This window comes from Rattus norvegicus, chromosome 10 (assembly GCF_021556685.1).
Source record: "Rattus norvegicus strain SHRSP/BbbUtx chromosome 10, alternate assembly SHRSP_T2T, whole genome shotgun sequence".
NCBI lineage: Eukaryota > Metazoa > Chordata > Mammalia > Rodentia > Muridae > Rattus > Rattus norvegicus.
Window position 1 is genome coordinate 53,724,626 of NC_141543.1, and position 144,179 is coordinate 53,868,804.

General features: G+C 44.7%; 1 protein-coding gene, 1 long non-coding RNA gene and 1 pseudogene across 10 annotated transcripts; 1 reads left to right on the top strand and 2 right to left on the bottom strand.

Moving 5' to 3' along the window:
• Nucleotides 1-18,978: 18,978 nt before the first annotated feature.
• Nucleotides 18,979-48,934, top strand: Pmp22 (peripheral myelin protein 22). 3 transcript variants are annotated; one of them, NM_017037.2, is made up of 5 exons: nucleotides 18,979-19,146; nucleotides 23,068-23,184; nucleotides 24,485-24,584; nucleotides 42,095-42,235; nucleotides 47,643-48,933. In NM_017037.2, exons 2-5 carry the CDS (start codon nucleotides 23,107-23,109, stop codon nucleotides 47,804-47,806), a joined length of 483 nt encoding a protein of 160 aa, NP_058733.2. In that variant the 5' UTR covers nucleotides 18,979-19,146; nucleotides 23,068-23,106; the 3' UTR covers nucleotides 47,807-48,933. The 3 variants fall into 3 exon arrangements, with proteins under 3 accessions (NP_058733.2, NP_001416879.1, NP_001416880.1); NM_001429950.1 differs by lacking the exon at nucleotides 18,979-19,146 and adding an exon at nucleotides 21,476-21,605 and having other exon boundaries at nucleotides 47,643-48,934; NM_001429951.1 differs by lacking the exon at nucleotides 18,979-19,146 and adding an exon at nucleotides 22,603-22,910 and having other exon boundaries at nucleotides 47,643-48,934.
• Nucleotides 48,693-110,132, bottom strand: LOC148002912 (uncharacterized). 7 transcript variants are annotated; one of them, XR_015631714.1, is made up of 5 exons: nucleotides 109,994-110,113; nucleotides 102,515-102,589; nucleotides 82,509-82,655; nucleotides 77,269-77,366; nucleotides 48,693-49,136 (listed from the first exon to the last, which is right to left on the bottom strand). It is a non-coding gene; the product is annotated as an uncharacterized LOC148002912 (long non-coding RNA). The 7 variants fall into 7 exon arrangements; XR_015631713.1 differs by having other exon boundaries at nucleotides 48,936-49,136; nucleotides 82,509-82,700; nucleotides 109,994-110,123; XR_015631710.1 differs by lacking the exon at nucleotides 48,693-49,136 and adding an exon at nucleotides 63,725-63,966 and having other exon boundaries at nucleotides 82,509-82,700; nucleotides 109,994-110,123.
• On the bottom strand, nucleotides 138,841-139,542 carry Ubbl2 (ubiquitin B like 2; annotated as a pseudogene).

Below are 144,179 nucleotides of genomic sequence, written 5' to 3' on the forward strand. Positions count from 1 at the left end.
CAAGTATTGAGAAGAGGTGTGGGGGAGCAAGTTGGTGGCACTATCTTCATCAGTGCCTACTTAGCTAGCTTCCATCATCCTAATGCAAGGCACATTATCCAATTATGGGCATGACTCACACAATGAATGAACACATCGTTTCCTACAGCACAGTTCCAGCAGAAAAAAATCATCTGCTTGAATATGTATAGCTCTTATCTCAAGAGTTATTTTAAAGGTTTCTTTATGAATAGGCAATTTATATTCCCTTCAGGGTTCATGTTTGGAAGCCAAGTCCCCAGTATGTCAGTGTTAAGCATTGGCAGCTTCAAGAGGCAAGATTAGATCATTAATCATGGATAGATTGATGTCATCATTGTAGGAGTGGGTTTGCTCTAAAGGCAAGCCCTACCCTTTCTCTTGGGCTCTACCTTTACCTGATGTGAGGCACCACGCTCTTGGACTTTCTAGTAAGAATCATAAGCCAGAACACTTTTTGATCACTATAAATTACCAGGTCTATGGTATTTTATTATAGCAACACAAATGGAGTGAGACAGTAATTTAGTCAACCATGAACCAAAACCAAACAGCTCTACCTCACGTGACAGTGCTCATTATATACTAGTCATAGACATGCACATCACATGCTATTAATATTCTTTAGTTTCCAACATGTGCCAAATGGCTAAAGAATTGTTAATATCACTCAGTATATGCTGTTATACTGTAATAGCAATCCCCAAATCTTTATATCTAAGGCTAGCCTTGAACTCACAATCCTCCTTCCTCCTATCTGCTTGAACCATGGATGGATGCAACCACAATCAGCTTTCTGTACCTTATTCAGCAAATTTCATGTACAAATCAATTCATTTATATATCTTTTCTATCTTGTGACCAAGGTGATGGAGCATCCCACACTAGAACAGTGCCACATTGTCCCAGAAGCAGAGAAAGAGAACACAACAATCCCATGTGGTATTTCCACTCTTGATACTTGAATAAAACAGATCATATGGAAAAATGTAACATCAAACCAACCCAAGCTTACAACACACATAGAAGGCCAAATCAGTGAACAGTACAATTGACCTGCACAGGCTTGTTCTACTTCTCTTTTGAACACATCGATGTACAACAATTTCCTAAAGTTCTAAGTTAAGAAGTCTCATGAGCCAGGAAGTAAACAACTCCCAAGTCTCAAGAAGTCCCTGAAACTTATAAGATATACAGAGGCTGTCTTCAAGAAGTAGCAAACAACTTTCTTAGAAGAGAGTAAGAGGAGGCAGAGCTGACTGTAGGAGACAGAACTGTGTGGAGAGAGACTCTCTGGACCAGCCAACCTGCCTAGAAGAGACATGCTGGGCTTCTAACACATTATTACAGAGAACTCCAGGGATGCAGTTTTTAAGTCATTATTCATGATAGGGTGGGCTTTTGGTGATATTGCACCCTTGAGTCATCTCTGCTCCTGTGAGTTAACCCCTCATCTACCCCCCATATAAGTCACTCTAATAAATTCATTGGTTTACCAAGTTGGACTTGGATGTAGTCATTGCTTTTCTGTCATTGATGCCCTTTCTGCGGTGAATAGGAGTGTTTGTCATGTCTCCAGGAAATCTCACATGAGAAACATGAAGATGGAAACCTATATACTTTGGGAGACAGAATTGACCCAAATCTGCTCATATCTTTGAGGAAGATTTGGGTATTGGATATGTATTTCATTTGATTCATTTAATAAACACAACTTGGGAAGTAATAGTGCTCTTGCTAGGATTAAAAGACCTTCAAGGTTCCAGGGTTCCAGGGTATGTGAACATGTGTGCTCCTGGTGTCTCATGTCTCTATGCATTTCTTATGCTTTTTCTTTGGCTCTTTTTCTTGTTTGGTTGATTTGTCCTGTTGCGATTTGTTTGACTTTATTTTAACAGTAACATGACTGTTACGGGTATAAGCAAGTACTTTCTGGTTGAATTTGAGGCCCGTCTACAGGAATGCATGAATGCCTGTAAACCCGGAGAAGAGCCCATGGCTGGGGACATCATATACCCCCAGGGGGACACTTTCTAATATCATTATGCTAAATGAACACATTGTCCAAGTGCCTTCCAAATACTCATTTATATACCCATAGATCAGTCTTCCTCAGCCTTCTCCGGAGAGGCTTGTTACTGTAGTGGGTGAGTGGTAGGTGACACAGAGACTCATAACTGGGCAAATGATGAGATTAAATGACACTGAGTGCTCATCCCTAAATAGGACATCTATAGTAACTCCTCTAAGGCCCAGGGCCACCACAGAAAAGGGGACAAAAATTGTATGAGCCAGAAGATGAGAAGATGGGTCATAGAAGACATCATCTATACATGACACAGCTGTGACGTTCACGAACTCATTAACTGTCTACATAAGATTGGACCCATCAATATTTCATCAGGGGTCAGGGATGGACATCAAATCCCACCCCTTATTGATGGCAGAGATGGTTTAGGGGTAAGGAGGTGGTGTAGACTCACTTGATATCCATCTACAGGAAATTCCTCTCACACATTCTCACGCAAGTCACTCTGTTGAAACCCAGTGTGGCATGTGTCCCCTACGACATGAAAGTAGGAGGGGCATCTGTTGAGAAAAAGGAAGTTTCCAATGGAAGAGGGAGGGGGAATGAGAGGGGGAAATGAGAGGTGAAAATGATTAAAATTCGTTATACACATACACAAAACTGCCAAATAACAAAAATAAACAAAACAAAATGGTACAAAACAAAACCCAGAACTTTGAAGGGACAACAATCTTAACTGAATTTAGCTTACATTTACTTAAGCTGATATAAATTTGTATTTAGCCTCGAAGTCCAGACACCATCCTAGGCAGTCGGCAGCGGGATGAAGAAGAAACAGGGCTGCCCTGTGCTCATGGGGTCATGTGAGCAAGAGCTTGGAAGGCCAAAATGGAAGTGGAAGTGTGTCACTCAGGAAAAGAGATGTCCCACTCAAGAAATGGTGCCAGGAGGGAGAACAAATGACTAAATCCAAGAGCGAGCTGTGTGAGGAGTGTACACTTGTGCCTTTTGAGTCAGACAAAGCTTAAATGAGAGGTGGCCTTCAAATGATACCAAGAAATTAGAAAAGGGAGACAGAATTGTGGGAATAGTATGAGGGACTAAAGGTCAAGACCGCACTTACAAACTGTGTGCAACACGATTCATCCCACAGCCCATCCCTCCCCAAAAGAGGAGGATGGAGCCTTGGTAATTAATGAGGGGCTGCTGAGGGAAGGAAAATTTGGGAGAATCAGATTCCTTGTCCCGAGAGCGATCCTGGAGAGAAAGACCTTTGGAGTTTCTGGTGGATTTCCTAGACGCCTGGAATGAAGGGTCTGGGGAAGGGAGGGACAGAGGACATGAGTAGCAGGATATGGGAATCATATGGTGGCGTCATCTAAACTTTATGAAGTTGTCTATGAGGAGACACTGCTGGAAGGAACCTTGGCTCTGGGAAGATGCTATGCTTCTGATGGGTCTGTGGGAAGAAGGGCTCAGCAGTGGGCAACAGAGCTAGAGTAGTGGGATGAGGTTTGTCAGAAAGGACATTTGACTATGAGATAGGCTACAAGGAAATAGAATCCTTATGAGCAAAAAGGAAACCAGAAGGTGGAACAAAATTGGAAGTGGAAGAAATCAGGCAGTCCATTGGGCTCCATTCTTCCCAGGTACCTTTGCTGCTGCCATCCCATGTGGACATCGGACTCCAGCTTATTCACCAGACTCCAGCCTCTTCACCAGACTCCCACCAGTGAATTTCTAGGGAGTCTCCAGGCCTTCAGCCTCACAGACTGGCTGCAGTACTGGTCCCTCCGCACTGAGAAGCAGAGCTCTTGGTCTAAGCAGCTACGAATTCTCTGCATCTCCACCATGCAGGCCCTCAGCTGATTACCATGCCTCCAATCCTCTAAGCCAGTCTAATAAAAACAAACAAACAAACAAACAAACAAAAAACCCGTAGGAAACCAGAGACTCCAGGGTTTCTTTGAATGGAGAGTGAATCATTTTGGAATGGGGGTTGGGGAGTGAAATTCCCCCTTTCCTTCCCAATTTTACCTCTCTATTTGGGGTCACTCATTAATTGCCAAGGCTGTACTGCTTTTCCTGTGAAGCGGGTAGAGGCTGAGTTGCGTCACCTCAGAATTCGTATGAAAAGGTTCTGGCTGTCAGTCCCTTGGAATGTGATTGAGTCTGGAGATAGGATATTTGAAGTGAAGATGACAAGTTTCCTGAGAAGGTACCCCACAAGAAAGCAACCTAGTGACACCTTAGGTCTGGAATACAGATTCCAGAATTATAAGAAAGCAAATTCTTGTTATTTGAGCCACCCCCACTCAGACCGTTGGACTTTACTTTATGACCCCCAAGAGACAGACACAGGTATATGGAAAATGATCCTTACTTTGCTATTTTTAGAACAGGACTGTGAGATGTTTAGAGCAGACTTTTGTAAAGGCTGTGAGGAAACAAAGAGGAATACAAATTGAAAGGCAAGCACTGAGCTTGGAAGTGGGACTTTTTATTTTCTGGAGCTGGGGACCGAACCCAGGGCCTTGTGCTTGCTAGGCAAGCGCTCTACCACTGAGCTAAATCCCCAACCCCTGTTAGTGGGATTTCTTAAGACAATAACTAGACACAAAAAGGTCTGCCTGAGGAATCACATGACTTTGAATTTCCCTGCTGTCTCTTGCCTCCAGAGGGGCAACCCTGTATTATATCCACTGCCATTTGTCACAGATCCTTGTGCTCCTGTGTACTAAGACCAAGGCTGGGACACAGAACCACAAGCAGCCTGTGGCTGGAGTTTGTGGCTAAGAAAGCAGCAGTAGAAGCCAGATGTCGCAACCCAGGCTTGTCCAGAAGTCAAGCTGGACATCCATGGAATTCATGTGGTCACAGCACCCCATGCATGTTTGGGGAGAGCTGTGCGATGAATGGAGTGTTTATAAGCATTTGGGAGAAAGCTGTGTGTTCCCACATTCCCATGGCCCTGACTGCAAGCTGTGAGCTGCACGCCCTCATTCCCACCAGCTGCACACATAGAGTCCAACCGGGCTCTTTTTCTGACTCGAGAGGAACATTCTCTGGCAGAGACTAACCCTCCAGGGTGCTCCAGGAAAGCCGCTTTGAGAGCAGAAATGGCCAGGTCTGGATAAACATAGTTCAGTCCCTCAGATGTTTTGAACATGACTAAATATCCAGCCACACGCGTTTCATCAGAGCCCTTCAAATAGTTCATCTGAAGTCCTGGCTGCGATCCAGGCAGTTGCTGGTCAAATGTTAAATCTACTGCTCCAGAAACCAAACACCATGGTGTTAAGCCTTACGGGATGAAAGCTAAGGCTGTGTGGAGATGTTCCTGGGCTTGGGGAGGGGAGTTCTCTATACTCTGAACTTCATTTTCTTGTTGTCTAAAATGGCATTATGATGAAGGTAATTCTTCAGTGACACAAACCCTGAGTTTTAAAATTGAGAGGCAAAGGAGGACTTTTGCTTGGGTACTGCAAAGTTCTCTAAGTCCACGTACCACAGACACATCCAGGAAACACTGGCGGTGACTGTGGGGATGACAGTGATGAAGCTAATGACCTCTTGACCTATCAATGGAGCATAGTTGAAATACCCCAATTATCTCTTGATCTATCATTGAGGCATAGTTGAAATACCCAACTGACCTCTTGACCTACCAATGAAACATAGTTGAAATACCCCCACAGTACTGGCTACATTCTTTTCTTTTTTCTTTCTTTCTTTTCCTTCCTACATTCTTCCTTCCTTTCTTATACCATGGTCTAGAAATCCAACTGCAAGACTGGACACTAGCTAGCTATCATGTTGGAAATTATGTTGAACTGCTGAAGTAAGGTCTCTTTCTTCACACAGTCTCACTGCAGAATACATGGAGGCGTGGAGATTCACTTCTCTGGTTGTGCATTCATTCATTCAATGAACGCCTATTTTATTTCACACATGATAACTTAGCATATCCCCCAAAACACTAAGAGGGGCCTCAGTCATTCGTGAGCTTATAACGTAGAAGGATGAACATAATGGATAAATAGAACATACCTGGGCCTATCATAAACTGCTTGACTGGGCACAGTGTATAAAATGTGGACTTGAGGGTAAGAAGCAGAATGAGGTAATAGAAAACTGAGTTCAACTGCCTTCCCATCATCAATGCCTCAGAGAGTCGTGTGACAGACTTTTCCTGGAGAGTCACAACAACATGTCTACTCACCCCAAGAAAGGAACCCATTAAAGACCAAAGTGTAGATACCACTGAAGTCCTATTAATGATTGAATGATTTTTCTAATTGGGGCTGCTTATTGGAGTGTGGGTGAGGGGTTATTTACCAGGTACAGAAATGACTCAAAGACAGCCACATCACCAAAGTTCACCTCAGCATGGTGACAGCTCACAAAGCAGGGAACCTGGAGCATACTGCACAGTCTGCCAGGAGTTCAACAGGCAGAAGCGTGTTCTTCTCAGGTTGTCCTTTCCAGTTGTTCTGAGCCTCAGCCAGGAAGCTTGGCTGATTTCTGCTTGTTCCAGACTGCTTGGCTCCTTTGAGAGTGGCCCTCCACAGTATTTATTATTTACTCTTAGGAGGGAGGGGCCTAATGAATCTGGTCAGTTTCAGGGACTTCCTGAAGCTATTTTGAGTTATCTAGTTTCTGTCTTAAGGAATATCCCTGAAGCTGAAATGTTTCAACCTGGGAAGAAACTGCTACACAATAGAGATGCTTGGTTTTCTGTGGCAGCCACTAACCCAGTTACCTTAAATGTTACAGCATCTCCGTGCTGTCATGGAGATCTACTGGAACACAAGGCTAGCAGGAATTTATATATTAATAGACGTGAAAAGAAATGAAGATCTCTGAGGCAGCAATTGTTGTTACCCAGAAATGAGAAGTATTTGAGAGAAAGAGCAGATAGCGTTCATGAGCACCAATGAGGAAGTCATGTCATGCTCAGACAATATCTGACGGGTATCTTCTATGTATCATTCCAGGTAGAAAAGGTCAGAAGGAGACTCAGAGGTGTCTCAGATCAGATGACTGGAAGGGAGCCATGTGTTGACTTGCAACCCCAAAGCCAAAGGAACTCTGGCCAAGTTAGTAATAGAGATAGTATTTAATTTCTTACTAGACACAACACACAAACACAGCAGACAAAATACATAGAACAACTAGAACACTGGACATTTATCAACAACAAATGGCTAACACTGAGAGTTAAGACACAGAGGAGGTGAATGAGTCTATGACAAGTTCATACCACTGGATTTCCAGTACTGCAGGAAGAAACCCATGAAAGCTGAGAAGAGTCAAGAGCCTGATATCATTGTGCTCATGTGGGGTCTTCAACTCCTTCACGCCAAATCTCTGTTGTCTTGAAGCATCTGAGGGGCATCCTTCTTGAAGCTCAGTCCGTGGTTGTTCTGCATTTCCTTGTCAGACCTCACCTAGCATCCTTAAAGCAGCTTTCAGGCAAAAACCAAGGCCTATGGGTAACTGTACAGCTAGGTCTCCTGCTCCAGCTTCTAGCCTGTGGAGAGCTAAGTGTTGAGACTTCTTGTTCTTATTGCAAAGCGCCTTTTCTAAGTAAGTTTTCTGTTCTTTATCAACCCTTTGTTGTTGGGTTTTCATAGGTCTTTTTCTGAAGATTGAAAAAAAAAGTCATTTGTTTCTGTGTCCAAAGAATAGTGTTACAGTTTAGTGTGTGAGATATGTGTAGTGTTGTGACTCTCGGCCCAAGATTACACACGTGTAGAGCCAGGTTTAGCTCATTTTCCAGCAAAACTACTCAAGGTGATGCTCACAAGATCTGTGCAAATTCATAGACTGTTTAAGGCCCTCCAGAGATAAGCAGAGATATGGAAGAAATATTAGGGGTTCCTCCTCTCCCTCCTCCTCCTTCTCCTTCTGCTCCTCCTCCTCCTTCTCCTTCTGCTCCTACTCTTCCTCTTTCCCCCTCTTCTTTTACCTCCTCTTCCTATTCTCTCCGGCTCTTTAGCACGCTGATGTCCCTTAACATTCAGTGGCCATGTCTGTCTCCCATGCCTTACAGGCTCAAGTAACTAATTAAGATGAACTAGAATAATGAGCAAGTACCCAGTAATGACAATAGTTCACGAGGAAGTCTTGCTCTCCACTGAGCCTCAGAGCAGACCACAAATACACCGGACTCTCTAGATTGACAAGTGGCTCCCCAGAATAACTAGACTCTCAGAAATGTCTGAGAGTCTCCATAAGCCCAGCAATTACCACAGGCATCTAGGTAGCTTCTAGATCTTTCTGCCATTTTCATTCTTTGGAGATGCAGCGGAGTCAACTCTTAAAGTAAATTTCTAAGCTTCAGAGGCTCAGGAGCAAGAAGAAATTAATTTGCTCCTTCAGGAGACACTGCCTCTCTCCCCATGTAAACTCCTGCTTCTAAATGTCACAGGGTTGGCACTTATATCCTATCCCCTAAACCAAGTGTTATTAATGTACCAGTTACTTTGGGCTGTGTAACAAGCCACGTCCAAACTTATTGGCCCAAAACAGCACGTGATTGGCTCTCACAATTCTCACGCCACATTCACTGGCATTCCCCTCCAGGCCAGACTCTGGTGTGCTTGGAGGATCTTAGCAGAGGGGTGGTGGTTGAGAATCTCGTATCCTGTTGCCTCTTCATTTCCTGAGGCGTGTTTGGGGTTCCTTCTCTGTGTTGCATGGTTACTATCACACTAGCATGGACAGATGTCAACTTAAAGAATGGAAAATTGAATCCATCTCTTGAGGGAGGTGTGCATTAGGGCTGAGAAGCATCTGTGGGCTGAACAATGTCGTTTGTTCCTAGCTACAGTAGCTGCTCAATAAATATCCATTGAACGAATATGATTTTAAGAGCTCTTCAGTCTTGCTTCTCCTCACGTAGTTGAACTGAAGGTGTTCAAAGCACATTGTCCCAAAGTCCAGGCTCTGTAGAGCGCCAGGGATGCCAAATACACTTAGTCACCACCTGGAAAAAGTCAGGTCTCCCTCACCAGGGAAGAAATCAGTAAAATCCAGCGACCTCAGTAAGGCTTTTGTTTCCACGATGGAAGATGGTGCTAGTGTGGGCAGGAAGCTGATACTACAGTGGGAAGTTTCTAGTAAATGGTCAGCCTGCTTCAGCTCCACCAAGGAATCCACACACTGTGTGTTCTCTCGTTGATGGTCATCTTCTTTGTTTTGCTTTTTTGAAACAGAATCTCTAAGCCAGGCTGTCTTTCAACCCCATATGAGGTCAAGAATAACAGTGAATTTCGGATTATCCTGATTCTACCCCCCTTGTTGGGATGACAGGCATATACCACCATGTGTGAAGGGATAAGGATTGAAGCCAAAGCTGCAGAGTAAAAATGGCTCCTCAGTTCTTGGGGCAAACGCATGCCTGCAGTGTCGTCTGCATATACAGACTTCCGCCAGCTTACATGCAAGTGTCTGCTCCTGGTTGCTCTTTATCTGGCCTCAAACTGAACAGCCCATGAGTTCATCCTCACCCTCAGCTTGCTGCAGTGAAGCTCTTTCTCTATAGCAAGCCATTAAGCTGCTCTATGGTCTCTGCTTCAGGTCCAGTCTCCAGACTCCTGTCTTGGCTCCCCTCAGTGATGGAGGGTGACCTGACACTTGTAAGGTGAACTAAACCCCTCCCTCCCACATCTGTTTTTGCTTCTATTATTATCACAGCAATAGAAAGCAAACTAGGATAGTTTTCATTATTTTTTCTAATGTGTCACTGAATTCAAAATTTAATCTGTTGGATTATTAGAAGAAGTTATGGTGTGATAGCAGCCTGACAGACACTCAGTTCCTCTGGACAATTCCCTCAATTGCCTCGGGACATTGCTGAGCTTTGTGATCTTGGGGTCCTTTGTGTATCGCTACCCCTATCCATGTGTGAGGCATCACTCAAAGGACTTTGGGGATGGGCTTTTGAAAAATCCATAACAATAAGAGACCATAGAACGTGACCAACTTTGATGGCAGTGTAGAGACAGAACTTTATAAAAAGGCGTCATAGTCTGTGGTTTACTGAGGGACATAGCACAAAGAGGTGAGCATAGGGAGCTCTTGTGAAAGGGGACATCAGAGAGGGGCCATACATGTCTAGTAATGTCAATATCACTCAACAGTCCTCTGAGTCACAGAACTCTTAAGGGCCATTGCAACTTGGGATCGTGTAATCATAAGGCTCTGTCTTGCCCATAGGTAGATGATTGGGCTGAGGTATGCCAAGAAGGTAGACACTATATGGTTAAAAATATGATTGTCAGAACTACTTTTAAAATAGTGCAATGTATGAAACATTGGATTTGAGCTGATGAGTCTCAGCTTACAGTGAGCTAAAGAACCCAGTACTCAAAGGCCATACTTGGCTCATTTGTGCTTCATTTTAGCTGTGAAAGACCACAGCAAGCCGCTCACTGAGATGAAACACTGTAAAATGGGGAGGAAATGACTGAGGGCAGATCCTGAAGACCTGGGAACAATGTGATTCTATCTTGATTGAGGGGCCTCCTGCAGGAAAGGAAGTGAACCACAAAGCTATGAGAATGAAAACTCAGTTCGGAATGACTTCATTCACCTGGCTCTGCCTTGGGGAGTCTGACGCCTGGTGGTTCATCGCCGGCATATTTAAAAGACAGTACAATGTAGAAAAAAGTGTCCTGATATAATAAATCTCCAGTTCACAAGAAAGCATATTACATCAAAACTCAAGGGATGCATGTCATTTCTCCTAGGATGTGTTCTAGAGATAGGCTACCTGTTGAGGGTCTAGGGGAAGAGTCTTGGTCATACTGTTTGTTTGTTTTGTTTTTTTTTTTTTGTTTTTTTTTCTTTTTTTTTCAGAGCTGGGGACCAAACCCAGGGCCTTGCGCTTGCTAGGCAAGCACTCTACCACTGAGCTAAATCCCCATACTGATGGCTTAGAAGTTATTTGGTATGCACTCACTGATAAGTGGATATTAGCCCGAAAGCTCAGATTACCCAAGATACAATCCACAGACCACACGAAGCTCAAGGACAACCAAAAGTGTGGATGCTTCAGTCCTTCTCAGAGGGGGAACAATAGTATTCATAGGAGGAGATATGGAGACAAAGTTTGGAGCAGAGACTGAAAGAATGGCCATTCAGAGCCTGCCTCACTTGGGGATCCAGCCCATATACATATAGCCAAACCCAGACATCATTGACATGCCAAGAAATGCATGCTGACAGGAGCCTGACATTGCTGTCTCCTGAGAGGATTTGCCAGAGCATGACAAATACAGAGGTGGATGCTCACAGCCAAGCATTGAACCAAGAACAGGGTCCCCGTTGGAGGAGTTAGAGAAAGGACTGAAAGAGCTGAAGGGACTTGCAACCCCAGAAGAACAACAATACCCACTAACCAGAGCTCCTAGGGACTAAACCACTACCTAAAGACTACACATGGACTGACCCATGGCTCCAGATGCATATGTAGTAGAGAAATAGCCTTGTTGGGCACCAGTGGGAGGAGAAGCCCTTGGTCCTGCCAAGGCTGCACCCCCAAGTGTAGGGGAATGTCAGGGTAAGGAGGTGGGAAGGGGGGTGATTGGGGTGGGGGAACACCCTCATAGAAGAAGCGTGGGGGATGGGAGAGGGGGCTTATGGACCAGAAACTGGGAAAGGGAATGACATTTGAAATGTAAATAAATTTTAAAAATAAAAAAATAAAATAAAAAAGAAGTTATTTTGGCTTTTAGCCATCACTGGTTCTTGTTGTGGGAGCTTGAGGAACCTCTGGCTATACAGAGGTATGTAGGGGTCACCTAGACTATTACTATCTCTGGTCCTGGTATTGGGAGCTTGGCTGTGAGGGTCCTTGAGATTACTAGCCACCTCCAGTCTTGGTGTAAGAGCTTGATGTGATCTGGTCTGACAGATAATGCAGATCACCAGGCCGCCAGTCACCTCCAATTCCCAGCATTCTGGATGGAAGAACAGGTATTCCCTTCTTTGAGGAGACACCCTGCATGACTGATGCTCTCGGCTTCCCTGGATGTCTGTGGGTACAAGTATCTTTGTGCTCCCAACATTTAATCACCACATGATCCCAGGCACATCTCCCCATTTCCTTATCCTGTGTTCAAGTGACAAAACTGTGTAGGACTTCTCAGTGTTGGGTACTAACTTCCTGTTTTCTGTCTTTAGAAAGTTATCTGGTTGAGACTTCTTAGCCAAGACTTCCTTCCTCGAAATCTACCTTTTGGTTTTCCAAGATGACTATAGTCCCTTTTCCCCACGGATAAAGCTCATGGCATTAGTGCCAGCGAAGGTCATGTAGGCCAATGTTTTCAACAGTGACGTTCAGTGATCCTGAATCCTGGAAATAACCTGGGAGCAGTTCTGTAGCCTATTAGCATTTAACATTTTAGAAAACGCATTGGAATCCAGTCTTCTCTTAGGAACTTGTGACACAGCTGCATATTAAGTAATCCAGGACTACATAAGACTAAGGTGGGGGGAGGATATCATGTGCCCCCCCCCCGGGAAGCCTCATGAAAACACTCTGCTGAGACACAAAACCCACAAAGGTCCCAGGTCTCCTAATAACTGAGGAGCTCGCATAGTAGAGGAATTCAGATGCGAATATCACCCATATTTTAGTATGAACACATACTCTGGGGCTGGGCATTTAGCAAGGAAGAGTAAGAAACACAATGTGGTAGTAGGTGGTGAACCATGTCAACCACACAGGGCTACCCCATTGAGCCAAACCAACCACCATTTTCAGTATTGTTTTAGTCATCTGAACCACAGGTCTTGCCATAGGCTGTGGCTTTTTTTTTTCTTCTTTTTTCTTTTCACATTCAAAGCCATGTACCTACACCAGTGAATTCTGGGCTCCATGAAGATCCCTCAAGATAAAAACAGATCTAGGCCTGCTTTCTTCAGAATCGTCTGATATTTATCTTATATATGTGAGCACACTGTTGCTGTCTTCAGACACACCAGAAGAGGGCATCGGATCCCATTGCAGATGGTTGTGAGCCACCATGGGGTTGCTGGGAATTGAACTCAGGACCTCCGGAAGAGCAGTCGGTGCTCTTAACCGCTGAGCCATCTCTCCAGCTCCCAGAATCGTCTGGTACATTGTTAAAAGTAAAACATAGGATTAGCAAACTCCTAGTGCGCCTAAATCTTAGCATTTTACCATCAGTCTTGTGAAACACACCAGTTGGCCCAACACTAACTGCCTGCTTCTCTGTCCAGCTGTGACTGGCAAGCCCTGGCTCCTGGTCCTCTCACTCCTTCCCGGGAGTGGACTATTTGTGTTCTTTCTACCTGAGCCAGGAAACCACAGATTCTCTGTGCTGGAGACCTGGGGCTGAAATGTCTGATTAGTCACTCCAATTAGCCCGTGATGTGCTCAGCTCCCTCCAGTTTGCTTACTCATTTTAAGTCCCAGCAGGGAAACTGTGTGTTTATTGCCCGTCCATTGTTGAATCAAAATATCGATACATTCAACTTACAGGGAGGATTCAGCCAGGTGGGGGTCGGCTGGCTCTAGGCAGCAGGGCTCACACTTAGACTAAGTTCCATGTGCATGGAGTGCAGAATGGGGAAAGATGCTCACCTCGTGGCAGCCAGGAAGCAGAGAGTGGGAGGGTGTGGACTGGGGTCCTGATAATTCTTGCTTCTGAGACCCTGCGGACTTAGCTTCCTTCTATTAGGTCCTACCATCTATAGGTTCCTGCGCTGACAAAGTCTTAGCATGTGTGTGGCGGGAGGAATGGTTATCCCAACCACAACACACATCACTCACAGAGGTCAGCTGCACCGGAGGCGCTGCTAAATCGCGGGTTTTACCCTCATTGCTGTTACCATGGAGCTGTGAGACCACAGACATGTTGAGCCCGGTGGCACAGCCCCATAATCCCCAGTTACTTCTTGGGGATTTCGAGTCTAAGTCTTGCTGGCTTACAGAGTGAGTTAAAGGCTAGCCTGGGCAAACTTAGTGAGACCCTGCCTCAAAATGAAAACAAACAAACAAACAAACAAACAAACAAACAAACAAAGGCCGTGAAAAGGAGCGAAGGGCTAGGAAGGTAACACAGTGGTAATAGAACACTTGCTTAGCAAAAGGACCAGGGTTCAGTCCTCAGTACCTTAAATAAGAAATAAAAACAAAACCAAACAAGCCCACCCATTTGATGGAGTTAAGAATATGGTCTGATGGCCACAGTTTATCTTCCGGCACCACTGCGTGTCTTCGGGGTCCCGGCCCCTCTGTCCTTAGAGGAATGCGTTCAATGAGATATTTAGCACTGACCCACAGAAAGTGTTCAACACACCACGAGTGTGATATTATTGCACATGTGTAAGGCATGCCTCTGCATTTCATTCTTCGCCACCCCTATCTTACTTTAAAGCTTTCTAGAATAGTTAAGCTTACAGCTGTACCAAAGTTTACTGAAGATTCATGACTTCTTTCATAATAGGAATCGTCATAATTGATACATTTGAGCAGCAACTTTTTCCCACATCCAGGACTATTTTCAAAGAATAAAGTTCATTTCTGCGCTCAGATTTTTAAATGATCTCCACAGGAGGCCCCAGCAAACCACTGAAGTTCCCTGGATTAGGTATTTCCTAGACCATAACAATGAAGAGGAAATGTGCTTGAAAGTTTGCCCACTTTTCCTTTGAACTTGGCAAAAGGTTTGACCTCTGCCTGGGACCATCCTGGTGTAGCTAAAGGTTTCACACTTGAAAAGTACATGGAAGTTCTCAGAGGGAGAATACACCTGCCCTCAGGGGCATTCTCAGACCTCAGGCTCAGAGGCACACACAGAGTGAGACATCTTGGGGTTACAACCGGGATGTTTCCCCCGGCCCCCATTGTTTTTCTCAATAGAGGTGAAAGCCCATTTCTCGGCATGTCAGACTCAAATGTCCCCGTGTGGTAAGTAGTCTTTTCTGTCCCCTCTCTCTGTATCTCATATCAAGTCCAGGCTGCCTTCGTGAGAAGGACCACAGCTGGCCTGCAGGAGCCCCGACAAAGCCTCATGGCCCCCATTTTCCTCCTTTATACGTTCCGCAGCGAGACTGCTCACTTCCCACCTCTGCTGGAGCAGAAGCTGCCTCTTAGGACTGGGAGCACTAGAAAAGTTTCAGCGTTGCAAATACACGTCTGTTTCTGACCTTCTCTCACTCAAATTGCTCTCTGTCAGCTCATGAGATGGCAGAGAAAGGCAGCTTTCTCCCTCCGCCTGGATCTCTGGAATCTGGCTTCCCTAAGCAACAACACACTCAGGGACAAAGAGTCGTTTGTGCTCTGTAGTTTTCTTTGTGTCTGCAACATAATTATTCTGAGCTTTCTCTCTCCCACAGGGGAAGGAGCCGAAGATGCACTTCATCCTGGGATAAAACTGTGTGCATGTGGTATGTATGTATGTCAATGTGTGTGTGTGTGTGTGTGTGTAGTATGTGTGTAGTGTGGGAGGTATGTATGTGGTATGTATGTGGTGTGGTGTGTGTGTGCATGTGCATGTGCATGTGAGTACACGTGTGTATGTGCCTATGGGTCACATAGTGTGTGGCATATATGTATGCAGCATGTAGTGTGATATGTGTGGTGGGTGTGTGATATGTGTGTGTGTGGTGTGTGTGGGTACATATGTGGAGTATTTATGTAGTGTGTATGTGCATGTATGTGTGAGCATATATGTGTGCATGTGTGTGGCATAGTGTATGGCATGCATGTATGTGGCATGTGGTGCGATGTATATCGTATGGTGCGTGTGTGCTCCTGTGTGTCTGTGTGTGGTGGTGGTGGTGGTGGTACAGTGTGTGTGTGTGTGTGTGTGTGTGTGTGTGTGTGTGTGTGTGTGTCTGATTTCTGCTTCCCTGTTTATATAGAGCATCTTCCCATCCTCCAGGACTTGGGCATGCCTTGGTTTCACACGTCTGTATTCACAGAGGGGAATGGAAGCCGATGGAAGTCAAACGTAGTCCCATTCCTTCCTTTTTCTCTCTTCTGCCTCCATCATCTCTTTTTCTCTGCTTCCTCTCCCCCGTTGTCTGATCTTCTAATAAACTGCTCTTGCACAAGGTCAGAACAGTATAGATGCATCTAGAGCCAGTGAGTTGACTTTTGAAGATCCTTCCAGACCAGCTGCATCCAGGTTGGGCCAAGAGCTCTCCCACCCAGGCTGCTGCGAGGCTGCACAGGCCCCCTTTGCTGTGTGAACACTGTCCAGAGAATGATGGAGGGAATATACTTCCATGGCCTCTTCACCATCCGGACACATGCCTAGTTCAGGCTCATCTCTCCTTTGCTCTTAGGGAGTGTGCAGAATGAAAACCTCAGCGTGGGGAAGCGAGCCTTATGTCCCAGCCTGGCCTTTGGGAGCTGATGCCGAGAGAAACACATGCATTTTTCTCATCCCAGCTCCTTCACATGGAAATGATTATAGTGTTTCCCTCCGGATAGGATGCTCTAGTCAACAGCGTGTTATCAGCTGCCAAGTGCGCAAAGGGTTTCTTCCTGCAGAGTCTGCTTGAGTCCTACTCCACAAAGACAACTGTGACAGTCTCATGGAGTTAACTGTTACTTCTGGGCATTGCCCCAGGGCAGGTGCTGGGCAGATGTGTGTGATATGAGCCTCCTAAAGCTGGGTACTGGAAAATCAGTCCCAAGGGATGGGTACAATTTCCCCATTTAATAGAAAGAGAAATGTGGCCTGACTAACTGTATATAAAGTGTATCTTTCATGAAAAAGAGAGAGAAAATTGAATTATAGAAAGTTGACCAAATCCGGATGTTAAAGGTATGCTAGGAATATTCTAGATGTGGTGAGGAGTAAGACAGAATGGGGCCTAAGTATCCCATGCTGTGCCCCTTCTTATAAAAGAAGATGCTACTGCCCCCCCTTTCATACGGCCATTGCAAAGATTAGCGATTTGATTCGTAAGAAGTGCTCAGGGCAGTCTTTGGTCTTAGTAGAATGGCTTGGTAAATGGCTAATGTTATTAGTTTAGTCCATGACTTCTGAGTGGAGTGATCACTCCTGAAAGACTCAAACTCGGTGCAGCAGAAACACTCAGCTGGTAGAGTTAGCCAATCTGGGGGTGACTTCACTGTTTCCTCGATGAAGTTACAGGAGTCCTATTAACTCTACGAGTAAAGGGGAGGCAAACGCCCACGGTGATAAATAGGATTGGGTGACTGTTCTGTGATGATCGTGGCGAGTGGCTCAATGGGACGCTCTTCATGACTGCAATGAAGTCCTATTGGGCTGAGGAAAGGGCTACTTACAGGATCATGAGAGAACCAGAAAGACATTTTCTTCAGGTGGCTCCAGGGGGAGGAGACAGATGACCTAATGGGTGAAGACTAGTGTAAGTGAGCTCTATAGTCAGCAGGTCTTCCAGGGCCGCCGAAATGGAGGGCCAAATGCGACAGAGACTGAGAGGGCAGGTCTAGGGAAGACTGGACTTGTGGAGGGACCTGATAGATCCAGATGCAATATCTATGCCTGCAACCCTTGCTTTCACTCTTATTCAAATTCTCGGCTTTGAGGTCATAAATAATATTTTCTGATGTGACCATTCTGTCCTGGACTGAGGGATAACAGCCTCTGGCTTCCAGTCTTCAATTTAATCATGGGAGGGGGGTATCTGTAAAAATCAAAGGACCTGTGCTACCTGCTTTCCAGAACTCTGTGCAGACCATGTCAGAGGAGGACTGGGATGGACTCTATGCTTTTGTCCATAGCCCTTGCCCCCTTTCACCTGATGAGGCTAATCCACGTCTTGCATAATACAGTAGCCCACACCTAGCCTCAACCCGGTTTATACTGAACCACAGAGGGAATCTGGAAGGAAAACAAGGGTGCAATAACTCCAGAACAGCCCGCTGGACCATGTGACAGGCTGGGAGAGCAGTGGGACAAGTGGCCAGACTCTGACTACCACTCATGCCAGCATATCAGTGAGATCGTTGGTCATGTTTTCAGTGTCTTCTAAGCACAATAGTCAGGGCTAAGAATGGGTGCTGGGAAAATAGAAACAGCTCTCGAGAGGGAGAAAGAAGAGACTTGAAGAATGCTGGCATTGAGTGGAGCAATTGGACCGTTCAGACTAGGTCCTGACTAGGAAGCCCAGAAAGATGTGAGGGCTGTGTCGCAGTTGAGGACTTCCTCAAAGGCTTTGGGTTGATCCTAGTGGAAAATGCCGTGGGCATCATTCGCCAAGTTCTGGACCTCCCAATTGCTCTTCTAGCCTACCCTGCCTGAGAGGTCTGAACCCTTCTCTGAAGACGGGTTGTTAGCTTGAAATGAGTGACCTCACAAAAGTCAATATTCAATAGTGGTTTGAGGAAAGATACATTAAAGACAGACCTGGAAGACAGCATGGTATGCTGGGGCAGAGGGAGTCAAGGCAGAAAGAGCAGAGAGCATGAACTCTTGCTAAGTAAGCACACAGCAAAATGGTCCTGACTTGGGAAACATGGAGATATCTGGTTCCCTGGTATGATGTGACGGGATAATTTGTGCCATGTTAGGATGCTGTACAATGGTGTTGGTTTTCTTGCACTGTGTAACACTCTATGTATATACCCATTCCACAGTAGGTTTTAGTCTTGCAGAATCCACATGAAGTTGCAGATAGCCTACTAAGAATGGGCTGGACCTCTTTTGCCTGTACACAGGTCAGTGTTTCCAGGGAGAAATGAATGCCCTGAGCATTCAGGTTCAGCAACACCACAAATTCATTCCAAGTTCATTTCCTGCAGGGCCTCTTGGGAATCACTCTATCCTGGAAGATACACAAGCTGGACACTGTCTCTTTAAATAGTAGAGGCTGAGAACCTCTCAGGCCACCATGACATATCCCAGCATTGGACCAGCCCCTGAATAAACTGGAAAGACGCCTAGTGCAGCTTCAGTTACAGGGAGCTCCACCAGAGAACATCTCAGGGAGCCTGGCTGGAAGCAGCAGAGCTCCGAGTCTGGTCTGCTGTGAGCATCCGCTGTCCTGCGGGGAGGGCTCCCATCCCTGGCTCTCGATTGCAAAGAAATCCAAGCGGAGGAAGGGCGTACACCATTGGTCTGGTGAGTTTTATTGGGAAACGGTGTCTCTGGGTAGTGTGTACTTTATAGGGTGGCTCAGTCCTTGTCCACTGCAACCTGCAAATGGAAGCAATTGCAGTGAAGATAGCACATAGGTCCTGAAAGTAACAGAGACTCAGGGGTTCTCGAATTCTTGCTGTAAACCTGGGTGTATGTATATTTGGCTGGGGAGGCAAGAGAGTGGTCCAAGAGCATCTAGAATCCGAATGCGTCCCAATCGGAAGGAAAAGGGCTAGATGGGCGAAGCAGCAGTGTGCACCCAGCTGGCAAGCGGGGCTCCTATAGGCTACTTCCACCTGTGGACTTCCGGTAGGCTCTGGGTGTGGCCAAGTTTGCCCAGCATTTCCTCAGGAGCATGTCCTCTCTAGCACTGGGAGCTGGCCAGGAAGCAAGAGGCAGCAAGGGACACAAAGGGTCACCTTTCTGGCAGCTTGTGGTGTGACTATGACCTAAGGGACTGTTGACCGAAATACCGAGTTCAAAAAGGGGGAGGAGCCGACTGTGGATACAGCCACAGCCATGCTCCTTTCAAGATGTATATTAGACTTCCTTTCGAAGTTTACTTAAGAAACGGAACGGGAAGCGAACCCAGAGTTAAATGTGATACCGCCGAGAACGCTTGGCCTTTTATATGGCCTTGAGTCAGAGCACAGCGATGACTTCTAGGACACGTCTAACTTATAAAAATGACTCAGGAAACAGATCTATTTTCATTGCCTCAGTCATTCTCCAGCCGCATGCCTTCTCGGGTAGCTGTATAGTCCTGGGTATTCTCTAATCTATTATAATACCGGGATGGACAGACTTGCTTTGAAGCGTTTGGGGACTGGACCTGTGTTTTGTTCCAGACACACAGCTAATGGCTCTGAGCACTTCGTTAAGGATCACCACGCCCCTCAGTGTAGGCAGCAGCCCTCTTCCCAGATGAAAACATTGAAACTCAATGAATGCTCACAACAGGAGGAATGTCCCTCCTGCCCCTGAGTGCAGAGCTCAGGCTTCCACCACTGCGCAACACCCCCTCTTAGCCCGCTATGTGCCAAACCCAGGTACAACACCTGGCATCGGCAGGGCACTGATTAAAAATGTCACACATACTCCTTTTAATCCGATGAGAAAATTTAAAAGATCATTGTCTGAAGAATGCTTCAAGTTTATCTTTTACTTAATGAGCAAGCATATACAATCAGTTCAAACAGCAGCTACTTTCAAATAGCAAAATAATATGGAACTATCTGAGACTCCCGGGGCTTTATGACACACTGCTCTTAAGAGGTAGGAAGGGTGTGGATGTGCGTAGGGAGGGTGTGGATGTGCGGGGAGAGACTTTAACACACTGGCTCCCTGCTCAGTCAGCCAGTACAGGTGACCTGATGGCTAGTTGGGCACATCTCCAAGAAGAGCTGGCTAGCCTCTCCTTCCTTAATTCCAGGCGGCCACACTCAAGCGGCTATGAATCAGCTAGTTTCTCTGGCTGCTCTTCCCGCACCTCAGATGGCCACTTCTCTCATCCCCTACCCCCATGGCCAGGACTCCAGCCAAGGCTAGGAACCAGGCCAGATAGCCTCAGGCAAACTTTGCCTGGAGCATATATGCGGTTGTAAAATCTGGTTTTGCCAAGCCTAGGAGGAGCTGGTTCCTAGGGCCCCCTGTCTGTCAAGCCTGGATTTTCCTCTCCCCTTCCCCTCTCCTAGATTCGGGTCCCAGCATAGCCCTCTAGATATGTCCCCTGAATGCCAATAAGCCAGCATACTTTCTAGCTACAAACAGGGATATCGGGATGGGTGTTTTAAAGACTAGCCCAGTTAAGACCCCAGAGCAAATCACGTGTGCCAAGACCCCAGAAGTCCTGGCTGCCGGTAGCAGAGGGGATCCAGCCTCACAGTTCCCGCATGGGCACAGTTCACCTCAGTGCTCCCGAAAACCCAGCACTGTGCACTTGGGGCTGAGTGTGGCAGGGAGGTGGGTACTGAAATCTAGCAAGCTCTATCTACGTGGGCTGAGGGGGCAGGGGCGAAGGTACAATGAACGTATTGATCAACAGGGCCCAAGGACCACAGAACTAGGGGAGGTGAGAGGTGAGAAACCCAGGGGCCTCCAGCTTCGAGTAAAAGTCGAGGTTTTACAGAGATCTGGTTTTTCCAGGGGTGTTTTTAAGTCCGCGTAACTGTCTCAGACAGCCCCGCCCGCCTGCCCCCTCTCCTCGGGGAGGCCCGCCCTCCTGCACACGCTGACCCCGGGACACACCCTTCTGCAGCGACGCAAACAGGGCGTAGTTCCCGTTAAAGGGGAACGCCGGGAGCCTCCTACTGCCCCCTTGCTTTGCGCGCGCGCTGCCCCGCATCACAGCTGTCTTTGGGGAAGCCAGCAACCTAGAGGACGCACCCGAGTTTGTGCCTGAGGCTACTCCGCTCTGAGCCGGCTGTCCCTTTGAACTGAAAGTAAGTTGGTAGGGAAAGTGAAGAAGATGGGGAAATAAAGCTGGAAATCAACTGGAAATGGTATGCCTAAAGCGAGAACTGGGCTCTGACCCTCCATTGGGCCGCCTTATGGCAGGAGCGCTGAGACCCCTGCCTGCTTCCTAGCTTACCGGAGGGACAGACCTAGGACTGCCTCTACATCATTCAGACCAGGGTGGTAGTGGTGTCTGGATAGACGGTGGCTGGGGCAGCCTTAGAATTCTTTCCAGAGGATGTGCTGTTAAAATACTCGATCCTCTGGTCCTTCAGGTTCTAGTCACAGGCCCTAAAGTGTTCTTGCTCTCTGCTACTTGAAGCCATCCTATGTAATTTGAATTTTTTGGAAATCTTGGGAAAATCCTGCTTATATCTTCCGTGCATTCTTGTTTTTTTGTCTTTGATGTGCTCCTTGGGAGGAAAATGGACGTGTCTGGAATAGAATACTTGTCAAACTAATTTAGAAGTCTCCTTAGCCCCAAGGTTCTATCCTTAACTGGTTCACTCGGCTGCAGCCAGTCTTTCACAGCTGTACACATTCACTGTCACCCAAGCTTTAGCTCCCTAAACTCTGTGGAGTTGGGGTTGGGAGATAATATCTCGGAACCTTGAAACACATCTTGCCAGCTCTGATCTGCGAGAATTCTTAACCCCTTTACGCACTGTCTCCTCCTTCCCTCCTGTCAGCGCACCCCCAACCCCATAGGGCTGCTGGCCATCCACTTGGAATGGTGCTTTGCACGGGGTCTGCGTGTGCGGCGGGCTCAGCCTAGCTGTCCGTGGGGCGATCCAGGGGGCTCAGGAGGATCTGGAGGGGCTGAAGGCTCTTAACCCCCGGGGCGCAGGGAAGGCGCGGAACCCTGCGCGCGGGAAGCTCGGAGCCGGGCAGTCCTCCAGCCCGCCTGCTCTCCTGCTCCCCAGCCGCCAGCATCTAGGCCGAGTCTGGTGGGGTGCGGGGGGAGGTAGCGGGGGGGGGGCGGCTGCTCTCTGTTGGCAAAAACGGGTGGAAACTTAGAGGCAAGTAACGGAACACGGGGCGCGCTGGGGTCTGGGAAACCAGCCTGGGGCGGCGGGCGACCCCAGGCCTCTGGCTGCGAGCCTGGCGCCGCCTGCTGAGCCTCCCGTCCCCGGGGGAATCCGCCCTGTGACTCCGGCAGGGACGTGGCCTCGGTAGCCTCCCAAGTCCCACGGGCCCTGAGAGGCGCACAGGCTGGGCGGAGGCTTGCTGTGGCCTCCGCTCATCCTTCAGGAAACTCCTCTCCTCCGAGCGCCTCCCGGGGCGATCGAGACGTGCGTACCACTTGCTTGTTTTGTTCCAAAGGCAAAAGATGTTGGATCGCGGTTGAGCTCTGGGCGGGGATATGGATGGCGGCGGCCGCCCCCTCCCGGCCAGCTGGGCCCCCGGGCCAGGGCCAGCGGCCTCACACCCTCCTTCCTCTCCCCGCAGGCACCGCTCCACCGAGCCCGAGCCCAACTCCCAGCCACCATGCTTCTACTCTTGTTGGGGATCCTGTTCCTTCACATCGCGGTGCTAGTGTTGCTCTTCGTCTCCACCATCGTCAGCGTGAGTGCGGGCCAAGCGGGCAGGGGAGGCTTTCTGAAGGGCGGCAGCTATCCCCCGCTCTAGGTTCCCAGTCAGTGCTTCCCTAGGAGCCAAACTGGAGTGATATTTGCAGACAGCTGGACATCCCAGAGGCCCCAGGGCTTCTGTCGTTGCACTTCTTTGCCACCCGCTTCTTTTCAGTTCTTTGAGAAAGTTAGCCCAGCGTCAGGGGTAGGAATAGCTGCTCAGGTCTCAAGCCAGTACTGCAGCCAGGCTGTAGTATCTTACAGGGCTGCCTTCCACTGATAGGAGCGAGGCAAGGAAGTAACTGCTGTGGAGCTGTCAGACACAGTGGATTAATTCATTTAAAATTTGCTTTCTTGAAAAGGAAGATGTATGCTTCTGGCTTCAATGTCTTAAACGTGAGGCAGGCTGGAAGTGTGGTTTGGAATTATTGTTATATGTGTTAATTGTGTTATAATTAACAAGATCTTAATTATGACTATGGCTGTTCTAATTTTGACAGGGCCATAAGAGTGAGAAACTTAGCTGGCACGGGGCTTAGTTAGCATGCATAAAACCTAGTATGTCATGAACTTGAGTGTGGTAGTACATACGTGTAACCTCAGCACTTCCCGAAGTAGAAAAAGGGTCAGAAGTTCAAGATCATCCTTGGCTACATGGAGAGTTTGAGGACAGCCTGGGCTACATAAGACCTTGACTTACACACACACACACACACACACACACACACACACACACACACACACACACACACATATATATATATATATATATATATATATATATATATATATATATATATATATATATCTTAGAGAAGTCATGGCTAGGAATGACACCCAGAAGGTGTAAGTGTAGTGAGGGTGGAGATGTCCTTGGGAAGTCCCTGGTTGCTACTGTGCCTTACAATTCTTCACATAGGACCATTTGTATGAGTATGGGTACCTGGAACCTCTCTGTTTCCAAAGTGCCTTTCACACTAAAAACAGTGCTCCCTCCTTCATGTGATGTCTGTACCAAACTATCTCCTCTCATTTCCGGGTCACAACTGTCAACTTTACCAGGGACTGGCCTGTGGTGAGGGAGGAATGGGGAGGGCCAGGCATCCAGGGGATGAGGTTGGAGAATTACCTGGTGATCTCACTGGGCTGGAGGGTAGGGCAGGAGTGGGAGGGCAGGAGTGAGAGGGCAGGAGGAGGCGTCCAGGGGATGAGGCCTGTCTACCATCCTTTGCCCTGCTCCTTTCTCCCTTCGTTCCTCACTGCTTCACTGACTGGGCATGTCTGACTGTTTACAGCAATGGCTCGTGGGCAATGGACACAGGACTGATCTCTGGCAGAACTGTACCACATCCGCCTTGGGAGCCGTCCAGCACTGCTACTCCTCATCTGTGAGCGGTGAGAGACTAGTTTTGTGCCCTGAGCAGATTGGTACTGATGGGTCTTCTTTTGCACCTGAAATGATCAATTCTTGAGGCTCTGGTCTAGAAAGCACATGAGAGGGATGGGACAGATGTCTCTCGAGGGCGTCTTCATTCTCACCATGACGTGACATATCAGGACACCCTGAGAGCAGATCCCACAGCAACAGGTGATAACTGTGGACATTTTTGGTCTGGTGGCTGTCTCCATCAGAAATGTCCTGCATCTCCCTGCTCTAGGCAATTGGGCCTTCCTGCATGTGGCCTGGCCAAGTTTGGGCCCCCTGGTTACCAGACTGCCTTCCTAGGTCTTGGGCCACAGGGGTACCATTTAGCATCATAAACTGAGCCTTTGGGCCCTTCTCTAACAAATGGTGTCTCTCCTTCCCTCTCAGCATCTTTGGCTATGGGCTGTTGGGAACAAAGCTGAAGATGAAATTGAGGGAACAGTAGGAGAACTCAGCAGGGAGCCTGGGCTGTTCTGATGGTTGTGTGGAAACGAGATTGGTGACTTGGTCTTGTGTCCCCCGAGGTCTGGAATTCCAGCTTTGAAAGGCTAGTTAAGGACAGCTCCCAATCTTACTGTGAATTGCTCCCCCTCCCTCCTTCCCTTCTCCCCACTTACTTGGAGATGCCACACTCCATGAGAGGAGCCACCGGTTCATATCCAGCCCCATAGAGCAGGCAGCGAATTGAATCAGCTCTGTGCAATCTTTGGTTGGATTTTTCTTCCTATAGATTCTGCAGGAATATCATTGAAACGTTGCAAAGGGAAGACCTTAATCTCAGTCCCAGTAGAAACGGGAACTGGTAACATATTTGAATGGAGGACAGGCAAAATGCTGTTTTAAATCTTCACCATTCTGAGGCTGGGGACAAGGCAAAAAAAAAAAAAAAAAAAAAAAAAAGACCCCAGTCCTTTTGAAATGGGTCTTCACCTGAGTGTGTGTGGCACACTAAATTGAAACCATCCTAGAGGTTGCATGGTGTGTTGGCAGCCAAGTAAATGCACTGTTCATGAGTGCCTGAGAATGTGATGAGGTTGCTCTTGGTCCCCCAAAGCCACAGCATCGGGTTTCAACTGCTTCAGCTCTTATGTCTGGCAGAGAAGTTTCTTGTACAGTCACGATATTCGTCTCCTGGCTCTCTGCTGCCATCTAGTGGTCAAAAGTGGCAAGGCGTCCTGCAAAAGTCCCGCTTTCTCTGGGGCTCTGGGCCTGGTGTCCACAGGCGCTGTCCCCAAGTGGCATCTGGCCACGTGGGGTTGGCACAGAATTCAAGACTCTTAGGCCCGGAAGGGAGCAGTTTTGGCAGGCATACTAAAGCTGCCCGAGTTTCAGCCGAAACGAGGAAGCAGAGGAACTAAGTTGTGCACAAACTGTCTGTCTGCAAGAAAGAGAATGGAAGATACAGCCTGCTAACTGGCCCAAACTCTGTCTCTTCCTGCTCAGTAAATAGCTGTCCCTTGATGCCAGAGCATATCTTAAAGAGGCACAAGTGCTGTTTTAAAGAGGAAACTTGCCTCTCAGCTTCTCCATACCTGGCATGTTCATCTTCCTGAGCTAGCTCACACTGACTGCTTAGTTCGTTAGCATAATTCCAAGTGTGCTTTTCTGGGAACCCCAGGTCACAGCTCTGACGATAATGGGCTTCCGAGGCACTCAGAAAAGGCCCCAGAAAAACTGGGCTTGCTTCCACTTAGACTTATTCTAAGTTAGGAGTTTCCGTTTAAACTTCCCGAGTAGTAATTAACCTCTGCTGACGTCTTCCTGGTGTGTCAGCATGTTATGCCTAAGCTCTGAGTGATCCATCCTCTGGGCCTGCTTTGCCTGTTCTGTGGTGTTCACCAATGAGTTGTGCAACAATACAGTTACAAAGTAAAGAACGTTCAAAGCATTGGGCCACCTTCATGAATGAACTGAGGTTTGATTCTTAGAATGAAACCAGCTGTGTTTCTTCTTAAAATGTGGGAAGCAAGCGTTTTTTGAAATAATAGTTATCAGTAGTGATTTGTTAAGGATATGTACCAAGCGTGTACTTCCGGTTTACATGATGGGCTCCTTCCCCTACCTCTGATGGGATTTTGCTGCAGCTAAGGTTGGTCTGGAGTTCCTGGGTTCAAGGGAAACCCCCTGCCTCAGCTTCCTTGAGTAGCTGGGACATCACAGGCACATACCACTATTTTAGCTCCAGCCCACTGTATCTCTGAAGGGACACGGACACTCTGTCCTCTCCAGGGGCTAGCTTTGTTGTCATTGAAGACACATGGCAATGTGGGTGGGGCCTACCTGGTTGTACTCTCGGGCAACCTGATGTCTACTCAGCTATCAAGCCTGAAGGTGTATCAGGTGTTCGCTCAAAGCTATATATCTTCGTGCTGGAATGTTTTACACGTCTTACTCAAGCCTCTAGCCTCTTATCACCTCACTTTTTCTAAATGGATTAATTCACTTGCTGAGGTGAACTGGCTCTGTGGGGCCCACCCTGAGGCTCAGGGGCTCTTGGCCTTGGCTACCAGGGGCCTTGCCCTTGCTGACGCTGAAGCTCAGTGAGGAAGGAGTCAGGGGATATGGGTGTGGGGAGATGAATCATTATGGAGGCACATGAGGCCAGGTGCCTGAGAGAGGGGGCAGGCAGACAGTACCAGAGCTCGGGGAGGAAGTGGAAGAGCAGTCTGTAGTGGGAGGCAGAATATGATCCATCCTCCAAAGGGTAGGCAGGACTTAAGTAAATACAGGCAAGAGGAGAGATAGACTCCGTCTGGGTGACCAGTTGGCTGGTTAGTATTAGGAATGACTCTCCTGGCAGAACATCTTCAAACGTGACTGCTGCAAATGAGTTTATTTCCCCCTCTTTTAGCAAAGAGCCTGGCAGCATGAGAGGTGCAGGGGGTTTCGTGATATTTTTAGATAACTAGGTACTTTCTAGCCATTTCTTCGCCATCTTTTGGGGTTGGGTCTCATCCTCATGGACGTAAAGGCTGCTGACGGTCCACCCATCTTGTCCGTGCCTTAAACTGGTGATTCTCAACCTTCCTAATGCTGCAACCCATAGTACAGTTCCTCATGTTGAGGTGGCCCCCAGCTGTAAAATTATTTTCATTGCTGCTTCATAACTGTAATCTTGCTACTGTTATGAACTACAGTGTAAATATCTGTGTTTTCTGAGGGTCTTAGGCCACCCCTGTGAAAGGGTTGTTTGACCTCCAAAGGAGTTGTGACTCACAGATTGAGAGCTGCTGCTAGGGTGACCAAGACAGGAAAGAATGTTCTCTTTCCCCCTTTAGTGGAAGGTCCCCGGAAACACACATTCATTCCTTTCTTTTGGTGGAGCTTAGTTACCAGACCACACCTTATGCATATAGAAGAGAGCAGGGAAATGGAGTAGATATGTCAGAATTTCTCTCTCCCTCTTTTATTCTCCTTCCCTTTTTCCTCCCCTTCTCCCTCCTTTCCTAGCTTTCCTATGATCTCTTCCTCAGGTGTAGCGAAGTCTTGGAGTCCTTTATCCATGTGGGGGCCTTTGTTTTCTTCCAGACTACTTTCCTCTTTCAAACTCCAGAATCCCGTTTGCAGTCAGTTGCCAGACAGTTCTGCTGGGCTGTGGATGAGACCCCACCCAAGCCACCATCCCGGGTCACCCCACACCTCGCTCCTTGGCCCTCTTTCCCACTGTCTAGCATCTTAGTGACTAGTTTGTCACCACCCAGCCTGCCCAACAGCTGGAGTCTGCCCTTCATGTGATTCTCCCCCTCCTCAGGGCCCTGGGTCTCATTCGTCATCCTGTCCTCTAATGTCTGCTGTCACCATCCCCTCAATTGTCAGAGTCATGAGGCAGCTTCTGATTAGATGGCTTTGATCTGTTCTTGTTCCTCTGTGATTGGTTTTCCAAACTGAATCCAGGATGAAGTTTTTAAGAATAAAACCTGTTCCCATCACTGGGTTTTTCAAGCTTTCTGAGGCCCTGTTGGCCTCCATTTCCAAGTGACAGCCTTGGCAAGGCCCAGGGGGATTGGCTGGAAGGCTGTCCTCCTCTCATCTAGATGAGTTACGGTGATACCTCAGGATTCTTCTCTCTTCTCTCCACTTCCCACCTCTCTTCCTCATGATTCCCCTTCCCATTATTCCACCCAGAGCTGTTTGTTCTGCCCACTCTGTGCCACAGTGAAGAGAAGAGTGCAGAAGGGCTCTTGGTGTGTTGGGCAGCCAAGTGATATGGTGGCATCACTGGTAGGGAACCGAACATGGGATTGGAATCATGAGAGCTTGCAGAGAGTGTGTGTGTGTGTGTGTGTGTGTGTGTGTGTGTGTGTGTGTGTGTGTTGGGTGGAGGGAGCTGTTTGGAGTTGAAGAATGATCCTGGAATATGCTGAGTGAACATCTGGGAGAGGCTGTAGGCGGAGGAAGTACAGATCACAGGGAAAGAGGAACAGACTAAAATAGCAGAGTGGGGCAGAGTGGGGCAGAGTGGGGCAGAGTGGGGCAGAGTGGGGCAGAGTGGGGCAGAGTGGGGCAGAGTGGGGCAGAGTGGGGCAGAGTGGGGAGTGTCCATAGATCCAGAAGCTAGCAAGGAGCTAGTGCCTCTGGAGGCCCTTCTAACCTTCCCATTCAGTGGAAACTGGGTCTCTCTAGACCGTAGGGGATCTGTTTTCTTAGAAGCATTCCTAAGGCATTCTGGAGGATCCTACCAGGAGTTCCAAAATGTCTGGCTGATAAGATTCTCAACACTTTAAAACAAAACAAAAATAAAACAAAAAACCCCAGACTTTTTTGCCTTAGAGACTTTCCTCCTGGAGACCTTTATTTTCACAATCAGAAAACATGGATTTTATATTAGAGGGTGAGTTGGGGTCTTGTAGCTTTGTCTAGACCTAAGCTTCTCAAACAAGTAAAGTCAGGTTCTGATGGGTGCTAATATATTGAGGTGCTACTGCTTGAGGTCTGGGCAACATATCCGCCTTGCTGTAAAGTGAACTGGCGCCTGGTGTTTTGATTTCCATTTTTTAAAAAAAAAATGCATAAAGCGATTTCCAAGTCTTGATTTCACCTGGCCTGGAGCAGAAGGGTCAGATCCCAGTGGTAATTTCTTACCCCAGTAAGTCCGTATAAAGAACACACAACCTGGTTATTATATTTATAAGCTATGTGCCTAGATCGGGCAGATCTATCACCGTACTAACTTACTCCTCAGCCATGAGAGCCCTTGCCACATGGTTCTCCAGGCCACGTGGTTCTACTCCACATTGGCTTCCACCGCCTCTTCCTCCGTCCTCTCTCCTTCTGCCCATGCACTCTAAGACCTCTGGTCCCACCTTTCCTTTCCACAGCCCAATCACAGGCTCTAGCCCTTATTGACCAGTTAGACTGGAGAGAAGGTTCCCACCAGATTACCTGAGTCCATGATCTACCCCTCCTCACGGGCAGCCCCTCTTTAGGAAGCAGAATTAACATCAGAATACAAACAGCACCAGGGCAAACAACAACAACAGCAGCAGCAGCAGCAGCAGCAGCAGCAGCAGCAGCAGCAGCAGCAGCAGCAGCAGCAGCAGCAAAGTTGCCTACTCTTGAGATGTCTTTGATTTTAGAGAGAAAGTGTCTTCCCATCCCAGTACATGAGGGCAATGGGCACACTTAGGAGATGCCCTGCAGGCTCTCTGGTGAAATTGGACCCCTCAGCTGCCGAGGACTTCTCCATCTCAGAGGGTGGGTAGGGGCCAGACCAGAAGCCTGCAGAACTTCCTTGCCCTTCTTTTCCATTCTAAATGACAGCAACAAACACATAGCAGGTAATAGGTTGTGGGTGGCATTGCTTGGGCTGAAAACCAGAAACCACGCGTCTTGCCAGCTTCAGTTCCACCGAACACTCTTGGTGGTCTCTTTTGTCTGCCTCCAAAGTGATGTCAGATTTTTTTTTATCCCACTCTTGCACTGGGTGACACTGCCATTTCTGCAAGGTCACCAGAAGGTCATTCCCCTGCTGGGGCTCAGCCTTGGGTCAGACTTTGGGAAACCCAAAGGCCCTCTGCATCTGTGGGTTTGTGTTTCACAATTTAAAATCGAGCGGCTCCCCGAACCAGTACGCAATCTCTGCTTCAGCAACGGCTCTTGAGTTCTCAGCATCTCATGGGTTCTCTGGCAGGAGAAGTGGGATCTAGGGGAAGGGATGTGACTTTCTTACCAGATGTCAGTATCTGGGAGTTACTGTGAGTTACTATGAGAACATGCAGTCTTTGCTTTAGGTGTGAGCTGAAGTAAGGGCTTGCCTGAGCCCGGGAGGGTCATACTGCATAGATAACATATGAGACCTTGCTCTGTAACAACCAAACGTCAGCCACATCCTTAGGGTTTCACGGAGCCTAGAAAATATCCTTTGCATTTTATGGATGGGAGAGATTGGGCATGGCTTGACGTGAGGGAATGGTGGCCTGAGAGGAAGGTGTGTCAGCCCAGAGCTTGAGAATACAGAGCTTGGCATTCAAGAGTCTCCAACTCTCCAACGCTTTCCCCATCAGCCCGGAGATACCTCTGCAGCTAGCCCACTGCGTGTTTCGCCTACTGGTGACAGGGAACGTCCAGCTTCCAAGAAAGCTCTTCATTTCTGAGGAGATAGCAGCGAGCTATCTGTTCTTCACATGTGTGGCAGCCATCCTGTAGTGCATACAGAAGTTGGCCACGCAGTGCTGTAAGAAAGGCCAGGCCCCTGCTCCATGGAGTTCACAGTTACTGGGGGAGCATGGGTTATAATCGAGAAACAACCCTGAGAGTGGAAAATTCAGAATGAGGGAGAAAGTTGTTCCTGAGGAGGAAGGATGAAGTCACAGGAGGCCTCTTTGTCCACAGTGAAGGGTGGATATTTTGAAAACAAATTTCGGGGACCAGTGAGGAGCTGGGGTTGATGGTCCAGGGTGTGAATGATGGACGGTGACAGTCCTGATGACAAAGATGAAACAAGCCAGCCCAGGCCACCTTCTCAGAGCCCTGCATTCAACCAACATTAGAACTGTAGGGCATTGGTAGAGGCTTGGCTGATTTCAAGGAACGGAGGAAGAGGTTGGCTCGTGATAGCTTTTGCTGCTGCATTCCATGTAGGGCTTGTGAGAAGCATGGTTGGAAATGATGTCTAGGTTTGGTGGGGCGAGAGACAGGCAGGAGTTGGAGTCTTGGACTGAGCTCATGGGGCTGGAGGGAAAAAGGCAGCAGAGGTGTCAGCAAGGCTTCTCTTGGATTTAGCAGTCCCTAGGGGCTGATCTCGCTGGATCCTCACGTCTGGGTATCCTGAATCTGTGAGGGAAGGTGTTCAGGGTTCTGGTGCTGAGGTGGAGAAGGGAGGGCAGAGGAAGGGAACACAGTTCTGAGCTGATCCCTGGACAGAGTTAACGGAGACATGCAAAGGAAGAGCGCCTTCCTCTGTGCCATTATTCTAGACTCGGGCTTTTTATGTCCCGTTGCTCACCCTCAAGAAGTGGAAATCTTTCTATCGGCCTTTGAACCACCACAGGGGGACAGGAGTCTTTGTTCTGTTTGGCAACTCTTCAAGTCATGGGGACTGCATTTTCCTCTTTGCTGTGGCTTCTCTGGAGCTAGTGAGATTATTCTGGGGTCCCCACTGTATGATCTGGAAGAACAGCAAATGTGACGCCATCTTGCCTCTTTGAGTTGAACCTATGGGTTTGGCTCAGCTGGTTAAAAAAAAAAAAAAAAGAAAAAGGCAAAGCTGTCTCTCCATGCCACATCATCTCCCTTCCCCCTTCTTTACCTTTTGTGGATTCTAACTCCAAAGTTGTCAAAGAAGACACTGACTCTGATTCAAGTACGTGGTTGACTTTTCTGGTACTTCCTGTGCACTGATAGTGGAAGTCAAGTCTGGGAGGCCCCAGGAATCCACGCTGTTTTACACTCGTCTACCTCTAGCAAAATGGTCAGACTGCCAGGTGCCCTGATGTCTTATCAGTAGTCTGTGTCAAGGTAGGACACACCATCGGAATCCTCCCACTGCACAGGTCCCAGGGCCTCTGCACATTTATTAGGATATGGAGAGACTCAAGGGAGTGGCTGACCCTTGAGCTTGGGTCTTGGGAGTTGGATAGAATCTCAGGGGACCTGGGGAGCACAGAGGGGCTTTGTGCATAGAGAAGGGTGGGTGGTATACTGTGCCCGGTGTGTGTGAGGACTGTGTTCTTTCTCGATCTTGATCTTCACAATGGCCTTTTAATACATGAATGGGGTGGGGACGGTGGAGGACTTCCATTTTTCTTGTATGGAGAAATCCTGTAAAAGTGGAAGATCTCAGAGATAACCCTGCTATTCTTTGTCTGTTCTCCATTCACATGCTCATGTATGCCACAGAGTCATGCGTGCCACAGAGCTGCCCCTCTCTCTAGTGCACTGCTATGGCCAAACTCAGTGTTTTCAGTTGGGCCATCATGGTCAGGATTTTTGATAAATATTAAACTTATGATGTTAGTCAAGCTTTTTTTTTTTTTTTTTTTTTCTGGAGCTGGGGACCGAACCCAGGGCCTTGCTCTTGCTAAGCAAGCACTCTACCACTGAGCTAAATCCCCAACCCCTAGTCAAGCTTTTCTTATCTTTAAAAGACGGCAGCACAATGTCATGTGGCTTGTGATAATTCACTACATATCCTGAGTGGAGAGAGAGAGAGAGAGAGAGAGAGAGAGAGAGAGAGAACACATGAAACCCACATCTCCTTTTTGCTGCCTGTTTATGGTCTGAGTCTCAGAATAAATATTCTCTGCAAATCTTCCTATTTCTGTGGCTTTTTAACAAGGTACAAAAGAAGCTTTAAAAGCTTCCTTCTGTTCAGTTAATAGGGAACCCCAGTGAGTGCTTGGGAATCTCTGAGCAAGTCTAAGACCCAGTGCCCAGAAGAAAACGGGTGTCAGAATATACAACCAGTTTGACAAACCCGTCTGTGTATCTCTCTCAAGCCCCAAGTGCAGTTAACAGAATGCTTGTGCGAAGTGTCTTCCCCAAAAGGTCTGCTGCTGGAAGTGGTTATTTTTCAAGGGTGGTTTTTAGATGTTCAAACACTTGCATACACATCAGCTGAATTTGGTGAGGGACCCAGGTCTAAATGTGAGCTGCATTTAACCGCTTATATTTGTAGCCTGAAGATAAATGTGTACATTTATCCCATTGGATCAGGTAAAGAACTTTACCCTGTGACAGTTTCAGATTTTTTGAGTTTTTTTTGGATGTTTGGATTAGTGACGTTCAGCCTACTAGCAGGTGTCTTTGGAGTCCCTGATTGTGAAGGTTCTTTCTACCCCGGGTACTTTGTGCTCAGTGATGTCCAGCCACAGCTTTTTTCCACTAAAACAAGGTCTCTCCAGAGACCTTCATGGTCTCTGTGAGCCCCAGGGCCATGCCTTGCTTTTCTGTTTGAATTGCTTGCTGCAGGGGTCCTGGGCAAAGTTCGCCTGAGCCCTGATTCTCATCTCAAACTTTCTGCTGGTCTGCTGGGGGAAGGGCCTGAGGCCCTGGGACAGGACCCACACTGGCCTCTGGGCAAGTGGGCGAAGGGTGAGCAAAGGCCACATTGTTTCGGGTGGAGGCAGCTTGGAAATCCAGCTATTTCTGGAATGACATTCATACTGAGAAATGAGGGAAAATGGTGATTTTGTGTGATGGTAGTGGGTTGGATTTGGGGGTGGGGTCCTGCCCTCAGGGTTGTCATGTGAGATTGGAAGTGGTGTGGCACTGTGCCAACGGGGGATGCTGACCTCGGCCTTTGTGACCTACCCCTCCAATATCTTTCTTCCATCTCATCAATCCGTATTCTATCTTAATCTACCTTACATTTCCAGCCTAATGACATATTTACACATTTTATTTTTGGTGATCCGAGAGATCTAACCCATATCATTGAGCATGCTAAACTAGTCACATATCTACCAGCTACATTCCACATGCCCAGGAGTTCTCTTTCATGAATCAGAAAACCATTCACAAATTGCCCAGGGGGAACCGGAGGTCAGGGTTAGAGGCTGGCTAGGTACTGATACTGACAGAAGCAGATGAACTGTTTGTGTTTCCTGGGCCCTTAACCCACTAGACTGTAGGCCCAGGGCTAAGAATACAGCTGAGGGGGCAGCAGTACTTCCTCCTCTGCTCAGCTGGCTCTGGCCAAGAATCTGACCTTGAAGGGAAGCTTGGATGATCCAGCCCCACCATCCTCTGTGTGCTCTGGGGGATGGGACTGTCTACAGCCACAGCCTACGATAGAAAGTTGTCTGTAGTCCTGGGACCTGGAGGTCTCCCTGCAACAGCAAGCCTGCCGAGAGCAGGAGGGCTTTTTTCACTCTGGAACTCTCGGCACCAAGAGCTGAGATCAACTTAGACTTGGCACCGAGAATTCTAGTGACATTGGCCAGGTCTCCACTGTGCGTTCAGTACTGAGTGAAATCTATAGAATGAGAAGGTTGTCTTGGCTTCTGCTAAGTTGTCAGAGTCTTGTAATCAGTGGGTGGTGGGGGGCACATTGCTGCACCAGGCTTGTTCATCATTGGAATACTGGCCTTTGCAGTTTACTGTATCTGCATAAACAAGTTCCAAACTGGTAGCAATCTCTCCCCAACCTCCTTCTGTTTCTCTCTACCGTCCTCACTAGCTTCTTACTGTGCTAGTGCAAAAGTGGGCAGAGTAGCCTCAGAGGCCAAAGGAAGGAGACCACTTGATTTACAAAATAAGGGTTTATTGGGTAGGTCAGCCACATCATGTCGGCTGTGCCTGATTTGAGTAGTCACTGGCAAGGTCCAGCAAACCTCCAGAGCTTAATGTGGCAGCTGACTGCAGTCCACTTGCTGTGTAGACAAATACTTATCTTCTGGTGCCTTACCATGCTGCTGTGCTGGGGAAGAGATACACAGTAAAATCAGGATTGTCCCAAACGCTTTCTGGAGTTCTGGTTGGTGCACGATCCTCTCGCTTCTGTGACCTCTGTGGTCATCCTCTCACTTCTGTGACCTGGATGGAGATGTCTAGAAATGGAGCCTCCAGGCACCACATAAAAGATTGTTTCTTTGCTACTCAGCACCATCTGTGTGAGTAAGATTGGCTTTCTTTCCCATCGTCCCTTCCTTCTTTTCTCCCTCCTTCCCTGCTGCCAATGAAATTGAACCCCAGGGTCTCAGGCACCAGCTTCCCCACCCTCCTTTAACAGGGCTTTCACGGCAGCTCCAATCACTGCAAGCCTGTGATCTGGGTTAGTAAGTCAAGCTAAAGAAGGGATGTTCATGTCTCTAAGAGGCAAGTTAAGTAGGCGGCCAGCAGAGGCATTCAGCACAGTCACTTCCGGGTTGCTCCAACTGGAGTACACACTCGTGATGCTAGGGAGAGCGTGGCTTTGCTCATCATCGCTTCAGCCTGTTCTCACATGGAATCAAGGTCATGCCCCTCCGCTCTGCCCACCTCCTCTCTTCCTAATCTGGCTGGGGAGCACTGTTAGGGGAGCTGAGCAACCCTTTAGGGCACTGCAGGCTTCCTCTTGAGCAGCCAGCTGGCTGAATCCAGTCTTGGGACTGTCATGGAGGCTGCTGTCCCCAAGTCCTGGATCTGCTTGTCAACACTCAGATGCTCTTAAGCAAAACCCATGGGTAGCATTTGATGAAAAGAGGGTCTCTCTTCTCTATGCCCAGAAAATTCTGCAGTTTTGGGACCCCAGCCCTCACCATTGATGTCACATCTTCATTGCCTTATAATTTTTAAACCTGTTTAAATGTTAAAATAATACATATGAAGTAGCCTGTCGTTGAAGCATGGATTTGTCCCGGTCCTAGTGCGAAAATCCTCATGAACTCAAGTTCGTCACATCCAGTGGGTAGTTAGTGTTGTGTATAACCTTTGCACAGGCCTGTGTAAATAGTTTCCGTTGGACTGTTAAAGAGGTGCAGATAAGGAATGTGGGTGCATGTATCCTGTAGGTACAGCTTTTACACAGGTCTTTGGCCTGTCTGGTTGAGTCTTTGGCTGTGAAAACTTCAGACAGGTGAAGAGTACACATCCTTCTTCTTTAAATGAAATAAAAAACCAGTGAACGAATTTTTGACCAAACTCTCCTCATTATGACTGAAGTTCCTGGGGCTCCCCTGGGCATCAGATTGACAGATCTTTGTTAATTTCCTGTAGGATATACCAGAGCAAGTACCGTCTTCTGGTGTGTTTACATAATGACCCATGCTGTGTGCACACTTTGCTCAATGTTGTCTTGAGGTCTTCTAAAGGTCCCTCTGTCATAATTTGTTATTTTTCCAACTGCTCCAAGTTCACTGTGGGCAGATAACCTAGTTCACCACTACAGGAGACTGTAAGGGAGACTCTAGTGAGATGCGTTAATTCATTACACCCAAGGATACAAGAGACACCACTGTGAACGCCCTGAAAGGCAGACGTCGTCCTCTGAAGGCTGCTTTGGCAGGAGCTCATGGGTGTGACTCGTTTACTTTCAGTGGCGTTCCCTGATGTTTAAAGTATATTTTGGAGTATTTGTTCAAGTCTTTATTCCTAGATACAGATATTAAACTATTGGGTTCCTACGTCTTAAGCATGGAAAAATTTAAACACATTCTTTTGGATTTCTAGGTTTTGACGTCTATAATGTTGCCCTTATTTTTTTTAAACAGTGTATCATTTTGATCCAGGTGATGTGATTGGCATTAAGTTCTGTTGGTTATTAGTGCCTGTGATCACATGTCCTGGTGTGTGTGTGGGAAGTAAGAGGAGAACTTTCGGGGGTTGGTGCTCTCCTTCCACTGTAGCTCGTCCCAGGGCTTTCACCGCTGAGCCATCTCACCAGACCTGATAGTATCTTTTAAAAAGTTTTTTTTTTTTTTGACACTCGGATAAAAGTTGGTATGACGTTCTTCATGACTTTCCTATACACCCTCTGGTTATCTACCGGGGTAGAGCGTCTTCATATGTTTACTGACTTTCTGTTATCCCTTTGTGAGTCACAGATCCGTGTGGCCACTTAATTTTTACATTTGGCTCTTTGATCCCCTTGAAGCTTAATCGTGTACCCCTGTGAGCCAGAGACCTAACTGAGCTGAAACCTCACTTGTCACCCCCTTCCTCTGGGCTTTTGTATTTAATGTTTACTAAGTTTGTATCTAAACATCCAAAGTCTCCCTTCTGCCCCACCCTACTCTTAACATTGCCCTGACTAGGACATACAGTTTGGCTTGCTAAAATTTTATAAGCTTTGGATGTACAATATCTTAATTATATATTATATATACATTCTATTGAGTGTGTCACTTAGAGATAGCATGTGAGGTAATAGACACACTGGAGGTCTATGTTTAATGTCTGGTGTTTTTTGTTTATTTTCCTGGTTTCCTTTCATTTATTTTATATTGTTGATTTTCTATTTTTTGTTACTGGGCTTGATTCAAAAAATATTTTTAGGGTTTGGGGATTTAGCTCAGTGGTAGAGCGCTTGCCTAGGAAGCGCAAGGCCCTGGGTTCGGTCCCCAGCTCCGAAAAAAAAAAAAAAAAAAAAAGAAAAGAAAAAATATTTTTAGCTGTTATTTTTTTCTTTTATTCTTTTTTAAAGGAAAAAAAACTGAGACAGGGTATCGTGCAACCCAGGCTAGCCTTGAACTAGCTATGTAGCTAAGGATGACCTTAAACTTTCAATAAGTCACCACCCCTACTTTATACAGTACTGGGAACTGCAGTCAAGGCTTTGTGCAGACGGGGCAAGCACTCAGCAAACTGAGCTGCAGTCATCTTTTAGCTGAAGTTTCCAGTCACTTCGTCAAATCCCAGTGGAGAGACTTACGAGAACAACATTATACTGCTCATTATTTTTGATAGAATTGGAGTTTCACAGCTTTGAGTGTTTTTGTCCAGGAACATCATTAACTTTTTTTTTTTTTTGTTCTTCAATAAGAGCCGTCAACTGTATTGATATTTACCATCCTTGACCCCCACCCTCACAGAGTGGGTATTTTATTAAAATTACATGTTCTCATATTTTTTCAATTTCATTAGTGTGTACTAACTCAGTTAATTTTGGATGACTTGCATTCTTGTTTTTTTTTTTTTTCTGACTTTTTCAGTTGACAGTTCAACTATTTTACTGTTTCTTTTATTAAAGGTGTGAGAGGCAGACATCCTCTCTGAAGGCTGCTTTAGCATTTAGTGTTGTTCCCTGCTGGGGAAATTCTTACCTTTCAGCCCCATTTCCTTAGAGGATTGTTTAAATCCTTTTATTTGTTTATTTTTTAAGTTTGCATATTTATTTTGGCATTTGTTTTATTTTTCTATGCTGGATGTTTGTTATGTCTGCAAGACAAGTACTTATACCCCGGGCTGTAGCCCCTGCTCTGTCTACTTTTTTTTCTTTTCTAACTCCTGGTTATGTATTTTTGCTTTCTGGAGATGTTCCTCGCCTCCCTCCCACCCCACCCAATACATAGTTTGGAAGCCTCTCCTGTGTGGGTTTGAAAATAGTGTATGGTTTTTATCATTTGGACATGAATTTCCTATGTATCTATTGCATTGAATCCACTCCTGCTGTGGAATAACTTGACCCCTGTGTTTTGGCTTTCTGATTTACATACTGGGAACAAGAAAGCTTTTCTCTTTGGATCCTCTTACACTGTGGCTCCAATTCTGTTTTCTTGGATGCCACCGTCCATTTTTTACTTTTTTACCATTTATTTCGGGTTTCCGTTTTGGTTTCACATTGCTGTTAGATGGACCTCTCAGGTAATTAGCTGCGGTGACTGAACTCAGAGCTACTCCTTGAGTAATTTGAATTCATTCCACATCCCACGGTTGAGGATAGAGTCACTCTTCCTATGAGGAGTTAATGTGTTTTATCTGTGGTGCTTACGGTTGAAAACCACATTCTTCATCCACAGCCAGTGGGGATGCTCAGCAGATGCTCGCAGAATAAATCTCCCTGATCCCCAGTTCTGTTCAGATTTGAGAACCAACTTGGGGTTCACTTGGGTATCATGAAGTTCAACTGTCAATAAATGAAGACCAGGGTACTTTTCATAGTTGTACAAATCTAACACATACAGATTTCCAGTTACTCTAGATTTGTGAGATCTAGAGATAATTTACACAGTGTTCCTGAAAGATCTTAGAACTGGAGAGGGGGACCCAGTGTAGTGTCTGCTCCAGCTTGCCCCTCAGGACAGTGTACTTGGGGGTGGGGGTTTGTGGGGGAACCTCCCAGTTAAAGTAGGTCACAGCTCTCGTTTGAGACTGGGACCTTGAACTTGTGTCTTCTACTTCATCTCCCTGAGCTAAATGCGTTTCAATGTAGTAGGTAACAGCAGCTTTATTGCAGAATGACTTTCCAGAAAAGCCGCAGCGTCAGGAAAACACACACATTAGTTGTGTTGTTGAAAGTGAAATCGGGGTTGCTACTGGCGCCTCAGACATCGTTGTCTGGCTTCAACTGAGGCACAAGTCAGCAGCATGTGGGGTGTGGTGAGAGAGCATGAAGTCTGGAGTCAGGGTCTCTCGGATAGAGATGTGACACCCCAAGGCATGTCAAACACCTCTGGAAGTCTCTCTCTGAGCAATCAAGCTAGATTAGTTGAGCTTGACTTCCTTTCATCTGAAAAGGCTGCCAGTTTGCATCTGGAAAAGCCTTCCTGGAAACTCCAGAAAGCGATGCCCTGACTCTGTACCCAAAAGAGTTCTCCTGAGCTACTTGGAACTGACAACAGCTAGCTGTTCACAAGTTCAGCTAGTCATCACAAGTTCTGTATTCCCTATTCAAAATGCTTGGGACCAGAAATATTTAAAATTTAGACTTCTTCAAATTTTTTAAGATTTTCATATATGTAGTATTGGCCATGAGACCCACATCTAAATGTTGAATAGTCATATACAGTATGGCATAAGTAGCCTGGTATTATCATCTCTCTAACAATTTTGTGCATAAAACAGCATTTCTTGGTGTGGCATTTTCTACTTGGGGCAATATGCTGGTTTAAAAGTTTACATATTTTGGAACGTTTTTCATGCAGGGCTTAGGTAAACATCTAAATAATCCAGATCCCATAACTTTGAAGGTTGTGCTAAGCATGCTGCAAGTGTCTTTTGATGACAGGGTCGTCCTGTGTAGCCCAGGCTGGTCATGAACTCACCTTGATCCTTCTCCAGGCTTGGAAGTATAGGTGTCTGCTACCGCCAGATGCTGGATGTGCGCACTTTCAAGCTATTGCACACCAACTAGTTACTGCTTAAGTAGATAGAACCCTCGCCTTCGGTTCTTTGGTGAGAGCAGGGCAGACGTGGTACAACTCATCTGGTGGACACTGTTCATGCCCCTGCCACATAGATCCCAGCTTGCTTTCTCCCATTCTGTCTAACATCAGATTAACTTGCAGCAGACATTAAGCAGAGGTTACCCTCCTTTGCCTGAGTTTCAGTTGGAAGTTTAGAGATTTGCTGAAATCCTTGAGGGTTGACAACAATGAGAAGACGGAAGCCGCAGTGCTATCTAGTGATGTGACAGAACACAGGCGGTCAAGACTGACCAAGAAAAAGATCGGATTGGCAGATAGCATGGCATGCCTTCATCTTTAGCCTCTCCTGCTTTCTGTAAGAGTACCCCAGCTCTGACGGCCATCCGTGGGGTCTCTTTGGGGGGGTGCTAACTTACTGAACACTGGTATGAACTATTGTTTTCGGAATATAGTAGAGAGGTTCCAACAAGCCCTTCAGAAGCCCATATTGAGGTTAGGGGGCTTTGAATATTGGGAAGCAACAGACATTACTCAAACTCTCAAGCACATATACACATAGGTGTTCCTGGGTTACTACGGGGTTATGGCTCAGTCAGTAGAAACTAATATAAATCTAAGATGCTTTCAGCACAACAACAGCCACACCCTGCACTCTGCACCCTGCACCCTGCACCCTGCACCCTACACCCTGCACTCTATACCCTGCACCCTGCACCCTACACCCTGCACCCTGCACACTGCACACTGCATGCAGTGTGGACTGTTTCTGCTCATAATGTTGACTGGGTGGCGGGCTGGCAGCTGCCTCACACTGCCACTTACTTGCTGCTACTGTCCCCCTTGTAATGGAGAACTATATTACAAATAGCCAGCCCAGGAAAAGCTCCAAATTCCAAGTGTGAACTACAGTTTTTAACTAGCCCTGAATTACTTTTCTGTTGTAAAGTTAAAAATTACAACTTAGACTATACAAGTCGTGAATTGTCTGCTATCTCAAGCAGCACATTTAGGGGGTAAAAACTTGGAAGGCAGTTCGGTATATTTTAAATGGAGCTTAACTCCTAGTGACACATACCTTTCCTACAGCCCTTTCCAGAAATGTCCAGGGTTCAACAAGAAAAGGTGGTTTGATTGTCTTTTTAACGTGCAGGTTGGTGACTGAGGCAGCCAGTCAGGCTCCCTTGTCAGCACATGCCCAGTGGCCGGTCCTCCCTGATAATTCCCAGGCCTGTCTAACCAGGTGTTTCTTCCCTCAGAATGGCTTCAGTCTGTCCAGGCCACCATGATCCTGTCTGTCATCTTCAGCGTCCTGTCCCTGTTCCTGTTCTTCTGCCAGCTCTTCACTCTCACCAAAGGCGGCCGCTTTTACATCACTGGAGTCTTCCAAATCCTTGCTGGTAAGTTGGGGATGGTGATGCCCGAAAGGGCCTTGAAGATATGCTCCCAGAGTGATGGGCGTTTGTGAACTGGACTATTGTATGCTTATCCTGAAGTGTTTTCTGTGTGTTTCTGTGAGCCTTTCTGTCTCTTTCTCCCACAATCCCATCTCAGGTGTGTGGGTATGTACACACACACACACACACACACACACACACACACACACACATGAGCACACATACAAGCATGGCATATATATTTGAAATGACAAATGTTCCATTGCTCTGTGGAATGAGACACATATAAAAGAGTTATGGGCTCTAGAAGAGAAGACTCCAACATGTCAGATCTGTCACCAGGAATGAAGCCACAATATGGTCACATCATTAGAGGTAATTGCTGAGGCAGCCCACAGAGCCAAGAATATGAGTAGCAACACCTACAGAACAACACCTACAGTTGAGCCCTGTCAGACCAGGCAAAGCTGAGTTACGCATTGCTCTTTTGCTCTGTTCCTGCATAAGCACCTCTGGTTCAGTTATTCAGGCTATTTTCTGCATATCATTTTAGTGAACATTCACCAAGTCTAGATACTACGCTTGATCTTAGCTAAAAACCCTAGGAGAAGAGCTCTGAGGTCCAGCGTTAAGGCCCTATGTGACCCAAGTGGCCTCTGGGTTAAGGACCTTCCCTCCATGCAGACATTCTTAGAGCTCCCTTAACTGTTCAGAAGTCTGCTTGCTGTGGTACTCGCTTTAAAAATCCTTTGCTTCAACTCTGAACTCAGTGTGAACATTCTAGAACACTGCCTCAGATGCCTCTGGCTTTAATGCACATGATTGGCTTTTTCTTCGGCCTTTGAATCTCGCTGCTCCTCTCTCATGAGATTTGTTTTCAGCCACGAGTTGTCAGCTGAGTGGCCCTTAGGTAAATAAGTTATCTGGAGTTAGAAATGTTGAAGTAAAACCGTGGCTGGGATTGCCTAAGAACGTTCTGTGCCCAGTGGTCAACTCCAGTCAAAATGATCAGAAGGGAGCTCTCCTAGGAATCTTGGGTCTTCAGACTGTTCATTGAAATTGCTGGTAGATCTTTCTACTCAAATTGAAAAACAAGGACCGGGGCTTTACCTGCAGACCTCAGACTTTCTCAGAGTGTGCTAGTTCCAAGTCAACCTTGTGGGCTTTCCCTCCCCAGATCATGGTGTTTACAAAGAAGTAGGAGCTGGAGGGAAGACAGGGGTAGGGTGGGTGGAGGTGAGAATCAATGCGGTACTTGGGAATTAACAGCTTAATATCAAGAAAGAATTCAGAAAAACTAAAGCATCCGGGGAAGAAAAGAGAGGGAGGTGGAGAAGGAGACAGAGGAAGGAAGGAGAAAGTAGTCTCATGGTGGCATGTGAAGCCTGAGTGTGGCTATCACAGTGGACAGCTCTGTTCCATGAAGGACAGGTCTATAGAGCACTGAAGGACATAAAGTGGAAAGCAATAGAGAATCCATTGAGTTTCAGAAGATACTGTTACAGTTATCATCACTGCTTCCTTTTTGAAAATTTATTTTTAAGTTTTAAGCTGTTACTTCACCCTTTAGATTCATTTATTTTATGTGTATGGAAAGTTTTTCAGAGTGTATGTTTGTCCAACATGTGCATACCTAGTGCTTCGGCACTCAGAAGAGGGCATTGGCTCCTCTGAAACTGCGAGTTACAGATGGTTGTGAGCTACCCTGTCTATGCTGGGATTTGAACCTGGATCCTCTACAAGAGCAGCAATACTCTACTAAGCTCCAACTCACAGCATGCTTAGGGCAAAGACAGGAGACCACTGAGTGGGCCCTCCTGCTGCTGGTAACTTCATCAAAGTCACAGCAGCTCTCTTAGCTCTACTGCATCATTGCCGAAGTCTCTGAGTGAGCCGTGTTTCTTCTCGATCACACACTTCTTTGGCTTGGCAGTTTCCAGCAGGCATAACAGAAAAGCCCCTCCTCAGCTGTTTGTCTGCAAAGCCTCAGGTAGTACCTCTGTGGGCTCTCTCCCTGGTGACTTGATGTGCAGCTTTTAAAACCCCTGATCTTTCTGTGAGGTCTCCTAGGACCTTTCTGTTAGCAGCAAAGCCACTCATGAGCTGTGAACTCTAAACCTCTTAGGGGAGAATGTCCTGATCCTGCTTCTAGGTTTTGGAGTCATGTCTGTTCCTACCCATTTGTTATCCTTACCTTTGCTGTGTTGGGTCAGGCTTACTAGACAGGAGAACATCAAGAAAACCATACAGACACGGAGTTAGAAGTAAAGAGCTGTGTGCTTTAATGTCCAGCTGCTAACTAACCGGGCAGGCTCATGGAAGACCCTCAAACCCCACTGGTGCCTATATCACTGTGTCCCTGTAGTAGAATCCAGTTTAACTCAAATATGTAGCTATCTTAGCACACTTGGGAACCACAGCTTGTGTCTAAGTCAGGTCCAGCCACCTTTCCTCAACAAGCCAGTTTATAAAGAATCACATAAAAGTGGAAAGCAGATCTATTCAGTGTGGCCACACTGGGAAGAGGGACAAAAGATCCAGGGCCCCCTTCCCCCAAGTCTGTCTTCAGGGCACTTACTCCTGAAGCATCATCAGAGTTTAAATAGAGGGCCGTGGATATGCACATCTAAGCATCCCCAGTCAGGGTGTAGCTCCACTCACCACTGACCCATCATTATCTGGGTTTCAGACTCACCTTGAAGATGTTCTGACAAGTCCATAGAACCTGTGAAATCTCTTTCAGGGAGGCAAGTTCCCCCTGCTGGTGCCTTTTTCTTCTCCTGGTATGAGATTTCTAGAGAATTCCCATTTCTTTGGGTCCTTTGTTTCAACCATCCTGTAGTCAGACTCAAGGACCCTTTAGTCTCTTCAGAATATCTTCATTTCTGTCAGACTGACCCCATTACTGTGGATGAGGGGGACTCCTGAGTAAGTCTCATCTCTCCTATTTGTTTCATTTCTTTTCACACACACACACACACACACACACACACACACACACACACACACACACACACACGGAGCGGGGTGTGGGAGGAGGGAGGGAGAAGGGATTAACACAGAACAAAATAATTGATGGGAGGTTAATGTACTCGCTATGGCCCTGTCTGTTTTGAGTGATTCAAAGGTAGTATAAGCCAGACACCAAATTTAGAAACCTTTCTCAGTGATTCATCACAGACTTTTTACTGGCCATGCCCACAGTGCAGTGATGGTATGGGCACCTATCTGGTCAGAAGACATTGCATCCCTTCAGGAACCAGAGTTAAAGATAATTTGAAACGGTCATGTGGGTGCTAGGAATTGAACCCAGGTCCTCTGAAAAAGCAAGCGCTCCTAACCACTGAGTCATCTCTCCCGGCTCTGCTTTTATTTTTGAATCATGGTGTAGCCCAGGCTGACCCCTGAGATCCTTGGTGTCAGTTCTGTGTCATTATATTGGCATTGTCTTTAGTTTGACTTGCAGGTGGACTTGGTGCTCTCCAAGGGGCCTTACTTACCAGGAGGTACCTGAGTGACACATCTCCACCAGCTGGGTAATGAGTCACTCTTGGTCATGGATGCCAGGGGATATAGACACAGCTGATTCACATGGCTGCCGAGGCACTGTTTGTGCCCATGGCCAAGAGACACCTCATGCAGGAGCCTTGTCCAAATGACAGGCATCATTCTTCCTTTTGTTTTTCTCTGTGTCACACCTAGCTCTTTTCTGTGGTATGCTTCCCTCCTTATGGCCCTGTCCCCATGAGCTAGGCCACAGGCAGCCCAAGACAGCGTCATTCTTTCTGTCTTCTTCCTGCCTTCCCTACTTTCCTTTCATCCTTCCCTCCTTCTCTACCTCCCCTTTGTCCCCGTCTCCTTCCTTGTTTGCCTCCTGTCTTGGTTTTCCTATGTCTTAAGACAGAGTCCCACAGTCCAGTCCAGGCTGGCTTTGGACTCAAAATCACCCCGCTTCAGCCTTACAAAGGCTGGGACATTGAGACCGTGTCACACACGCCTAGTTTGTACCTTCCTTTCCTTTTGTGCTTATGGAGCTAGAGATGGGCCTTGCACATGCTAAGCAGGTATGCCATGTTGATTCACACACCTGTCCCCGCTAGTTCTTAGCAAGAAGGGGTGCCCGGTAGAAAATAGGGCAAGATAACTGAGGACCCTGGATCAAGGCTGATCAAGCATGTCCCAGGACGTCTAAACTGCTATTGTCGTTCAGTAGGACTATGACTTCTCAAGACACAGCCAGCTTTGCTGACTCCACACTTTCTATAGGTACTGTCAGGTTCTAGGTCCCGTCCCACGGCAGTCCCAAGACCATTGTGTGGCTTTTCCAGTGGAGGCAAGCTGAGTGGGCATATTCTCCTCTGAGTTGCCAAAGGACAATCTGATCAGGGTGGACTGCGTGACGTCATCCCCCTTCTTCTGTTTATTCAGACAAAGTTGAACTGTCCAGCATGTCAGCAGCCCGAATAGCAGTGAGGTTAGCTGTAGGTGGCCCAGGGAACTGGAGCCCTGGAATTGCACAAATCCCACACAGCCTGCTGCCTTTATAATAGTCCTTCAGAGCTCCTCAAAGGCTCTGTTTTCACTAGGGAACAGATCTGGCTTTGTCCAGCTCCAGGCTGGGGTGCTGATGTCATTGGACCTTTCTCTGTGGAGGGACACGGCTGCCACATGGGCAGAGGTGGTCAAACTTGAACATGGCAGCTGCACCAAAGAGTTGGGGTGGCCTGACCCACCTGCATGTCTGAAGTCCTTTCTTTCGTTTTGAGCTTCAGGCCTGGTCTTGGTGTCAGCAAGAGGAACTGCTTTTTATCCATTTTCTCACTGGAGTTGTGACTCTCACCCTTGCTGTCCTCCTTGCTTCCCTTCCCCCTCTATCGCAAACCTTTGTCTGCCCTGCATCACCAATAGGTACTGCTCACTTACACTCATGGGACAGCAGTACTAAGGGAACCAGGTCCCCTGTGGTCAGCAGAGATCTGCAACGACACCAGCAGTACAGAATCACTTCACTTCCCCTGCTTTTTTTGGTCATGTATGACACCACCCTCTGTATAGTGGTTTGTGGCTTCGCCAGCATATCTGCACCAGGCCACTTCGTGGAAGAACTAGGCAGGTCTATCTTGGAGCCTGAGTCCTCACTGTCTGTCTTGAATGGCTTGGGGAAAGTGTCATGGGGAAAGAAGGAGAAATGAGGGAACAAGGGTGCTAGACCCTCAGAGAGGGGCCTTGGTCTGGATGGCCATTGTTGGACATGAGGAGTCACTCATTTTTCTTCCATGTGTTTTCCAGCCATCTCCCTCCAGTTCTGAGCTGGGAGGCCCACCTGGGTTAGACACATCCTCCTTCCTAGCATTGCGAATATCCACCCCCATGGAGAACCCTCCAGTTACCTGCTGTCTTTCTCCTCCAGGTCTGTGTGTGATGAGTGCAGCGGCCATCTACACAGTGAGACACAGTGAGTGGCATGTCAACAACGACTACTCCTATGGCTTTGCTTACATCCTGGCCTGGGTGGCTTTCCCGCTGGCCCTCCTTAGTGGCATCATCTACGTGATCCTGCGGAAACGCGAATGAGGCGCCCGACGCACCATCCGTCTAGGCTCTGAGCGTGCATAGGGTACACAGGGAGGGAGGAAGGAAACCAGAAAACCAAACCAACCAACCCAAAAGAGCTAGCCCCCAAACCCAAACGCAAGCCAAACCAAACAGAACACAGTTGAGTGGGGATTGCTGTCGATTGAAGATGTATATAATATCTATGGTTTATAAAACCTATTTATAACACTTTTTACATACATGTACATAGGATTGTTTGCTTTTTATGTTGACCGTCAGCCTCGTGTTGAATCTTAAACGACTCTACATCCTAACACTATAACCAAGCTCAGTATTTTCGTTTTGTTTCGTTTTTTTCATCTTTTTGTTTTGCTCAGACATAAAAAAAAAAAATCCACGTGGCCCCCTTTCATCTGAAAGCAGATCCCTCCCTCCCATTCAACCTCATAGGATAACCAAAGTGCGGGGACAAACCCCAGATGGCCAGAGGCCTTCACACTATGGGTGACCCAGTGAATTTAGCAGGAATAATCCGCTGCCCGAATCAATGTGTGAAGCCCTAAGCACTCACAGACGAAACGCCCTGACCAGAGCCCTCTGCGAAACCAATAGCTGGTGGCTGCGGAACACTTGACCCTGAAGGCGGAGTACTGGGGCCACATGTTTAAATGAGACGTCAGAGACAAGCAATCTGTGAAATGGTGCTATAGATTTACCATTCCTTGTTATTACTAATCATTTAAACCACTCACTGGAAACTCAATTAACAGTTTTATGACCTACAGCAGAACAGAGACCCGATACAAACGGTTCGTAACTGCTTTCGTACATAGCTAGGCTGTTGTTATTACTACAATAAATAAATCTCAAAGCCTTCGTCACTCCCACAGTTTTCTCACGGTCGGAGCATCAGGACGAGCGTCTAGACCCTTGGGACTAGCAAATTCCCTGGCTTTCTGGGTCTAGAGTGTTCTGTGCCTCCAAGGACTGTCTAGCGATGACTTGTATTGGCCACCAACTGTAGATGTATATACGGTGTCCTTCTGATGCTAAGACTCCAGACCTTTCTTGGTTTTGCTTGCTTTTTCTGATTTTATACCAACTGTGTGGACTAAGATGCATTAAAATAAACATCAGAGTAACTCACGTGTCTCTCCCTGGTTTTTGTGAGTCCTGGCTATGCGTTTAAGGCACACATGAAGGTGACCCGAGGAACCTCAGAAGAGACCATGGTGCAGTTTGTTCGGTTGCCGTGTGGTGCTCCAGGAGTGAGGGGAGAGCGGTCTCACAGGTGGAGGGAGCATGGGATGCCTTCAGTGTCTGTGCAATGTCTTCCAGTTGTCCAGCGCTGGGAGATGGAAAGCAGAGGTCAGGCTGTAAGCAGCCTGGAAGGAACCTCAGTGTTCACTTACTCCCACTCTGAGACGGCATATACCGGGAGCGCAGGGGCACCGCAGGAGTTGTGCTCATGCGCAGAGATCATCATGAGAAGCATGGCCTCTGAATCAGTGCCTGACTGGTGCTCTGAATGGTAATGGTGGTAAAGCGGGAACGGCTGAGCTTCTAACCCCATCGGGAAGGCAAAGGTCATACGCATAACTTCACTCCGGGCTTCTGTTACTCCCGTGCCTTTTGGAGTGACGCAGTGTGTCAGGATGCACAATCTTCCACATTGATTGGCCCCTTATTCTAAGCTGCACCCAAGGTCGAGAAAGAATGAGAAAATTCCCTTCATTAAATTTAGGTGAGCAAGGTAAACCAGAGTGGTGGCGTTAAGAGTGTGGAAAGTAATTGTAGGGGGGAGGGCGGCAATGGGGGGAGGATGGGGAGGGGAACACCCATAAAGAAGGGGAGGGGAAGGGGTTAGGGGGATGTTGGCTTGGAAACATAAGAAATACTCAAGTTAATAATAAAAAAAAGAAAAAAAAGAAAAAAAAGAGTATGGAAAGTAGGCAGCCCAAGACTGAGCCTGCCTTGGCTGCTTCCCAACGGGAGCATGTCCTTGTCCCTTATCTGTAAGACAAGGATTCCGGTGGGAAGGCTTCAGGCTGTGAGCATCAAAAGGAGGTGATGGCAGCATTAGTGACCAGACTCCAGGAAACACTGTGAGTTAGTTAGCACAAATTATCCTAGAGGAGTGTTTGGAAGAGCATGAAAGACATCTTGATGGCTTATCTGGGTCTTGTCCCTGTCAGCAAATCAGACCCCGTTGTCCCCTCCCCCCCTTAGACATACCTGGACTTCTTAGATGGTGGCATCACCTCACAATAAAAAGGCAGAAAGGGGGATGGTTACATATAGAAGGGACCGAATGCAGGAGGTGACCTGCTGTCACTTTATGAGAAGCTGCTGTCTTGAGGGCTGGTTTGCTGTTTAAGACCAGCTTCAATCCCTCGGGAGGGTGACATCAGGCTCAGCACACCTCAGTGTGCTCCTGAGGCTCTTGGCGGCCTTGGATGTTGCAGACTCATCCACATATGAGCAGGGTCTGAGATCCTGCATTTCCATTTAGTGCCTGGATGAGGCTGGTGTACAGAGAATGCTTTGAGTAGCAGGAGCCACCTGACAGTTCTTCCTGAACACCTGTGGCACCTGCAGCCACCTGACAGTTCTTCCTGAACACCTGTGGCACCTGCAGCCACCTGACAGTTCTTCCTGAACACCTGTGGCACCTGCAGCCACCTGACAGTTCTTCCTGAACACCTGTGGCACCTGCAGCCACCTGACATTGCCTGAACACTTTGGGCAGAGTTGTGAGTCCTATCTGAAGCTCTGCAGTGACCTGTTCCTCTGCTTCTAACACAAAGACTTTGGCCACATTTCCACAGCCAGCCATGCAATGCAGGTGAGAGTGATTGAGAAAAAAATAGGACTTTGGCTTCACAACTTATACTCTGAAAACACTCTCATTCCATAAAAGTTGCCATAAAAATACAATTTATATTGAACATTAAGATGTCTTCTTTAAATCGGTGTAGATAACACACAAAGATGAAAGCTAATAATGGTTTCCAATTCTCCCCATGTGAGTAATTCCATTGATTAATATATTATAATATACACATATATTATACAGCACATATAAATCTAGGATCACAGCATTTGTATCTAGACAGAATAACAAATATTTAAAAACCTTTCCCACCTCATACTCTCTGGACATAAGTAGCCATAAAACTAATAATGGGGATTCTAAGCTGATATTTGCTTATAATTTGTTCCAGAAAAAATAGGTTCAAAATAGGGTGGACAACGATATCTATAAAGTAGACACCAAGTAGCCAGACTACACACACTCTTCTGTATTTCATTCTCTGATAAAAACTGGAGCTCACTTTACGTCGGAACACTCGCTTCCTTTAATGAGCTCTGATTTAGTTCTTTACTACATAGCAGTATCCACCTTTATGCACTGTCCCCATTGACAGGAACTGAGCCTTGCTTTTTATTATTACCCAAAATGTTTCTACACACATTCTCCTGCATGGATATTGACAAATTTGCCCTCATAGTAAATTCCTGGCAGGGAGAATGCCAAGACAAAGGACAGTTGTGTTCTTTAAAAACTTAGTTGACATCACTAGCTTCATCTCCAGACATCTTACACCAACTATGCTTAAGGGTCAAGAATCACTTTCTGCTCTTGACTCTTGGGTTTCATTCGACGAGAAGAAGAAGGCCACAGTACAGATGCTAAAACGGCTTCTCTGTCACCAGCTACCTTGGAAGGCCTGTATGGCCCTTTCATCCTGGGACAGTCCTTGCTGACCTGTCTGCTGCAGTTTGTTGAGTCTGATCTAGGACCTGATGTACAGCAAACTGGGCACTGGGGTATATGGTGTCCAACTCTAAGCACTAAATGCCATCATGCATTATGTGGTTTTGTCATAGTCCAATGCTGTGACAAATACCTGAGCCTAAGGACTTCATAAAGAAAAGAGACTTACTTAGTCTGAACTGTAAAATTGGGTAACCCTGTTTGTGTTGCCTACAGTCAGGGCCCCCACCCCGGCAGCTGCACCACATCCTGTTAGAAAGGCAAACGGCCGCATAAAACGGGGAGTGCGTATGTAGCGTGGCCTTACTTTATGTCAGCCTGCTGTCCTGAGGGCTGATCTTGACCAGCATTTAGTCAGTTGACATAGTAATGTCTCCAGAGACATAGTTGCCTTCCACCAGGCTCTGCCAGCTACGGTTTTACCAATCTGAACATTGCCCTTCTGAGGTTCTGAACCTTTGGGAGACACACCCAAACCACGAGGAAATCCTTAACCACCTGCTCAGAGACCACCCTGAGCACAACCTGGCTGTAATCTCAGAACTGTACCTTCCTTAACCTTCAGCATTCGGTCTGGAAAGAGCAGAGACTGGCTTCCAGTCCGCAGAGCAAGGATCCCCACCAAAACACTCCTCCGTCAAACCAGAAAATAGCATTCTTGCAAGCAGATAGCAAGAAAAGTTACATAAAACTGTCAAGGGATTTTGGTGAAAGTTGAAGAGTCTGCTGTTCAAACTAAGATTGCGCTCTCTTACCCGCTCATCCCAGTTCACGACTGAGACAACACTAGACTCTAAGAGCCAAACACAGGGCTCCGCCTCCCAACGCTAGCCAAAGGGCTTTCTTCCCTGGGGAGCTGGTCCTTGGCATTTCTCATCCTACCCTCCTACCTATTCCTGAAATCAGCCCCAGCTGAGCGCAATGTAAGCTAGGGCTTCTTTTCCTCAGGTGGGCTCGCCTTTAAGGTGAAGGCACAGGAACTCTGTGCTACAACTGCTGGGTCCTGCTCATTCTTGCCCTCTTTCAACCAGGAAGACAGGGCCTTCTGCCTCTCACAGTGCTCAGATCTTTGAAGGAATGAGGCTCTAACAGAGCAATGAGTTCACACTTTGGTGAGGGAAAAGCTAACCTGAGCATGACCAAGGCATGAGGTAGGGAATGATGGATTCCCTGCAGCAAATGAGATCTTGGGAGCTGTTACCAAAGAAGCACCTTCCCTCAGGAAATGAAGTATTGAGATTTTATGCTGGGCGTCTACACCATCGAAAGCACTGCAGCGGTGGGCATACTTCTGAGCATGCTCGGTTGCAGTCTAGCTCACGCTCAGCTCAAAGGGGTTAATTTAAGAAGACAGAGCGTGGTTTTCATTCATTTTATCATCATTAGCTCAAGGGTGTAGAGCACTGTTTAAGATTAAAAATTGCAGTGGTGGAAGGAATACCTCTGGATATCCTGAAAGAAAATAGGAAGTCTCATTGGAGACATTAATGTAGGAGTTGGTCCTTCAACGTACCTGACTCAGCAGAGATGAGGAGACATCTGAGGGAAGCTTGCTGCTGCTCTTACTCCAAATGCCAGAGCCTTGGCTGCCAGAGTGCCAGGGTGAAGGAAAAATGGACCATAGAGCAAACAGCTCCTAAACTGTCCCTAAGGAGGTAGCTATTTGCCTCAGAGTGAAGAAATTGAAGTCCAAAGGGACTGTGAAGGAAGGTTATGGCCAAGACATCTGGGAATAATCCAAGATCCAAAGCTCGGGCACCCTGGTTCATGAGGGAAAACCAGGCACACATAGAGGGAGAAGGCTGTGGGCTTGAACCAAGCCAAACCCTGGCCATGCAAAGTATTCGTTCAAAGGAGTCAGAATCCGGGCAAGTTCTTTACAGAACAATTTACAGCCCAGGACATTATCGGAAACAGTAGAGGGTTCATTTGGTAATGAGTAAAGTTTGACAACTGGGTGTGGTAAGGGACAGAGGAAAGTCCTCCCAAACCACTGTCAACATGGGTCACTCCCAGCTGTGCCTCTCTGAAGAACATTAGGGGCGGAACATTATGGTGGTGACTTTCTGTCACTGAAAAACTGGCTTATTTGGGCCCAGTTTCTCAGGTGTCTGTCCACAGTTGGCTGGAGTGATTGTGACTAGTCCAGGCCTTTGCTGATGAAGGCCTCAGCCCTCATCAGGGCAGGATAGTGTGTGCAAGAGGGTTTCAGGTGTGGGTTTGAGTCCTGGGCACCTGTAAAGTATCCAGGCCTAAGTGACTGGCAGCAAAGAATTGGACCCCGGACACGTGGTTAGAAGTAGGACTAGAGGTCATGGGTTAAGAAAGGGAAAAACATGCCTTAGAATGGGGTGGCCTAGAGAACTGAGGGAAAAGCCCAAAAGTTCCAGTCTACAAGTTACATTCTGCTGTGTAGGATCCCTGCACAGTACCTGCCTCCTCACCCCTGTCTGTGTGCTATGGGTTTTCTTGAGCATGCACTATGTGTTGTATGAAACAGGTGAGCAAAGGCTTCAGATCTTTCGGTACCAACTGGCTTCTCTTTATGTTAATCTTGATAATAAGTTTCTCCCCACACCCTCTTGCCACAGGAAGTAAAGAAGGAGAAATAGAAGACCAGGGACAAGATACACATTCTAAAGCCACAGCACTCGTGACCTCTTTCTGATAACCAGGTCTCACTTTCTAATAGTCCAGATAACTATGAATTCATCTGCGGGCTAATCCACCAATGAAGTCAGTGTCCATATGGTCCAATCGCCCTCCAGTAGCGCCACCAACTGGGAATGAAGGCTTCAACACATGAGGCTTAGGGGCTGGGGGATGATGACATTTTATATCCAAAGTATGCTAGACAAGAAACAGACTCATCAAATTAATTCATCCAGTCACTAAATAAACAAGGAAACAATGACCAGAAGCTGAGTGGTGAGAGAGTAGACTCTCTACACACAGTTGCTAGAATATACAAAGTAAGATCTAGTTTCTCACACATAAAATTATGTGAGGTGAAAAGAAAAAGGAGAAGTGTGGCTCATGCAGTCTGGACATAAAGCTGATAATGCGTGTAGGAATCTCTTCCTGGGGGATGGTGCCCCGAGACCCCTAGTGGACACTAGAAGACATTACCAGACTACTGTATACTAGGCTGTTGGTTCTCTTCTGTAAATATATACCCATGACAAAGTTTACATTGTAAATTATATACAGTAAGACATTAATAATAATGTTATTAAACAATAATAATGCACTCTGACCAAAGTCGCATGAACTTCAGGCTCTGTGTCATATTGTACCGTATTCGGCTTTTCTTATCGGTGTGTAATGGTGATGCCTACATGGTCAGACACAGAAAGTGATGTGAAGCAGAGTCAGGCCACTATGTAAGGATACGTGAAAATAAGCACTGTGACCCTAGGATAAATGTAGTGACAATGAGGACGACTTCAAGTGACTTGCTGGTGGGTAGGATATACAGAGTGGATATGCTGAACAAAAGATAAATTTGTATCCCAGAAGAAACACAGCCATACACTATTAGATTTCATTACATGACACAGAGTGGCAACTAACTAAAAAGGCATGATTTTTTTTTCATTTTCAGAATTTTTCCATTTAATATTTCCAGACTGCTGTTGACAACAAGTAATTGAAATTACATAAAGTGAAACTTCAGACAAGGGCTGTCCATTCTATCTAAGCGAGTACATGAACACGTACACACATGCACATACAACCACATGCACACATATGCATACATACGTGTATACATGCAACCACATACTTACACACATGCACACATGTGCACACAGTCACACACACACATGCATACATGCACACATGCATACACACACAATGTCACAGAATAAAAGTTAAACATAATTGAGAAAGGAAGGCATTATGGTAATACTGCATTTAGTAAAGACCACAAATACAGAGACTGAAATTAGGAAAAAGAACCAAAATAGACAGTGTTGTTGCAAATATAATTCTAGTAAAATATTTTCCTAGCTGTTAAATCAATAAATTCCAAACCTTCGGGAAGCTGGACAAACTACGTATGTTAAACAGAAAAGATTCCTAAACATAGCTCTCTGAATGGGACACAGCAAGGACAGGAGGGAAAAGCTGGAATATGTAAGATAAAAAGAATTCCTTCATTATCAGATTGAGGTTTAACGGGGAACACAGCCCGGAATAACCTGAGAAGGGTGTCTCTACCGAGAACTGCCCAGATCAGGTGGACTGTTTGTTATTTGATGTAAAAGGGCCCAGCCCACTGTGGGTGACACCATTCCCTTGGCAGGTGGTTCTGTGTGGCATCTAGCTCCGCATGACCTACATGAACCAACATGGCTTCTGCTGTGCTTCCTTGGCAGTTAGTGCCTTGTAGGGAGGTGATGCTGTGTGGGCTAGCAAGCTGGCTGACCTTCAGATTCTGACTTCCCTCGGTGGCTTAGCCTCTATCCTGTGAATGGAATCAAACTCTTTCATCTCCTAAGTTGCTTTGGCTCTCAACGTTTTACTACAGCAACAGAAAGGGAACCAGACCGCCAGCAAGCTGATTAAAAAGCACGATGCACGACAAGGGCCACACGACAGCCTAAAAAGAAAGCACTAAGATTCAAACATCCTGGTTTCAAAATTCACCCAAAAACAGTGGTGAGCAGGAGAGTGGGGTGCGGACAGGCCGGAAACAGAGCAATGCATGGAGAAGTTGTGTGCAGGTTAATGCGGGTTTGGGGATCTACACCTAGAATTCTAGCACACGAGGGGCTCAGAAGCATTGTCTGAAGCCAGCCTGGGCCACATGATGAGACCCCTCCACCTCGAAAATCCCAACCACACTAATCATTATAATAACTCGAAGGGATCAGCAACCTAAACAGAGGGGCTAAGTCTATAAAACTTTTCAGAAGAAAATACAGCACCTTGAATTTAGCAGAGATTCTTACATAGTTAACACAAGTAATGAGAAAAGGTGTAAACAAATAGGATTTTATCTCATCTTTAAAAACACTTCTGTGGTCCAAAAGACACAGAGTGAAAACAATGCATTCCACTGATCAATAAAAAAATGTTTTCAAATCATATATCAGACAAGGGACCTCTACCTAGATTATAAAATGAATTCCTCCAATTTGATTAAAAACATATAACTAAATTTTAAAAAGTGTCAAAAGACCTGTTCACACCTATCATCATCAGACTTGGGAGGTTGAGGCAGGAGGACTGCTCCTAGTTTGATGCCAGCCTGGGCTACATAGCTAGATTCTGTCTTAATCTCTCCTCCATTTAGCAGAAGAAGAAGAAGAAGAAGAAGAAGAAGAAGAAGAAGAAGAAGAAGAAGAAGAAGAAGAAGAAGAAGAAGAAGAAGAAGAAGAAGAAGAAAAAGAAACCCATGATAATTCTTGGTTAAATATTTGTCCAAGGAAGATACAGAATTGGCCCAGAAGCACATGAATAGCCTGAGTCATGGGGAAAAGCTGATTGAGTAGTAGAATGTTCCCTTACACCCACCCAGCAAGTTAGAATCTAAACTCTAACCACACACTTGGGTGAGGATGCAGGAGAACCAGAACCCTTACAGGCTACTACTGGGTATGAAAACAGTGCGTCTACTTTGAGAATGTATTTGCAGTTCCTCAAAGGATTAAGGTTACTGTTTGTCCTAGCAGATCCTGCCCTCCTATAATCCCAGGAGAAACAAGCTCAAAGTCTGCGTCGAAACTTACACAAGGATGTTATAACAGCTCCAGAACGGAAACAACCCAAATGACCACTGAGACATAAATGGTAAAATATGGTCTCTTCGTACCATAGAGCACGTTTTATTTGCAAACGGGTGTAATATATCATCAGTCCACGCTACCGAATGGGTGAGCCTTGAACACAGGATGCTAGATGAAAGTTAGTCACAGAAGCCCGCCTACTGTATGCCAGATGCTACTTATAGTGGGGCCCAGAACAGAATTATACACATGAGAGTGGGTTAGTCCTTGCGTAGGGCTGGGGGCGGGGCCAATACAAATAAAGGAATGGTGAGAGGCAAAATGCTTCCTATAGTGCAGAAGATGCTCTAAGACTGAGGGTGGAGGTGTTCCAGACTTCCTTTGCGAGGCACACGAAAAACCAATGAATTTTGTGTGTGCGGTCACATCTGTGGGGTGAATTATTAACGTCACAGGGAGATATAGCTATGTGCTCAACTGCTCCTTGCCACCTCATTAAAAAATAGAATGTCTTCTTTTCCCGTGGGTTTGATCGTTGTTTTCTTTAAAGCCAGTTTTAAAAGATTTTACTTTATTTTTAAAGATTAAGTATGTGCCTTGAGTGTGAATTTCTACGCACCTATGCAGTGCCCACAGAGGCCAGGAGAGGGCGCTGGATCCCCTGGAACTGGAGTTAAGGCTGTGAGTCACCTGACATGGGTGCTGGAAACCAAACCTGGATCTTCTCCAAGTACAGTGAGCGCTCTTTACCACCGAGCTGTCATCTCTCCAGCTCTCTGTGTGTTTGTGTTGTGTTGTGTTGTATTGTATTGTATTGTGTTGTGTTGTATTGTGTTGTGTTTGTTGTGCTGTGTTGTATTGTATTGTATTGTATTGTATTGTATTGTATTGTATTGTGTTGTGTTGTGTTGTGTTGTATTGTATTGTATTTTTTAGGGGAAGACATTCTTCTTCCTTCTGAAATAGCAGTAGGGAAGCCAAACAGAATAATGGAGATGAACAGTTAACATTTCTTTAGAATCTTGGGTCTTCCCAGGGGATTGTTTTATGGCCTTTTCTTTCCATCCTGAGCATTTCAGAGAGATCCTTCAACCTCAGGAATTTACAGCAGGGCAGTTTTGATCAGAAACTGCCTTTTAGCCACTGCGTTCCACTCTGCTTGGAACTCGGGGAGTGACAGTCTACAGAAGGGCAAGCACATCCAGCTGTTCAGAGCACACTTCCCGTCTAGAAGCGTTGAGATTTGTCCACCTCTTTTTCCTCTGGGGGCTTAATACTTTGCTTAGCTTTTCTGCAGTGCAGTCTAGCTTTTCCACAGCATTATCTGATGTTCAGAGACCAAAACATTCCTGAAGGAGAAACCAGAAGGAACTATTGGGCTAAGTAGAGTTAGTGAGTTTTTTGTTTGCTTGCTTGTTTTCTTTTTTTAAAAAGATTTATTTATTTATTCTATGTAAGTACACTGTAGCTGTCTTCAGGCACACCAGAAGAGAGCATCAGATCAGATCCCATTACAGATGGTTGTGAGCCACCATGTGGAATTCAACTCAGGACCTCTGGAAGAGCAGTCAGTGCCCTTAACCACTGAGCCATCTCTCCAGCCCTGTTTGTTTGTTTTCTGATTGGCTGAATTCACATCCTGGAGGGACCTTCATTGTCGCCCCTTTCTGCCCCCATGTTTTAAAGTGAGGTTTTGTTTTGGTTCTTTCTTGCTTTGTTTTCTGTTTTTAATCCAGATTTTCAGTGTAGTTTTTAGGTAGATGGGGCTTCATGCAGGACTTTCCATTTTGAAGACAGAAACCATATGTGTGTGTGTGTGTGTGTGTGTGTGTGTGTGTGTGTGTGTAGATATAGATATAGATAAAGATATAGATATGAAATGCAGGGGCAGGAGCAGTGAGCATGGCTGGTTTTCTTGAAGGTTTGATAGGATCTGGTGCCGAGTTATTATCAAGCAGACGCTGGTAACCCCAGCGCTTTCTCAAATCCTTGTCTCCTCATCTGTGTCCTGTTTAAGCATCGGAGTTCTTAACATATCTTTAAATGTATGTGTTTCCGAGGAAGCACTGGCCCTCGTCTGGACCTCCGAGTTTGTTTCCGTGAGTGTTGGAGACAGCTGTACCTGTCATCCTAATTTCCCCTCTCGATTTCCTTGTTTCTGATTGTGCGCGCTTGTCCTTCTCATCTTCAATTTTTCTCCACACTAGGCCTGGTAGTGCTTTATCTCTCTTATTTGACAGGAAAAAAATGTTGATTTTTTTTGTCATTTCTGCCATTTTAGCTAATAAATACACCGGCACTCCTAATCTCTTGTTTTCTTTCAGTTTATGATTATTTTCCTGACCTGTCCTCTGCTCTGTAGTACTTCTCGCTTTATACAGTATGTTCAATAATATAAGGAGTAGCATGACACAGTCATTATATTAAGAATCTCTTGCTTACCCGACTGAACGCAGTGTGGCTCTGTCTGTCTTAATTCATGTTCTCTGCACCTTGCTGCCCCGCGTCTCACATTGGCCTTTCTGCAGTGTTCCTTCATCTAAGCTTCTACATTCAACGGTTAACATCTTGGGATGTCCCTGCTTTGACATGAACTATATACTTTTTATTACAAACACTTCTTCAGTGTCTTGACCATGCTATCCTTTTATTGTTTCTGTCTGTTATGACATTGAGACTCTTAAAACTCTTGAACTCATAGCCGTTTAACTTTCAGATTTGAACAAAGCACAGAAGCGCCCTGTACACCTTGCTCTGACCTCATGCCTCATCCCGTGAGCCCCTTTCAGCTTTTCAGAAATGCATTTTTAAAATCCATGTTTTAAAATACATGGAGGAGTGAAAGTAAATCTCTTGCCCTGATTGCTGTAAGGTTTATGATAAAGACGGGCCGGAGAAAAGTATTGCACATTTATTAAGCCAAAGTTTTATATGACATCAGAGCCTCAGAAACAGAGATCTCAAGAGCCAGGACCCCAGAATGCTGTGTCCTTATTCATAGACTTGACCAAGATATGCCTACTGGCAATTTAGTCAGGCCTGCTTGCTCAGGTTCAGGGTGACCTTAACCTGAAAAGTAGAAAGTTATGTCTGAGGAAAGACACCTGTCCCTTGGGGGTCTTCAGCAGTTTTGGTCACAGAGACTCTCTTGTCCCTGTACTTTTATCTAGTTCCATCCTGGTAAACAGTGTGCCAGTGTGTCATGGCACATAGAGAGGTAACATTTCCTGTGCCCATCACATGTATAGAGCTTGAAAATAGTTTTGTTTTGTTTTGCTTTAACATTTACGACTGTAGTTGGCCTTTGGACTTTGTGGGTTCCTTTTTTTTTTCACCCTTCTCTACCCTTTCCACCCTTTCAACCCCTAACACTACATAGGAGAGAAAAAAGGATAGAGGAAAGGGAGCAATGTTATTGTTGGACTTCTTCCTCCTGATTAGGGGCATTAAGTTCCTTGGGGTGAGTTTGATCTTCACTGTCAGGGTATCTAGTTTCTTTTTGTTATTTCTTCTTTGTGTACCTAACAAACTGCTACCAACAACAACCAACCAACAAGCCACCCTACTTCTCAGGAGATATATATATATATATCTCAAACATATGAGATTCCAAATGTCAGTTACCAGCCACCAGGGGGAGAACTTCAGAACTTCATATATATATATATATATATATATATATATATTATATATATATATATATATATATATCAAACAATCAAACATCAACTATCTGTTGCTGGCAAAATCACACTCCCACCAGAGCATGAGGTAAATCATAGTTAGCAGTTGTGGGCAAGCAAAAGCAGCCCCATACCCCACTCCTGTGACTAAAATGAAAATATATTCTTATAATATTGCTGTAGATTTTTTAAAACAACGAAATGCCAAAATTGTCAGTACATACAACTCCCCTTTTTTGGGCACCTTTTCAAAAAAAATCATGTGTCCATGTTTAGATAAGTACACAGGACTGCAGTTTCCTGCAAAGACTAAAAGAAGAGGTCAGGCACCCTGGAACTGGGATTACAGGCAGTTCTGATTGCCCACTTTATTGGTTAACTCTTTGTCAATTTGACACAAGCTAAAGTTGTTTGGGAAGGGAGATTCTCAATTGAGAAAATGTCTCCATAAGATTGTCCTAGAGGTAAGTCTGCAGATCATATTTTTTTTAATGATTGAAGAGGGAGGGCCCAGACTATGTGTGGTGTCATCTCTGGCAAGTGGTCCTGGGGTGTACAAGAGAGTAGCATGAGCAAGCCATAAGGACCAAGCCAGCGAGTAGCACTCCTCTGGGGCCTTGCATGTCTGTGTGTATGCCTGGTTGCCTGCAGAGATCAGGAGAGGGCATCCGATCCTTTGGACTGGTTACAGATGGTTGTGAGCCACCATATGGATGCTGGAATCATCCCTGGATCCTCTGGAAGAGCAGCCAGCACTCTTAACCGAGGTATCTCTCTGGCGCCAACATGCTTTCTTTTGTACAGACATGATCTGATTTCTGTGTTTCTAGAGCACACAAGGTAGAAGCATTCTGAAGTTCTCCCCCTGGTGGCTGATAACTGACATTTGGAATCTCATCTGTCCTAGGAGGGGTCCTTGCTCTGCCTCGTGTATTCTGCAGTTGGATTATGTGTTTATTCACAGTCTAAGTTTAATGAGTGTCTGGTACAAACTGCTGTGTTTCTTTGACACAAAGTCTCTCCTATCTTCCTGCAGTTTAGAAGCCACAGATGGACAGAGTGAGAGACTGGATGAATGCTTACGTCATCCGGTCCTTCAGGGGTAGGCACTCAGAGGCCACTCTTTGAAAGAAAGGAAAATGTTTTCTTAGTGGCTTCTCTAGTTTGAGGAATAAGCATTGTTAGTATCTGTATATTTAACTCTGTCATTGTCTCCACAGATGTTTACTTTTGAGTCATTTCATTTTAGAAATAGATCTAACTTGTGATGAAAAGCCAACATAGACCCAGGAGACAGTCCCAGGTGGAGTCAGGACCTGGGGTTCGGGAATCAGGCATTCAAATCATAGCTCATTCACTCACTAATCATACAACTCACATGTGTTCAGCCTTTCAGAGACATTATGGTACCTGCATCACAGACTCACGCTAAATGCAGGTCATTTGAAGTATGAAAAACCACCTCAAATCCAGCCACACTTTGTGGAAGATCATATAAAGGACATGGAACAGGGAAGCACTTGCTCTCTGCATGCTAGCAAGTCCATTCCTTCAGTAGCATTAGAGCCTACTTCAGGATTTTGGTATATACTGAAGACCACCTGAGACATCCAACCTTGTGGACCATTCTTACACTGATAGGAACATCAAAAAAGCATAGTTGGAATAGTCAGACCACTACCTGCAAGACATTCTAATAAAGCATGTGTACACACACACACACACACACACACACACACACACACACACACACACACACACCTCTGACATACACCCACAAAGTCCTGTTAGTGCTGCCCACATGTGCAGAGGTATGGTGCCACCCACTGGAGCATGGGAAAGCAACTGAATTCTCACACAAGAATGATGCTCATTCCCTTCCCTCCACAACTATCCACTGCCAACGGCTTAACTATAGGGGCGGGACCTGGAAATCATTTTACCACTTATGTCAGGATTTTAGCTGCCTTGATCTTGTGCGGGGCTTATGTAGGTAACCACAGCTGCTGTGAGCACATCATATCTGTAAGACAGCATTTACAGCGTTCTTTCCCGCCTTCAGAACTATCATTCTTTCTCCCTTCTCTTCTGCCACACTCCCTAAGCCTTGGTATATGGGGGTGGGACTGGACATTCTGTATCTCAGCACTTTGACCAGCTATGCATCTCTCCATTGATGGCTGCTAACAGCACAGAGAAGCTTCTCTGAGAACAGACCAGACCTATGTGTAAAATGTATGTGTGTTTAGAAGGCATTCTGACAGCGTGACGATTTAGCAAAATTAACAATAGCAGGTTCTTGATCAAAATTACAGTACCCAGGATGAAATTCTCTTCTGTGGAACAGGCCTCAGATCCAACCAGAAAGAAGTTGGTTATCCCTTTAGAGTCAGGCCACTATTGCAGGTGAGGGGAAGAACCAGGATAATGGGGTGGGTGAATTAGCCAAAACTAAGGGGTGTGGAAAGTCTTGTAGAAGCCACTCGTCAGCTGGCTAATCTCAAAACACAGTAATAAAAAGCTCCAAAGGGGTAGCCTGTCTTATGACGGCTTTTCTGTAGCGGGAGATGGAAAGCAGAAGTTTAAAACACCCCTGAAGCATGGGAGCCTTGCTTTACACTGGACTGGGGGAACCCCCAACTCACAGGAATAAATGGGCATTCTCGGGGCGCTTGGGGTGTTCCAGCTGTAGTGGTAGGGGGTGAGTCTAAAGAGCCAGGTCTGGATGAACACATCCAACTGCTTCCCAAATGCCCTCTTCAATCTCTTTCTAAAAATGAGGTGTTAAGACGTGGAGAGGAGAGAAGATGTGGTCCTCTCACTTTCTGCTGCTATGTTTGGAAGCTTCGGTCATCTGTGGTGGGTGGTGAAGGAACTGGCTGGGCCTTGTTGTCACATCAATAGTGATGGTGCCGTGACTCCAGAGTGTTCTCTCGTGGCTTAGACTTGCATTCTCTCACACCGTAGCCATGCACCACCTGTGAACTGTTGGGGAAAGTGGTTCACATGACTGAGGAGCAGAGGTTGAACTTTCGTCAGAACTAATTCATGTTCTGCTTAATATTGGTAGTTTGTGTATTTGCTGTATGTAAAATGATAGTCCTTAAATATATTGGACTGAGTGTAGTTTTTGGAATTAATGTCGTATGTTTTGTTGTGCATACTTGAAAGTGCATGTTTGAGTTTATCGGCAGCTGGGTCCCTTTAGTTACTGAGTGATATTCTTTCCTGTTAGTCACACACTCATCTATCTGTAAGTAGGAGCTTCAGCGTGTGGCAGCATGGTGTCACTACAGTAAAGCTGCCATGAACATTCTATATAAGCCTCTGTAGGTGAACCAAAGCGCAAGACCATTGATCTGTACTCTAACAGTGATTCTCAATCTGTGGGTCAGGACCCCATTGGGCTCACATATCTGATAACCTGCACATCAGATGTTTACACAATGATGCCCAACAGTAGCGAAATTACAGTTATGAAGCAGCAACAAAAACATTTATGGTTGAGGGTCAGCACGACATGAGGAACTGTGTTAAAGGGTCCCAGCATTAGGAAGGTTGAGAACCACTGGTCTAGCTAGTGTAAGCTTAACTTCGGGAATTAGCAGGCTATTCCTAAAGTAGTTGTAACATATGGTACCCCATGTGTGATCTCAGTATAAGCTATTTCCATCTCTTTTGAACTTGTCACCATTTGCTCTGGCACCTAACAGTCTGTAGTAGTAAATCATTGTGATTTTCACCCAGGAAGCTGGGTGACTAATGACATTGAACATTTAACATTTTTAAAGATTTACTTTTTATTTATGTGTATGTGTGAAGCAAGTGGATCATGTCACCAGGCAGAACTGGTAAGGTAAAGTGAGCCCAAACCCTGCGAAACTCAAAATTGAGACCGGCTAGGCCAATCACTGTAATACAAAAGCCTGAAATTCTCCATGCTAACCACGTGTCTATGAGAGTTCAGTCAATGAGCTTCTCTTCTTTGGCATTCTTCGCCACAAAAGGTATTTAATCCGTGGTTGACCCTGAGTAAGGTATATGCATTCACATTCACCATCAAATAAAACAGTTTGGACAAGCAAGGACCACTTCTTCATCAAGAATCCCCTGGCCATCATCTCAAGGCCTAAATCTCCATGAGAAGCCCTTGTCTCTCCCAGCCCCTCCCCACTCACTGGGAACCAAACCCTCCCTCCAGTCCTGGGCTCTGACTTCCTCTTCCTGCCTAACTTGTGGATGACCTGAGGAGAAGCTTTGACCTGGAGCCCCTGTCCCCAACTCCCAGTGGTACCCCTGCAGTGCTTGGTACAGAGGAGACTGAGAACCACAGCAATCATCCAAGACTCTACAGTTTTCCACTAGGGGAAACATGGACTGAAGACCTCCATTATGGAGTGTGTTCTGTTTCCCCTGAGCTGCGTGCCAGCAGTCCAGGCACCTCAGTAGTGAGGCAGACATGCAGCTTAGCATAGATGTATGGGTTTCTGTGCACTAACATGTGTGTGTGCAGGTGGGGGCTCACAGGAACCAGATGAGAATGTTGGGCCAATATTTTATATTATTTGAGGCTCTTGTCAAAGTTGTTACCTCCCTGATTTCTTTCTCAGTCTGTCATTTGTGTATAGGAAGGCTACTGATTTTTGTGCGCTAATTTTATATTCAGCTACTTTGCTGAAAATGTTTATCAGCTGTAGGTTCCCTAGTAGAAATTTTAAGATCACTTATGTATACGCAAATGATTATCTGCAAATAAAGGTACTTGGAATTCCTCTTTTCCGATTTGTATTCTCTTGATCCAGCTGTCTTATTGCTCTTGCTAAGACTTCAAGTACTATATTGAATGGGCATGGAGTAGACAACCTTGTCGCTTTCCTGATTTCAGTGGAATTGCTTTGAGCTTCTCTCCATTTAAGTCAATTTTGGCCATGGGCTTGCTATAAACTGTCTTTATAATGTTTAGGTATGTCCTTTATATTCCTAATCTTTCTAGGATTTTTACCATAAAGGGGAATTTGCCAAAGGCCTTTTCTGCCGCTAATGAGATGATAGTATGGATTTTTTTTCAGTTTGTTTATATGGTGTTTATATGTTTATTGATTTTTGTATATTGAACAATGTATCTCTGGAATGACGACTACTTGATCATAGTGGTTGATCTTTTAAATGTGTTCCTAGAGTCAGTTTGTAATTATTTTATTGAGTATTTTTGCATGTTCATAAGGGAAATTGTCTGTCTCTTTGCTGAGTCTTTTATGTGGTTTGTGTATCAAAGTAACTGTATCACCATAAAATGAATTAGGCAATTTTCCTTCTGTTTCTATTTTGTGGAGTAATTTGAAGAGTATTGGCATTGGCTCTTCTTTGACAGTTTGGTAGAATTATTGCTCTAAAACCATCTTTATTTTTGTTTTTTGTTTTGTTGTTTTCCTTTGGTTCAGAGACTTTTAATGACAACTTCTATTTGTTTTACTAGGACGTGCAGGTCTGTTTAAATTGTTTACCTGAGCTTGACTTAATTTCAGTAAATGGTATATATAAAGAAAAATTATCCACTCCTTTTAGATTTACCAATTTGGTAGGTTATAGGTTTTTAAAGTATGTCCTTATGATTCTCTGGATTTCCACAGTGTCTGTTGTTATGTCCCACTTTGCCTTTCTGATTTTCTTAATTTGAATATTCTCTCTCTTTACTGGCAAATACATCCACAGACTGAGAGTCTAAGGATAGGAGTCAATCAATGGTGGTGGTGGTGGTGATGATGATGATGATGATGATGATGATGATGATGATGATGGTGGTGGTGGTGGTGGTGGTGGTGACAACATTACCTTTAAGTGTATCTGTATAGGTACGTGCATGTCCATGTGCTGTTGTGCATGTGTGGAGGTCATGGAACAACTTATGAGAGCTAATTCTCTCCTTCTAACATGTAGGTCTCAGGGATCTCACTCAGGCCATTAGGGATGCTGCTCCCACTGATTTTATTTTACATGTTTTTCCCATGTTCCCAGCTTTATTCTGCTGAATAAATAGTATTTGAAACTGACATTTCATTGAGCCCTATACTTAAATGCCCATGTACTTGTCTCTACTCTCCTTGAAGACAGACAAGTGCCTTATGCAATGCACCCTTGCCTGTATAATGGCTGTGCTTTCCCAGTGCACAATTGTAGGAATTGGTTGTATAAATAAATAAATAAACAAAAAAAGATGATGAGTCTAACTTCAGCTCTTTGGCAGCTTCCTTAGGTGAAGAATCCAATTTAAGACAGCCAAGTGGACAACAAAGTGAAAGAATTATAAAGCATGCTAGGCTCTGGAGAAATTGCAGGCTGAAGGGAAAAGGAAGGAGAGGGAGACTCAAAACCCGAAATGGCTGGACAAGCATTACAAGTGACCTGAGTTCAAAATAATGTGTGTGCACTGTGAATGAAGAAATAATAGTGTCACCTACTGTTTATTTAGTGCTTACTGTTTACATATCAAGTACACATTTTCACATATTATTGCTTTGATAATGTGTGTGAAAACTGAAATAAAAATCTGAATTTACCAAACAGTTCAATTAAAGGGTATCTGTTTCTATTACAAAAGGGTTTTTTGCAGTACAAAAGGATTAGCAGTGGGGTTCCTTTAAAAAGCATCTCCCTTAGTGCCCTAAAGTGTTTATTTATAGATCATTAACTGCTTGACCAACATGCCTCAGGGTACAACAGCTTAAAGGCAACCATCAGGAAGCTGCATCCACAGAAGATCAATGAAACAGCAAAACAAAGTGTCTTCAAAATGGTACATCATGTCAATGGGAGGGGATTCATGAACCCACATTTGCTTTATCTCAGCGGGGAGCACATATGTTGGATGAACAGCACACCTGTGTATTCTCATTCTTGCCCAACCAAGGCGGATGTGGTCTCCGATCTATATGGCTAAACTGTGATATGTCTAGGGTCATGGCTATGTTTGGCTTCCCTTTGCCTGTGCTTTAATTAAGAGGTAAAATGATTAAAGCAGCAGATGTTTCTAGCCTGAGGTCCTAGGCCCCAGCATATCCAGCAGATGGTCCCAAGCAAAGCAGCATCCTTTAATGATGAGGTATTTGCAATTCATGAGCACTCCTGGTGTCCCTTCCTTTCACTATCCAATGTTCTGCTTGTCAGGGGTTCCATTGTGTGGCCTGGGAGCATGATGAATTAGGCAAAACCCTTCTGGTTTGGGACACAGTCTTGTGTGGATGTAAATTAAAAGTATCATCTCCCAGAAGATCAAGAGATTAGAGAGTGGAGACTTCTGCCCTCTTCCCACCAGCCTGGTAATCTGTCTAAAAGTCATCTCCCATGTCACTACACCCTGCCCGGGACTCAGACAGAAGACGGGAGTTGAGAAGGAACTAGCCTGCCCTCAACTATTCACCTTGGATTCATCTTGGTCTTTTGCCAGGACAGTCGGCAGCTCCTAGTATGCCGAATACTATCTCTAGGCAAGACATTCTGTCCAGACACCAGAAAACCAATTCCGTTTTTATTGCCAAGAGTGACCCAGGACAATACATACACATGCACACATGCATGCACACATGCACGCAATCTCTGAATTTCAGTGTCTTCCATTTTTTTCTCTATGTGGTGAATAGTCAGAGGTTCTACTCCAAATAAGCAAACTGAGAAAGGAAAGCAATGAAAATTTGTTCCTTTCATAGAAAAACAAAATACACAGAAACAGGGAGAACCAAGTGAGATAAATAAATGCTATGATTTAAAGCAATGCTTATGGTAAAGTGTGTTAATATAAGAGTACTTGGTGATGCCAAGATATTTAGCCATGGGATGAGCCCAGAAAAAGACATTTGGCTGAAAGTCAGAGAGCAACAAAATGATGGACTTGACCCGTTGATGTCCTGGTTTAATATTTTATCCCCTTTCAGAGTCTGAGTCTATAATGACAGCAACATTTCCTGTGGAAGATGTTAAGTAAGTACAAGGTCTCTCAGGCTTTTTACGCAGGGCAAATGGGGGAGGGGGGTTTGGGGGCGGGGAGGAAGAAAGCAAACAGTGCATGGCTGGCCTGGGGCCATACCGATTGAGTAAGAAGCTTTATTTCCGCGCTTCTGCTATTCTAGAACCTCTGTCAACCTCCCAGGGGCCTGAGATTCCTCCCTCTTCTGACCTCAGTGTCCCTGAATTTCCTGAGACCCCAGTTGGCATATTGCAGCAAGACTGGAGACATCTTCTGGCGATGTCCTAGCTAGGTGTTGTATGGCCCTCCCTCATCCTCTGCAGACTCCTGTGCCCAGCCTCAGAGGACTGTGAGCAGGAAGCTGACAGGAGAACTAACTCATTCTGAGGACTGAGTAGGCAGACCACAGCTTGTGTAGAGGGTGCCATCACTGTGTTTCCTTGACTTGAGTGATAGTGAGATAATTTACTAATGACTTCAGGATTTCCTGGAAAAGGAAATTTGTTCATTAAATGTATGATAAATTATAAGTACATTTCAGTTTAGAAATTGTTAAGATGCAAAAAAAATATGAGCATTTTGAAGGAGAAATGGCATTTAAAAATAATTTACGTGCGCCTGAGAGTGGATGCTGCTCTGTACTTTCATATTAAATCAATCCTGGGAAACTTGGATGCACTTTTGGGCCAGAACTCTCCTATACTTTAGTCTTATTAGTTGCTCTTAATGGACAGGCCAGATTCCTCTGCAAGCTTGGGTTCCACATGTTCCACTGACTGCATTGGAACCCAGTGTCCTATTTCCTGAGATCAGTGGGTACCCATGCCTGTGCTACATCCAAATTCCCAGCAGACGGTAAAGCCATATGGCCTCACGTGAAGATCCAGGGGAAAGCAGGTGCAAAGCCACTGGCTGGAGACTACCTTTAACCCCTTTCCTGCAGCTTGTACCAACCCAACTGTCCCTGTCCCCAATGTGTCCTACCCTTCAACCAGTATTTTAGGAAGTTGACTTAGTTCCAGAGAGCTCTATTAACAGCTTATGCTGAGGTATATATGAAACAATGCTAGAAATTTCACTTTGCTTTTAAAACATAAAGCTGGATTTTGCACATTTCCAAAGGAATCACAGCAAAGATGAAGTATCAAAATATATCCCAGTGTAAAGCATAGACCCTGAGATGAGTGCCACAGCAAGGGAGGAACCCTAAGATCTGGAGCGGTAATCCCTCCAGCGCTGTTCTTATGGCTCAGGATTGTTTGGGCTGCCCAGGGTCTCTTGTGGTTCAATATGAATTCTAGGGAAGTTTTTTTCTATTCATGTGAAGAATGAGATGGAGATTTTGATTGGGGTTGCATTGAACCTGTAAATAGCTTTTGGTAAAATGGCCATTTTTTTCACAATATTAATTCTACTACTCTTCCCATTTTCTAGTGACTCTCTCTCTCTCTCTCTCTCTCTCTCTCTCTCTCTCTCTCTCTCTGGAGGTTTAAAGTTTTTATTGTAGAGGTTCTTTGCTTCTTTGCTTGGGGTTCTTCATAGACATTTTATTTTATTTTATTTGAGACTGTCAGAAATAAGAATATTTCCATGATCTCTTTTTCTGTATGTTTGTTGGCAATATAAAGAAAAGTGATTGATTGTGAAAGTTGATTCTGTATCCTGCTACATTGCTGAATTTATTGTTTCTATAAGCTTTTCTGGTGGAATTTTCAGGATCTTTAATGTGTAGTATATCATCTGGAAATAGGAGTAGTTTGACTCTTTTTCCTATTTGTCTCCATTTCATTTCCTTCTGTGGGCTTATTGCTCATCAATATTTCATGCATAATATTGAAAAAGTATGTGTGGGGGGGTATATTTGATGTCTCTGTTTTGTTCCTGATTTCAGCGGCATTGTGTCAAGCTTTTCTTCATTTAGGATGATGTTGGCTGTGGGTTTTCCAGATGTAGCTTTTACATGTTGATGTATGTTTCCTCTAGCCCTACATCCACTAGGATTTTTATCATGATTGCATGTTGGATTATGTTAAAAGTTTTTATTCAGCATCTATTGAGATGATCATGTGCGTTCTTTTTTATGTTTTGTCTTCAAGTACACTTACGTGGTGTATCACATTTATTGACTTGTGTATGTTCAACCATCCCTGCATTTCATGGATAAAGTTATTTTGGTCCTGATGGATAATCTTTTCAATATTCTTTTCTATATTCTATTTGCAAATATTTTTGAACACTTTTGAGACCATTTTCATCAGGGATGTAGCCTGAAATTTTCTTTTTCTTGTTCTTTAACAAATTTAAGTTTTGGGTTTTTATTTTGTTTTGCTCTTTTGTTTTTACTGGAGCAAACTGGCTTCCTTTTCTCTTTCCTTCCTTCTGTCCTCCCCGCTGCCTCCCCTTTTGGATACTTTAAAAGAGATTGACTTTCACAGTCTGGTAGATTTCTGTTGTAAATTTATCTGGCCCTGGACAATTTTTTAGCTGAAGGGTTTTTATTACTGTTTCAACCTTCTTGATTTTTATGGGTGAGTTTACACTGTTGGCTTCTTGGTTTAATTTTTGGGTGGTTTAGCTCAATCTAGAAACTCATTTATTTATTTTAGGTTTTCTAGTTTAATCGAGTTTTCTTGTTTTGTTTTGTTTTGTTTTTGTTTTTGTTTTTTTAAAGTAGTTTCTTCTGGATTTCTTTGGTGTCTTACTTATATTTCCCAATTCAATTCCTAACTAATTTGGGTTGAGCCCTATCCTCTTTTCTCTTGGTTGGCAAGATTTGTCATTCTTGTAGAACCAGCCGCTAGATTCATAGATTCTTTGTATTTCCCCCAGCCCCCACCGGTTGTTCTTGTTGTTCAGTGCTTTCTGCTCTAATTTTTACTATTTCTTACAGTTGACTGGGTTTAGATTTGGTCTATTCTTGTTTTCCTGATTCTTTTCTTTAGTTTATCATTAAGTCATTTATTTGTGCTTTTTCTGATTTTTTTTAAATGTTGGTACTTACAGCTATCAATTTCCCTTCACTGCTTTTGTTTTGTTGACCTTTTATGTTCATTTAGTTCCGTGGAATATTTTACTTCTTTCTTGCTTTATTTTTGACCCATTCATCATTCAATAATGAGTTGTCGGACCTTCATGAGTTTGCTTTTACCAGAGATTTGTTGGCTGTCAACTTTAAGTTTTGTTGCATTGTGGTAGATAGAATACAAGAAATGATTTTAATCTTTTTGCATTCATAGAGATTTGTTCTGTGTTCCAGGATATGGCCTGTTTTGGCAAAGCGCCCTTGTGATGCTGAGTAGAATATGTATTCTTTGGTGTTTGGATGACATATTCTGTAAATATGATTTAAGTCTATTTGATGTATGATGTCAATTATTCCTCTATTTTGTGTCCAGATAACTTGTCTACTGGAGAAAGTGGATTGACGTTACTGTGTCAATTGGGCACCCCAGAGTTTAGTGCACTTATGTTTAGGATTATGATGTCTCTTGGTTAACTATTTCCTTGGTTAGAATAGAGTATCTCTTTTTATCTCTTTTGTTGAGTTATGGTTTGAAGTCTGTTTAGTCAGATAGTAGGGTAGTAGCGCCTGCTTGCTTTGTGGTTCCATTTGACTGGAGTTCTTTTGCTCATCCTTTTATTTGAAAGCAATGGCTATCTTTAAAGCTGTGTTTCTTGATCCATTCAGTCAGTCATTGTCTTTTGATTGGATTATTTAGTTACTATTGAAATATATATATATATATATATATATATATATATATACATATACATATATATTATTGAGTTGTGAATTTTCAGTGTATTTTCAGTGGTATTTCATATTTTTTCCACAGTCCCTCTGCTATATGCATTCTTCTTTTCAGCCAGAAATATTGATTCCTATATTTTCTTTAGGTTTGTTCTATGCTGAACATAAATATTTTAGGCATTTAATATCTTAAAAAGTTTTTCTTTCTCCCTTGATCATGGTAGATAGTTTTGCTGAGTATACATTCTAGGTTGGCCATCATAGTCTTTTAGGACTTGGAATGCAATGTTCTAGATTCTTACGGTTTCCAACATTTCCTGAGAAATCAGCTGTCCTTCTGATGAGTTTGCCTGTATACATGACTTGTATTTTTTCTCTTGCAGCTGTCAATACATCTTCTTTGTTATGCATATTTAGAGTTTTAACTATGATACACCATAAGTATCTTCTATTCTAGTCCTTTTTATTTAGTGTTCTGTGTATTTCTTATATCCAAATGGTTGTGTCTTTCCTTAGTTTGGGGAAGTTTTCTTCTATGATCTTGTTGAAGATCTAGTCTATGCCACTCACTTTGGATTCTTCTTCCTTATCTCCATCTATAATTTGAAGGTTTAATTTTTTTATGCTATTCCATATTTCCTATATTTTTCTTACCTGTGTTTTAGGTTTTTTCATATTCCTTGCTTATTTGGTCTAGGTCTTCTGATTTATCTGTAATTCCTGATCTTTGGTCTTATGTTTGACTCATTCTGTTTATAAGGCTTTGAGTTTTCTAGTTACATTTTTGTGTTTTCAACTCTGTTGTCATTTTTAGCTTGAGTTCTCTTCACTGTTTATATCTCCTTATTGAATCCTGAATTCCAGTCCTAGATTTCAGACCTTGTGTGTGTGTGTGTGTGTGTGTGTGTGTGTGTGTGTGTTCTTGAACATCACTCAGGCATTTATTCTCCTTAGTTTCTTTGTCCTTTATTTTATTGAACTGTATCTCTTTGTCTTCCTTAAATTCCTTTGATTCTCTGATGAATTGTCTGATAATTCTTTTTAATTCTATGTCCTGGCATTGATCTAGGTAAAATTCTCCTTGGCAAATATTTCTATAGGAGTAGTATGTTTGAGAGGGCAAGTATTAGCTTGACCTTTCATTGTGGTATTTCTGTGATGAAATCTCGGCATGTGAACACCTTTGTTAGGTCTATATCTCATATGCACTGAAGGCAGAAGAGAAGATGTACGGGTCATTGGGCTTTGAGGTTGGAAATGGCTTGGGTTGAATGAAATCAGGTGGACAGAGGCAACTGGGCTTGTACACAGTATTTGCCTCCTGGTCCAATTCTAGAATGTGGGAGTAGACCTGAATGGGTATAAAGGTTGTATGCAGGCTAGGAGGGTCTTGTGGGTTTGGGGGTAGGTAGGGTGGGTCTTGGCTGAAGCCTAGGGATTGGTTGCAGCACAAGGAAAATTGAATCTGGGTTACTGGATGTAGGACCCTTCATCTAGATCTGGTGGTCTGGGGAGAAGAGATGAGTGAAAAGGGTAAGGGAAACTTGTCAGGCTAGTCTCTGATGAAGGATGTGGGAGATCTAGCTATGTGAAGAGGTTAAATGCTTCATGAGCAAAGCCACAAAACATTTAACCTGTCAAGGTCTGTCAAGTTTTTCTACTTTTGATCTCTTTCTAGTGCTTTGAAGTGTCTTTATTTAGCTATTTATTTATGTCCCCAGTTTATACCTATAATCTGCAAGAAGGTAAATATAGTAGAAATGCAGTCATGTCAGTCAGGAAAGCATTGTATCTATCACAGAAAGTGCAATATATATATATATATATATATATATATATATATATATATATATATATATATATAATTTTGAACCACAAAGTATGGCTTAGCTGTGGATCCAGAAGCATATAGACAGGAACCTAGCATGGCTGCCCTCTGAGAGGCTCCACCAAGCAACTGACTCAGCCAGATGAAGAGACTTACAGATAAGCATTGGGAGCTTGAGAACTCTTATGGAAGAGTTGGGGAAAAGATTGAGGGCCCAGAAGGGGATAGGAAGTCTACAGGACCACCAACAGTCAACTAGCCCGGACCCTTGAGGCTCCCAGACACTAAACCACCAACTAAAGTGCTCACACTGGCTGGACCCAGGTCCTCCAAACACATGTAGCAGATGTGCATCTCAGTCTTCGTGTGGGTCCGCAACAACTCACTGGGGACTGTCCTTAAAGCTATTGCCTGTCTGTGAAATCTATTCCCCTAACCTGGCTCACTTGTCTGGCCTCAGTGGGAGAAGAAGCACCTAATCTTGTAGAGACTTGATGTGCCAGGGTGTGGGGATACCCAGGAGGTACCTCTGCTCTCTTGGAGGAGAAGGAGAGGTGGTATAGAGAAAGGAACTGGGGAGGGGGTTGGGGAAGGTGGACAGCAATAGTGTTGTAAAGTGAATTTTTTTTAAAAGTATGTTTTAGCAAATTCAAGCAGGAAACAGTATATGGGATGTTATTAATATATTTGCTGTCTAGGATTATCAAATAAAATATGACAGAGTGGCTTAAACAACAGATGCTTATTTTCTCATAATTATAGAAGCCAAAGGTCTACAATCAAGGCTCTGGCCAAGTCCTTTCTCCGTCCTGCTCAGACCAGAGAATGGTCTGTGATCACCATACTTTCAGTTTGGAATGAGTGAGTTTATTAAGTCTGTAGCAAGCCACAGCCAAAAAAGAATAAATGGCAAGGAGCAGTTAGACAGACAGCAAAATAATCATTGACTCAAAATACCACTGCTTAAAACATCCAGCAGAAATTGACCAGGGAAGGCCTGTTGAAGCTGAAAGCTAGAATTTCCAATAGAGAGAATCCCATACGGAGCAGAGTCCCCTCAAGTGAGGGTTTCAAGTAAAACAACAGTAATGGATAGAGAAAATGGCACTGAATCAGCCACTCACCCAGCCCTGCAGAAACTGACCAGGGAGCTGAGGCTGACAGCTGGAGTAGCTAATTGAGCTTTTCTTTGCACTGATAACCCTCCGTGGCTGAACTCCCAGCTTCTGCCTCCCACTGTAAACACTTTTATGCCATGGAGTAAACAAATAACATTTGTTAGAAATGATCTGCCCTCCAGCTGTTTATAAGGACATGATGTTGGTCTGGAGAGATGGCTCAGTGGTTGGGAGCACTGACTGCTTCCAGAGGTCCTGAGTTCAAATCCCAAGCAACCACATGGTGGCTCACAATCATCTGTAATGGGATCTGATGCCCTCTTCTGGTGTGTCTGAACACAGCTACAGTGTACTCATATACATAAAATAAATAAACAAATCTTTAAAAATTAAGGGACACATGTGTTCATTCTTGGACTGTTCTCCATCCTCCCCATCACAGAGTGAAAGGATCCAGACTATCCCCTCCCCCCTGCCCCCAGACAAAGCGGCTTGACATTTGGCATAGGCACGCTCTGGTTTTAAGTGTTGGGAGGGGAGGGCAGCAGCAACCCACTACCAGCTCAATTCCTTGGTGAGCTCATGTAGCATTTGACAGTAAAGATGATATTGCTTATCACACTTTGCTGTCTTTTCTCTATGTGCACCTCTCTAGAGGAAGGAAGGATATACCAACTCTGGATATGACAAATTGGCAAGTTGAAGATTTTAAGCTGAAAAACATTAGAGAAATTACTTAGAGAAAGACTGTCCGACTTGTCTCTCTGGTGTGCAGCATCCATAAAACTTTTTTGAGACAGAGCCTTCCCTATACCGAGGGAGGAAGGGAAATAGCCTTTCTCATCATGGCTGCTGTGGGTGGCTTGAGAGCATGCATTGTTTTCACTGCCTTCACACTTCCCTGGACACCTCCTAGTGTCTCTCCTAGAACTTACTGTTCTAGTCCAGAGGTCTCTTCACTCTGTCATCCCTTCAAATGTCATTGCTCTTTGTCTAAAAAATATAAAATAATTGACTTTGACTATCTGTTTTTTTCTTTTTAAAGAAATAATACCTAATAAGGAGGTGTGGCCCTATTGAAGCAAGTGTGTCCCTGTGGGTGTGGCTATAAGACCCTCATCCCAGCTGCCTGGAAGTCAATATTCTCTTAGCAGCCTTCAGATGAAGATGTAGAACTCTCAGCTCCTCCTGCACCATGACTGCATGGATGCTGCCATGTTACTGCCTTGAAGATAACGGACTGAACCTCTGAACCTGTAAGCCAGCCCCAATTAAATCTTGTTTTTTATAAGACTTGCCTTGGTCATGGTATCTGTTTACAGCAGTAAAACTCTAACTAAGACAAGAACTTGTTTTGTTTTTTTTTTTAAAAGCTGGACATTGACCATTCCTTTAAAGTCAATGTGGCTCCTGAGAGTTAGATATTGTATCATTAGTGTCTTCCCACTGTCTTAGTCCCCTTTGCACCACTGAGACAAAATGCCCTACACCAGCAACTTAAGTGAGAAGGGCTTGACTTCCAGTTTACAACATCAGAGGTTTTAGTTCACCGTCCTTGGCTCCATTGATTCTGGGCCCAAGGTGAGGCAAAGCATCATGATAACTGGACCATGTGTCAGTGTCTACTCACCTTGTGGAAGACTGGAAACAGCAAGGAAGGCATCAGGGACTAAGTACCGCATTTCAAAGGCCTCTAGTACCAGGCTTCCTCCATGTAGTTTCCAGTCTCTAAAGAGTGATGTCAACCAGGGACACAAGAACTAGAGTGAGACTTTACGTTTAAGCCAATACCATTGGGGTGGGTTCTTAACAGCTTGAAATCTTTTATTTATAAAGGTCACTGGTAAATCTCAGGTTGCATATCTATACTGGCAACAAGGGGACTCTGGGAAAATGGACTCCAGACCTCTACAGCACAGTGTATAGACTGATGGATTCCCAAGCATTAGAAAGAGGCACAAAACTAAGAACTTCACAGCATGACCTGTGGAACAATTGCATAAGATTGGGAGTAGTTTTCTTCTTGAACAATTGTAACTTCTCTTGAATATGATACAAACTTTCGTTATTTGGATGCTGATTTCTCCATGGATAGAAGCAGTTAAAGAAAATTCTACAAGCGATCGCATGCTAATAATTTAAGACGATTAAAGAAATGGGTGATGTTTTTCCCTAGGATATATCTGTTACACTTGACCAATGAAGAAACCTAAATAAAGAGACCGCTGTGGGAAAATTTTTAAACATTTGTTAAAGTACAGTCTCATCTCTAAAATACTAGGCCAAGAGGGCACTTGAGATTAGTTCTCTGACCCTCAAAGAATAGAAAATTTTTGAAATATTTAACATGTTCCAGAGCATGGCTAAAAATAGAAGATTTTCCAGCTCCGTTGGCTAAGCTTACTAGCCTATGCTGTCTGCCTCCCAGTAAGCAGTGGTCTCACCACTCTAGAAGATAAAGGTGTGAGGAGGATGCAGACAGAAATGCCACTGCAGGCCTGTGACCAAGCCTAGTCCTGAGGAGTTGGGAAAGACGACCCTGGAGAGCTGTGGCCTTTGCCCCTGGCAAAGAAGCAAATGAGTTTGGTCCATCTTACAGAAAGGTCACTGAGAGGAGAGATGAGCTCGTATCTCTTGCCCTCTAACATTCTTCCTCATTGGTTTCATGATTGCCGGGGCCTAGAACCCATAGGTCAATGGAGTGCATTGATGCCCCCCCACACACACACCACGGAAGCCAACATCCCACAGCAGGTGGGGACAGATGAGGGTGATTCTGGAGAGAAATACAGAAGTCAAATCGCACACTGTCATACCATCTAACTGTTGATAAAGACTGAGCGGGGTGAGCGGGTGCCACCTGAGGCATCCTAAGATAAACTGACTAGCAGGCAGGGCTCTGCTTAAATTGGCTGCACACAGACAGTCCTTGCAGAAGGGTCAAGGTCTCTACTAACGAGAGAGAGGTGGCCATCAGTCACTGTTACTTCCGTCACCACCAAAGAGTCTTGTAGCCACCGAGGACTCAGACACATAACTGTGGCAGGGCAAAATCAGAAGAGAGAACTCACTGCACTGACTCTCCAACTCAGAAGGAGAACATTATAATCCTCAGACCAGAAGGAATCGGAGGTGAAGTTTACGCTGTCTATCAGAGAGTAGAATGAAGTGAAAGTGAAATGAGAATCTGTGATGGAGTAGGAAGACCCAAACTTTCAGTCACGAGGTGGATCCATTCTGGGCATCTATCAGCTGGTATGGTCACATAGTAAATGGTTTTCTATTAGAGCACTGGTTCTCAACCTTCCTAACACTGCAATCCTTTAATACAGTTCCTTATGTTGTGCTGATCTCCAACCATAAGATTATTTTCACTGATACTTCATAACTGTATTTTGCTGTTGCTATGACTAGGAATGCAAGCGTCTGATCCACAAGCTATCTGATAAACTTCTCCTGCGGGGGTCATGACCCACAGGTTGAGAATCCCTGTATTAGCTATTTCCCATTGACTGAGACAGTTGATCGTATGTGGTCTTCACTGTATATTTAAAAGGTAACTATGGCTGTGCTAAGAGAGCAGGCATAAAGCCCAGAGGGGCAGGTATCTCCAGTCTCTCACCTGAATAAGTGACATGAATCCAGAAGGTACACTATGTGAAGTAACTCCTCACAAACCACAGAACTCAGCCATGGAGGTCTGGTAATCAACAACTCCTGAGCCTTCTGTAGGAAAGCTCTTGGCCTCATTACATGGCAGTAGAGAAACCCAGAAAATATGTATAGCCACCTCCCTAAAATAGGTAAGTTTAAGATTGTGAACAAAACATTTAAGGGAGAATCCCCAGGTAGGCAAGATTGAGTGAAGCCCATTTGGGAGGGCTGTTTGCTTGGTGAGTTAAGGTTGGACCATGAATGGGAGAAAGAACAAACATGTTTATGGGCCTCAGTTTACCCTTTTAGAAATGGGTACACTTAGATATCAGCCCAGTGAATGGTGAGTAGGGGTCCAGGAGAACTCAGAGGGTTATCAGGGGGAAGGCAAAGAGAAGGAGCCCAGAACAGAAATGGGCAGAAGCCTAGAAACAAGGCAAGGAACCTAGTGAGGAGGAAGAGGAACCATCAAAACCTCAGGAGTAAGGTTTTGACCTTAGAAGTAGAGTAAGACCACAGGAGAGCCACCAGACCCCGGTAATGGGGAAAAGCCGGGAACGACCACCAGAACTCTAATAGAATACAAGGTTGTTGAGAGAAAAAGAGGGATTAATGGTAAGAAACACAGTTGATGCGGCTGGAGAGACTAGAGATTATACTTAATTGCAGAGGGGGCACCAGAGAAGCAGGGATCTATAAGAACCAAGTGCTTCATTTCACAGGAGGTTGTTGGTGGGACCACAGGGAAGATGGGTTTTAACGGGATTATTATAGATCTTTTCAAAGTCCCCTTAAACCAGTGGTTCTCAACCTGTGGGTCCTAACCTCTTGGAGGCCAAAAGACCCTTTCATGGGGGTTCCCTAAGACCATCAGAAAACACAGATGTTTACATTATTATTCCTAACAGTAATGAAGTTACAATCAAGAGGTAGAGATGGAAATACTTTTATGGTTGAGGGGGAGGGGGTTCACTACAACATGAGGAACTGTATTAATGGGTTATAGCATTGAAAGGTTGAGAACCACTGACTTAAACAGTTGTGTTTTGTTTGTTTGTTTGTTTGTTTGAGTTTTGGTCACAAAAATGTTGCCCCACACCCAGAAAGGTAATAGATTGGCTACTAAAAAAGGCTAAGATAGTCTAAGGTAATTTTGGCTTTGAACCCATAATGTCTTAACTCTCTGCACTTATTTTTGATGTGTTGATGGCACAATTACAACTTGTTGAAGTTTCAACATCAATATGGCAAAATGTGTAATCTCTCACATTAAAATAAGAAGCACACATTTCAAAGAAGCAGTGACATCAGATGGACACGGGTGCTCTGGTTTGGATTAGAATAATTTAAATATAAATACCCCCCAAATGGTCCAGGTGTGGGTAAACCAACAGGCCTGAAAGACCTAACATTGTCTTTACTATAGACCCTACCAGAATCAAGATTAGTCTTTTTTGTCACTGAGCAAAATCCCAGCAAAATATTAAACATCTGTAAGTACAGCAGGATCCAAGAAACACAAAGAACAGACCTTTCTCTCTAGGCTGGAGGGAGTTACAGTTACTTAGTGGTAATCCTTTATTTAGTTATTAATCACAAGGACTGATGATACAGGCATGATGAGATCTCCTATAATGGCCAAATGTGCAGATGGATTTAGTTTTTGTTCAAGTAAGTCTGATCTATAATCACTGTGCAATTTAGCCAATGGAAACTAGAGAAAGAGTATTTGCAGGAACCAAGTTTCAGATCTAAGATATTTCCTTTACTAAAAGGATGAAACAAAATCCTTGCTTACAAAATTAGGATGATGTTTAAAAAAATGTTAATAGGAACAGAATTATCCATAATGACAATCTTGTAAATAGAAGACCCAGTGACAGACTATTTGGATGAAAAATCATTTTGATCTTAAGAGTTAAAATTAATTAAATTAGAACTATATTATAATCGTCTAGAATAAATCTTTTTATAAAATATTTTATGCAAAAACTGCCATTTTTTAACCTTTTTTATCAACTACATATTTTATATTTTCGATTTTTACAAATTTAATGACTTAGTTTTGTTTAAAAGATTTTAAAACTGAAGACTACAGAGAAGGATCAGAGCTTAGGAGCACTTGCTGTTCTTGCACAAAACTCTGGGGTTTGATTCCACGCATCCACATAAAGCAGGTCACAGTTACCTATACATACATCTCATAACTCACATGTATGCAATACATGTACTCAGGTGCACACACATATACACACAAGAAACTAAAAATACTTCTCTAAGAGGAAAACAAGATTTAAAACAAATTATATTATGTATTATATTATAAATTAAAACATAAATCGTATTTGAACCACAAAAACCATGTAGGTGGTATCCCAAATGCTTAAGTCATAAAAGCCAGCAGAGCATGGTAATCATTTTAAATATACTTAAAAGAGCATGTAGCTTAGAAAACTTAAAACATCTTAAAATATTTATATAAACACATGTATCCATCTCTATACATCACTTACCTTCGCTTTTCTTCCTCTACCCTCTCCCATGCCTCTTTCTCAAAATATATATGTATATATACATTATATATAATATATTATGCTTATGTATATATACATATATAATATAATATACTGAGAGAGGCATGCGTGATATACTATATTACATATAGGATATATATATACATACACACACACACAGGAATGAGCCTCTTATTGGTTGTTCAATATAGAGTGCTGAACCCTGAAACCATATGCATACAAACAACAAAAATGGGCTCAGCAGGTTGTAGTTATATACATTTGTGCATACATATGCACATATATAGTATGTGTATATGCATATATATTGTGTATATATGTGTGTGTATATACACACAAACAACAAAAAGGGCTCAGCAGGTTGTGGCTATATATTTTTGCATATACGTACACACACACACACAAACACACACACACACACACACATATATATATATATTTAGAGAGAGAGAGAGAGAGAGAGAGAGAGAGAGAGAGAGAGAGAGAGAGAGAATGGTTTCAAGGATTGAACACTCTGCACTGGTCAACCAGTAAGAAGTTCCTCCCTGGGAGAGGTTAATTCTTCTCTGAGCAATTTTTAGTTGCCTATAGTTTTTGCCTAGGGGTGGGACCCTGAAAAGAATGCTTCCCCTCCAACTTAGCATCTAGATCGATATTGCTGTTGCTTCAGTCTTATTCATACCATCTCTCTTCTGTTATGCACCCTCTTCTGTGGTGTTCTCTGAGGCATAGATGCAGGAGTTGTGATGTATCCACAAAGGCTGGGGTTCTCAAGTTCTGCTGATTTCTGCTTTGGTTTTGGTTGTGGGGCTCTGATGATCTCCCTTTGCTGTAAAGAGAGGCTTCTTTGAGGAAGGGTGGTAGCTATACTTATCTGTGGATGAGGTTTAGAATATAGTTAGTAATTACACTGGTCTAATGGTAGGGTAGTAATAGTTATTTTCTAAGGTCTATGAATACCTAGCTCTGGAAAGTTGGTTATGTTTCTAGAACCAGAGATGACTTCCCTCCTGTTAAGTGGGCCTTAAATCCAAACCGTTGGTTACCACCAACATGTGAGTGCCATTATTAGACCTTCATGACTATCCTGCCATCCATTGCTGATCATAGGCCCTATTGATTGCTAGATAGAACTAATAACTGCGTCCCTCCCTTAGTAGCTTTCACAATACTTTCTGGTATCATGGATGCTAAACCCCAGGAAAGAGACTTTCAGGTTAACTAGATTATTCATCTTAAATAATCCAGAGTCCCATATCTTTTTTTTTTTTTTTTTGGTTCTTTTTTTCGGAGCTGGGGATCGAACCCGGGCCTTGCGCTTCCTAGGCAAGCTCTCTACCACTGAGCTAAATCCCCAACCCCCAGAGTCCCATATCTTAAGTGAGTTAAACTATTTTTCCCTGGAAAAATACCTTATCCTTTCCCACTTGGCTGAGAGATGTGTTTCTGGGTGTCAGAGAAGAAAGGAAGAGTTTAGAGAAAGAAAGAGGAGTGGCTAAAGGTATTCCTGTAGGGTGGAGGAGCAATTTGGAAGTCTGCAGACAGAACATACATAGATTAGCTTTAAAAACAAACAACTCAAGAGGTCGACAATGAATGGAGTCCCCACTGCACTCACCAAGGTAACTGGGTGGGTAAAGACAGACTTATCATTTTAGAGGAGTTGAGCATTTGCTTGCTTTGATCTAGAAGTATGGCTGGGAAAAATGCAAGTAGGGCATAGTCAATTTCTCTGTGGGAGATTCTAGGTACTGACCAATGTGAAGGAGAATATGCTGGGCTGGCAGGGTGAGGAATAGGTATGGGGTATGGGAGTGGGAAGCAAACAGAGATGGAAAGATTTGGCAGAGAGGCTCTCAGAAGGTAAAAGAGTGTAGTAGCCATAACTGCCATGGGTATCAGAATGGGAGGAGTCAAAGCACGTGGTTAGGATGCATGAGTTTGGGTAGGAAGCAGAACTGTGGTTAGGGAGCAGGGGTTTGGATATGGAGCAGGAGTTTGTTTAGGAACCAGGTTTCCAGGTTTCCCTAGGAAGCAAAACATCAGTTGCTTACCAGCCAGCGAGATGAAAGAGGTTTATTTTTGTTTTTGTTGTTGTTGTTATGAGAAATAGATAGTTAGTAATGGGTTGAGGAAGGAAGGTAGCATGTAATGGCAGAGAAGGTAGTTTTTATGGCAACAGGAAGAATATGAATAGCACAATTAGGAAGGGATTAGATCTAGGAGAGAGGCAGGGAGGATATTATGGAGAAAGACAGCCTGGAAGTGGAATGGGATAAGCAGAGAGTGTAGAAGCTGAGAAAGACAGCAAGCGGCTTGAATGCAGGAAGCCTTGGATCACATTCTACCACATTAATGTAACTCTGTTTTGACTCTGGAAGTCAAACGTGTCACTCTCTGGCCTGCAGCAGCCATTGTTCATGGGTACTCCTCCTGCCAGGCTGTATTACTAGGAAAATTGTTGAGGAGACTTGACAAAGAGCCTTGAGGTGGTTAGAGGACTTTTCCATATGAGGAAGAGTGAGGTAGGAGATTTTTCTTGATAGAAAACAGGTTCCCCCTGACCCAAAACTCTGTTCAGTAAGAGGGTTCATTGAGAGGAGACAATTATCTATACTGTGAGGGCTAAAGTTATGTTTTAAGCTTTAAATCACTGTGCTTAAGAGCTCTATGAAACAAAAATGCCTCTAACACATAAGCCCTACTTAACCAAGGACAGGTAAACCTGTAAGTCCTACTTGTCCAAGGACAGGTAAACCTGTAAGTCCTACTTAACCAAGGACAGGTAAACCTGTAAGTCCTACTTACAAGGACAGGTAAACCTGTAAGTCCTACTTAACCAAGGACAGGTAAACCTGTAAGTCCTACTTACAAGGACAGGTAAACCTGTAAGTCCTACTTACAAGGACAGGTAAACCTGTAAGTCCTACTTAACCAAGGAGAGGTAAACCTGTAAGTCCTACTTAACCAAGGACAGGTAAACCTGTAAGTCCTACTTAACCAAGGACAGGTAAACCTGTAAGTCCTACTTACAAGGACAGGTAAACCTGTAAGTCCTACTTAACCAAGGACAGGTAAACCTGTAAGTCCTACTTAACCAAGGACAGGTAAACCTGTAAGTCCTACTTACAAGGACAGGTAAACCTGTAAGTCCTACTTAACCAAGGACAGGTAAACCTGTAAGTCCTACTTAACCAAGGACAGGTAAACCTGTAAGTCTTACTTAACCAAGCACAGGTAAACCTGTAAGTCCTACTTAACCAAGGACAGGTAAACCTGTAAGTCCTACTTACAAGGACAGGTAAACCTGTAAGTCCTACTTAGCCAAGGACAAGTAAACCTGTAAGTCCTACTTACAAGGACAGGTAAACCTGTAAGTCCTACTTAACCAAGGACAGGTAAACCTGTAAGTCCTACTTACAAGGACAGGTAAACCTGTAAGTCCTACTTAGCCAAGGACAAGTAAACCTGTAAGTCCTACTTACAAGGACAGGTAAACCTGTAAGTCCTACTTACAAGGACAGGTAAACCTGTAAGTCCTACTTACAAGGACAGGTAAACCTGTAAGTCCTACTTACAAGGACAGGTAAACCTGTAAGTCCTACTTAACCAAGGACAGGTAAACCTGTAAGTCCTACTTAACCAAGGACAGGTAAACCTGTAAGTCCTACTTAACCAAGCACAGGTAAACCTGTAAGTCCTACTTAACCAAGGACAGGTAAACCTGTAAGTCCTACTTACAAGGACAGGTAAACCTGTAAGTCCTACTTACAAGGACAGGTAAACCTGTAAGTCCTACTTACAAGGACAGGTAAACCTGTAAGTCCTACTTAACCAAGGACAGGTAAACCTGTAAGTCCTACTTAACCAAGGACAGGTAAACCTGTAAGTCCTACTTACAAAGACAGGTAAACCTGTAAGTCCTACTTACAAGGACAGGTAAACCTGTAAGTCCTACTTAACCAAGGACAGGTAAACCTGTAAGTCCTACTTAACCAAGGACAGGTAAGCCTGTAAGTCCTACTTAACCAAGCACAGGTAAACCTGTAAGTCCTACTTAACCAAGGACAGGTAAACCTGTAAGTCCTACTTACAAGGACAGGTAAACCTGTAAGTCCTACTTAACCAAGGACAGGTAAACCTGTAAGTCCTACTTAACCAAGGACAGGTAAACCTGTAAGTCTTACTTAACCAAGCACAGGTAAACCTGTAAGTCCTACTTAACCAAGGACAGGTAAACCTGTAAGTCCTACTTACAAGGACAGGTAAACCTGTAAGTCCTACTTAGCCAAGGACAAGTAAACCTGTAAGTCCTACTTACAAGGACAGGTAAACCTGTAAGTCCTACTTAACCAAGGACAGGTAAACCTGTAAGTCCTACTTACAAGGACAGGTAAACCTGTAAGTCCTACTTAGCCAAGGACAAGTAAACCTGTAAGTCCTACTTACAAGGACAGGTAAACCTGTAAGTCCTACTTACAAGGACAGGTAAACCTGTAAGTCCTACTTACAAGGACAGGTAAACCTGTAAGTCCTACTTACAAGGACAGGTAAACCTGTAAGTCCTACTTAACCAAGGACAGGTAAACCTGTAAGTCCTACTTAACCAAGGACAGGTAAACCTGTAAGTCCTACTTAACCAAGGACAGGTAAACCTGTAAGTCCTACTTAACCAAGGACAGGTAAACCTGTAAGTCCTACTTACAAGGACAGGTAAACCTGTAAGTCCTACTTACAAGGACAGGTAAACCTGTAAGTCCTACTTACAAGGACAGGTAAACCTGTAAGTCCTACTTAACCAAGGACAGGTAAACCTGTAAGTCCTACTTAACCAAGGACAGGTAAACCTGTAAGTCCTACTTACAAGGACAGGTAAACCTGTAAGTCCTACTTACAAGGACAGGTAAACCTGTAAGTCCTACTTAACCAAGGACAGGTAAACCTGTAAGTCCTACTTAACCAAGGACAGGTAAGCCTGTAAGTCCTACTTAACCAAGCACAGGTAAACCTGTAAGTCCTACTTAACCAAGGACAGGTAAACCTGTAAGTCCTACTTACAAGGACAGGTAAACCTGTAAGTCCTACTTAGCCAAGGACAAGTAAACCTGTAAGTCCTACTTACAAGGACAGGTAAACCTGTAAGTCCTACTTAACCAAGGACAGGTAAACCTGTAAGTCCTACTTACAAGGACAGGTAAACCTGTAAGTCCTACTTAGCCAAGGACAAGTAAACCTGTAAGTCCTACTTACAAGGACAGGTAAACCTGTATGTCCTACTTAGCCAAGGACAAGTAAACCTGTAAGTCCTACTTAACCAAGGACAGGTAAACCTGTAAGTCCTACTTAACCAAGGACAGGTAAACCTGTAAGTCCTACTTACAAGGACAGGTAAACCTGTAAGTCCTACTTAACCAAGGACAGGTAAACCTGTAAGTCCTACTTACAAGGACAGGTAAACCTGTAAGTCCTACTTAGCCAAGGACAAGTAAACCTGTAAGTCCTACTTAACCAAGGACAGGTAAACCTGTAAATCCTACTTAACCAAGGACAGGTAAACCTGTAAGTCCTACTTACAAGGACAGGTAAACCTGTAAGTCCTACTTAACCAAGGACAGGTAAACCTGTATGTCCTACTTACAAGGACAGATAACTTCCAGAAATACTGGGATTGTTATTCATGTAAAATATAACAAGCCATGTATTTTCACTTCTGTAAACAAGGTTGGATGCCCTAACTACACAGGATTTGCTTGATCACACAAGGGAGGTACATAGGCAGGAAGTTCATCAGGAGGTATATTTGCCCCAGATTGGACGAAGGCAGGAAGTACATAACCTTGTGGGTTTTGCCTTTATAAGTGCTTTACTAACAATTCATGGTTATTCCCTGGGAATTCCAGGAATGGGTCTGGCCAGTGTCCATTGTCCTGATCAGTATTTAATATACCTTGCTTCAAATTTGGCTCAAAAAAGTATGGTAGTGGTCTTATTCTCACCCAGTTGGATTAACAACATCATGCCTCTCAAGTGAGACTGACAGTTCAATCTGGGGTAAACGCTACACTTGGCACCAGGATTTCTGAGACATCCACCTAGCAAATTGTCAAAACAGAAGAGTTTCTGGAGACGGGAAAAAAAATCTCAAACAGTGATGGATGACATGACCTCTCCAAGGTATGATGACTGAGGGGGAATTTTTTATTGTAGATATGAGGGAGAGGTCAGTCAGAAGACAGCCAGAGAAGAGCTGTCTGTAAGGGTCCAGAGCAGAGGAGAAAGTAGTAGACTGGCCATGGCCAAGAGAGAGAGAGAAAGAGAGAGAGAGAGAGAGAGAGAGAGAGAGAGAGAGAGAGAGAGAGAGAGGAGAAAGGGGGGAGGCAGAGGAGAGTGAAAGATGAAGACCAAGAAACGCACAGCTGAAGTAGCAAGGCTATAAGGAGATTGAGGAGCTGAGGGGAGGGACGCCCATGCACTGGTGAGAGGGAGTTAGAGTAGGAGAGGAGGTGAGAGGGACTGGGATGCTAGTATGGACCTCTGAAATCTGTAACTAGTATTTATGATACTGGGGAGCCTGGTATGCTAGGCACCACAGGCAGCCATTGCCCCTTCTGCCAGTGATAAGGGGAATGGCTCCTTTGGTAGAGGGAATCAGCTTCACAAGTTCCAGAAAAATGCTGGCTTTTGTCTAACAGTCAGAATTTGGGGGAAATGGAGTTTCCTTTGAACTTGACAGTCACCACCAACGTCACTCAAGGGAAAGGCGGTTATAAAGAGTTGGAGCAGGAAATGGTAGAGAGATAGGAACAAATGAGGATCCCCATTGGAGAGCTGTACCCCAACTCCATGTCTGGGCACTGAAGGAAGAGTCAGCAAGAAGGAAACACAGACACATGGTGGCCTTCTGGGGTAAGACCTGTTCTGTGAGAATCAGATCCTGCTGTCTACTTACAAGCTGGGTTAGTGATAGACAGAAGAGGCAGTGAAAGACCCCCAGAGAGGACCTTTCCCTCAGGAGGAGTCCCAAGCGCCCAATGACCGAGCCGAGTCCACTCGGATGCAATCAGCAAGAGGGTTTATTGGAAAACACAGGTACCTGCGGGCACACAGTCTCTTCGGAGGACTTGCGCGCCCAGCAGCTCCAGCATGGGGCTTTTATAGGGATTGGGGAAGCAGAAGCGGGCGTACAGAAGCAGATGCATAGTTACGGGGATTGGTGGATTCAAACGAGGCACATAGACATGTTCACATATGATTGGCTATTTCACATGATGAGGTAATAAGGTATAGCTACACACATTGGCAGGTTTGGGGCATCCTGGATGTCGGGGGCTGGGGGCTTATCTCTTCCTGCCAGGTGGCCTGTGAGTGGTACTCCTGGTCTGTTCTTCATTCCTTTCCTTTTATGGTCTGTTAGTTTTCACGGTGACTCGGCCCTAGGTATCTGGGCGTGCCTGGGCTCGTTCAAGCCTGTTGCAACTCTGAGTTAAGACTCATGGGGTGGGTCTTTCATTTTCCCCCATTTTCTTTTAGACTTGAGTAAAATCCTTTACTCAAATCGAATTCTAAGGAATCTCTTCCTGTTGTCTTACCCTCTGGTATTGTTGGGTGAGAACAAGCGTCTGAATGACTGAGAGTCTGTTCTTTATGAACTGCATCAATCTGTTTAGAATGCAGGGGCCAAAGAGGAAGATTAGGAGGAGGATGATTAAGGGTCCCATCAAGGTGGACACCAGGGTAGCAAACCAAGGGGATCGGTTAAACCACCCCTCGAACCAGCCTTGTTGGGAATCAAACAGCTTCTGTCTCTGGGCCAAGCGTTCTCGGAGCTTAGCCATGTTATCTCTCACTAATCCTGTATGGTCTGCATAGAAACAACATTCTTTCAGTGTAGCACACAGGTTCCTTCTTTAAGGAATATCAGGTCTAATCTTCTCCTATTCTGAAGGACTACCTCTGAGAGGGAGGTTAGGTATTCTTGGAGGTCAGCTAAAAAGTCTTTCACTCTTTTTATATCTGAGTCAATGGCAGTTCTGAATTCTCTATAAACCTTGCATTGCAGGGCAATGGCAGATGTCCTTGTGCTGCCCTTGCAGCACCTAGATAGCCTTAAGTAATTCTCAACTCTTTTTTTTTTTTTTTCTTACTAAGTCTCTAGCATCAGGATTCCAATCTGGACACTATCTAAACCTGCACACCAAGGTCATGACTAGCTTTTAGAACTTCTAAACTTGTACAGATTGTGATCCCTGAGGCACAGTCCCAAGAAGTGTTAGGAGTACTAACATATGCAATGTTACATCATTTGTAATAGAAATCAAGCCTATCCCCACACCTATCTTGATAAAACCCGGGGCAAACATGAAATTAAGTCTAGGGAGCTTTTTGAAGATCTGATTTTCCCTCTAGGTCCCAGCTCTCAGCCCCAACAGCTAGTACACGGCTGGTGAGGGCTGAGAGTTGATGGCTGTCAGGGTGGTCAGCAGCACCAGGTACGGTCCTTTCCAGTGAGTATCTGGGTTCGGTGCCATCGTATGTAGCCGAGTCTCCGACCTGGAACTGGTGAGATGTCTCAGGGGTCCCCAGGGCATAGGCTGCTGCCAGCTCTGAGCAGATTTCTTTCTGTATCACCTGTAGGTCTTTTAGCCTAGCACACAAATCATTATTACTATGGCACTATGACATGTTGGTTCAGTAACATCATCTAATACAGTCAGGGGGACTGAGGCCCCATTTAAGATCTCAAAGGGGGTAAGGCTGAATCTGGGAGGGTATTTCTTGCTCTGAAGAGAGCAAGAGGGAAGGAGTGTCACCCAGTCTGTGCCAGTCTCCATGGTTAATTTGGTCAGGGTCTCTTTTAGAGTTCTATTTATTTACCCTACCTGTCCTGAACTTTGAGGTCTGTAAATACAATGTAATTTCCAATCGACCTCTAAATACTTGGCCACACCCTGGCTTACCTTGGCAACGAAAGTAGGGCCGTTGTCTGACCAGATTACCTTGGGCATTCCAAATCGGAGGAAGATTTCTTCCAGTATCTTCTTGATGATTGCAGAGGCCGTCTCTTGTTTGGTGAGGAAAGCTTCTATCTATTCCTGAAAAAGTATCTACAAGCACTAGGAGATACTTGTGATTATATTTTTCTGGTTTTATCTCAGTGAAGTTCACTTCGACTTTTCACCAAACTCTCTAGGTCTCTTTGCCCTGTTTGCTTGCTAAGCATTCACTTATTGACATACCTTATACTTTCTACTGCCTCTCTGGCTAAAATCTTAAAGTCTATTACATACACTTAACTACTTGGACAAACTTTTTATCTCCTAAATGAGTCCATTTCTGTATTTGGCAAAGTGAGTCTTTTCTTTGTTCTCTGGGGAGTATAGCTTCCCCCACAAGTGTGCCATTGTCCTTTATCTTTTAAGCAATTTGGGCCTTTTCTAAGTGAGGCCATCCCTTAGTCCGATCCTAGTTCTCAGTGGCTGTCTCTTGCAGGCCTGCAACCAGGATAGGCTCCTGCATAGCCATTTCCCGAGCCACTTTATCTGCTTTGTTACTGCCCAATGCCACTGAATCTCTTCCCTCCTGATATCCTGAGCAATGAATAGTACTCACAGTTGTTGGCTTCACCAGGGCATCCAAGAGATGGCAAAGGCATCTGCGGCACTGATGTACTGGGGGGGTAGAGGTTCAGCCATCCCAGATGACATTGTGTTGTCCACCATGGCAGCACCCACCTATCTCTGACCTTCATGAAGAGAACTGTTCCCGTCTGTGGACAAGGTAGCCTCGGCTTTCAGCAGGGGTCAATCAGCCAGTCGCAGAGGTCTTTCCTCCACCCATGGGCTTCTGCCAGTGCTTGACACTCGTGCTGTGGTGGCTCCAGGTCAGGATTGGGTAGCAAGGTGACCAGATTGCCCCCAACAGGTGGAGAATCTAGTCCATGGCAGCTGACCAGTGGTCCCATCTTTTGGGACACTCTATTCAAAGGCAAACATCAGCCACTCTATCACAGTTTAAGTCCTGGATTGGGTGATAATTGTTAGTGCCCGGCTGGCAGGAGTGATATGTTCCAAGTAGAACAGCGCTAAGCCATTCATCTCCCAGCATCAGGTACTGGTGCACTGAGACAGGTCTTAAGCTCCGCATACACAGTCTGTAGATATGCATACACATGGCCTCACCCAGCCATTTCAGCCCACGCAAGCCATTTTGGGGAGCAATTTTCTCATGAGCAAGGGATGGGGGCAGTCAGGGATGACTATGAACTAGTGGGTTACCCGGCCCACGCCAAGGTCCACTGTTCTTCGGGCAGTCCATAAGTATTGTTTGTTGCCAGTAGGCCCCTGTACCCAAGGTCTTTGGATACTGGCCCACTGGAGCATAGGAGCACAGAGCATTGGGTCCCTGTATCCATAAAACAACTGGGCAGGCTTCCCTCCTATCTCTGCACATAGCCAGCACTCCAGGACCGAGAGGCTCTCCAGTGTCCCCTCTTGTTCTTTCTGGGGCAGTCCCTGACCCAGTGTCTTTTTTTTCCTTTGCATTAGGCACACTGATCTTTAGCCAGGAATTCTCTTCTGTTGCCAGGTACTGTCTTCTTAGGTTCCCTAACTACTGTGGCCAGTATATGTTCCTCTCTTGTCTTTTATCTCTCTTTAGCTCTCTAGCTTCCTCTTCTTTTTGTCTCTTTTCTTCCCTAGCTTTCTGCTCTTTTTACCTTCTTTTCTCCTTCTCTTTGTTTAACCTTACTTTCTCTGTAACTTATACTAACTCTCAGCAACTTAGCTTAACCCTTCAAATTTCTGTAACTTTCTCTTCATACCCTTTCCTTATCTTAGCCAGATTGGTGGGGCATTTTCCAGCCCCTAGGAGACCCACCCTTGGAGCCTGGGGGCAGACCTGGCACTCCCTACCTTCAGGCGTCTGAAGAGAGCAGGCACAAGTGAGGGCCTTCTAGCCATGTCTGGAACATTCTTTCAGGCCTCTAGTAGGATTCTGTCTTTCCTCGGTGGTAAAGAAGACCTGTAACAGTTACTAACAAGCATCTCACGTGGGATGGTGAGAAAACAAGAAGGGAATCTAGAGGAGAGAGGTCCACTGAAGAGGACAAATAGCATTTAGTCACACAGCTAAACCAGGAGGCCTTTTTTTTGGACAAAAAGGCCACTGTAAATATAAGCACAAGCTTTGTCTATGAAACAGAAAGGCGAGCAGAGAGGCAGCCTAGCTGTTACTGGCTGTCTCTCTGGGCTTAGATTTTCCCTTAAGGAGTACCTACCTCCCTTCAGTGTCAGCTTGGTGGCTTTGCCTCTCAAGAGAACCAGCCTCCAAATGACACTAGGCTTCTAGTAACAACTAATAACAAAAGGATGGAGAGATGGTTAGAACCTGGGTGCTAAATACTAAGCAACTGACAAAAGAATTGTAACCAGTTCACCTGGGGCTTTCAGGACTTTAGTAACAGCCCTTTACCAAACTGTCTCAGTGGGCTATAGGCCCATGGAAAAGAAAACATTAATCCTGACTGGCAAAACAAAGTTCTTCACAGTTGTAGATTCTTTGAAACTATTTTAGGGGCTCTTTTTGTCCCCCAACCTGGGGCATTTTAACCATAGGGGCAGGAACTGGCTGCTGTGGGGATAGGACCAAAGGCACTCTCCATGTTAATGATGATCAGCGAGAAAAGTAATTTAATGTTGGAGACTGACTCCTCCCTTGGAATAAGGACAGCAGATAAGGCAGGCTTCCTTAAAGAACTTCTCTAAATGAGCGCTCTCCTACTGTGAGCAAATGTCAGAAATTCCTTTCCTGTTCTTGTTTTCCTTATAGCCCCACTTAGCTCTCAGCCCTTTTAGATCATTCTTCCTGTAGCATTTCTAACACAGCCTGTCCCTTTTTTATAGCCTGTTAACAGCATTTCTGATCTTTTAGGCAGCTACGCACTAAGTGCCATACCGGCTGAAACTCCACCTTTAAGATTCCTTACTCCCAAGGAAAATTTAAATCTTTCCCAGTTCATCACAGCTGGCTGCGAGCATAAGCACAGATAAAACACTATATGTTTTTGTTTTGTTTTTCTTTCCTTTTTTCAGAGCTGGGGACCGAACCCAGGGCCTTGCACTTGCTAGGCAAGAGCTCTACCACTGAGCTAAATCCCCAACCCCCAAAACACTATGTTTTAAAAATTAACTTTGGCTATCAACCAACACACTGCCACTAGAGCGGGGTCTACAAAATTAAGTTTCTTACTCACTAAGCGTTAAGGGGACCAAGTAAAACGAACAAAGCAAACAGTTTCATGATTTCAAACACAGTCGTCGGTCCAAGATTTTAAACACAGTCGTCAGTCCAAATTCAAACACGAAACAAAAGTCAAAAAGACACTAACAGACACAACACGTCCAGAAAACCACAGTCAGGTCACAAAGAAGACAAACAATTCCAACAGTCAAACAAGTAACAAGCAGACGCGCCGCGCGGCTTCAGTACCAAACTGAAACCAAAAATTCAGACGGAGTCAGCGAGGGTCTTGGATCCTCTACTCCAATAAAATTCAGACAGAGTCATCAAGGGTGCGGATCCCTCCGAAAATGGACGGAGGTGCCACGGATCCGGATCTCCCTCTCCTCCAACCACCCTTGGAACGTCTTCCAGGGCTGCGGGGGAGAAGTCCGAGCTCGTCAGCTCCTTCTCTGGCCCGCCCAGATAGTCCCCAGATCTGAGCCTATTGATCGATCGTTCACAGGACAAGACACAACAGACAAGACAAACGCCGGCCGGCTTACCTCCCGGTGGGTGGTCGGTGGTCTCTGGGCAGAGGGTCTCCAAATCCCGGACGAGCCCCCATAATGAAAGACCCCCAGAGAGGACCTTTCCCTCAGGAGGAGTCCCAAGCGCCCAATGACCGAGCCGAGTCCACTCAGATGCAATCAGCAAGAGGGTTTATTGGAAAACACAGGTACCTGCGGGCACACAGTCTCTTCGGAGGACTTGCGCGCCCAGCAGCTCCAGCATGGGGCTTTTATAGGGATTGGGGAAGCAGAAGCGGGCGTACAGAAGCAGATGCATAGTTACGGGGATTGGTGGATTCAAACGAGGCACATAGACATGTTCACATATGATTGGCTATTTCACATGATGAGGTAATAAGGTATAGCTACACACATTGGCAGGTTTGGGGCATCCTGGATGTCGGGGGCTGGGGGCTTATCTCTTCCTGCCAGGTGGCCTGTGAGTGGTACTCCTGGTCTGTTCTTCATTCCTTTCCTTTTATGGTCTGTTAGTTTTCACGGTGACTCGGCCCTAGGTATCTGGGCGTGCCTGGGCTCGTTCAAGCCTGTTGCAACTCTGAGTTAAGACTCATGGGGTGGGTCTTTCAGCAGGTGGGGAAAAAGAGACTGAAAACGTTCCTATTTTGGCTGTTGCTATGGATAACCAGTGAGCTGTCAGTTAAAGAGTGTTAAGTGATGGATAAAAACCTCTCATGGCAGCCGTTCCTGGGGTCCCTGGGGCAGGGTAGTCAAGAACCCCTAGAAGGAAGTTAATTTACCTTTAGAAAACAAATACTACAGTTATAGGTGTTGGTATCAGGAATTGCTTTCGCCTCCAGCAGCTACACCATTTGGTCACTGTTGCCATGGCAATGGCCATACATTCCCAGTATACCTTTGGCTTAGTTCCCACCTGGGAGCAGTTCCGTCATATTCCAAATAAGAGGCAGACATTTTCTGCCCTCTCCCTCTTTTTCTCTTCTTTCTCTTGTCCCTTCCCCTTGTCTCATTCTCCCATTAAATCTCTCCACGTGGAACCCTGTTGGCTTGGTGTGCTTTATCCCGCACCGGCAGATATTTAAACAATAGGAATTGTTACAGTTTAATCCCAATGGAGAAGGTTTATAAAAGAACGTGGCCCTGGTTCGCAGGCTCCTCTGCCAGTCATCCCTGCAAAAGTCCTAGGGGCAGTGTCTGGTCCAAAACCCAGACAGTCTGATGGCTACTTGTATCCTCTTCTTTCTGGAGCTCCAAAGAGTTGGTGGCCACCTGACAGAGTTAGAGGTGCTTGCTTGCCAGGCAACTGGATTGTATTTTCTCAGGGACCTTTTCCTGTCTCTGGATGCTCCACTGTGTCCTTGCTCTGAAGCCCACGGATTTTCTTTGCGTCAGTTCCGATCTGCTTGACAGATCCTAAAGGGCCTGAAACAGCCAGGTGAACACCAGAGAAGGGTAAGATGAGGACCTGCCAAACGACCAAACTCTCACAGCAACATAGAATTGGAGTTGTTGAGAAATGAGAACAACAAACTGGTAACCCAGAATTAAAACGAAAAAACAAAATTATCCTGGAGAACAAAGCTATGAAGTGGCAGAAGGCCTTGGAGATGACCCTGCTTCCTCCCCATCCCACCCCCTCAACGCCCAATCTCACAGGGCTGTGGAGAGGTTGTAGTCAAGATGAATGCCAATGGACTTTTAATGAGTTCATAATCAGGTGCTTCATTACTGGGCTCTCAGTGAGCACAGCAATGGCCCTTGGGAGACAAAAGCTAGCATTCAAGCCAAAAGGAGCTTACAGGTTCTTGTGTCCTTTCAAGGACTTGCCTGTAGCCCTTTCTCTTTTCCCTTAGCTGCCCTGCAGACATGGAGGCAAACAAAAGGAGAACCCCACACCTCCTGTGCTTTTGCTCTGAGCAGCTCTTGGCCTCAGAGCTAATGAAGTAACAATAAATTCCCTTTGAAAAGTTGGTTTCATTTACATATGTTAATTTGTGCCAAAAGTCCCTACTTCCTAAGGCTTCTGCGACCTTCACAGACCACAGGAAGCTACATTTCCCCTCCCTCTCTCCCTTTATGCCTTCCATAGCCCAGCTGCCTAGTCTAGCTTGTGGAAGCCACTTGACAACAAAGTTTAGCCCCTGGCAGGTTTCACCCAATTCAAAGGCAAATATTCAAACTGCCTTCCGTTAGAGTTAGGGACTTAGCTGGAAAATCCAAGCTTGGCCTCCTTTTAAAATGTGTTTTTGTCCCTGAAAAGAGGGAAATATGGGTGTGCTCTGAAATTAATAGTGCCACTGCTGGATTAGAGGATGTTCCCAATAAGCGCTTGCTTTTCAATTGCTTTTCTCAAATAATGTGGCTTATCATAAGGGTAAAGTCTGGGTTTCAGGATCATACTTAAGGAGGATGCTAAATGCATTAGTTGTCCTAGGAAAATGAGGACTTGGAAACATTAAATTCCTAGTATTCTAGTACTGATCCTAAGCACATAATTCTTAGATAATATGAGATGGACATCCAAGTGTTTCATTCCTTGAGGATTTTATGCACAATAAGATGCTAAAACCACGACTTTGGACCTACGGGAATGGCTATTGTAGGTAGCAGAGGAGGTGATACTGTTTGTCGGTGGACAAAAAAGTTCATATGTGATAGGATTTCAACACCTCCCCTCTTCTATCGTATGCCTGTTAACTTTAGACAATTTATTGTCAGGAGAAAAATGATAGGGAAATTTTCACCTTGTGAGCCCACCCTGAGGATATTTGTTCTTGTATCTTTTCCACCTCAATCCCTGGTTAGCTCCAAGCCACCAAACACCCCGAAGCATGGGAGAGAGTATAAAACAAGACCTGGGCACACTGTTACATATTGTGACACATGACTATGACTAATAGCTAGACATTAGCACTAATGTTAAACCTGAAAATCGAGAGAGACCAGTTATACTTTTTTTGGTGACCAGTTATACTGTTTTGTTTGTTTGTTTCTCAAGACAGTTTCTCTATATGGTCCTGGCTGTCCGGAAACTCTGTAGACTGGGCTGGCCTTGAACTCACAGAGTTCCACCTGCCTCTGGCTCCCACATGCTGGGATTAAAGGCCTGCGTCACCACTGCCCAGTAGTTCCATAATTTTTGAGTTAGATTTGAAGCACACTTTAATTAAATACTGGCCAGAGACTATCATCCTGCTCAGGTCCATTCTGGAGTTCTCAGAAAATGGCAAACAGGCACATTCTGCTGAGGCTTAAAGAGCAAACCCATGAGCCACTATATTTCCAATCAGGTTCAACCAGGGGCAAGCATATACCCTAGTGTATTTCCTGCCTACATTCCTCCGCCTTACATACGACCCAGTGCGGTTGGGTCACACAAACTTGTTTAGGGGAATGAAAACATAAACACTAGCCTTCAGTTCAGGTATCTCTTCTTGAGCTAGAGACTTACAGGCTGTTTCATGGTTCTCTTAGGTACAGTAATTAAAACTTCAAATGTTACTTTGGCTCTCACACTGACCCCTCCCCTGTAAAGTAGAGGACTTGAACAACAGGTCTCTGATGACTGGTAGCCCAGCTAGGAGGTGTGGCTTAGAACTGCCCCCAAAGTGATGGATTAAAAACTACCTAAGCCTCAACCCCAACCCCAAACCTCACATTACTGCAAAGTAGGAAGTTCTCCACAAAGAACAAAGACAGACAATTGTCCTAATCTTTGAGGTCATCTGAATGGACCTGCCAATCCCATGGACCGGAAAGACCTTCCCAGGAAAAGACCTTCTGATTCAGAAACTCCAAAATAGTTCAAAACCTGTGTAAAATGTAGATTGGATCGTGGTGCTTCTGGTCATTGTCTACTGTCATCCCTTAGGAGTGTGCAGTCCTCCGCTCTGTGGTGCGCTCTGTATATTTTTTACAGTATACTCTCTGTTTCTCAGAATTCTTTCAATGGATCTCAAAGGGAAGCTCAGAAGTGTCTGAAAGGATAAGCCTCCCTACAGTCACACATGGGGCGGTGGGGGGGGGTGTTTCTGCCATTCCTTTCTCTCTTTGGGGTTTTCCAAGCCTCATGGTTGTAAACAGAGAGATGCAGGGCACATGTATAAACAGGAAGACATTATATACTAAATGGAGATGCCATGACAACTGTATTGTTTCTTAAATTACTTGGTTTAGGAAGAGAAAGTTATCTTTGCCCCCATCCTTTCTGAATTCTAGTGCACTCTTCAGACCCTGTTCTGGTTTGGTCCTGTTGCTGCGGTGAACACCATAACCAAAAGCAATGTGGAGAGAAAGGGTGGATTTCATTTTACAGGTTACAGTCTTTTGTTGATGGAAGTTAACGTGGTACCCTGAAAACAGGAACTGAGGCAGTGACCTTGGATACACACTGCTTACTGGCCTGCTTCTGGGCTTATATTCAACCTAGGCTCACTCTGGACCACAGCGGGAAGTGTGCTGACTCTAAGGAAATACTCCCAGATGATTCCGTCACAATGACTCTGGTCTTTTATTCATCTCAGCTGATTCTCCAGCCACAGCTGACTGCATCCACTGAGCTCAGAAGGTTTCAGTTTCTCCTATTCTTAGTTCTAATTTATTACATGAGCAATCTTACAGAGTCCTCGAGAGACTGCCAAACTGTTCCCTGAAACTTCACAAGCCAATCCTCCCAGCATTAGCCTCCTTATTAATCTCTGAGCACTCAATAGCTTTTCCAGCACATTGTTCCAAATGCCTTCATAATCCACCCCTCCCCTCAACACAAGGCCAGATGCATCACAACAACACTTCACTTCTTCTGTTACCAGTGATGCTATAGTTCAGTTTTGTTGCAATGAGAAACACCATAACCAAAAGCAACTTGAGAAGGACAGGGTTGATTTCGTCTTAAAGGTTGCAGTTCATCATCAACAGATGTCAGGGCAGGAACCTGAAGACAGGAACTGAAGCAGAGACCCTGGAGCAATGCTACTTACTGGCCTGCTCCTACGCTCACATTCTCTATCTTTTTACAACCCATGCTCACCTACTTAGGGATAGCATGGCTCTTAATGGGCTGGGCACTCCTGTATCAAATAACAATCAAGACCATCTTATTTACTATTCTATTGCTCATGACAATATGACCATGGCAACTCTTATAAAAGAGAACATTTAATTGGTGCTGGTTCACAGTTTTAGAGGTTTACTGTCTTATCATCATGGTGGGAAGCATGGTGGCAGACAGGTAAAAATGGTGTTGTTATTAAATATCGTTGTTGTTAAATATCAGCCTGTGCCCATCCGGATGGAGCACATCAAACCAACATGGTTCCACATGGAGATATTTAGTGGGAGAATGAGACAAGGGGAAGGGGTGAGAGAAAGAAGAGAAAGAGAGAAGAGAAGAGAGAGGGATGGCGGGTGGGGGCAGAAGCTGTCTGCCTTTTATTTGGAATGTGACGTAACTACTCCCAGGTGGAGTTGCGAATTGAGTCAAAAGGTCTTCTGGGAATGTATGGCTGTTGCCATGGCAACAGTGACCAAACGGTGTGGCTGTTGGGGTGTGGCTGTTGGAGGTAAAGGCAATTCCTGATGCCAACACATGGTGGTGGAGAAGTAGCTGAGATCTAGATACACAGGCATTAGGAAGAAGGGCCACTGAGTCTCGCTTGTGCTCTTGAGATGTCAAAGCCCACTTCCAGTGACATACTTTCTCCAACAAGGCCACAGCTCTTAATCCTTTCAAAGAGTTCCACTCACTGCTAAATAAGAATTCAAACCTAGGAGCCTATGGGAGCCATTTTAAATTTAAACCACCATGAAGACAATGTCCCACAGACATGACCATGCCAATCTGATGGTGACAATTCTTTACTTGAGGTTCCCTCTTTCCAAGTATATCAAGTGGACAATCAAAATTAGCCATCACAGACCCTTATTACAAATAACACATTGGTAAGAGAAAAGTATACAGATGTGTTTAGTATGAGTTTTACATTTCAAAAGGAGAAAGAAGACTTTTAGGAACAGTTAAGACAGAGGTTAAGCTCAGTTGGTAAAGTGTTTGCTCATGAAAACGTGAGGTCCTATGATTGATCATCAGAACCCAATTATAAAAACAGCATGTGTTATAGTGCTTATAACTCCATCTAGGTTTTATAACCCTATAACTGGGTTCTGGTGTTTAGTGTTGTCAACTAACTTTAGTTGGGGGATGGAATTAAATGAGTCAAATAACTTATATTGGCTTTGCTCTTAAGACCCATTGAATATTGTGAAGGCCTAGAGATTTCCATGAACAGAAGGCATGGTAAAGGTGTTCTTTGAAGAGCAGAGTGGGATTTCCATTAGACCACAGACAGGAGGTAACCAGAGGCAGGTACCTAAATTAAGGAACACTGAGAATAGTGGGGCAGCTAATCAATGAATGTGCTGAGAGTGTGCTGGGCAGGGCAGGGCATATTCCAGCCATCTTGTAACAGAAGAAATATGTAATTCATGAAAGGCTATCTCAAGGGCATGTTTCTCACAGTTTTGAGTACAGTTTATATTTTTAGGAGAATTAAAACACCACTGTCTCATCTATATAACTATCTAAAAAATATAAAAATATATAAAATAAAAAATATAAAAACAGAAAAAATCTATGGAGTACCAAGACTAAGTATGAAGTGAACATAAGCTAATTTTATAATCTGTGTGTACAAAGTTGCACATTATCTAGCCTAAAACACTCCTGTAATTTGGTTCAGTTTTATGAAAGTCATTAGCTCCATTAACATAAACTACAGCTGGAAGATAAATTTAGCCAACTACTCTTTGCAAGAAGACTATTATACATTTTTATATTTGGTGGTTTTTTAAAATATGTGTCTATTAGCAACATAAGTAGAATTCTGGATTAAACACATTTTAAACTAAGATTGATCATAGTTCTTTCCAAGAAGTTGTGTAAAATTATTTATACTCAACAAAATCTACATGAGACTGTGCCTCTAATCAGTGAATTTACAGCATTTAAAAGTATTGATCTGAATATATATATATATATACATATATATATATATATCATTGTAGTTTCATCTGTCTGTGAGATGGATCATTTTAATGTGATCACTGGGTATTGCATTTATTAATTTCTATAAGCTTGTCCCATGTTCATTATTCTATTTTTTTGTTTAGTTATAGAATATTGTGACAGATTCACTTTTTAGCATTCACTTAAAAACTTGACTGTAGAAACCAAAAGTGGAAAAAAAACCACTTTTTCTCTAACACTCACTCTGCGGGCGATACTCAGTTAATTGTTAACTATATATATTATATAATTATACATTGTTTAATCGCACAATAAATAAAAGTATATAATAATAATTAATATAGTGTAGTTATTGTATGATTAGCTATACCATATGATACATTATGGATTTCATTCACCACAAAGTAGGGAGCTCTCTCCACTAGAGCGTATTGCCTACAAATCTATGCAATAGAACCCATTCATTTATCAAAAGAGGAGGAAGCCCACTCTTGGGGTAGCAGGAAATCTCTGTAGTGTCTAGAAAGGAAGTGGCTTAGCTGTTCAAACAGCCAAAGGAAGAGAAGGAGTAGAGGAGCCAGGAGACTTGGGAAGGGGCTATAGAGGGGCTAATCTTCAATAAGCCATTCCCTGAGGCTCTGGCTTGCTCTTTTTATGTTCAGGTTAGTTTACAAACTTACTCCTTCCTCACAGGAATACCAGTGAGGAATATCTGTTAGGGATCCAGATGCTGATAAAGGAGAGTTCCTTCAGGGAATAGCTAGGACAGTTGCTGAACCTGTAAGAAACAGCTCAGAGCTACAGAGGAATGTAAAGGAGATTTGGTCTAAGGCAGCCCGACATTTCTCAAGGCAGCAGCCACAGGGCCAACCTGCAAGCTGTAAAGGTTTCACTCACCCTTTGTGCTCCGTGTGCATCCATCAGGCAGAGCCTGAGATGAGTGTTGCATGACGTGATCCCCCGGGGCTCCATCTTAAAGAACAAGAAAACTGAGGTTCAGAGCTGTGGAACAGCTCAGTGGAGGTAAGACCTCAGTGGAGCCCAGACAGCTGGAAGGCCTTCCTGAGTGCCCAGGAGCTTTTTTACCCAGTTAAAAATAAACCAAAGAGCAGCTTAGGGCCTCAAAGCAGCCAAAAGCTAAAGGGGAAACTGATGCCAGAGAGTATGGTTAACTAAGCAGCTCTTTCTTTCTCTATCTCAAACACCCAACCTGAGTTGTGGGTCACATGGCACAACTTTAAAAATGGGCAGAACGGACTGTGGATTGACACAGGGTGGGGACATGGTCTTCATGCCCGAGGGTCATGTCTGGCATCCTGGACAGCGAAGTGCAAACTTCTGGTTTCTTTGGAAAGTCAGTTGTGTTGGATGATGTTTTGCTGGGGCAGGCACATGAAGGAGTGTTTTCCTGAAGTGGACACAGGTGGAAGGATGTTCTGCTAAAGCAAGTATGTGAAAGGACACGTGATGAAGGACTCTTTGCTAATGACACACATGTATTATGTCACCTTACATTGCATTGTTGAGCTCTGTTTGTTGTGACTCCACATTGAGAAATGCACCAAAAAACTTCTGGTGGTGTTCTGGTGGCTTCTTACTGCTGCTGAAAACTCAGATAGATTGGCAGAGTGATGTCAGTGGGTACAGACTCATGTGGAGTTTTGTTAAGGCAGACTCGTGCTGAGGCAAGACTTATGGAGGATACGGGATGTTTGGAGGGATATAAAAGGGACTCGATGGACAGTGAGAGGGGCTTGCATAGCTAGCTTTGCAATGCATTGTTGGTCTCTCTTGTTGGCTGATCTTAACTTCATTGAGAGAGGCACAGCAGAGAACTTCTGGCATCCCTGTTGTTCCTGGTTGCTCCCGCTGACTTGAGCCAATTCTGCTGAGACCTGGCTGTTTCTTCTAGGTCATGCCACCATTGCTCATTCAGGTTTGTTATCCCGACACTACTGAATTAGACAGCTGATATATTTGTGAAGTGTTTGCAAGTGGATCAACCTGCCACTGCTGACCTGTGAACTGAACTGCTGATTTCCGGACAATGCAGATTGCAATTGCTCCAAAGAAAATTTTCTGAACAGGTCCACTTCTCCCGTATACTAATAACCTTTCTTTTCCACCTCTGTTGGGTGGTAGGATAGAAAGGCATTTAAGAACCCTTATTAAAAGTAGGTCTTCGGAAACCTTTAAGCCACAGGACAGTACTTTCCATGTCTATCTCCACGGAGACCTCAACAGGTGTCTTGGGGTTACACCAGGACCAAGAAGCAAATTGGAGAGGAAAGGGTTTATTCAGCCTACACTTACGCATTGCTGTTCATGAGCAAAGGAAGTCAGGACAGGAACTCACACAGGGCGGGGATCTGGAGGCAGGAGCTGATGATCTGGAGGAGGAGTGCTACTTACTGGGTTGCTCCCCATGCCTTTTCTCAGACTGCTTTCTTATAGAACCCAGGACTACCAGCCCAGGGATGGAACTGCTTACAATGCTGTGGACCCTCCCCCATCAATCACTAACTAAGAAAATGTCCTAAAGCTAGATCTTATGGTAGCAATTTCTCAACTGAGGTTCCCTCCTTTCAGATGACTCTAGCTTGTGTCATGTTTACACGAGATGAGCCAGCACAAGAGGCAAAGACTCAAAGTGCCCATCTGATGTCTCCACTATGCACCCTCCTCTATCTACTTTACTCAAAGCTCTGTCTTTTATTCAGTCTTGAGAAGGTGCTCTATGGAATTATAGACATTCTTTACATGGGTCGCTTTGTCTAGGGGCTGGGTGATTTTCTGATTCTTCAGTAACAATATTTTTCTGAGGATGGGTGTTCCATTTACGTATGATTTTCAGATGCCACATTGCTGTTCCCTCTCCTGGAGTCCTTGCTTTCAGTTTTGTGGATTTGGAGTTGAGGCTCATCTTTCATGGAGCCTTAGCTGTTGCTGATGGAGTTGGTTCCACTGGTGGTTAATATTTTAAAGTCTTTGTTCTAGAAAGCTCAATTTCAGAGCTTCCTTTTTCTAGCACAGCATCCCTCTGTTTCAATCAGGCCAGGATGCCTCCTCTCATCCACATGGCCTTCCCTTGACCCAATACCCCAGGCCCATTGTTCACCCCGTATCCCTTAGCAACTGTGTTGAGCAATAGCTTGTTGGCAGAGATCTCACACAGGGCCAACATCTCTTCAAAGACTTGAAAACTGTGCCTATATTTGATCTATGTCATAGGGGTCTCAGTTTGATAGAAGAGATGTAGTGGGCCAAAGGCTTTCTTATAGGCTGCTTCCCAAGTCACTCCTTATGGGATATTTTCAACCCTTTATCATCGATAATATTCCTGTTAATCTATGGGGAAAGGATGTTCTTCATGATATGGGAGCTGTCTTGACTATGCAACCTGCTCAAAGAATGATTATTTTACCTTAGGATCAAGAACAGGTAAGTAATTTGATTAGAACTTTTGATGATGGGTCCATTTTTTCACGTTCCACTACTAGTCAATTTGATAACCATTATCCTGAAAATAAAATTTGTTAGTTTCTTAAGTTACATCCTGTGATCTTTCCCTCTATAATAAAAAAAAATCAGCCTTTAAGTAAGGCTGAATTAGTTTTCACTGATGGTTCTTCTAAGGGATACGCTGTGGTCCTTTCAGAGAGCAAGGTGGAGAGATTGATACTTGATTCTGTTTTGGCACAGTTGGCTGAATTAAAGGCCCTTCTTTTAGTACTATCTTTGTTTCCTGAAGAGTCTGGCAATATTTATACAGATAGTGCTTATGTATCTAATATTGTTTTAACTTTGGGAATTGCTGCGTATGTTGCTCCTGTATCCTCCATTTGCTCTTGTCTTTTGCAAGTGCAGGCAATGTTGTGGCAATGCAGTAAACCTATTTATGTAGGACATATTAGAGTGCATTCTCTTAACACGAGTGACCCAAGTATGTGTTTCTTCTTAAATCTTGCAGGCATATGCCCAGTTCTCCTCTTTGCTAATGGCCATGCTTACAGCTCAGTTCACTTGCTCTTCATGTGGTAGCTAAGATGGGGGCCTGTCAAATACAACAGATGAGCACTGACATCTTCATTCCCATTCCTATGAGAAACTGGCAATTGACTGCTGCTTGAGATGGGCTTTTTGAGGAAAGAGGTGAAACTGTGGACCATGGATCCAGCTTCCTTTCAGCTTTGTCCAAAGACAGATGGACAGGTTGTTTCCCTGAGTACTGTCTTCTGAACCTCTCCTACATCTTGTTCAACTCCTCTTCTTGAAGTCAAACTCCCAAGTCCATATAGCTAAACATAATGTGCTTCCTACTGTCTTCTCTAGGTACTTCTTTACTCTCTCCATCCTCTCTCTTCAGCAATTCCTATTCTCTCTCCTACTTCTTGAGTCTGCCTTGCATGTCCACCAACCCTTGTGATTCCCTGAAGGCCACCCACAGCTGTGTAGACTGTCCAACTATCAGAATTCATAGTTTGTCTGACGTGTAGAGTCTGGGGACGCAGTTTGAGCTGACTAGGACAAGGAATACTGAGAGATGGGGAGGGAGACTTGCCCTCCTACCTGGCCTTTCAGGTTCTCTGAGTCCTCTCTCCATTCTGCTTAATCCTCAGTCACAAATCTGCTGTTATTTATATCCTTAGCTATCCAAGTTTATTGACCTATGGGTCATGACCCCTTTGGGGGAGGTCACATCATATATCCTACATATCAGATATTTACATTCCATGTCAGTAGCAAAATCACAATTATGGAGTAGCAACTAAATAATTTTATGTTTGAGGGTCACCATAACAGGAGGAACTGTATTAAAAGGTTTCAGTATTAGGAACTTTGAGAAGCCTATCTGGACTCTGTGGTCTGTGGGTCTCTGTCTACCTTGTTCATAGCAGTTCTTGTTGCCATCTGTGGTTTTAATTTCTGCAGTTTCTGTTACTAAGCATGACATTAAATGAGAAATTAATGTGTTTTAAGTTAGGAGCCATTCTGAACAGCATGAGGAGGATTTGTATTACCTGCATCCTGACCCTGAAGGAAAACACCTTTGTTGACAGTGCTGCCATGAGGGGTCACCAGCCTCCTGTTGGTCAGTCTGTTGTCTCGGGCATCAGAAGAACTGTTCCCTAACTGTGTGTTCAAGCAACCTTTCTTTCACTTAACAATGATTGACAACTCATGTGTGATGATGCTTCAATCTGGACTTGCTAATGAGAGAATCTATAATAGAAAAGGTGAAAGTTTGCAACCTAGTTAAAAAAAATTTATGTTGAGCCTGCCAAGATTCATGGATGTAAACTTCAGTACTCTCAATATTCTCAGTCATCCACTGGGATGTGTGTGTGTGTGTGTGTGTGTGTGTGTGTGTGTGTGTGTGTGTGTCTGTATATGTAATAGTCATAGAACATATCATATCCCTGTGGATAATATGGGATGTGAGTCTCTGTGTAAGGATCTTAGAATATATCCCGGCAGACAATGCGGGATATAAGTGTGTGTGTGTCTGTGTCTGTGTCTTTGTGTAAGAGTCATAGAACATATCATATCCCTGTGAACAATGCGGGGTATGAGTGTGTGTGTAAGGATATTAGAATATATCCCTGCAGACAAAGCAGTGTGTGTGTGTGTGTGTGTGTGTGTGTGTGTGTGTGTGTGTATACACATGTGACCATAGCATATTTTGTCAGAGCCATTGTATCTAGCATGGATTCTGGGGTGAAGGTACCTAAGCCTTTTGTAACTAGCCAGCTATTGCTATCTGACATTTCATGAGGTTGTTTCCTCTGAAGGAGCCACAAAGCCTTTGCATAACTCAGTCACTAAGAAGTCTCTTCTGACTGAGAATTGCTTAGGTAATGGTTCCTTTAGACAACTCCTAGATCAGAGAAGAGGTTTTGGTATGCAGGAATTGGCTTGCTAAACATTGCTTTTGTGTAACAGTAAAGATGCCCTGCAGAGCAGGTTCAGAGTTTAGTCCCTGAAAAGCTGATCCCTTGGCTGCTGAGAAGTCTACATTCATCCTGCAGTGCCTCTCTTTGATCATTCCATGTAACCCAGAACACAACATGTGTGCACATGCATGCATATGCAGGAAAGAAAGACTATAGCTAAGAGTTCATGGTTACTTAACAACCTATCTTCTAATCCCTACAGGTCTCCTACAATGTAGCTGTACAAGATGCATGCTAAGTTCCTTCCTGGTATCACTTGTAGCTACAGCAGGACTTGGGGCAATAGAACAGAGAAGAAGCTCACTTGAGGCTTCTGAGAATATTCTTTTAATAAAGGAGATGCACAAAATAGAAAATGCATCTCCATCAGGTCAGTGCTATGGCAAATGAGCAGAAGATATGAACAGCTAATACATTGAGGATGGGTGGTGATGATGGTGGTGGTGGTGGTGATGGTGATGATGATGGTGGTGGTGATGGTGATGATGATGGTGGTGGTGATGATGATGGTGGTGGTGATGATGGTGGTGATGATGGTGGTGGTGATGGTGATGATGATGGTGGTGGTGGTGATGATGATGGTGGTGGTGGTGATGGTGGTGGTGGTGGTGGTGATGATTGATGATGATGATGATGATGATGATGATGATGATGAACTTGCTATTTGAACTGGTCTATGGTCTTATTTTCCAGCCACTTCTAATACTTTCTGAAGAAATCCCCTGACTGGTCAACTCTTGTAGTAACTCACAGAACAAAGCCCATTCCGACTCATGTTAGTTTGTATGTTGATCAGATAGGTTCTGTTCTCTTCCATTCAGAGATGTTCTACCTTGACCTCCTACATTCTACAGCCGTTAGCTCAGCCCCGCTAAAGGGGTAAAGGTATTCATGTAAGGTATAGTTTGCTTTGAGACGATGCCTCAGCCACTGTAGACCACTGTGGGTAGTGGGAACTGTGTGCACCCCTGTGTACCTCAGAGACTCTGAGTCACAGCAGCCTTAAGTGGGGATTTGATTTAGGGGGTTGAGACAGGAGAACCATGAATTCCAAACTAACCTGGGAGTTCTACAACTACATAATGAGCTGATCCAAACTACATACGAGTTCAAGTCTAACCTGGGTTACAAAACAAGACCCCACCTCAGACGGAAAAGGTCTTTGTATGTTAATCCAGCTGAGACTTGGGAGTGTAGACTGTGCTGTGAAAATCCAGGTCAGGGGAATGGTAACGTGCTTGGAGATCAGAGAGTCAGAAAGAGAGCTCCCAGCATGGAACCCTGGGGCAAGTTGGAGATCCTGTTTGTGTTTTGCAGAAGCATTATATAAACTTTTTCTTAAAACAGTTCACAATTGTCCATTTTAAAAGACACCCCCTTCCCCGTCCACATTTTCAAGGAAAAGCTAGAGCAGCTGTGGTTTTCACAGAGATCCCCTACTCTCTTCCTCTGTAAGCTCCTTCCTTACTTGGTCAGTAGCTCTCCAGGAGAGTGGTGCGGTTCACAGGTAAGAAACAGCATCCAGCTGCCGAATGATCTTGAAGCAGATTGGAACTCCTCCTTTATAAGAACAGTTCCCTCCTGTGAATGCAGTGCCCAGCCTTTCCGCTGGGCGGTGGGTATGGCCATGCAATGTTAACTGTGGCCTGCTGAGTGGAAACAGCTTTCTAGGAAATGAAATGGTTTTGCTTTGCACAGCTCACGACCAATCAGTTTTTTTTTGGGGGGGGGGGGTTTGTTTGTTTGTTTTTTAATGTGCAGCCCCCTAGACACTTGAACAAGTCTATCTCTGCTTATAACATGAAAGAAACAAGCTATATAGCAATGTTAAGAGAAGAGGGAGGGCCTCAGAAAAGTGGACAGTTGCAGGCAGCTTCATTGGAACAAAAGACCAGGAGAAGTCTGGGATCGATTTGTACGGCAGCCCACAGTCACCTAGGCACTCTGGGTAAGTCAGGAGACCATAGTACCAGTAACCGTCCAGCTAGAAAATTCCACCACAGCTGACTAAGGGCTTGTTTATGCAGTTTACATGTGAGATATGCATCTGGCTGCTAGGAAGGGAGAAGACGATTCAGAATTGAGAACAAATGAATGTTAATTTAAAAAAAAGCCACACCTTTTTTTGCCCTTTTCTAAAGTCAAATCAAACTAGACTCTGAAAGTTAGGCCTTCAGGGAGGACCTAGCTTGCCAGTGGATACTCATCCATGAGAATCTACTCCTGAGAGCAGGTTCAATTCTCCATCGTGGTATGTGTCATGGTATAGTTTGTAGCTCAAGTCTTGAGTGGTCCTGGACTAGGAAAATAAATAGCGAAGCCAGATCAGCATGCTCAGCGGGTGTTGGCAGTGGGCAGTCTTCTAGAGCGTCCGGAAGTGTGCGCCTTCCTTCACGCATTCCTCCCGGATTCATTCACTCACTCTTCTGACTGATGACAACCTGCCAGGCTCCAGGGACACCTCCGTAACAAAGCCCCTCACAGACTTTGTGTTTAAGTGGGAGATGCAGACAAATACAGCTCCATCCAGTGAGTGTTAACTGCTCCAGAGTGAGGGCAGCAAGAGGAGAGTGGGTGGGGTAGAACATTTAAATATTTCTCCAAGGTAACGGATGCTGAGGGCATCCCTGCTGTGTGAGGTCACAGGGTGAGGAAAACCCTCCCTCAAAGCCTCTTCTAGAAGCTGGTGATTTCGTGTGTGGTGAGTGGCCCACACCATTTGATCAGCACAGAGGTCTGAGGCATCATTATTAATTGTGGACTGTCAGAAATTTCTACCCGGTGAGGAGAGCCAGAGAAGCGCTTGCTCTGCAGCGAGCCTTCACTGCCTTCTTAGCTCAGTGCAGCAACAGCAGCCTTTACACCGGAGGCTCACATCATGTAGGTCGGGACCCCCTGAGGGAATCCAGCCACCCTTTCACAGGGGGTCTCTAAAACCATACGAAAACACAGATATTACATTACGATCCATAACAGTAGCAAAATTAGTTATGAAGTAGCAACAGAAATATTTTTTTGGTTGAGGGTCACACAGCGTGAGAAACTGTATTAAAGGGTCTCAGAGTTAGGAAGGTTGAGGTCCGCTTCCTTAGAGAGAAGGCGGGAATCTTCCCCAATATCTACACAGATGATAACACAGTCTCAAGGTCTGTCTGAGGAGTTCTCCGACCACTGAAACGACTAAGAGCGTAGAAAATCCTGTGCAATTTTTCACTGTGTCCCATGGCTTTAGGAAAGCCTGGGAGAGGTAGGCCATAAAAACAAAACTGCACACAAAACACCATTCATGGAAAAATATTGCGCTCAAGGAAGCGTGGCAAAAGAACCCTCCACCTTGAACGAGCCAAGGCTTCATTTCTTTCCGGACACCAAAGTGTGACAAAGCCTCGGACTCCAGAGAGTTCATATATATTACAGTGTTTTTGAAAAATTCCTTCAAAACTTACTAATCAGAAACAGGATGCTCTCTGTACAAAAGACAGCTCTTCAAGAGAAAAACCTTGTTATGGGCAGGACTAGAGGTGGTGGACCGGTGTTCATATCACACTAGGATGTCAGGTTTCCTCCAGAAGTCCCATGAAAATCCATTAAAAATCCAGCCCCTTTCTGTGTACCCCTAATAGTCAATTGAAAGTTAAAAAATCTAATGTAGTCAATAAAGCACACTAGTAATATAAAACAGGAAAAGCATGGGAAGAGAATCCTTGGAGCTTAACTGAGAGACATGACGCATGACTTCAAATTGATGGTGTAAGTCCTACCTGTTATCCTACACAGCAAGACTTAATAGTTCAAAGATCTCAAAATATCCTCCAAGTTGATCTACAAATACACAGTTTTTACAAAAGAGTGAGTTACTCACGTTCTGAAGAGTAAATCCTATATTTTATAGTTAAAAACCAGTCTTTTGAGGAGTATATTCAAGTTATGTGTTTGTTTTCCTATATGGAATATCTCTTTTCTTTCCCCTTAATGTTATATATTGACCCTTTTGGCTTTTTTAGTGTCTCTTTCTATTTAATTACATTGTTTAAGCAACTATTTTTTGAAAGTCACACGGGTCATGATTTTCTTGCCTGAATAATATTCCCAGGCCAACTGAACCATGCTTGTTATAAGCAGTCCTTGACTTAATGTTCCTTAATTCACCCTAAGTGAAGGACCATGCTACAGTTAATGACATGGAGTCTCTCTCTCACTGGTACTTTCCTCCTTTATTAGATCTCTTGGTGTGAGGGAGTAGGAGCAAGCGCATTCTGACTTCCAGTGGGGTTTACTGCCGCACTTTGCACAGGGGTTCATAGTATCTATATCTGAATCCACACTGCATGCGAGAGTCCTTTATACCAATTTCCCAATATTGGATACTGTGGCTTATTTAATTGATGCCAGTTTTCTGAATGTATTCTAAATGTTTTGTTATTTGTGTTTTTTTCTAAATTAAAGGTTATTTATTATTTATTTTGTTTGTATGAATATTTTCCCCGCATGTATACATGTGTACCATGTGTATGCTTGGTACTCATGGAGGCCAGAAGAGGTTATTGGATTCCTGGGAATGGAGTTAGAGATGGTTGTGAGCTGCTGTGTGGTTGCTGGGAATGAATCCGTGGTCCTCTGGAAGAATCCGTGGTCCTCTGGAAGAGCAGCCAGTGCTCTTAACTGCTGAGCCATCTTTCCAGCCCCCAATTTTGTTTTCTTGACCATGAGCTATGTTGAATGTGTGTGTGTGTGTGTGTGTGTGTGTGTGTGTGTGTAGGCTTATTGATGATTTGTGTGTGTGTGTGTGTGTGTGTGTGTGTATGCTTATTGATGATTTGTGTGTGTGTGTGTGTGTGTGTGTGTGTGTGTGTGTGTATGATGTAAGCTTATTGATGATTTGTGTTTTCTTGGTCTGTGACTTTCTGGGCTGTGTGCACAGTTCAATGACCTGCCATTGATACTGTTTGGATCTTAGGGCTATAGACCTGTCTTGTCCCAGCATGAAGAGCAGATGCTGTATTTCCTGGGATTTACGTCAGCACAAACACAGAGAGAGCAGCAGCAGGTGGGATTGGCACACTTGTGTTACAGCAAAGCACCTAGCTGGGGTGGGAGCTTGTTCCTTTAATCCCAGCATCTGGGAGGCAGAATCAGGCAGATCTCTATAAAATCAAGGCTAGTCTGGCCAACCAGGTTCACAGAAAGATACACTGTTTCAAACCAAGCAACAAATTAACCAAGGAGAAACCTTGAAGAGCCCGGTGTTTGAGGACTTTGTAAAGAGAAGAGGCTTGTTTTCCTCACAGCTCTGGAGATGCTGATCTCAGTTTGTCTCTGGTCAAGGCCTGGTGAAACAAGGAGAGCCATCATAGGGTTAGGGAAGCCTGATAGTGACACCCAGGTGTTGGGGTTTAAATCTCTGCTCGGTCCAGACAGAACGCACCAAACCAACATGGTTCCATGTGGAAAGGTTTAATGAGAGAAAAAGAGTAGAATGGAGAAGTAGAGGGCAGTGATGAGCACGTGGAGGGAAGGGGAGGACGGGGAGAGAAGGGAGAGGGGAAGAGGGCACCAGAGCAGAGAAGAGTAAGAGCAAGAGAGAGAGAGAGAGAGAGAGAGAGAGAGAGAGAGAGAGAGAGAGAGAGGAGGGGCCAAGCAGGCTCTGATATAGTGTCAGGTACAGCTGGCTATTGCTAGGCAACTGTGGGGTGGAGCATACCTGGCTGTTGCCAAGTAGCTGTGGGGGTGGAGTTTAGACAGAATAACACCACCAGGTGTAGGCTTATACTTTTCAAAACCTACTTTAATAAGTGTTCTTAAATGTTTCAAGCTTCCTTCTAGCCCACCACCCACCTAAGGAAGGGAATAAGAGAGAAACAGGAAACAGGAAGTGTGGACCTGTTTAGAAACAGTTCTTTGGGGGCAATCCCATTCTTCGTTGTCTTCAGTCTAGCAGTCCACTAGCAAAACACCAATCAAAAATTAGCAGTAACCACTTGATTCAGAAGAAACCCCAAGGCTCCAGTGATGCTGAAGGGACAAGAAGCAGCCATAACACCACCAGAAGTTTTTTGGTGTGTATCTCTCTATGAAGTCATGACAAGGAAAGATCAGAGAAGAAAGCAAAGTGAACCAATGCCAGAGCATCATCTACTGTCTGGTGGGTTATACTTACACCGTTTCCACACGTCACAGGTCCTCTCAAGCCTTCGCTCTAGCAAAACATTCCATGCTTTCACCAGACAGCTTCCAGACAAACACCACATATCTGTTCTCAGTAAAACATTGTCTCTAAGACAGTTTCCAGAAAAACATTACATGACACAACTGAGTCTCCATCAAAACCAGAAGATTCCACTTCACCAGGGTCAGGTTCAGGCTTTTGTCACAGTTTTCTTTCTTGAGGGAGAACTCAGGAGACCCATGGGAAATACCTCTCCTGAGAGCAGCCTCCATGACCTAAGGATGTCCCCTTAGATCTATCTCTGATAGGTCCTTTCTCCTTTTAACATTGCCACAATGGAACTGAGCTTCTATCACATGAGCTCTGGGAGACAAACATGTCCAAACACACCAATGCTCACCTCAGTAAGGAGCAAAGAGTTGCACATGTGTGGATATGTAATTATCAGCTGTTGGTTATAACGCTTGAGAGCGTTCTCTGCATGAGGTGAGAGTCAGATAATGACATGTAGATAGATTCACTGTGTCTGGAGAACAGCCACATTCCTGAGTTACATGATTGGATCAGCTTCCTTCTCCTCAGCTTTAGCTCTTTTGGTTTCTTCAAATCAGCTGGGCAGTTCCCGATAGGAGCTGCATGCTAATAGGAAGCTAGGACATTCTTCGTGTCTCCTCGTTGTCTATTACTGTTGGGTTCCCTTGACTGTGACTCAAGGCTTCTCTCTCAGTTTTTTTTTCCCCAAATTGGAGATTATGGAGGCATAAGGCAAATATAACCAGTATTTTTTAAAAGTTCATAATAAAGTCATTGTTTCTCTTTCAATACTTCTTATTCTTCAAACTAGCATCTTCAGAACCATTAAAAATTCGTCTGGAGCTCAAATGCGACATCTTACCACAAGAGGGTGTATTTGACCTTTGTCAACAATAAAGTCTAATATTTAAAGCCTGTCTTTATAGATGGGGACTTTTCAGAGGGCTTAATATGTAAGAGATGAATTCCAAATGTCATCATCAAATTATTTAGGAAAGTTCTTCATGTGTGCACGTGTGTCTGTGTGTGCGCGTGTGCACGTGTGTGTCCAGGAAGTCTGTCGATCCTTCCCATGTGTTTTCAGATGACTGTAGAATAGGAACCATATTCTGACAACATTTCTTCCACCAACAAGTAAATCTGCGGCATTAAAAGGAGAGACTGTCCCACTAAGAAGACAAGGGTTTTCATTTGGAATCCATTAAAAAATACCTTAGCTCAAGGGGATTGTTGCTAATGTCTCACCTTTCGTGGCAGGTTTAATATCTCACAGGTGGTGGGTTCAAGACCCAGAGTATCAAGTCCAGGGTGCCTTCTGTTCTACACATCCCTGTTTGGCAACTGGATTTTTACTTTCTGCTCATATTTCTCCCTAGTGTTCTTTCCCTGACACCAGAGGAGACTCAGTGTCCATCCCCTCATCAGCCGGGACATTGACTGGGCATCGTCTCAGGGTAGAATTGCCAGCTCGTGCCACCAAATCATAACGTGTGCCCCTCCTCATTCCTTTGTTGTTTGTACCCATTTCCCCACATCTAGAATGCCAGATCGAGAAACATCTTGAGGGAAGTTGGAATTTTGAACTTGAACTTTTCGTGGTCACTTGGGTCCATTAAGTCAAGGTTACATGCTACTGTTTAGCATGAGTCAGATTTTGTATTGCTGTGACAGGATACCTGTTGGAAATAAGTTAAGGCAGGAAGGATTCATTCTGATGTGTGGTATAGAAGTTTCGCATCATGGTGGGAAGGTCACTAGGGACAAAGCGATTCACCTTATGGTATCCAGGAAGTTGAGCAAGTGCAAGCAGATTGGCAACCTGACGAAGCCCTCAGGGTCCCACTTCCAATGTGCTACTCTTTCAGCTGAAGTTTTCATGGCCTGCTTGAGCAGCGCCACCACGTGGTGACCAACCATGGAACACGAGCCTGTTGGGACATTCTACATTCTGGTCCCATAGCCATTATCACAAACTTATTGTGAGATGTAGGGAAGCAATAGATACCATTTGAGAAGCATGGGGCTTTGTGGGGGTGGGGGGGCTCATCTACGTTCCTTCCTTCCAGCTGTAACCCCAAGTAAAGAACACTTTTAGGCTTCTTGCTCTGCAGAGGATTTCAGTAGTAGCAGAAACTGCCTCCAAGCCTCTGCTAAACCCTGAGCTTATGGGCGGACTCTGCTGAGGAATTCCCTTTGAGGGATACAGGACAGAGGGGGTGTGGGAGGAAGGGTTGGCCAGTTTAGAGTTTGTCTTACTGTGCTCACAGTATAGGGCAATGGTGAAACTTGAGGAGGCCTAGAGAGACTGAGACTCAGGCTCTGAGGCCTTCTGTGCACCCACACGACCCTGTACTTAAACCACAAGCAACATGGAAGCAGACACATCCGAAACTAATAGTGGTGTGGACTCAGCCAGCCAGGGTCTCAGCAGGTTGATGATGACCTGGAGGCTGGAAGCTTTTACCGTCATGGTATGGGGTGGTGAAGTGTTTCACAAATCTTGTTGAATTTGTTGAATTCTCAGCCAGATGAGAGAGATCCTGAGATGACTAAGTTGTTCACTAGTTTGTTTAACAGTACTCAAAGTCAGATTTTATTGGACTTAAAGAAAATTGAGGAATGGGTAGCTATTTCTATCTGTGCCCTGGTCACTCTTGTACATTTGTGAAATCCATAAATAGGTCCTAGCATTTAGTAAATTGATGGGAAAGCCTTCTAGCTCTCTAGCCTTGAGGATAGTTTGTACCATGTGACCTGTGTTTCCCTGGTATCTCTGCATGCTCTACATGCTCCCACGTGGCAAGTGTCGCAAGTGTCTGCTCCATGGAGGAACTTTGGGAACAGGGAACATCTTACAGAAGATGGTGAAGAAACATAACCAAAGTCTCTGACCTGGAGGCCAGACGATGCCTCCCAAAATAGGAAGCCTTAGAATGCTGGTAACTTCAAGGTTTATTTTCAGTGTGTGTTTGGGGGATGTGGGTGAGGGGGGTTTTGCAGTGTGTGCATGCGAATGTGGGTGTCATGCAGGTTAATGCTTCAGATCCCTCTGGAGCTGAAGCTGCAGGAGGGTCGGAGCCTCCGGGTATTGGGAACTGAGATCCAGAGCCTCCAGAAGAGCAGAAAGCACTCCACAGCTGAGCCATCTCTCCAGCTCCGTGTTGTTGTCCACTTTAAGTAGAAGGAGCTTAGGGATCGGTGACTGGTGTTTCTGGAAAGAGCAGAGTTCTCTGGATCATCTTCTGAAGAACACAGAGGCTCACATCACGTTCTGCCCATGCGTTCTCTCTCCAAAGCTAATTTTTCCTCCCTAATCTGTTCACATCCTCTTCTCATTTCCCTGTGAGTTAGATTTCTTCTAAATCTCCCAGCCATCTACAGTTCACCAGGATGCCCTCCAGCACTTCTTAATCCTGACATGGGTCATTAGTACCGCAATCCTCAGGGTTAGGAATGGGTCTCAGAAGATGACTTTTACTTTAAACATTCTTCAAAAGTCTCACATTATGGTTTTGATACCAAATGGGCTAAATCAGGGTTCTGGGATCCCTTCCTTAGGGCCAACAACTCTCTAGAGTGACTTCTAGAATTCCTGAAGCGGATGCTCATTATCAGCTACTCCCTAGCCGCTCCTGGACCCTGCCGTTCCATTCTCTGAAAGATGCATTTTGCAGAGTAATTGTCCTTCCAGGTTCAGTGGCAGTCGGGGGGGAATTATCAGTACGCCCTTTTCTAGAGCTGCTATTTTCCCACAGTTCTGCCTTACCACTTCAATAAGTATTTTTTTTTTTTGGTTCTTTTTTTTTTTTTTTTTCCGGAGCTGGGGACCGAACCCAGGGCCTTGCGCTTCCTAGGTAAGCGCTCTACCACTGAGCTAAATCCCCAGCCCCAATAAGTATTTTTTTTAAAACACGTTTTTAGAGCTCTTCCCTTGACCCCCACCATGAGGTCTAAGAGAAAAACTCCAGTTTGTATTATACTAACTAGTTTAAAGAAATATTTAACGTGCCGAGGCTTAAGGGATTTTTTAATAGCTTGTTCAACATGACACTGCATGATTTTACCCGGTCTTTCACACACCCAAGCTAACAACAGCTGCAGTCAGCCATCTTCTTCTACATTCTGTGGTACTTAGACTGTCCTCAAACTTGACTTCGGAGGTTTTGGTCTCTCCCGCCCACCCTCATTCCACAGACCTCTTCTCCAATCCTGCTTCTGGATGGTTGTCTTTGGCTCCTGTGTTGAACTCTCAGAGGGCTCTTTTCAAATTAGCTTGTGTGTGTTGCTAGACCCTGTGGGAACTTTGTAGCAGACTTCACTGATACTTGGAACTCTGAAGACTCACATGGCTTTACCTCTGAACCGTTTGTCTTTGATTTAATCTCAGTATCTTCCTTGGTTTTCTCCCCATGAAGTCTTTTTTTTTTTTTCATTTTTCATCTGCTCTTTGGCTTTGCCCCTGTCCTTTGACATCATCGTCTTCCTTTCTACGTGTCCCCCACACCCCTGCCACGTCCTACTCAGCAGTTTCAGGAAGAGCCACAGAACAGCTGGAGTCCTTTTGTATGTCTATATCACCAAGCCAAGTTCAAATCTGCTCTTGTTTCTGGGTCTCAAGCACCATGAAAAAAAACCAAACGCATGTATAAGCCTACATGTGTGTTAATCCGAAACACTGCAACTATGTTCTTCCAAGTCAGCATGCATTTACAGAGCATTTCCATGCAAGGTATACTGTCACGATTACCTTCAAGTTCAATGGCAAAACATTGCAATACAAGTGAGGGGAAGAAGGAAAATCTCTGGCTACTTCAAGGAAGGAGAAATTGCCCCTGAGCTCTGAGTTTTGCCCCTGAACTCCTGTGCTGCCATGATCTTGGTTTGTTTTACTAGCTTCCTCAAGAATAACCCCTCGGGATGGGGACTTCTACACTAAGCAGCATCATGCAGCTCCAGAATACTCCTTTAGCAAGTCTCACTTGACTGTGAACTCTAATTGAGTTCATTGCCTAGGCCGGTGACTCGGTTGAGTTTAGTTTGCTTCCTGCAGAGATGACTGTAGTGTACACACAGTGTACAGAGTCATCAAGTATGAGGCTCAGTTCTTCTGTTCCTGCTGGTGTCTAAAGCCTGAGAAGGTCATCAGGAAGCATGTTCTTCCTTGTAGTTCAAAGCCATTAAAGGAGTGGGCCATGGGAACCTTAAATTTGGATAGGATTTAAATGACTGTTATTGGGAGGGGCAAAGGGAAATCACTGGGCACAAACCAAATCTCTACAGCCAGCTGCACATTCTACATTCTAATTTTAGAATGCTTACAGTGTATGTTAGTGTGTGTGTGTGTGTGTGTGTGTGTGTGTGTGTGTGTGTGTGTGTGTGTGTGTAGGAGCTGGAAAAGCTTTCTCCTTTCTAACTACCAGACTTGTATGTTTTTTGGAAGATGTATGTGGATTTACTCTTTGCTGAGCTAAAGTCTGAACCTGAGTAATTAGTTGATAAAATGTTCAAGGATCTGGGAGAAAAACTGAGCAGGATTTCATGAATTTCTCAGTTGGTTTTTAGCTCCATGGCCCTGGTTGTAAGAGGTCAGAAATGTACAGCGTGAACAAAAGCTTCCTGTTCCTTTGTGGTTTGCAGCAGATCTGACTAGCAAGTCTTTGTGGGTATTTCTGAAGACAGTAAAATGGAAGTTAAGTCTGATAGATAAATCAGCCCCCAAACATGGACTATGGTCGGTGGAGACAATGTCTCCCCTGTCCAGCCTTCCCTTCCCAATACATTCATGCTCCTTTGTGACTCACACTGCCACTGAAACAGAGGGGAGGAAGCATTTCATATCTCATCCCAGCCTCTGAGTCTGGGAAGGAACTGTTGTATAAGGCTTCCCTTTTGTAGGTTCTTGAAAACAAAACAAAACCAAAATACAAGCCACCTCCCTTCCCGCCAAACTCAAAAATACCCCCTCAAAACCTAACATTCAAGGGAAACTGATTAATATACAAATGGCTGCATTCCCCCAGTTCATGTTGGAATCTTAATTCCTCAGGCTGCAGAGTTGGGGAAGTGAGGCCCCATGGGAGGTGTTTGGGTCAAGGAGCAGGGTGATCATGAATGGATCGGCTGTCGTACGAGTTTTCATCTCTTTCTTCTTGCACATGCTCTGACCTTTCCCTTCACTCTTCATCATCTGCTAAGCAGCAGGAGGCACTTGCTAGAAACTCGTTTACAGAGTGCACTTATTTCCTATCTAGACCTGTGGGCCAAAACCAACCTCAATTCTTTGTCGCCTTGGGGTTCTGTTAAAGCCAGACTGTGGACTAAGAGATGGCTAAGGGTATGGCCATGGTGGATGACAGTGTTCCAACTGTGGTCAGAAGGAAGGGCCTTGTGGCAATGCACGGTGGACTGTGGAGTCTCATTCCCCTTGAAGCATCAGAGCATCCAGCAGGAGGAATGAGAGACACACATTTCACCATCTATAATGCACGAGGTACACACAAGGCAGCATTCCAGCTGTGGATCTACGAGAGGCTGCAATGGACTCTGGGCAGTAAACATGGCTAAGATCTCTTATGAAACGGATGGTTTGTAAAGACCCGCAAAGATTCTTACTTAAACATACATAGAAAGAAAATTTAAATTCAGAGTAAGAATCTATTTAAAAATCCTGCCACAGTCTACCTAGGCTCCAAGTTTGAATAACTGTCTAGTTAGTGTTTTACTTTGTTTTCTGTTGCTGAATACTGGGGAATATGTAGTTTATTAACATAGGTGTGGTTCATAGCTCTGAAAATCCATGGTGATGATGATGCTTGCATCTGCAGTGGCTCTGGTGAGGGTCTCAAGCTGTTCTACTAGTGATGGAAAGGGTGGGTGGGCAGGAACGACTAAGAGGCACACCTTTGCTTTCCACCAGAGCACCTGCTCTGCTTGGCCTGGCGGAGAGACTCATTCCCTTGATATGATGCTAATTCCTTCGCAAGGCCCCATCTCGGTGACCTGAACTCTGCCTCTCTACCTAACTCCGTTGCACTGAGCGATTAAGCTTCCTGTATGTTTTGGTGGAGCCAAAGTGTATTCAGTCCACAGAAATTCCCAAACTGATTTCTGAACCAGCTCTGTCTCCTCAACTCCAGGTTTACATGACAACTTCAGACTTAGTATCTTCACTTAAATATCTGAGGGTCAGAGTCATTGTTTTAAAATGAAACTTCATACTTCTCCCTTTACCAAAGTCTGCTCCACCACAGCCATCTCAGTGATGGCAGGCACATCGTATCAGTTATTCAGAACCCAAATCTCAGTCATAGGTTGATAGTAAATTCAGTAGGAGACCTTGTCTCTATCCCCAAAGCATATTCTCTAGAATATTCACAAACTTCACCCCTGCTACTATATGGGTTCTAGTGCCTTCTCTATTGCCATAGGTGTTATAATAGTTGGTCTTAAACGTGACTGGAAAGTGATCACGTGCAAGACAACACTAGATCCTCACTCTTCAAGTCCAGTGCAGTGCCACTGAGTGCAGCTCGTCCCAGTGTTCTGCTTCATTGTTGCTACCCTGTGCCTCTTCTGCAGTCTCTCTCTGCCCTACCTTTCCATTCTTTCCTTTTAGGATCGGAGAATTTTCTATCTCTGGAAGACCTTCTCTGACAGCTTACCAAAAATGTGGGTTTCTGTATTCTTGAAGAAAGTTATTTAAAGGATACCAAAAACATCTAAGAGAAGAAGCAGGAGGAGGCTTTGGGATTGTGCACAATCCTGATTTTTATTTTTAAGCATGGGACAAGGTAATGTTAGGTATGGGCTAGGGGCTACCTCAGCAACACTCACATGCAGGAGTCTCTTTCCTTCTCCATTCCTGTGGCTGACTGTGCAATTCTCAGTGCTACAAGGAAATGACAAACTCTCCATAGAGAGGTCTGCTTGTCATTCTGTGGTCCTATACAACCAAGGTCTATAGGTACCACATCCTGTATGGTTTGGATTAAATGGCTAAGCTTTTCTAGTTCCCCTGATGCCTGGAAATAAAGACAAGCTGAGGGGCAAATACTGGCCACAGGCTACTTACCAACTCCATGACTTGGGATTTTCTTTTCCTGAGATCTGTGAGAGGGGCCCTCACTTCGCCCAGTGGGCCTGTGCTCTCCTCAGAGCTCCCTCCACACAGCTGCCTATTTTCAGCATTGTTAAGTCTTTTAATAAAGCTCTCACCCTTAAGGACAACACAGATTAGTGTCCCTCTCTATCCCCAAATCTGACAACTTTAAAATAAATGTTTACAGTTCCCAAAGTAGACTAAAGTGCCAAAATTACTCTAAAATGGGAAGACATTTAAACTAAATCAGCATTTAATTATCACAACACAGGTCTTAGACCCCAGACTTTACACTGCATGAAGCAAACAAGAGGTAGATAATAGGAAAGTACAGAATTGAAATTGTACCAAATTTCTCAAGAGGTGCACCCAAGAAATCTCAACAATAGTGTTGTCCAAACAAGACTTGTGTAATAGTAATACCAGTTGACACACCAGCATAGACAGGAGATATTTCACAGGGTCCCAACCCTATGTGAAGAGCTACAGGCATCGAAGGCTCTGAGAGAGGGAGAATCATTTTTCTTTAAGGACAAGGCCCTGATAGGTTATCAATTCCAAGGGGGTCACATTTATACATATGAGCAATGCTAAGTGTGTGTGTGTGTGTGTGTGTGTGTGTGTGTGTGTGTGTGTGTGCATAAAACAATTAAAGAAGATGGGGTCATTACTTTGAGAAGGAGCAGAGGCATGGGAGGAGTTTTACAGAAAAGAGAGGGGAATGGAAAGAATCTCTAAAATTATATTAAAATATAGAATAAGAAAATTAAAATGGCATTTAAGTTTTACTTTATAGTTATAGCCTCTTAAAGAAAGAGGCTTAGCACTGAACCCCCAGTGAACTAGACTGGTGGGGGGAGGGCGGCAATGGGGGGAGGGTTGGGAGGGGAACACCCATAAGGAAGGGGAGGGGGGAGGGGGATGTTTGCCCGGATACCGGGAAAGGGAATAACACTTGAAATGTATATAAGAAATACTCAAGTTAATTAAAAAAAATATATATATATATAAAAAAAAGAAAGTAGTAGATGGAGTAACCCCCCCAAGGAGCAAGCTAATAACCAGTGTTCCTCGCTGGCATCTGCTTCAGTTCGTGGCCAGCTTCCTGCCTTGAGTTCTTGACCTGATTTCCTGTGATATGGAACTGTAAGCTGAAATAAACCCTTTCCTCCCCCCCCCCCCCAAAAAAAGAAAGAGGCTTAGCATAATTTTTCAAAGCATAAAGCAAGCAACTACAAAGAAGACATAATGAAAATGTGCAGCCAAAGACAGAAAATAGATATTGTGTATTTACTGTGTGTCAGCACCTGTAGTACAATCTCTAGGCCTAATTATATACTCTATTTATTATTAAAATTAATCAGTGAGGAATTTGAGGTTTAATTGGATTCTGGTATAGGCGTTAATTTGATATATGATAAAAGTCACATTTGAAACATTAAATAAAATACAAATTATTGAATAAATACTCACGGAAAAATTAATTCCCCGTTAATAAAAATGCTTCATAAGAAAAATAAAACAAATATATTTGGATTGAATAACACACAGACACACAGACGCATATACAGACACAGGCACAGACAGACACATACAAGATTGGAAACAAAGAATGAGAAAAGTAGTTAGATTTTCTTTTGAGGGTGACTCTGCAGGTATCCAGGCAGGGGAGTAACCTCAAAGAGGGAAGAATGAAAACTCAGTTGAGTTGGACATTGTCAACCTGGATCAAGACTTCTAAAGATTCTGATCTTGGGCAGTTAACTCCTGACAAATTTAAACGCAGTAGAATTTTGGAAAACATTCTCTTGGTGTAATACAAACTCCAGTGTACAAAGAAGCATAATTACATCAAACTCAGGGTCCATGTCATTTCTTTCTAGAAGTTGAAGATGGGTTCTAGAGATAGGACATCTGTATTAGCTTAAGAGCCCAGGGAAGGCTCTGGCTTGCTCTCAGACATTCAGAGAGCATAGAGGTCATTTGGGCTATTAGCCAACTCTGGTCCTGGTGGTGAGAGCTTGGGGAAGCCTCTGGCTATACAGAAAATATAATGGTCAATTAGACTATTAGGTATCTTCGGTTCTGGTTGTGGGAGCTTGATATGGCCTGGTCCAACAGATAACACAGATCTCCAGGCTATTAGTCACTTCCAATTCCTAGGTTTCTAGAACACAACAACAACAACAACAACAACAACAAGAGAAGACAAAGAAGAAGAAGGAGGAGGAAGGGAGGAGGAGAGAAAGAAAGAAAGAAAAAGAAAGGAAGAAAGGAAGAAAGAGAAAGAAAGAAAGAAAGGAAAGAAGGAAGGAAGGAAGGAAGGAAGGAAGGAAGGAAGGAAGGAAGGAACCAAACAGGTTATATGTATGTCCTTTCCAGGATTAAGAACAATCCTCTGTCCTTAATTCTCCTGGGTTTCCTGAAGATCTGCGGGCACAAGGAAGTTCATGCTCTCAACAATTTTTGTCCAAAAGTCATAAACTACATGATTCTTAGTGGCTTAATCCACAAAAGCTTCAACTATGTGATAAGAATTCTGGATAAAGGGGTGGCAGGCTGATTCTGGAGCCCAACAATGAATGTTATCAGGTCTGACTTTTCTTTTCCTAAGTCACAACTTTTCATGGGAATAATATAGGTACCACTGCTTCAAGCATCCTATTTACATGTGAATTGCTTCCAAGAACAAAGGGAGTGTATTCTTTGGCGAATCTCTTTTCCATAAAGGGAAATATTTCCCAGAAATGGCCAAGAACAGTATGTATTTTCTTTCATTGGTCAGTAGTATGTCACAAGACTATTATAACTGCAAGGGAAGCCAGGAAGACAAGATCTAGCATTTTTACCGGTTGAAGTGAGAGATAACTTATTGAAATTAAATAATAGAAATGGTGACTTTAAAAATCCACCACCACATTGAACTTTTCAAATTTCTTGAGTGTTTTGCCTGCATGCATGTATGTGCACTGCATGCATGTTTGGTGCCTGCAGAGGACAGAAGAGGGCTCCAAATATCTTGGAACTGGAATTAAGAATACTTGTAGGGAACTGGGAACTGGGTCCTTTGAAAGAACAGCAAGTGCTCTTAACCTTTGAGCAGTCTTTATAGACCTGGCTCTCATTAAATTTTCTTTGTTGATGGTTGAAGAATCTCTTCAAGTATAGATATTAAAACAGTACTTCACTCTCTAAAAGTATTAAATATTCAGTTTTGGATACAATGTTTAATCTAGTTTCTGAAATAGATTTAAGTGTCAAGATGATCTAAAATGGAGTATATTTAAAGTCTATGTTCATAAAGCAAAGCCATAAAGAAGAAAACCTTCTTTTTACCAAAATGCAGCAAAACAGCATTATCATACACATAAATTAATCAGTGTATTGGCAAAGTATATTTTAAATATATGAGTTGAATCTGAAGAGATTTAGATGTCTTTAAGATATTAAAATCTTTATATTTCTTCGCTTGTTTTCTTGTGACCTGTCCTTTAGTCATTGATTTCAGTATCACCTGTAGTAACATTTGAGTCACATGTGAAAATGTAGAGAGAAACACCAAATATTAAAAGTGAAAGCCTGTGGGTCGGGTGGTGGGGTTGGGGGTGGGGGGCGTGTATAGTGTGAAGGTTACCAACAAACTAGAAAAATACTCTGGCTGTTAGATGTTGGTTCTGTGTGGAGTAAACAAGACATGGGGCTTGGCTTTCCATATAGTGCGTAGTGCATAGTAGGCCAGAGTACTCTGGGGTCATCATGGCTGAAGGAGCAGTCTCAGCATTCACAGGCTATGTCAGAGAGCCATGTGGAGTGGGAGACATCACTCATATCCCACTCCTCATACTCATAGGAGCACAGTACTGTATGTCCTTTTTGCTGAGCAGCTAAAATGCCCCTTGCTATCTGTTAAGGGCATTCAACACTAGATCCTGTGTATACTATGCACTGTCCAGCATAGGCTGCCAATCCAGGTCTTGATTCTGTCAAGATGTTCATTCCAATTACCTCATGCACCCAAATCTCCTCCAGATGCCCATTTCCCCGGATATATGCTATACCTTTCTGCCCAGTTCCAGGTTTGAAACAGGCAACAGGTGCTCTTAGCACCCAGCATAGAGAGAACGATACCCGTAGTCCGGTGGAGAAATCCAAGCAAATCTGAGACACATTTCCCAAACAGACAGAACAATTTCAGCAGTGTCAATGTTCTGAGGACAGTCAGTCTTCCTAAAATGTTTGGTTCTGTCTCACAAGATAGTTATTTTTTAGCCTTTTGAAACCCACAATCACATTTTACAAATATGAGTTTTTTAGTTTTCTTTTTCCACCCATACATCACAGGTTAGGAAAAATTTTTGCATCTTAAAGTCAACTGGGGACAAAGAATGATCTCTACTTTTTTTTTTCTGACAAATGTTTGATTGAGTTTCACTTTCTGTAGTTTATAAGACAAAGTTAACATGGAGTTTCCTGGAAGGCCGAGATACTCTGGCATGTTCCAGGAAAGATCCAGAGCCTTTGTGCTCGTGATAAAATTACTGCCTGGAATCTGTATGAGTTTTACTCAGCCACAAGGTCAGTAAAGAACGGTGTTCCAGACTGAGTTCCTCACAGATGAAGACAGTTAATAAAGGTTTTTTTTCCAGAATTATCATTTGGGATGCTGCAGGGGGAAAAATTTCTTCCTTTTTTTTTTCTTTCAGGAAGCAGAATTTCTCATCAGGTTATTGGCTTTGGAGGTGTTTGGATGTGTGAGATCTGACTGACAACTCTGTGAAAGGGCATACTGCCTGCAGAGCTGCAGTTCCTTACACCTCAGTCTAGCCAGAAGGAGCCTTGCCAGGTCGGTCACTGGGCAGGAGGGGACGGAGAGGCCTGCTCACCAGTAGGCAGGAAGCCTGCAAAGTTCTGGGATCTGGTTAGCAGGGAGCTGAGCTGTCTTGGTGAGGAATGCCTTTCCATGTGGCCTTTACCAATCATAACAATGACATTTTGGTCTCTGTGTCTACTCAGCTTGGCTGATACCAGGGGTAGGGGGAAGAGAGGATCCGTATTTTGAGACCTCCTTGGAGACATCAAACATAGGACAACCCACTGTTTTGGTGCTACTGTGCTACTGTTTTGATTACAGTGTGACACAAATATTCTAGTTCTCCTTTTCTAGCTTGATTTCTGAAACTCCAGTGACCCACAGCCAACAGGAGCCTGAACATAGTACTATATGGAAAACTTCAGAAGTAAGTAGCTCGCCTGTTGTTCTGGAAAGCATGTTAAAAATCTCATATCTTGTCCAGAATGTAACTCAATTCTTTGTCTAATATACACACATTGTACGTGCTGCCTACTGGGTTTCAAATCAGGTGGGTGCCATCTGTGGATCCAGGCATCCACTGAGGAAGGTCTCATCCACGTATCCCTAAAGAAGTGAGGGGATTTTCTCCAGGTCACTCAAGCATGTGGAAATGAGTCCTACGACATGTCACCTTAAGCCATCTGCGTGTCTTCCAATTGCTGAGGCAGTGTGCTGTCCAGAGCAAAGCACTTCCATTTTGCTGGCATGGTCCTTAGAGCAGTGTGGCGGTCAGCAGACAGTGTCTGCTATTTACGGTTTGTTCTTCCCAGAAATCCTGGGCCTTCCTACATCATGTGTCTTGGCTGAAGCAGACACTAGTCTCAGGTGCTATGGATGCCTGGAGCCAGCCATCCCCTCTTCCCCACACTTTCCCTTTTCCTTTAAGTCTTAGCTGCCAGAAGGACCAAGAAAATCTCTGGCCCAGTCATTGTTTGTATCCATCTATTTCCTTCTGGACACCATGACTTCCCTCCATAAAGGAAATCAACCTAGACCAAAGAGCCTACAATGCTTAGGTTGTAAAACTGTACCAGTTGACCTAGCGTTTTGCTGCCTGGGACTGTTGTGTGGCTGGGCAATAGTGACTCTCACAAGACTGCTTCTAGACTGGTCAGAGAAGCCAGATTTAGCAACACAGAAGGCATGTCTGAGATCAAAGCTGGTTTCCAGTTAATACCGGTACAAAAAGACCAGTAAGTGGGGTCCCAGAGCCCTGGATTAATCACTAACTGAGCCTGCTGTGGAAAAAATTGATACAAGGAGATCATCAGCAAGGCATGGAGTGGATGCAGGGACTACCCAGGTAGGGTCTGTGGTGGTGTGAATGAGAATGGCCTCATAGGCTCAGGTATTTGAATGCTGGGTCAACAGTGAGTGGAAATGTTTGGGAAGGATTAGGAGGTGTGTCCTTGCTGAAGGAGGTGTGTCAGAGGAGGTGGGCTTTGAAGTTTCAAAAGCCCATGCTTTCTCAATTAACTCTGTCTGCCTGTGGTATGGATCAAGGTGTAAGGCCTCAGCTACTGCTCCAGTGCCATGCCTGCCCCGTGCCATGATTTCTGTCACGATGGTCACAGTCTCTAACAGTCTGGAACGGTAAGCCTGAAATTAAACACTTTCTTTTATAGGTTGTCCTTGGACATGGTATTTTGCCATGGCAATCAAAAAGTAAGCAAGAATGATAGTTCGTTATACATTCCATCATTTATATGTTTACTGGGGACTGGTGCTGGCCTCATTGGCCCGGGAGCACTGGACAAGTCAAGGGGACTCAGAACACTGATGAGCAAACACAAGTGGAACAGTTGGCAGGGGCTTGAGCATGGTCTTTAATCCTAGCACCCATAATGAACATCAGAGAATGGGAAAGGAAATCCCACCACAGAGTATGTCACAGAGCCTTGCTAATGTGGTTTAAATATGAACATAAATCCTCAGGCCCCCGGGGCTAGTGGGGTCCCACAGCTATATACCTCCTTCACATGTGTGTCTCTAAGATCTGACCAATCATTCTGTAAGAGCCACTCATTCATTTCCATTTACTCTGTCACCACTTCCCTTTCCCCCTTTGCTTTAGGCATTCTTCCTCTAAACCCCTACCCTATTTATACACTTAGGGTATTAGCCTCACAGTGAAGAATTGCGAATATTTAAGGCTAGATTTTGCTTGGTTCTGACATCCCTGTGATAAGCATGGCCCAGCCTTGTGCCCTGCTGTATTTTCACTCCCTTAAGGAGTCTGCCAACAGGACAGGGTTGGCTCGGACCTCAGGCACAGTCGCTGTGGATCTTCAGGCAGCTTGCCATAGTCATAGACCTGTGCTGTTCCATCCCCTTCTTCACAGCACTTGGGGACATTTAGGAGAAGAACCCCTGACTTCAGAGAGACACTCTATCCCCTCCATTCTGGCCCAGGCCTCTCCAGTCAGTTCCCCTATCCTCCACAGCCACCTTGCTCCATTGTAAGCTGCCACCATGTTTGTGTAGAAATGTGATTAGATCCCTCAGTGTTTGAAAAGGGGGGTTAGTGGTTAAAGTGAACATTTAAATATATTAAAAGCAGGAGCAGTGGGCCATTTCATGAATTAGGTAGGCTTTAGTCCCAGAACCACCCCAGTCTAGGCAGAAAGTTTTAGTCTGTGGGTGCTGGGTGCCTTTGGGTGCAGAACTGGCTTCATCTGAACATAGTCTGCCCAGCTGGTGGTCTGTGACTGGCTGGAGCTTAATAGCAGTAAAAGTGGCTTAGACTCAACCGTTTACAGTTGCTTCTTCAAGTCTGAGGGATTTCTTTTGGAAGAAAAACCTGAAAAAAAAATGTATCTGCTGGGACCAGGCACAGAATGCTTTCCTGAAGCAAACACTATGACAACCATTCACATAATATTTACATTATACTGATAGGTATGGGAGGGGCCAACACAGAGTTTACTGATAGCTGGCCAGCTCAACTGTTGGTGAAGTGGCAAGCAGGCTAGGAAAAGCTGGGCATGTGGTGGGGTGAGGAAATCGGCGGTGGCTCTCACTAGGCTGCTAAGCTAGGATGAGGCCCTAACAATGGCCCTTTGACCTCTGTGACAACAAAGTAGACATTGTTCCTGGTGAGATGGAAGAGACAATAGGACAGCTGTCTAACAATTGTGGACGTAGTTTTCTAACATCTCAGTCGTGGGAAGGGAGGTGTTTGAATTATTTTCAATGGGCTCAGTTTCTTCCCCTCCCCTACCAGGTTTGACAGCTTTCTCCTGATTGGTCCCATTTTATACCTTATTTGCATATAAACATACTCAACCAATCAGAATTCCACGGGCCCTCTAAATCTTGTGACTGAGGCCTGTAGAGCTCCTTGAGGAGTCCAATCCCTTGCTAGAGGTTTGCTCTCAGCTAGGCCTTGGGTCTGTTTGGGGGCTAGGCTTAAACAGTGTTTGAAGAAGGCTGACATCCTTACTCAAAAGCTACAGAGACAGAGTTGTCAGAACTCCCTGTGACACTCTCTACCCTCAGGGATTGTCTGTGGTCCACAGTCCAAATGGACAGGGATGAGAGGTAGGGTAGTGAGGGGGTGAGGAGGTGGTTAGGGGGTAGGGTTGTGAGGGTGGGTGGGGGGCAGACTGGGTTCAGAAACCCTGTGAGTACATAGGGATGGAGAAGAAGACTCACTGGGAACAGTTGCAAGTAGGCAGGTCCACAAGGGTTATATAATTTTGGGGGATGGGAGATAGAAACATCCAGGATGGGCAAAGGTCATTTGGCTGAAGGCTTAGGGTACCAAACTCAGAAAGCTTGGTAGACCTTGATCTTAATTAGCAGAGTGGTCCCACATCTCCCCCTGCTTTATTTTTTTAATAGAGAAATGTCACTAAAGTACTCAGCCTCTATATTGGAGACAACTTGGTACTGAACCAGAACCTGATTAGCAGTGATTTTTGCAATGCTACTACCTGCCATTTTAAACATTGGACAAAGCAGGAGTTAAGACAACATAAACCAGAGGAGAGTCTTCCGTTATGCACTGAGCTCAGGACACTCTCCGGTCCATGGTAGACTTCGGTCTTAATTAGCAGAGTTTTCCCACAGCTCCCTGCACCTGAGATGTCTGCCTCACTCAGGATTCCATTGTTCCAACCCCCAGGACTTGATCCATAGCTACCTACAAGAGGGCCATTTCCTGCCTCAGCCTCCAAGACTCCCAACTCCCAGAATTCAGATCCCTCTGTATGACGTGGCCTGGCATTTGAGGTAACTTCTACACACACACACACACACACACACACACACACACACACACGCACGCACGCACGCAAGCGGGCACACATGCGCTCGTCTTGTAGACTTCCATCCTTCCTGGCTTGCTTATCCCACCTGTTACAATGCAGATGCTATTTCAGTATCTGTGATTCTGTATTTAGGGAATATTGGCAAGACAGAACTGCAGCTGCATAGTCTGTGAAAACACAGGCATGCATATGTATGTACATCTTCTATCTGCAAGTGGTTGGGTTTGTGAATGTAGAAGGATCCATGAATTAGATTCATTGATCTTGGTATCCCCAAAGGTCTTGGAAATAATCATATGTGGACATTTAAAAGACTGCCTGACACTGCCTGCTGTGTTAAAAACGGCAGCTCATATCTGGACAGACCATACCAGACCAGCACAGCTCCACAGGAGAGGTTTATTGGGGGAGAAGAGGGGAGAAGAAGAAGAAGAAGAAGAAGAAGAAGAAGGAGGAGGAGGAGGAGGAGGAGGAGGAGGAGGAAGAGGAGGAGGAGGAGGAGGAGAAGGAAGAACAGGAGGAAGAGGAGGAAGAAAGAGGTGGGCAAGGGGCTGTGACACGAAATACTATGCACAGGTGAAGTGGTGGGCAGGTGAAGTGAACCAGGGAGTGTATGGCTGTTGCAGTGGTGAGCGGGTTCCCTTCATGTGGCCTACAGGTGACGTCATTGCTGGATTTGGAGGCAACTGGCAACCCTAAAGCTGGTTCGTGACCGGAAAGCCTGTTCCTAATGCCAACACTGCCGACTGACTCTGAGGTTGTGTTCTCATGGGTTGTCCATGTGTTGAGTCAGGGTGCAGTTCATTAGAGAGGAACTCAATGCATCCAGGCAGCCTCAGGCCAAGCTTAGCTTTAATTCAACACTAAGCAAGTTCTCAGCTTGGCTGCTTCCTAAGCAGCCTCCCTTCTAGTTTGCTACTTCCGCCTGCTCCATATGGTCATGGATTTGGATATGGTTTGCTTGAGGGATGGGAGTGATTGTTGGAATGTAGGAAAGTCCCTGGAGAGTCCGCCATTGTTGTTTATGAAGCTCACTTACTCTATTAAGAGGTGTGGACCTGCCTTGGTGTCATAAGGTGAGAGGGACAGGGGGGAGTAAGAGAGGGACATTCCTCACCATTCCTACTATTTATTGATGCCTCACAGAGAACAAAGGATTCTGTCAGAGGCCAGTGTAAAGAGACCTGGTTGCTGTCCCAGCCTGGGCTAACACCCGGTGCAACCTTGGTTGAATTCTCTCCTCTAAGAGCCTGCCAAAGGATAAACTGACTGCTCTCTGGCCCTTCCCATACAGCTGCTGTCACAGCCCACGGTGGTGATCTGCCACAGAACAAGCTCCTAAGTCAAATTATTATTCTGCTACGGCAGATGGAAAAACAGATTCTGACAATGACAATTTGCAATTCAGTGTCATAGAGCAAGCAAACTGGCAGAAGATAGTCAAGTTGACGTTTACAGTCTGAGGGGGGGGGGGAGACAATGTTGAGAAGAGTCAGCATGAACTTTATTCTTAGATATGGGCAGGCTTCAATAATGGGGTGAATAAGGGATGACCTGGATGTCTTGGATTTCAGAACAACCAGTAACTAGTGACTAGTCACCACATAGCTGGTACCTATTCTCATGAACTGGCCCTTTCCTCTCAGGAGATGCTGGGCCTCCAAATCGGCTGTATGATGTGTGCCTCATAGTCTAGCCCTCCTGCAGCAGGTGACTTCCAAGTGATGCTATCTGATCCTATTCTTCCTTCTTTCTTTGAGGCAGGAGGAGGCTGATCTAGTGAGGGAAGGGAGACCCATTAGCTGCTGAGGATTGACTTTTGTATATGGCCCTCAGACTCTACCCTCTTGACTCCTTGTGTTTAACCTACCTGGTTACAATTTCCTCATCCATGTGGAAATCTAGGGATTTGGGATCCATGCTCTTCCCACCCCATAGTCTTCTACTTCATCATCTTGCTTTACCCCATGTAAGTGGAGTCAACTTCAATTTGCTGTTCCAAGGAGGCCTCCACCCTCTTCCCTTCCCCCATCTAGGATGTTTTAATTTATGTGCCAAGATATCAAAGTTCAAAAACAGAGTCACTTGTTATAAATGGCCTTGTAACATCAGGAGCAGAGTTCAAGGCCAGAGTGTACAGCTTGCCTCTTTAACAAGGTGCAAGCTCAATTTTGGCCCGCACTTCTTTGGCAGACACAATGAGGTAAACAGTCCTCTAATTTGAAGCAGCCCCGTTACTCAACGCCTTGGATCCATTGTAACAACCACTCAGACAGAATTACAAGGCTCAACCCCTCCCACCCCCACCCGCTTCCTCCATCTGCTCGCAATATTCACTTCTAAGCATATAAAACCCATTAATGTCTCCAGGAGTTGGCTTGTTTTTTAATCAAGATAAATACAGACAACTTCAGAACAATTAAAAAAAAAAAAAGAACCAGGAAAACACCGTCTTTAACATATAAAATTCATTAGCAGTGTATCTGGGCAGAGGCACTCTATATTGCTGTCCTAGTCTCTGGTGACCCACTGTAGAAATGCTGCCTTTACTGTTTTTCTAATGCTGTTAATTTATCTATGGCTGTCAGTCTGGGGCTGTTAACTCCGAATGAATGACTGGTATTAATCACCAAGGGTCACTAGGTGCCAAGTCCTAGTGTGAGCTCAGTCCAAGGGTGACACGAGCCATCATGTTGAAGCATGTTTTGTAGTTAGACTTTGTCTTTGCAACTGGGACTTGAGTCTTTGGGAGTTAGAAATGTGGCGGCCCCTGGAACAAGAGAGTGGGCTCAATGCTGATAGGAAGGCTTCATCAAAGGGCTGAACTGGGGAAATGGTCTCGTGCCTGCTGCTAGCTGGCCTACTGGCTCTCGGTACAGTACTGTGGTAACTACTATACTAAGTCCCACCAGGCCTGGGGGAAGTGCAGAGGTTTTAGACCTGTGACTGAAGTGGGTGTATGCTACTGGACCCTACTGAAGGGCTGCACAAACTGCCCATGTCTAGTGGGCTGGAAAGGCCTCAACGTAGGTATACTGTTGAGGATGGCATACTGGAGGGCAGGTAGCCCATGTGAGGGTCACAGGCTCAGGAGACTCTGTGAGAGCATATGATGTATGTAAATGAGCCTCACTCTTCTGTTTTTATATGAAAATTATCAGATTTCCAAATGTTGGGTAGCTTGATTTGAGGAAAAAAAGAACACCATGCTGGCAGGCTTTCTAGAAGTTGTTCGTTCCTGATAACTGGCTCAACGTTTGACCTCTGAAAGCCCTTGACTAGAGGCCAAGGGAGATAGGGATACAGTTTTTCAGACTGCCTCTGGGATGTTGTGAAAGACAATGGCCAAGGCAGCCAGCCTTGTTGGGAGCATTCAGAGAAATGAATAAAAGTAAGATTTGTTCTCTGATTTCTAGGCTCTGGGCTTTGCTCTGGGTGCCGAACGTCCCAAGGAGTCCATATTTCAAGTGCTTGACCCTAAGGGCGGCATTATGGGGAGTTGGTGATGAAGACGATTTTGAGTTGCCATGTGGGTACTGGGAATCAAACCTGGGTCCTCTGAAAGCATAGCCCGTGCTTTTAATTGTCGACTCATATCCACCTCAGCCTCTTTATATACATTTTAAATATTGTTTTGACTTAGGGAGTCTGCAATTTTGTTCCTACTAAAAAAGAATAGAATTTAATATGTGTAAGCAAAGCAAAGCAGGGAACAAAGTTCAGCGAGCAGTGGGCGGGTTTTCTGAGTTCAGGCAGTGGGTGGAGCTCTCAGCCCAGGCAGGAGAATCTTAGCTCCTTTAAGTTACCCTGGTTCAAAAGTACAAAAATCAAGAAGTACAAAGATAGTTATCTGAAGGTTCCAGCAGGATGTGGGAAGAGGGAAAGTATTGATTACAGGGTAGGAACTGTCCGTTTTGGCTATAAAAATGTATTGTTACTCAGAATTAGTAATAATAGATTTATATATCCACACATTATTAATGTGTTGGTAGTATATACTTGCATAGATAAATTCCAAGGAGATATGAAGCTGTAGATATACACAGCGATAGATAATTGTAGGTCGATGTCATTATGCAGGCGAAGACAGACAGGATAAAGCGAGGCCTGTCATTGGACGGGAAGGAAGGATGGATGGGAGAAAGGTTTTAGAAAGGAGAGGAGCTGGAGTGAGGAAGAGGAGCTGGGAGAACTTGGCGGCAGATGCTAAGATTCTTCTCTGCGCATAGATACAGGTTGTTACGGCTGTTTTTAAGGGATGGATGTGTACAGGATTTTGTGCTGTCTAGATGGGCGATTATCAATTGGATCAGAGGTTATTGTGTGGTGTGTTCTTTCATGTGGCGATTTAAGTTCAAGAGAGTATGTGGTGGCGGGATGTACCAAGCCCGCCACGGAATTGGGATGTGTATGACTGATGCGGTAACAACCCGCCAAGGGAACTGTGAGTGAACGACTCGAGGACTGCCCAGGTCCGAGGGAGTCTGGGAGAGAAAGCGTGGAAAGGTTCACACAGGAACTGGTCACGATGTGCGCCTTTTTATTTTTACTGCAACAGATAATGTTATATATTTAAATAATGTATTGTGTACTCCAGCATACCTTTTTAACATTCTTACCACAAAATATGCCCAGTTAGCCAGAAATAGATAAGTCACTTAGCTCGTTAGGTTCTTTCTATAATGTATATGTAGACCAACACATCATATTGCGTCCCGTACATGTGTATAATTATTATTTGTCAATTAAAAATGGAATGAAAGACAATAAGTGTCAGAGGGTGTTTTGAAAAGTTCTTTTGGACACAATGATTTAATTTAGCCCTGAGCTTTTTTTTTTTTTTTTAAGCAGAGTTAGGTAGAAAGCATAGTGGGTACCTCCTTGCGAGCAGAAGTCACTTATGGACATAGTGGTCCTACTCAGTGAGAAGGCTTGGGACAGGAAACCTTGACAAAATCAGTTCTTGATTCCTTCCCCATACTGCTCAACGATACCACCTTACACTGTATTTCAAGTCTTTTCCTCCTTTGACTATAGAGGAAGCTGATGGTCTCTGGCCGTACTGTCCTAGTTTACGACTGATTACAACTGCTCTCAGAAGCTAAGCAGGGTCAGTATGCTTAGGACTTGAATGGGAGAAACTGGTGTTCTACTCTGTGTATGGTCTGATGCGCCACATGGAGGCCACTGAGGCTACGCTTCTATTACCTCTTTGACTAGTAGTACTCAGCTTGTGGTGAGGAAAGGCGTGGAGGGTATCGTTGGAACCTTCTTCTCCTGAGAACCTTCAGGATCCAGTTTCCTTGGTTCTGCCCAGCACTCAAGAAAAAGGAGATTTTAATAGTGCCACCAAGATATTGTTAACCCAGGGCTACCTTTGATGATGGGGAAGAAATAGGGTGCTGGGACTGGTCTATGCTGCTTCCTGAGGATTCCGAGAGCCAATGTTTATCTCAGTGTTAGCATGAGGCTGGTCACCCACTAACTGTGGGGGTATTTACACCAGAGAAATTGGCAAGGGTGAGAATCAGAATTCCTTAGCTCTACCACCACCACCATCACCATCACTATCACCATCACTAGCAACAGCAGCAGCAGCAGCAGCAGCAGCAGCAGCAGCAGCAGCAGCAGCAGCAGCAGCAGCAGCAGAAGCACCATCTCTGAGGTAGTGTAGTGGGAGTATTTGTCTGTTTTCCCACAAATTCTTACAAAGACAGCAGTGACCTTAAATCACGCTCTCTTGAGTTTTTATTAAGTTGCTTTTATACTAAAGTATTTAGCAGGGTTTTTTTTTCTGTCAAGATAATTATCAATCCATAGAAACTGTAAAGTGTTACAAGGAGACGCCTGAGCTCATCACCCAGCTGCTCATATTTTTAACGACTTTAATGAAACATTAAAAACTAGAGAGCGATGACACAGTGTGGTTAACTGGTTTAAAGAGCTTTTTCAGTTCACAGCACATGAGCATGTATGTGCCTGTGTATGTGTGCATGGGTGTGGTATATATGTGTGCATAGGTATGTATGTGTCTGTGTGGTGTGTGTGTGTGTGTGTGTGTGTGTGTGTGCTCACAAGCAGGTGTGTATAAAACTGTCCCTTCACTACAGCCAAGCTCCCTCTTGCTCTGTCCTTGAAGTCGCACTCCTGACCCTAGTGATGTCCCTGCCCATTGGCTAGAGAAGATTTGTTCTCCACTTTTATAGTTTAGCACATTTGAGATATTGCTTTAAAACATGGAATCATAGAAGACACAACATTCTGACGTCAGCTTTTGTCATTAATTGTAATGCCCCTAAGATCCAAAGGAGCTTTTATGTGTTAATGGTTCCTTCTTTTGGTGAGCAGCATTCTGCTAGGCAAACACCCCGGCGTTTGTTCCTTCATTTCTCTTGTGAGGGATGCCTGGGTTGTTTCTACTTTGTAACTATCGTGAATAAAGCTGCCGTGAATGTTTGTGTACACGTTTTTGTGCAAATGTAAGTCTTCATTTCTCTGGGATAAATGCCCAGCGTTGTAAAGCTGGACTGTGGGACAGTGCTGTGTTTACTCGGGTGAGAAACTGCCAAGTCATTTCCCATGGTGGACCTTGTTTTCATTCCCACAAGCACCATGTGCGTGAGAGACTTCACTCCCAGCCCTTGGTGGGCTCCCAGTTATTTGTGTTAGCTGTTCTGATGGGTCTAGGGTGATGCTATCATGTGGTTTGAATTTGCATTTCCTTGCTGGTTTTTGAGGGTGGGCATTTTTCACAGGCTTTTTTTCCTTCCATCTCTCTCTTTAATGAGTGTCTACTCCTGTCTCTTTCCCATTTTATAATTGGATTTCTTTTCTTCTGAGTATTAAGGGTCCTTCCTTTCTTCTTTCCCTCCCTCCCTCCCTCCCTCCCTCCGTCGTTCCTCCCTCCCTCCCTCCCTCCCTTCCTTCCTTCCTCTTTTGATAGACTTTCTCACTGTGTAGTCCTAGTTGGCCTAGAACTCCTTATATAGACTAGGGTATCCTCCAACTCCCGGAGCCTGTTCTACCTCTCTCTAAAGAGTGCTGGGATCAAAGGTGTACACTACCATGCCTGGCCAGCAGGATTCTTTATATATTCTAGATAGTATTAATTTTTTGTTGAATATATTTCAAAATGTGTGTATGTGCTCACACGCAGGTGCATGTGTTGAGGGATTAAACCTAGAATCTCGCCTAATTTACAAGCACCCCACTATTGAGCTATAACTCTGAGGTGCAGATCTAACTAGAATATATTGTTCGCGAATGTTTTTTTTCCCAAACTCCAGTCTGACTAACCTTCTAAGAAAGGCCTTTCATTGAATAAATGTTTCAAATTTTGATGAAGTCCAACTTATTTTTTTTTTCTCTTATGCATCATGCTTTTGATGCTGTGCCTAAGAACCCCAGCTTGGGAGGTTCTCATGTTATAGCATTAGTTATTTTAAAAGTTGCTGCAAGAAACAGTCACTTGTTAGTTTATTGTAAAAAATCCTTCTGAATAGTCTCTTATACCTCACGATTCCCTGTTGGAAATTTCAGATGGAAGGAACCTTAAAACGGAGCCTTTTGTCTGTATTATTTTTGTCTTCCTTTTTATTTCTTGATTTTTTTGTTTGTTTCTTTTTCTTCTTCTTCCTCTTCCTCCTCTTTTTCTTCTTTCTCTTCCTCTTCCTCCTCCTCTTCCTTTTCTTTTTTCTCTTCCTCTTCCTCTTCTTCCTTACCATGCAACAAAGGTGTTACAACATTTTTAACAGAGGTTGAGCTGTTAACTGAAACTTGTAATTTCTAAACTTAAATTGGGGCAAATGGCTAGAGTGCAGAGTAATGCCATCAGTGCCCGCCGGGAATGCAGACTGAAGAATTAATAGCCGCCCCTCAGGCGGAGGACCAGGTGCAGGGTTGACTCTTTCTGGATGTTGTAATCAGAGAGGGTGCGGCCATCTTCCAGCTGCTTGCCGGCAAAGATGAGCCTCTGCTGGTCAGGGGGGATGCCCTCTTTATCCTGGATCTTGGCCTTCACGTTCTCGATGGTGTCACTGGGCTCCACCTCCAGGGTGATGGTCTTGCCGGTCAGGGTCTTCACGAAGATCTGCATGCCGCCCCTCAGGCGGAGGACCAGGTGTAGGGTTGACTCCTTCTGGATGTTGTAATCAGAGAGGGTGCGGCCATCTTCCAGCTGCTTGCCGGCAAAGATGAGCCTCTGCTGGTCAGGGGGGATGCCCTCTTTATCCTGGATCTTGGCCTTCACGTTCTCGATGGTGTCACTGGGCTCCACCTCTAGGGTGATGGTCTTGCCGGTCAGGGTCTTCACGAAGATCTGCATGCCGCCCCTCAGGCGGAGGACAAGGTGCAGGGTTGACTCTTTCTGGATGTTGTAATCAGAGAGGGTGCGGCCATCTTCCAGCTGCTTGCCGGCAAAGATGAGCCTCTGCTGGTCAGGGGGGATGCCCTCTTTATCCTGGATCTTGGCCTTCACGTTCTCGATGGTGTCACTGGGCTCCACCTCCAGGGTGATGGTCTTGCCGGTCAGGGTCTTCACGAAGATTTGCATTTTGACCTGGTATCAGTTGTGATGAGACCACAAAACATCAAGTGTGTTGAAACATCAAGATGCAAGAATAGCCACACCCAGCACAGCCACTCGCCACTTCTTTCCCGTTTTTATTTCTACGAGTAATTCTTATCAGTTTCTGAACACGCTTTCAAGAGTGGGATGAACTGTAAACCACAAATGAGTGTTTGAGCTAGAGAGGGTGGCCTTGCGCTGTGTGCTCCCTGAGAAGGGGGCCTTTCCGCTCAGGAGGTGGTTTCTCCCACTGAGGCTTTCCACGGTTTCTCAGTCAATGTGTTTTTAAGCTGTTTGGTACATCTGTGAATGTTCTGCTTCTCCCAACTAGATGATACATCTTCTTTCTGGGGTGGAGGCTGTCTTTTATTTCTTTTACAATCTCCCGCTGATCCTGAAACACTTGTCTACATATGGGTGGTGCTGGTGGTGGGCAGTAGGGGACGAGGGCCAAATGCGGCTCTCTAGGAAACACGTGGAGCTGATGAACAGCACATGTCCCCTCCAGTTTAGAGGGAGGCTCTGATCAACTTTTGTACAGTTATCCCAAAGCAGCTGGCTTGGGATGGTTCAGATTGTTGGCCTGAAAGACGTGTGACACCACGGCAGGGGACTAAGTATTGAACCCTTTGAGGGGCATCTCTAGCACCTGGGGGGTCTCAAGGCTTTTCTTTCCAAGTCTCTCCTATCTGGAGAGGCAGGGCTGGAAGGGGCGGAGTCAGGACCTGAGGCGGATCACGTGGTAGGTAGCGTGTTTCCAGGTTTGTTGGGAACAAGATAACACAATTAGCACGGTGACCAGATGCATCAAGAAGAGATATAGTATCCCCTAGGCCTAGACTGCTAGGGAACGGGCCCATCTGAGATGAAACTGCTGTTTCAAAGCTGACAGGACTTCCTGGCTCCCCCTCCTACTGATTCCCTGGCCTGGCAAGCATGCTCTCAGGTTAGGCAGGCCAGAGAGGAGCTAACTCCACCCCTAATCTCAATACAAAATGTCAGGGACCGGATACCTGCATATCTCATCTGCCCCTGCCTGTTTACCTGATGTTTATCCTTGGCTCTTGCACTGCTGGGCCCTCCTTGTGCTGTCCTTGTTCCCAGTGCTACTTCTTTCTAACACACTTTCTAAGCTGCTGGTGGGAGGACGTTCATGGATGGCGAACCTGACGATGATGGCGAATCTGACGATGATGGCGAACCTGACGATGATGGCGAACCTGACGATGATGGCAGGGGACTCCCGTTCTTCAGAGCCACGGTGATGAGGCACTTAATTGGTTTAAGCCTCCTCTGGTGACTTGGTCTCTGTTCACCTCCCACCTTCCCATACCTCCTTTTCTCCTGGCACTGAGTGCCTGTCTGTGAATATGCCAACCTTCTTTTCTCTTTGTCCGTCCATGGTCTCTGTCGTTGGTCCGGAATGTTCTCTCTTTCTTCACTTTTTTAGATGACAGATTATCTTAAGCCTGACTCCCCAATCATCTCTGAGGAAGACACAGCTCTGTGTCTCATGTGTGACCTAGGTAGACCTTGGTCCTGGCACAGATCCTCCCCATGTCTGGTCATTGCACAAGAGCTTTTTGGTCAGCTGAGTAGCCAGAGTTCTTGTGCATGTTGAGAAAGTTTGTTTCCTGAGATGTTTTACAGAATAGAAAAATGCATCAGTGCTTTTTAAATCCATGGCTGGTGTGTGATGCTGGAGGGGACCCACTGCAGAGAAGGTATGCTAAACAACAAACAAACAAACAAACAAACAAACAAACAAAAGGTTCGGAGAGGTGGTGCAGTGTTTAAGAGTACTTGTTCTTGCAGTGGATTGGAGTTCAATTCCCAGCACCCACATGATGGCTCCTAACCCTCTACAATTCTAGTTCTAGGGGATCTGAAGAGCCTTCTTCTGGCTGTTTTGTGCACTAGATATGCAAGCCATGAACATACGTATATAAATGTAGGCAGAGCATTCATACACATAAGATGAAATATATCTTTTAAAAAATGATTAGGACAAATTAAGGGGCCATTTGGTATAATGATTAGGACAAATTAAGGGGCCATTTGGTATAATCGTATGCAGTGTAAGCATGAGACCCCACTTTCAGATTCCCAGGGTGCAGGCAGAGAAGGACTACTGGGTTCTGCAGGAGAGCTGGCCTCAGTGTGCTAGGTGGAAAGTACTTGAAGCAGAGACAGAGAGTCAACAACCCAAAGGACAGACAGATCTGGGTAGGCAGCCTGTCCAGCGAGCTCTTTCCTAAAGGTCCCTCAGTTTAAAAGGGGCGAGGGCTGCTTTGGGGATTCAGAACCTTGGTTTTGTATTGGCAGCACGGCTGAGCTTCCTACACGAATACCTGCGGAACAGAGTGGCTATTGCAAAATCTCTTTCAAGGGCAGCCACACAGAGATGGAGTGACTTGGGAGTTTCAAAGGGAGGGATGACTGTCTAGTGTGTCCTACCTTTGGTGTTCATTTATCCACAGAGAAACAAGGACCCCTCACAGTGGCAGGGGACTCTCCCTGAGTCCTGCCTAGGGATTCTACAAAGGAAGAACACTCAGTCCATTTTTTTTTTTTTTGATAAGATTGGTACACACAGCTTCTTGGCAAGGCCACAGATTTAGCCCAGGAGTATAAATTATCGACAGAGGTTTGAGACAGTGCCAATCAGTTAGGCTTCTGGGAAAAAATGTCTTTAAAAGCCTAGAGGGTCAGACTTCAAACAGTTTTACATCTCTCTTCCCCTTTCTTCTCACCAGGTTTTAATCATCCTTGAGTGGCCAAGATAGACACAGACCTTGCTCTCTGTCAGTACCGTGTAGTGCAATGCTTTTTTTTTCTTTTTAAAAGAGGGGACACCCCTATGGATTGTTCACCAAAATGTGCACATCTCACCCCCCCCCCCAATCATTTTTTCCTTCTGGGCGTTGGGAGACTCAAGGCTGCATGCTGATTCCTGAGTTGACTCACAGGGATGAAAACCCGTTTTGTGACCATTGCCTGAACTCTTAATCCTGGTCAAGAGTTTTGTGACGTAACCGTAGATGCAGATTCACTCCCATACCCTTTGTGTGCCAGAGTCACATGCCTCAAGCTCACTGGGGCAGAGCTAATTCCTGCCATCTCGTAACCCACTCCATCTACTTGTGAAGCTCAAAGAACACTTTTTGCTGGTGCGGCCTGTGAAGTTCTAGTGTGGCGGGGGTTGTTGATCTGGGGACTGGGAACCACTGGCATTGCATTGGAACCGTCTCACGAAAATGCAAATCCAGGAGCCTTACAAAGGCTTTTCAGTTGCTCTTACACTGTCATTCATAGTCTTGGGAATGGCAGCTGCGGAATAGTAAGCATGAGTGTAAAAGATGGCGCCCTACCCGGAGGAGAGGCAGCGCCTGTGTGAGCTGGCCACCTGTGTTTTGCACATAAAAGATATTGTTTTCAGAATTTATAAAACTCAGCATCAAAGCATGACATCAAAGAAGCTGTGAGAAAAAGAAAGCACACCTATACCCCATTCTCCAACCCCTGCAGGGGTTCTAGAGCATTACAAAGGGTTGCAGCATTAGGAAGGTTGAGAACCACTGTTCTAGGGCATGCTAATGTGGGCCACCGGGCTGCTGAGGCCCTGTGGGCCCCAGTGTCTGCATTTGTGATGCTGTGTACATTACCTGGCTTCAGGCTGTCAGGGTTGGGTGTGCTGCTGCATGGCTGGCCAGTTCACTGTGGCTGCTTTATTTCCTGTTCCTGTAACATACATGCTCTGAGGAGCAGAGCTGAGACTGGAGGGAAGGAAGAGTTAGACTACAGCACAATGACGATTAAGGGTCTGGATTTTTATCATCCTAACTCCAAGCCACAGGCCCACTCTCCTCAGACTGTTGAAAGGGACGTGCTCCACGAGGACCTTTGTTTCTCTGAGAAGTGTGCTTGAGGGCCAGAGTCATCTTCTAGTCCACCTGTGGGCCCTTACATCCTCCTTGGTTGGAGAGATGTTTTGGGAAAACACAAAACTTCTTGGTTCTGAGGTAAAATGGGGTCTAAGACTGTATCTGACTGGGAAATGCAGGCTCACGACATCAATCACACTCTGTGTAAACCCAGGCTTCACTCTTTGACACGGCAGATTTACACAGGATGCCACGGCTGGGAAAACTGTGTGGTGGGTACAGGGAGGCACCGTGTGCTTTTTGCTTTGGCATTTTTCTGTAAATCTATGGTTACTTTAAAAGAAAATGATCTAAAATTTACAGTTGCATTCGACTAAATGGATTGTGACCTTGGACTGGGGGTGTGGGGCAGTGTTGTTGAACAACATTCAACTACCCAGAAACTGGTAAAATGCACAAATGTCTTTTAACTAAAAGTAATCTGGCAAGGTTAATTTCTTAGCAAATCCACTCTTCCATAGGATGTTTATATGAGAGAACACTGAGTAAAAGACCCAGCAGTAATGAGAAGTTCTGCACTAGGAACAGAATCCTAATTAACACTGTTCCCAAAAGGTACTTATCACAGAGCTTCTTTCCCTCAAGACAGTGACTTACAAAGTGACAAGGGCCTATGCCCAGAGGACTCAGAAGGACTTGCCTGGTCTCCATAAGGAGGACAATTCTATGTTCTCCAGG

What these genes read in the sequence shown, in the direction of transcription:
- Pmp22 (NM_017037.2), top strand. Translation starts at nt 23,107, where the DNA reads ATGCTTCTACTCTTGTTGGGGATCCTGTTCCTTCACATCGCGGTGCTA. An exon ending in TCGTCTCCACCATCGTCAGC is followed by an intron (nt 23,185 to 24,484) that starts GTGAGTGCGGGC and finishes GACTGTTTACAG; the next exon opens with CAATGGCTCGTGGGCAATGG. An exon ending in CTACTCCTCATCTGTGAGCG is followed by an intron (nt 24,585 to 42,094) that starts GTGAGAGACTAG and finishes TTCTTCCCTCAG; the next exon opens with AATGGCTTCAGTCTGTCCAG.